Genomic DNA, 143,633 nt, shown 5'->3' on the forward strand with positions numbered 1-143,633 from the left:
CAACATATTACCTTCAAAATGTAATAGTTTAATAAAGAGACTTTTGGGCGACACTGGCCTCCATGACTTGCGGATGAAAGCCGTTTCCCTGTCCTGTGAGGAGCGACAGATTACAGATGGTTTCTAATTCTGTTTATCAAAGGTGTTCATTCACAACTAGGTTTTTCCTTTTTTTTTTTTTTTTTTTTAAAAAAAAGATAGTTCTCACTACTTTCATTTTCCTCATCTGTCCCTATTTTTGCACCAACAGATCTTGTTCACACTAATGACAGTCTCTTTCTCTCTGTACTGTGACTGTTGCACAGACTTTTCAGTTTTAGTTTTCAGATATATTTCTTTATCTCTATATGAAATAAAAGACGATTGTATGAAATTAGTGTTTCGTTCATTGTTGTATCATCACTTTCCTGCTGTGGATGGACGTGTGATTTTATAAGGAGGAGATGGTGAGATGGTTAAAGACTGACCTGTTACACCATAAAAACTATGTATCCGAGGAAACAGAATATTCTACCAGATCCTGTATATTTGAAAAACTAACATATTGAAATCTAGTTTGAAATACACACTTTTTGTCAATTGGGTATTGTGCACAAATTTGGTAAGCCTTGTATTAACAGGTAAATTAATTTTACACACATTTCTCCTTATTTACAGATGGGGTTATCACATAGTGGCTCAGTTGACAGTCCTGTAAAATAATAGCCACAGATTCAATAACCTTTTAACCTGCACTCTCAAACCTTATGATATACAGCATGTTGCACCAGGAAGTGCCACAATATTATGCCACGACACAAAATAACTCAAAATTAAGAGGTTGGAAAGAGTACCGGAATATCCTACTCAAGTCAAAGTTGACCTTAATGCTAATAAAAACTACAAAGGTAGCTATTTTGAGGACTACTCTGACTATGGTTACAATAAAAATATATAAATGCACACTTACTACCAACCAATCCCGCTGCAATACAATGGTGCAAAAGTGGTGACCATTTCCTGTAAGAGAAAATAAACTCATATTAAACCTTAACTAAATGAAATATCATCCTGATTGTGCTGTAACAAAATAAACAGTAGGTTACTCTAATTAATTCTCTATTTTCACTCTATTTTTGCATTTCCAAAGGTAATTCAGTGCAATACTATATCAAAAAGTGAAGGTGACATTACTGATTATACTATAAAAAACGACCAAATTACATACCTTAATACCTTTTAGTGAGATTGTTTTGTTAATTGCTGTTTCCAAGGTCAAGAATGAAATTTCAGTCTCAATTTTTAAGCCAACATGGACGACAAGTCCTTAAAGTGCTCATAGAAACAGAAATTTGACAGCACCATGACAACTGGGCAAAGCCCATCTGCTGAGGAATATAATGTGATATGATTGAAAGCTCCAGAAAGAATCAAGAAGACACTTTTAATCTCATCTACTCAGTTACAGCATCAGCAGTGCTCAGAGTGTCTGTCCACCCTCACAAATGGTCCAATTACAGCTGGGTGATTTGCTTCTATTCTCTTTATTCTCAAACTCTCTGTCTTTTAAACATGTATTACATTGTTTTTATTATTTATTACATTATTACATTTGATTTCATGACATTTAAGATTAAGATTACATTACATTTATATTTAGGAGTCCTCTAATTCTCTGAATTTGGTTAGTTACCCAAACTGACCGCCAGGTGGGGCAGTGAGTGCAAACTACTGCTGTGATAGTTTCCTCCACTGACTCAGTGAGAGAAAGTTACAGCCATCAGTGGTGGTAAAGCTCAGTAATGGGCTCAGTTAACTCAGATTAAGGGTGTAATACAAAAGGTTCAAAGTTATTTACATTCTCCATAGGGGCATAATCCCTCTGCATTTAATTTATATTGTGTCCATTACTGTGAATACTCGTTACCATCCCTTCTTTTCAGCCAGAAGCTAAAATTAGTGCATTAGTTGTTTATATACTGGGAACCAGTAGTGGTAACTGAGATACAAGGCGACACAAAGAGACCAGTGACTCATTTTGGGTCCTAATTAGTGGTTTTAGAAACACTGATTTAGATTACAGGTAGAATTATAAACCCAAATCATTGCATATCTGTTTTGATATTTTAAAAACATAATCCTAATCCTATAGCGTTAAATTTAAAACATGTTAATCCCCTGAAAGTACGGAGCTAAGGGGGGAATTAGGGGAAATACTCTCAGTTTTCACAAATAGAATAAAGGTTTCACAAATCTGAAACTGTGTTTTAATGACTGGAGTCTCCTTGGTAGTCTAGTCCAGATTTGACAGGTTGAAGTATAGTGGTTTTTGATCTAGACCTGGTCTAACGTGGTTTGGGTGGGGAAAAAGCAGTGAAATTGCCTTTTTCTGTGTGTCTGTTTCCATGAGCAAAACAGAGGTTTCACTTTGCTGCGATGTGTAACTGACTTTGCAGCCTGCAGTAGACACACCATGGCACCTCGTGCCCGCGCAGGTGTGGCTCTCACGCTCGTGCCCGCCCACCCAGCTACATACTACAAACCCCGGCTGCGCGCTCCCGTGAAGTAATTCATTGTATCAGATTGAGACGGGAGGAAGCAGCGAGAGACTCGACTGGTCGGCGAAGCGACTCTGCCCGTGAAACACAGAAAACTCCGACTGCTAGCCACATAAACTGCAGGTAAACTACTTTCTGGAATACCACACGATTATAAAATGCTACTTATCTTTATATTGTTCAATTTTAAAGCGGACAGGATTGTTTTTTAAAGTTGTCCGGAGCTGTGAGAGGCCGTGCTAACAAAGCTAGCGAGGCTAGCTAACGGTAGCTAAGTTAGCTTTTCCCCTAACCGACCTCAATATCGACGCCGCTTCCGCACTTGCCACACAGTTGTGCGGCGGACAAAGCTGCTTTATTCTGAATATTTGAAGTCCTGTGACCGAAACGCCATAGCTAGACTGTACCCAGAGCTGTTACTCAACTGTGAAAACTAAAGTAGTGATTGTAAACTAAACCGTGAAGACTGGCCTGGATTGGCGAAAAAGCCGTAGCCAAACAATGAGGCTGTTTTCCTGACTTGCCTCGGCTGACCAGGCGGCTCATCGACGTTTCACCGTCACTTCACTAAAGGCTACGAGAGGTGGATGTTAATTTACTGGTAGCATGTTAAACACTTTAAGGGTGAAGTGAACCGCCGGTGTACTTTATTTAAACACTAAAACTGCATGTCATTTCGCTCTGTATGATTTAGAACATGTCAGTGACAATAGATAATCATTCAGCACACAGCCTCTACTTGGTGGGGGATTATAAGTTTTATGCATTTCTAATAATAGTTTTTGTTATAGCCAATCTTCTCCCCCGAGAAGTCATAGGTGTATTGTATGTGGGTGTCGCCTGGTGTTTAGTTTGGACTGGGGCCACCCTCCCATTCTTCCACTGCGGACACACTAGCCATCTGTTGCCTCTGTGATGACGCCATCTTTCTGGTGACCCACCCAGTGGCTAGCTGGTTTAAAAACAGTGTTGGGCTAAACACTGGAGCTCTCACAGGCAAGACACACAACTTTTCCTCAACGTTGGCAATGGTGGCTAATAGTTGTAAAATAGTTGACGTCCTGCGGCTGAGTGATCCTGACGAAATCATCAGGGTGTTTGGTTATTGATGATGTGTCAGTATTCTGGGTGTGAGGTGTTGCTTTCATACAGTGGTTAATCTAAGCTAGGAGCTTAATATGGTCTTGGAGGAAAAAGAATAACGTATATGTCAAGTTGGCAGAAGCATTTCTTGTTCATTTCACCCAGACCAAAATCTCATCACTAATAACTAAAGCATTAGACAATATTGAAATCTAGAAGCACAGCGTTAATCTGTTTGACATCCATGCCTGGTTCTACATAAGGACCTTTTGCAAGCTGACTCATGCAAACATAAACATATTATTGCAAATGGACCATATTTAGACAGGTGCTCAGTCAAATCTTGTTGTAATTGTAATATTTTCCTATTGTATTTTCTTGTGTCATGTAGAGAAGCATTTATAAGACATTGTAGCTCCTTTTGCAGCATCCGGAGAGGGGAGGGGAGGGGAGGGGAGGGGGTGAGGGGGCGAGGCAGGTTTCACACACTGTCACCCTTGGAGCTGTTAACTAAAATCACATCCTTTCCTCCATCATAACGGAGGCAGATGACAGTGACTGATCAATATCTAATTTCATCAAAGGGCTGGTTAATAAATTTGAAAAAACGGTCATGGATTACTTTGCTATACATGCGTCAGTATTTGTATAACAAATAAAAGCTCAAGATTTACTAAAGTACATGGATTATCCATATCATGCTGTTTTGTTATCTAGAGGTTTGTACTAAAAAAGATAGTTTCGTTTTGTTAATTGTCAGAGCTTCAAATCCACTACAATTTAATTGTGTCACAGCTGAATTTTGTCTCTCTCTTCCAAAAGGATTATATTTAAAACGTTATCAGTGGTATGTATCAGCAGTGTTTTCCGGTGCAGCAGCTACTCATCATAGTCCTAATGGTCCATTTATTTGAGCTATTTAAATCTTTTTTGTTTTGACTAGGTCTCAAAACAGAAGCATATTTATTAACAAGGATCTGTTTATTGAGCTTCAAGTTGACGTTAATGATTGTAGAGGTGGTTTGAATGGATCTTGGCAGCAGATTCAGTGATTCAATTAGGAATATGGTCAGTCTGGTTAAGATCTTTGACATGTTCTTGACCACAGGCATGTTGTTGTTGCTGCCGTCTACAACACGTAGGTTGAACAGATTGTCGCATTTCTCCAACAACCCTAATAGAGAGCACAGATCATCAGTCTCCACAATGGAGATATTTTGCATATTGTATTTTTCATGAATGCGTGTGCCTCACACAGTGGTTAAAATAATAATAAAAAAAAAAAATAATATGCTGTTCCTGACACAGTAATGGATTAATTCAGAATTTCACCGCCCACACAAACGCATGTCAGGTGGCAGAAGAAAAACACCTGCCAGGTTTATGTCAGGCGCTGAAATATTCATCAGCCGGCAGTCGTTACCCATCATTAAGCAGGAGCTAATCTCCACCTTAAGACCTCTTGGGGTATTTCCTGGTATAAACACACACATGTGTTTAGATGCAACTGTTGCCTCTGTGTGGTTTTCTAAAGGACAGGCGGATGAATCATCGAGCACACAGTATCCGTTTTAATAATACATCTAAAGCTGTGTCATATAAGGAAACGATGCAGAATGAATGGTGTTTCACTTAACTCATGATTTGATCAGCAAAAACACCACAGAATGGTTTTGTGTTGGATGGAGACTGGTTTGCGTGGACACATGAGTGGGTTTGACTGATTGTCTGTTTGAGTTTGATAGGGTGACAGTTGACATGATTTATCATGTTGGATATTGGACCATCCCCAAGGTAGAGACTCGATTGAAAGACGAGGCCTATCGTGCATTGTCTTTGTTAAAAAATCGTGTGGGTTGTGTGGGTTATTCAGATAACTGGCTAAAGCGGATTGGAAGAGCTGCTTTGTCAAAATAAGAACATCAGTCTTTTTGTTCTTTTTTCATAAAGGAGCACAATCAGTGCTGGTTCATGACTCTGGACCCAGAAAGCGAATCACAAAATTGTCTCAAGAAGCCTTTCCAGTCGTCCTCCTCCGACAGTGTTTATCACAGGAGTGTTCCCTTTCACTCTATCTATCCCTCTCTGTTAATTTGATCCTGTCGGGGTTATCCGCTGTCTCTCTCCTTATCTGCTGTTTGTCTGTCTCTTTTAATTTTATCTCATGGTCTCTTGTTGGCTAATATGCATTATGGGGTAGAGATGTGTACGTTCGGCCCCGTCGTTATCTACCAAGATTATAATCCATGGACATGGTTGTCCACAGGCTGGAGTTGGTGGTTCATCTCTATGTGAACCACTTCCAGTGTTAGTCAAACCATCTGGGCTGTCTGGCAGATTCAGTATGACTAACATGTTAGCAACAGCCGCATAATGATGTGTGGGTAATTGTTAATGTGTGTGCGTGTGCTGTTTAGGTGCAGCTCATGGTTTTACTTTTGAGGAATTATTTTACTACGTAGGTTTTAGATCGGCTTCCTATGCATCAAAACGTTGATGGATCCCAATCCAGTTTCTCCCAGAATTTTGACTTTTTTCTTCCAAGGTTCGCCTTTTATATACTTAAAACCTGTGAGACAAATTCTTAGTTTCATTATGATTTTAATTAATTGTAAGTGGCAAGTGTCAATTAATAGTTAGATCAATAATGAATACTAACAAAATACTGTCAAAACTGGTTTTATTTTGTGGCTACACCTGCTGAAATATCCTTTGGGTGAGATATTAAACCTGTTCATTCATCCTTGAGTGTCTCACCAGGTGGCTTACACCACAACCAAGCATTAAAAAATTAAAAAGCGTGTATAAGATCAAATTATGAGAACAAAAAGATACTTATGGACACTACTTCACCGTTATTGATGTAACTCTTATGCGGTTTTGTTGTAATATCCCTTTTCTGTGGAATGGTTTCATTGTGTTTTCCTACTATGTAGGAATAATGAATCATCACAAGTTGTTCATGACTCCGTTTGATTAGTTCAAAATTATGGACCACTGCCTGTTAACCACCTCATTATTATCATACCACCATTACATTTGCACCAGAGCATGTGCTGTGTTTCCACTATTGTTTATTCTCCAGTTCTTTTGAAAGGAGGAGTTCAGACACAACAGTCTCCACCGCTAATGGAGATTTTCCTGTTGTGTTGCATTTTTTAATTGTCATTGTGCCCCTGTTGATGTGTTTTGTCTAGATTATCCCCCTGTTAAGTGTTTTCCTGCATCTTGTTCTTGGCGAGGAAAAGGTTTACATACTAACATGTATCAACTGTTACTGACATTTATACCTATAAGCTTCTTTAAATTATTACCAGACTCCTGTTAGCTGTTATCAGCTCTAAAGAATTGTTTATTAGCGGCTTTAATGACTTGCTTAAAGGCACCAAGGCAGCATTTGTTGAAAGGAGGACACATTGATATTTACCCATTTTATCCGCTGGTCAAATGATTCAAACATTGACCATACATCTGCCTCTAGGCTACAGCTGCCCCCATTTCTGTCTTTTCCTTTCTCCTCAAGTCATAGAGGGAATGGTCTAATATTTTTTGACATGGCTGTCCTACTTAGAGCGTCCGTCTACCATTTATAGGATGCTTGTAGCACCTCACACTGCTTTGGTGCATTTCAGGGTCAGAAATTAATGGGACTCGGACCAAAAATGCTCTGAAATTGAAAGTCAGTTTTATCAGGGGGCAATAAATGACTATAACATTAGTATTTTTGTCTGTATTTCAACCAACTCATTTTCATCAGCAAAGGACACAACCGGAAGCTGCAGACAGTTTTCAACAGCTGAATATGTCAGTCGCATACAAACTGCTGTATGGACAAAAAATAAAACAAAAAAACTCAAGAGGAAGGAAGAGGGGCTGGTTGGGGCCAGAGACGATCGTCTTATGCAAGGCATGCCGGTTTCTAGACATAGAAAGTTTTGAAACAGATTTTAGCAGTGCAAGAATATTTTTTTGGCAATGTGCCATCAATCGACTTATTCAATGATACAGCCCCTCAAAATAACCCCAGATCACTGATCAAATGGGCAACAAGCAAAAGTGACGCAGGGAATTGATCCTCTGATCTTGGCTGTCGTAGTGCCGTGTTACAGCTCTAGAAATGCTGCAGATCAAAACCGCATTTCAGCCGATGGATTCAAACCTGAGACGTGTCGGGGAGTTTGCTCTCCACCACACCTCCAGCTGACTCACTGTGATGGAGATAGCAGGGCAGAGAGATGTGATTGACACTGGACGGTGCTGTGCCTTCCTGGATCAAGGGGGAAATAACCTCTCAGGGATACGATTTATTACCTTCTCTATGTGAGGTCCTGTTGTCCTTGTGTAGTTAGGAAGTACACAGTACATGTACTGTGTTATTTTCAAAGTTGTGTCTCTGCCGCAGCGTCACCATGACAAATGAGGTGCGTTTGATGTGTACTGGGTGAATAAAGTGATTGTGTTGGGACACAGTTCCTGTTCATGTCTGAAGGGAAATCGCTGTTTTCCTGTGTTTTGATCACACTGTGTTGTTGGTTTAACTTGACAGTGATTCTGGTTATTTTCAATAGTTTATGCACTGGTGAATAACCTTTTTTGACTGAGAATTTAGTCATTTTTAAGTTTGTGGGTCCAATTCAGTAGAAAATCCATAACATTTATCTCTAGTTCCTGTTTGACACTTTCTGTCGAATGTCATTTCTCAATACAGAGTCATCCAGGCTGCTCGCAGCCAATGACACAAGACTACATGTCACTAATTTGCCTTAACTTCCCTTTACTCAGTTGGGCAAGCTCTCACACCCACACTGAAACGTCTATTGAGTCTTTTACAGTCAGAAATGTATTACTGGAACCTCGGGTAAGTTTTACTTCCTGGTGGCTTACATTTTATAGTGCTGTGCTGTAATGACGCCTTTTAATGCCCTATGTTGTGCAAGGATGGATGGGAACCTAAAGTGCACAGCTGTTTTGGGGATATTGATGTAATCATGACGCAGCAGCCTCTACCCACTTATTATCCTGATGTTGGCATGCTAAATCATCATAAATCATAACCAGACAGTTGACAATAGAATTTCATGTTTGGACAACAAGAGCCAACAGATCACCGCTCACACATACAGATCACCGCTCACACATACAGATCACCGCTCACACATACAGATCACCGCTCACACATACAGACACAAATGCATTACATGCTGCTCGCCTTTAGGATGTTTGTGTGGTTTCAGGTTTCCATTTACACATATTGTCCTCAACCTTTGTGGCTCACAAGCCCCCAAGTCAAAACAGATTGATGCATCTTGTCAGGTTACTTGTGCAGTTATTAAATAAGCCTCATGGTTTGTGAGCTTTCCTTATTTCAAGGCATTACTCGTATATATGAAGACCATTATATTTCTGACTTGGATTTTTTTCAGATTGCATTAATCATCTCAAAACCCAGAGAGACTCTGAACCTCAGGTGGAGATTCTCTGCTTTCCACCTACGTGGTTAAAAGTGTCAAGCACAGTGTTGCATCGCACGCCTGCACTATGCAACACCGCTCAACATATACTCGTTCCTTCATGCCTCAAATGTCACACATTACTTTCATATTTCCTTTTGCCGCTGGCTTAAAATTGACAAGTGAGTTAATTCACCACAAGAGAGAGTTTGTTGTGTTCTTCCTCAACAATCACAGATGTGGCTTTGGATTGTCAAATAGGCGATTCTCCTCAATGCCATGCCTTTCCTCTGATTCTTTGATCATAACCTTTACCTCCTCCTTCAGGGATGGCAGCCATCCGTAAGAAACTGGTGATAGTGGGGGATGGAGCTTGTGGAAAGACCTGCCTTCTGATTGTCTTCAGCAAGGACCAGTTCCCTGAGGTCTACGTCCCCACTGTGTTTGAGAACTACGTGGCTGACATAGAAGTGGACGGCAAACAGGTAAGAGATTTGCAGTGATTCTGTGTCACTATTTGTCTTTCCCCTTTAATGTCACGTCAGAGTAGACGTTCAATCACATTCCAAGCTGTTGTACCAACTAGCTGAGCGACTATTGTTCTTGGTAAGGAAATGTCATTTAGTGACTGCTACTTAGCTAAAACAAATAACGCACAAAGGATCAAATAAATAATGAAAAGTCCAGAGAATTTGCACTTTTTCTTGAGATTATTGCAGAATCTGCGTGGGTCTACTTACTGTCGCGTTTGTGTTATCAGGGCGGTTTTGTTTCGTGGGCGCTTAGTCATGCTCAAGGCTTAAATTCTTCTTTAAGGGACTAGTGTTCCTGAGGAAGTGTTGATAAGACTAGTTCACATCTTCCTTCACATTGCAGTACTCATCTGCTAAGTCTTGTTCTACAGATAGTTTCGGTTGAGCCCAGTCAAAAGCTGTTAAATGAAATGTCAAAATATTTTCCATTATTCTGATAACTCCTGGGTGTTAAGTCTGTATTTTACTCTAAATGCAGTCAATTGTTATGCTAAGTCACACTAAGCAAGGCTCCAGTTATTGATTTTGTTTGGTAGCTGTGTGTGTACATCCATCCATATATGGTTTAGGTAAACACATTGATCGTAGTGTCATTAAAGGTTTAGGATTGAATCCAGTGTAATTCACAAATTAGAGTCGTATATCAAACTCCTTGTGACTTTTAGGTTCACGATGTACTGTATGTGTGCTGCTCTCTGCCCAACTCATCTTTCACAAACCCACATGTCCTGACCTCATTCTGGGTTAATAGGATTCTGGCTCATTGAGTCTTTATTAGCTTGTTGATTTTGTGATCCGCTGTGCTGCCGCGGAGGAGTCGACCACCATCGGCCAAATCTTGCCAATAAACGAGTAATTGACACATAAATTGCTTTTTGCGGTTAATTGTCTGCTGATAATATAATTGTGTGTTTATGTGTGTGTGTCTGTATTTATATGAATTTTAAAATGAGCTCTTCAAAAGCTAAACAGAGTAGTTCAGTTTGTGAATGAAGTGATACCTGATAAGTTTAGATTTACCAGGTCAAAAACTGCCAAAATGTAGGGATTCAACTAAGCATAAAAGTAAGATTTTAACCCCATATTCATTCACTAAAAAGTAGTTGGCACACTCAAATCCATTAGATGTTTTATTCGGCTCAGTGTGCAAAATCTGTCTTCATTTAAATTCTATTTAAAAGTGAATAAATAAAAGAAAATTCTATACTTGTATTTTGATCATAATATAAGACCACTTCAAGGTTGCCAAACATTTTACCACCATCACAGAGACACGCCACCTAAAATTCATAATGGTTCATTCTTTGCTTTTCACCTTATACTCCTTAAATTCTTTATTATGACGCATTAAATTCAGGTCAGAGTCTGTTTAGGTCCTCGTTTATTATCTCCTTTATTTGTTGAGTGAGCCGGCTTCAACATGAAAGTTCTGTTGATTAATATTAACTTCTGTCCTTCTCTTTTTCTTTTTTCTTCCTCTTTTCTCCGTACTCCCTGTCCCTGTGTGTCTGTGTCTGTGTCTGTGTCTGTGTCTGTGTCTGTGTGTGTCTGTGTGTGTCTGTGTCTGTGTCTGTGTCTGTGTCTGTGTCTGTGTCTGTGTCTGTGTCTGTGTCTGTGTGTGTCTGTGTGTGTCTGTGTGTGTCTGTGTCTGTGTCTGTGTCTGTGTCTGTGTGTGTCTGTGTGTGTCAGGTGGAGCTGGCTCTCTGGGACACAGCAGGTCAGGAGGACTACGACAGGCTGAGACCTCTCTCCTATCCAGACACTGACGTCATTCTCATGTGCTTCTCCATAGACAGCCCTGACAGCTTGGGTGAGTACACACCACAAACACACACCTACACATTCATGCATGACGTAAACCGCCACAGCTCGGCCTCTCCCATGTCACTCCCCCACCTTTCCGTTCTCATTAGAAGTTTTCTTCGAGGTCTGCAGGTTCTGTGTTCGTCCTGTGGTGACTCTTATTACCATCTGTAGAGGAACTGCTTACATTTGCACACTCACGTATACACCAGCACACTCTGAGATAAATCATATGGCATGCAGTGAAACTACAAGTCACGCGTTTCCTCTCATTATGATTATGAACAGCACTTTCCTGGTCATATGGAAATGGCTTTCCATAAAATACGGTGATAAAAGCTGCAGATAATTAAAGTGCCAGACATTAATGAAACAAGATTAAATGAGAGGAAAATGTCAGCTACTATTGTCATAAAACAAAGGCTTATTGTACTAAAGCTCTCATTTATAACTACACGGCTATTCTTCAGAAACTACATTCCTGTTTTAAACAGCATTTTTGCTGACCAAGTAAGACAGGTTTTTCTTTTTTTTTTTTTAAACCTTGATGCTCAGTGGAGATATGGAAGCTATTCTTTGTGTTTTTTCTGTCTGTGTTCAGAAGCAAGATTATCTTTGCAGTGACTCACATGTCGGTCTTCCTCGCTTCCTCCGATTTAACTCTGTTAACTGGTCTCCTGTTGCTACAATGTTTATCCCATTGCTTGAAAAATGGAAACATAGTAAAGAGTCATCACTTACTGTAACGGGCCCTGCAGTGAATCATAGTCTGACAATCAACATTAGTTAAGAGATACACATAAAATGATATGTAGGTGTTTGTCTAGTGATTATTGATCTATTCTTTCCCTCTCTGGTCCTTCTTTCTTTCACAGAAAACATTCCAGAGAAGTGGACCCCAGAGGTCAAACACTTCTGTCCCAACGTTCCCATCATCCTGGTAGGAAACAAGAAAGACCTGCGCAACGACGAGCACACGCGCCGAGAGCTGGCCAAGATGAAGCAGGTACCTGAATTCTCCCTTTTGCTTGTGTTTAGACATTTAGACATGTCCATTTAATAGAGATTTATTACTATTTTGGGTGTTTCTGCTGACAAGGGCCATTTGTGACTAAATACCATTTTAGATGTATGTTTTGGTAAACCATTCACGAGGCATTAAAACTAGTCTCATCCAACTACAACAGAAAAAATAAAGTGGGTACAAGGTGTATTTTGTGTATATTACACAATTTCAATACTTTGACAATTTCCATGTTTACCAAGACAAAACAGGCAAATGCACGACTCTGTTTCTTATGCACACAGATGGGCATAAAATTCCAGCTTGTAGTTCAACCCTCCAGCATTTCATCGATGCATCTCGACTTAAAAATAGCTTTCCCCTCGTTCAGCCGTATCTACCATTAATGACTCGGAACAAAGCAGCTTTCATTTGTATTTATACTAGTAGTTATCTTGCATCATACACGAATGTTCAAGAGTACAGCGAGTACGTTCCTAAACCAAAGTCTTCTCTCCATCCAATAGGAGCCAGTGAAGTCGGAGGAGGGCAGGGACATGGCAGGCCGGATTGCAGCATTCGGCTACATGGAGTGCTCTGCTAAGACCAAGGACGGCGTGCGAGAGGTGTTCGAGATGGCCACCAGGGCAGCGCTGCAGGCCCGCCGTGGAAAGAAGAGCAATAAATGTGTACTGCTGTAATATGGCAGACATATTTGGACTGTTTTTACCCTGGGCTACTGTGTCCAGGGCTAGGGCTCGGGAGGGACAGAGGGATTACTAGATGGGAGAGGGAGGGAGGGGAAGCAAAGAGTGCAGTAAACGACTACCGCTGTAAAATGGCTGTTTGTTGGACTGAATTTACCCTGGGACTTGGGTTTGGGAAGCTTTGATGGAGAGGGACGGGTGGGTGGAAGGATGGATGGGGGAGGAGGGAGCACAGTAAATGACTACCGCTGTAAAACATCAGGCTCTTTAGCTGTGGGCTAAAGCAAGCCACTTAACACTGATACAGATCATTAGGGATCCTGGTCCTTTCTAAATATCTATCTGACTGGTAAAACCGATAAAGTTGCTGGTAAATTATGGGATGTTTTGGGTGACTGTTCAGTTTGGAAAACAAAGGTTTAGTGTCCTGCCTGGATGACTTGACAGAAGGACAGGGGCAAACAGTAAATAAGTACCACTATTAATGGCTTGTCCCTGGTATTATGGCTCGTGCGGTGTGTAGTGGGACAGGTGAAGGGATGGGAAGAGTGAAGTGCAGTACTTGGGTTCTGTACTGTATAGTACTGTATACACCAAACCAGGGCAAAGCTTGCAGTTTTCATAGTTCTACAGCTTATTTGTTGTAAGCTGTAGTTACGTCGGCAGGTTATCTGAACAGCTCCAAAAGTAGACAAATCACCAGTAAATTGTATTAATCAAGGGCTCCTTAAAATGGTGCTTTAGACAGGTTTGAGATCAGCTTGCAGTTCAAATTAAGAGCATTTAAAAAAAAATGTGTATTTGTGTTTTAAAATAAGGCATTTAGAAAAGTTGAATCCAGTGTTAAAGAAGTGGTCAGGTGCTGTCAGGTGCTCAGGTCTTATGTGGTGTATTATCAGAGAGCTGCGTGCTCACATGTCCTGCTCAGTGCCATTTAGTCTCTCACTGTGGCTAATCCTGTGCTTACAGACTCACAGTGACAAACACATTGAGCCCTGCTCTTACAGAGATGATCTGTTCCAATCACCTAATACTGAATGCTCTATATTATTATAAAAACTACAGCTACTAGTGTACAGTTCGAATCGAAAGACAATTGCCCTCAGTGATGTTTTAAAGTAAAACCACTTACTGTGCATAATCATCTGATCTGTCATACAAAGCGGCTCCAATCACCACCTGTATTCCAGCAGCTGCTTCCAATATTAGTTATCTTACCACAGCAGTGTTGCAGGGGGCAGCGTAAACTTACTTCCATAGGAGCAGCATGACGTGACGTCCTCAACGGCCGCGCGAGACATTCAAATGATCCACCTGCTGGTGAATCTTTACTGTGGTTGGTTTGTCTACTTTAGGAGGTGATCAGTTATCACCTGAAGGTTCTTTTAAAAGTTCATTCATCAAAAGAATCAGTGGAAGCAGCAGGTGAACTGTGATCACAGCAGCTTCCTGCCCTGCACAGTACAACCTGACCAAACTCTTCCTACGGCTCAGCTCCCATCCCTTCCTGTTCCACATCGCTGACTGCTGGTGCTCATCTTCCCCTGGTTTGAGACCAGGACAAAGATAAAGGAGAGGAGAGTATTGTGTTTACATGCACACCACTGATCTCCTTATTTTGTGTGTGTGTGTAGGCATGTGTAAAGGTCAAATGTACAATAACCAGAACTAGTTCATGTTTGAGGAAAATAAAGGTGCCTGGGATGTTATCCACCATATTTAGACATGTCTGCCTTTAACTGGTTAACTGTTGGTACCTGCCATCTGCATAAACAGTTAAATTTAGAAAGACAAACGTGACACGTGTGACATGACCTTTTTATCCAGAATACTGTGCACGTAAATACCAGAATTGTCAGGTTGGGCAGCCTGATAGATTTTGGAGTACTACATGCAGGTCATCTGCATCACTAACTAGCAGAGTGAGAACCTGCATTATGGTGGAAATGTTTTCATCTGGGGTATTTTTGTCTGCTCTATCAGGGTTTTTGATTCTAAAAACGGTAAGAGTGGCCAGTCATTTATCAGCCACCAGCCTTTCCTGACTTTTCTGTGTTTTACTGCCAGATTCAGGCTCTCTTGACAGTGTTTGACCCTCCTGTTCTTCTTCCTGGCCAACAGGGAGGACCCTGTTCCAGAAACCTAGTCTTGTGTTGTTGTTTTTACACTTTATTTCCTTGCTTTTTAAAAGAAAAATGTCATAAATATGTTGTCTATCAGTATTTAAAAATAGGAGGTGGAAGACTAGGGGACTGCTAATGTGTCGTTGCTTTAGTTTATTCTTCTTTTGTGCTTTTTTCTGATGATTTACTGTTGTGGTTTCGACCCGTCAATCATCCCTGCCAAATGCTGTTGTTAGGCAGTCAGGAGAAAGGCTGGCCTCTCGGCTGCCTGTCTAGAGCGTCGCTAGGACCACATGCGCTGGCTCTTTTTCTGTTTGTTTGTTTTGAACACAAACTTGGCTGAAATGACTAAAGGAAAAAAAAAAAAACTTAGTCTCCTTATTATGTACAAAATCATTTTTATTTCTTGTTTTTATTGTATTTTTAAATCATAATTTGGATGCTGAAGCAGTCATGTTAACAAAGGAACAGGAAAACCAAGCTGTATGCAAAGTCTGTAAATATGAAATGTGGGTTTGTTCATACTAGACTATACACACGCACAGGACTGGAAATTGTATTTGTAAACTAGCTTTGGTTTGTGTAATAAATTACTTTCTATAACAACCAGCTGCTATTCATTGTGGTCTCAGGTGGGACGGAGAGGGAGCTCTTGAGTTCAATCAATACACATTAAGTATGAATGGAGTGACGCATTAGAGGGTTTATGAAGTGGTGTCTCAGGATCATAATCCTCTCTGGAGACAGTCTGGATATGACACAAGTGTATAACACATGGCATGACAAATGAAAGAAAATGTGAAGAATTATCTAAAAAAAAAAACTTTAGGGGAAGAGAAACCATGATGTCACTGGTTGTGAGAATTGTATTTCTTGTTGGTGACTTGAGCTGAGGCCCACATCAAGAGCCACATATACGCTTCACATAAACGTTTAAATCCATTTTTGCACAAAATGACTGTGTGGACATTGAAAGCACATTTGAAGAGGATCTTTTAACGGCCAGTATGAACAGGAGGAATGATTACAACAAGGAAAACCTCTTTCAGTGTTCATATGGTCACCTGACTTGTTTTAAGAAACTTGAACCAGTCCTTGAAGAAGCTACACCCCTAAATCCCAAATGTTCAACCCATTTCACTGTCAAGTATTCAAAAACATCAACATATTTAGGATTCATGGGTTCTGTTGAACGGTATGTGGCAACAACCATCTATAATAGTAACCAGTGAGACATGTAGCAATGAGTTTTAAATCCTTATGGTGCCAAGACACAGACCACTGAAGCAATAAAATCTCACTACAGAACATATTGATTGGCTGAGAATCCAACACAGTCTGTTCTGATCATATAAAACCAAGGAGAGCAAGCACAGTGACACCCTGAATGTCACCCAAACCCCCAAGATAGATTTTTAGATTTGAGCTAAATATCAAAGCACCACATCAACAGACCTCTTTTACCACAACTACTTCACACATGTGACCGACTGTGGGGCTGTCAGCTGTTTCTTTGTGAACTGTGTGTTTTAATTAGAATCTGTTATTGAACTTAACCGAGACAAAAACAACAGGATGTCGGCAGAATTAACTACATTTATCAAAAGCATTTTGTCTTGGTAAGTGGAGCTGAGGTGAAGTTAAAACACTGAAAAGTTTCGATCTCAAAAGCACATCAGTAGTTGTGTTGAAAGTGAGACTGTGTGACTCTTGAAAGATGAAGTAACACGATTCTATTCTCAAAGATGAAAAGCTGAATTCATTAAGAGTAAAACACACTATTCTTCATTTCAGTAGACTCGGGGGGGGGTTTGGTATGATTGAATGAGTTTGCTGACTTCCTGACTCTTGTCGACTCGTGTTACTGTTATTCACCATAATTAAGTGTGTCACAAACAAACATTTAAATGTTTTCTTTACCACCGAAGTAAAACGAAAAGTAAACACATTGTTACCCCGCCAGACATGAATTGAAATTCAATGTGTCATCCTCGTAATTGCAGCTTGTGTAGTCTCGCTTCAAAGAAAGACAAACAATTTCTCATTCACTTTCCTCCAATCACCATACCAGACTTTTTATAAAACCCAGACAGGACACCGATCATTAGGATGATTGCTGCTTGAAGAGCAGAAAGCAGCGTCACAACCGATCAGAGAGATTTTTTACCAGCGGCTTCACACACTGAGGCCTGTGCTGCAGAGAGAGAGAGAGAGAGAGAGAGAGAGAGAGGGGGTGAGAGAGCGGAGTGTGTGGGATGCAGAGGTGAACCAATATCAGCCTGTGTGGGATGATGCTGGATGTTTTGGAGTAATATCCAGGAACCCGCGAGCGTGTGTGCGGAGAGTTAGTGGAGCTACTCCTGTAACCAACAATAAAAAGGTGGTAGTTGTGTAAGTCAGCGCAGAGGAGCGGAGGAGCGGAAATCCAAGAATAAAACAGATTAAATCCATGTGCATTAACTTTCTCATGTAGAAACTACACTTTTACAGTTCTGCTGTGGAACAGATGGCAGGAAAAAAAAAATCTGTTTCTGTTTTTGAAAACTGAAACTAAATGAATCAGTTTATTTTTGATGCCTTGTAAGCATTGAGGACAACAAGATGGGAATGAGAATGAAGTAAAACACTAAATATAATAACACCAAACCTCAAGGGGGTATTTCAAACAAGAGAGGGAAGCATGTAGACACAAATACACCTGTTTTATCTCCACTGTGCAGGCATATTTACTATTACTATCAGATATCAGAAATAATATATGCAAGGATGAGGTTCAACAGCTTCTTTAAACCACTTACATCCTTTGTTTCCCTCTTTCCTACCTCTCCTGCTTTCATTCCCTCCACCGATCACAGGTCAAACTCTAGTCTCCAGCTTATTACATCAGAGAGGTGCCTGCAGTGACCTTTGGCAGCTTATATAGGAGACTAGTGTTGTATGGTAGGAGGAGGAAGAGGAGGAAGAGGTGGGGGGGCTAAACAGATATACAAAATGGATGGATGAATAGTAGGAGGAAGCCTCCAATGTTGGATTACAAGAGGCGCAGTGGGTAGATATGAGAGGAAACAAGAAGTCAGCTTGTGCTTCGAAGTCTCCCTTCGAATAAAACAGTACTCTCTACTCTTACTGTAATACTGCCATCAAACTGCATTTCTACTGTACAGTGGATTAGGAGGGAAGTCTGAAATCCATAGCAAACAGAGCTGACACCTGAAATGACAGGTGTTTATCCTCTTCAGTAAAGCCACACGGCACACAGCATGGCAAGGCAGCAGTAGGCAATTGGATTTTCACAGTAGGAAACGGCTGCAGTCTCCGAGAGATTTGTGTCATATGGGGGGAAGATTGAAGATGTGGAAGCTTCCTCTTTTGAACATTTGTAGCATTTTTTATCACCCGTGTAGAGCAGCAGCATACTGCTTACAAGCGGCTCACACTGCTGCCATCCATAATTACCCCAACTAATGTCAAAATTATTCATGAACAAATGCTACTAGCTATCTCCTTTTCTACAGTTAATGACTCCAAAGATTGTGCTCTGAATTATAAAAGACCTTAACACGGAGGACGACTTGTCGTAAACACAGCGGTGTGAGGCAGCATTTATATTTAAGGGTCGTTACAATGAATTTAAGGCTTATTATGTGCTCGCTGCAACTTCAATGCTCTGCGAGGGGAAATGACTGAGGCCTCTTGAGAGATATTCAGACCGAAACCAAAGAGTCAGAAAGGAAGGAAGGAAGTTCGTCACTGCCTACTCCACCCAAAACGCGGGCACCATGAAACACGAAGCTCTGCCTCTGGTGCAACACTTTGAGAGGAATGAGCTGGAGGGAGGCTGCTGCTGTCTGTGTCTCCCTCTCTCTCTCTCTCTCTCTCTATGAGTGTGTATGTGTGTGAGTTTCTCCCTCTCCCTCTCTCTCTCCCTCTCTCTCTCCCTCTCTCCCTCTCTGCTCCTCCGGCTGCCGGCCTGAGAGGAGTGGAGCACATCGTGGTTCAACCGCCGGCTTTATATACCGCTCTATTTTTAGCCCCTTACGAGCCCAACTATTTTTAACCAATATGAGCTCATCGCCCGCCCGATTTGTCCAATGGGATGAGAGGGAGAAGGAGGGAGCTGTCCAATGGGAGGGAGGGAGAGGAGAGAGGAGGCGGGTTATACAAGAGCCTATTATCTGCAGTGACACAGCCAGCGAGCGACGGAGGCGGCAATAAGGCAGACATCTCACTCTGCCACTTTTCCAATGTACCACAAACTGTTGAACATAGTGAGCCAGAGTACACCAGTTTATAGGCTGTTTCACTATCTTCAACCAGACAATGTAGTTTTTTAAAAGAGGGAAACATGATAGTGAGGCTATCTGTCTATATTAAGATAAATTAGCATGTTATGGCTTTTAGAATTTGAGTGTGTTATCATTTGAATAATGATAAAACTACTGTTCTTTTGTTAGCATTTAACAACAACAAATTATGTTTCCTGTCAGAGCAGCTATAGTCAATCCTTCTGGGTTTCTGGCGAATCATGATTTTCATATTTGTCAGGATGGTCTCCTTTGTATGGTGGCCCTGAGATGCAACACACAACAACATTTCAGAAAACATTACAACATTTTGGTAGGGACAACATTTCTTGGATGTGATTGGACAGGACCCAAGTCAATCCAGAGTTCAAACATTTGTATTTGGTTAATTGTTGTCCCTGCACTGATCAGTGAGGATCATTTAATTGATGAGATTCCCCATCCAGCAAACATTTATCAGACAATCATGGAAGGAAGAAAACAGGAGTCTGTTTTTTTTTAAAACTAAATATTTTATGTAAATTTTCTACTATAATTATAAAAGAATTATGATAATGATTATCCTTAATGTTTGTATGTACATAAACTTTAATTTATGCTAAATGTGCTAACACCTTCTTTTTGAATTGCTTTTATTCTGTCCAATTAGAGTACATTTACTTTTAGGGGGTCAGTCAAAATGTTTTCTATGAGTGAATGAGTGTCCTGTGACTGTGTGACTTATGTTCATCATGTCATTGACATCTGGGACTGTGTGACTTCAACTGATGCAGTGACAAATTTCTCCTCTGAGACAATAAACTTGCAGTTTAATTTTATATGAATGTATGAGTAGATCATAAATGCTATAGTAATCTGTTTCTTACTATTTCAAATCTCCCTGGGCAATACATAATAGCTGGTGGCTTTAATTCAATTAATTCAGCTCAAATAACACTCACACCAGATTGAAGAAGACAATGCATTATTTTATCAAAGATTTAAATTTGTTGGATAAATGGAGACAGCTTTACCTACTTTAATAACTGGCAGGATAAATATTCTAAAAATGAACATACTCCCTAAATTTCTCTATTTATTCCAGGATATCCCCCTACAACCTCTCCTTCATCTTTATTTACTAGAATTAAGAAACTGTTTACCAACTTTATTTAGCAAAATAAACGTCCCAGATTACGTTTATCTTTATTATATCTACCATATGACTGAAGAGCAGCTCAACTGCAGTCCATCATGTTTTAATTTTCATCTGAAAGCCCTCCTGCTTGGATGGATTTGGAATCTTGTTCTGTTAAACCAAACGTACCATTGCATTTGTATTTGTATTCAGCAGATCACAAATACCTAAGAAAAAATACAGATAACCCTGTTGTATCGAATATGATTAATGTTTGGTTTGACACTTGTAAATACTTGAACATTAATTCCTCCTGGTCACGCCTCAGTCCCATATGGGGTAATGTCAACTTTAAACCAGGGAAAAGAAATCCAGGATTTCGGGTATGGGCTGAAAAAGGGTTAAGGAAAGTGCAAGACATGTACAGGGAAGATGAAGTATTTATGTCCATTGCAGAAATATCAATCAAATATGACATTCCAAATAATCATTTGTTCAAATATCTTCAACTTAGGAGCTTTATATCCTCATCTCAAAACCATTCATTAGATATACCTGTCATTTCCTCATTAGAGGTAGCAACTACAGGACATTGTTATGATAAAGGTTAATTTCATCTTTGTATGACTTGTTTGTGTCTGGGTCTGATGAATCCTCAGAATCTAAATTAAGATTATGGAAGAAAGATATAGATGACGAAATATCTTTAGAGGACTGGAGAGAGGCCTGTAAGAAGGCTCCTGATACTTGTGTCAAGTGTAATGAGGCAAGAAGGACATTGTACCACTGTGTATGGGAATGTGTGAAAGTGAAATTCTTTTGGCAAGATATTATTAATATGATTGATCAAATGTTATCAAAGACATTACCACTGGATCCTAAGCTTCTCGTTCTGGGTTTACATCCTACCAACCTAAACTTACAAAGTAAAGAGTTCACATTCGTAGACATGCGTATATTACAAGCTAAATGTATAATTGCTATTAATTGGAAAAATGCTGATGGGCCAAGAATCGGAATGTGGATTAAAGAAATGACGTCAAACATGTCAATGGAAAAGATAACGTACATTGTTAGACGTTAACAAAATGTCTTTATATTTGGAGACCTTTTATGTACTTCTTAAGACATGATGTTAATGTCGGTAATCTGCTTCAGCAGGAACAAACTCTGAGGGAGTAAGGTAGCATAACAATCTTGTACACAGACTTGAGGAACACACTTTACTGTATTTATTTTAATTTATGTGATTATTATTATTATTACTTTTTTTGTTTATTTGTTTGTTTGTATGTATGTATTCAGTTGAAAGGGATGGAGGATCGGGGGGGGGGGACAGGGTGAAAAATGTTTGCTATGTTCTATATAACTGCTACAATTTGATGTGTAATGCAAACTGAAAACCAATAAATATATTACTTACAACAAAAAGTACACTGCTCCTCTCATATTTCCCACTGAAATGTTATTTTTTTCTCATAATATTAGGAGTTTATTCTCATAGAGCAATGAACCTTTTCAAAGCAATGATATTATTTCCTCAACATCTCAAAACTATTATATTATCAAAATATTTTTTTCCCCTCATTGTGTCCCTAATACTCTGTTATCATTCAAAATGTCATGTTGGGCTGCACTTGTGTTTTGTGTGCTTTTATTTTTTAAATCGAAAGCATCCAGTCTTGCATTTTATCATGAAAGGTTTAATCTGACCATGTCACATGACAATAAAAAGGTCTAATGATGACATCACATTCTGAACTCCAGTGATGACTCTGTCATGTGTCCTTTGAGATGTCATACGGAATGTTTACATCGTAAAGGACAAACTCAGCCTGTTGCAACTTGGACTCAAACAGAGAGACATCTCTCAGTACAAACAGAGCGCCCACTGAAGAAACGACAGTTCAAGTAGTACGAAAACTGAACTAGCACATCTCCACAAGCAACAAATATCGCTACACTATTTGTGTTAAAGCGTCATGCAGAAAAGCAACATGTCAAGAGTTGAGGTAAGAATTTTTCAGCAAGAAATCCTTTCAGGCAAACTTTTTTCAATTGCTATCTGCTTCATCTTTTATCTAAAGCTCAGACAAAAATCCTTGTGAATATTTCTTGACACAAGGGATTTTTAATAAACAACTCACGTTGCTAGCCTGATGTTCTACTATACATTTGTGTGTTGAGGATATTTAACTTCACTATTGACTGAGTGTATTTAAGTGAAATACACAAACTATATTTTAGTGTACTTTGTCACAAGAATGTGAGTGTTTTGGTCAAGGCTTTGGCACATGCATTTAATGTTTTGAGTGACTAATGGCCATTTGCAGCTTAAATGAAGTGCTGTGCTGTCATGTGATAATTACACTTAATATTTTGATCATTTTAATGGAAAGAGATAATGAAGTGATGGAAGAAAGTGTATCTTGAAAATCATTTACTTGTAGTTGTTAAGGCTTTAGATAAAATATGAAGACTTGAGAGAAATGCCCCATATACATATACTGTGCAGTGCATGCACATGCTGTTGTGAGAATAATGATTATCATTCAGGGCAGCAAATAAGAACAAGTATAAAGCCATTTCTCACATCCTGTTAGATATATTCAGATATATTTTCACTTACGTTTTCTCTTAGGCCAATGAAACAGATTTTTTTATGGCTACAGTACATTCAACTGTATTGATAAATATAATGATGAAAGACCTCTTGTCTTTTTGTATGTATCCAAAGTAAGGATGGGACAGTATTTTTACCTGCATGTACATTTCTGTCTTTCAGACACCTTTCCAAGTGCTGCACCAAGACTCTGCCAGTGGTCCAGACCATGTCAGCCAAGCTGAAACGGCGGAGCAGAACCAGCACACTCCCGGTAGAGTCCTGCAGGCCCTGCGGCGAGCCCTGTTGGACTCTAAAACAGTAAACCAGCAGTTGGCTGCAGAAAATTCTGCTCTGAAGGAGCAGATGGCCTGCAGAGAGATCGACTGGGAGCACAAGTATCAGGAGCTGCTGGATGAAAAAGCCATTTTGGTGAAGACGGCAAACAAAAATCACCAGCAGTTTGATGATCATTGCAGAAAGATGGACATGAAACTGAGAGGAAAGGAGGAGGAAGTCCACTCCCTTAAGAAAGATCTGCATCACCATAAAGTAGAGATCAGGAGGGTCATCAAGTATTGGCAGCAAGAATATGAAAAGATGACGGCCTTCTGGAAGAGCGAAAATGATAAGATATCAAAAGTCTGCCAGGAGGAAAAGGCAGAGCTGGAATGCTCATCCAACAAGACTGTCACTGAGTTGAAGGCAACATGGGAAAGCAAGTGGTCTCAACAGGAGAAGGTCCTCGCCGAACAAAAAACTCTGCAGGAGGACTTAGAGAGGAAGTTGAGCCAAGTCACCCATGAAAAGCAAGACCTGATCTCCGTAGTAAGGGAGAAAAAGAAGGCTCTTGTAGAGAATATGTTCCAGCTGAGCCAAAGAGAAGTAGCCAGCAAACAAAGTGAGGCAGCGTGGAGAAGAAAATATGAATCTCTAGAAGATGGATTCAAAATGGAGATGCAGAGACAAAGACAGCAACTGGAAGACGAGTGGCGCCATAAGGCCAGCCAGATGGAAGAGGAGATAAAGCTCCTGAATGAAGAAAATGCCCAACTTCAGGTACGTCACATCATCTGATCATTTTGATTTGAATAATAACCTGTTGGATTTTGTTTCAGTCTGTTTCAGATTGAACCTTCAGACGCAGAAAACACTGAATTGTATGTTGTCTGTCTTTTCAGGAGCTGGCCAAGAAAACAGATAAAGAAAAGGCAAGAATGAAAAAGGAGGAAAAGAAGGCGCAGAAAGAAATAGAGAAGAGACTGAAGAGGGAGAGAAAAGAGGAGGAGGAGAGAATGAAGAAAGAAAAAGCAGAACATGAGAAGATGGAGAAGGAAAGATTGAAGAAAGCAAAGAAAGAGGAGGAGGAGAGGGAGAAGAAAGAGAAGAAGGAGAGGAAAGAGAGGGAAAAAAGAGAGAAAAAAGAAAAGAAAGAGGAGGAGAAGAAGGAGAAGAAGGAGAGGAAGGAGAGGGAAAAAAGAGAGAAAAAAGAAAAGAAAGAGGAGGAGAAGAAGGAGAAGAAGGAGAGGAAGGAGAGGGAAAAAAGAGAGACGGAAAGGAGAGATGAGTGACATCCTTTCTCCCTTCCTAACCGCCCCCCTTCCCCAACCTCTTCTCTTTCACCCCTACCCGACAAACCATCCCAACCCCTCTACCCCTTTACCCCATAAACCTCTCCCATCTCTTTTCCTCCCGTCCAGACTCTCCCCCGCCTCCCTCTCTCAGGAAATTCTCTCTCTCATCTCGTCTCATCCATCCATCCACCAATTCAGCCTATGTCACCCTCCTTCTCTCCTCTACAAGGGCAACACGGTGGTCCAGTAATTACGTTTGCAGCTTCACAAGAAGAAGAAGCCACTCAGCTTCTTCTTCCTGTGAAGCTTCGTACTGTACTATCAATAAAAAATTAACAGAAAAGCTTTTCAATATCTATCTTATATGACTCTCTGTAAACTGATGATGACTCTTCATTTTCACCCTAACACAATGTTAAAGTAGTTGACACTATAAATTTAGATGACAATAAACTTTTGGTTTTGGTACTTGATTTGCCATCAATGCAGTTGCTCACAAATTTATTTTACACAGACTGAAGGAACACATTGTAGTGTCTGGAAATGTTTTTAACTGGTTTGCCTCTTATCTCTCTGACAGAGAGCTCTTTGCCACAAGTAATGATCATTTCTGATAACACTCTTAAATAATTTGTGGGGTTTCCCAGGGATCAGTGTTGGGGCCACTAATTTTTAATGTATATATGTTGTCTCAAAAGTAAACTTTAGGGGTCATGTGGGGTCACTGGGAGCGCAGTGTTCTAGTGGGATAATACGGTATTATGAGCTCTTCAAGATATGATGGTGCCTGACCATTAAGGGCTTTGTAAGTTAGGGGAAGGATTTTAAATTCTATTCTAGATTTTACAGGAAGCCAATGTAGCGAAGCTAAAATGGGACAAATGTGATCTCTTTTTCTAGTTTTAGTCAATACACGTGCAGCTGCATTCTGGACCAGCTGGAGAGTCTTTAGAGACTTGTTAGGGCAGCCTGATAGTAAGGAATTGCAGTAATCCAGCCTAGAAGTAACAAATGCGTGAACTAGTTTTTCTGCATCTTTTAGGGACAGGATGTGCCTGATTTTTGCGATATTACGTAAGTGAAAAAAGGCCTTTTGAGATTTGTCCTTGAGATTTGATTTATGTGGGAGTTAAAGGACATATCCTGATCAAAGATAACTCCCAGATTCCTTACGGTGGTGCTGGAGGCCAGAGTAATGCCATCTAGAGCAGCTATATCATTAGATAATGTGTTTCTAAGGTGTTTAGGGCCAAGCACAATAACTTCAGTTTTATCTGAGTTTAGTAGTAGAAAATCGCAGGTCATCCAGGTCTTTATGTCGTTAAGGCATGCTTGGAGTTTAGTTAACTGATTGGGTTCATCTTGCTTCATTGATAAATATAATTGGGTGTCATCTGCATAACAATGAAAATTTATGGAGTGTTTCCTAATAATATTACCTAAAGGAAGCATATATAGGGTGAATAGAATTGGTCCAAGTACAGAACCTTGTGGAACTCCGTGTCTAACTTTTGCCTTCACGGAGGATTCATCATTAACATGTACAAACTGAAATCGGTCTGATAAATAGGACTTAAACCAGCTTAATGCAGTTCCTTTAATGCCAATTAAATGTTCCAGTCTCTGCAAAAGGATTTGATGGTCAATTGTGTCGAATGCGGCACTAAGATCTAACAGGACAAGTATAGAGACAAATCCTTTGTCCGACGCAGTTAGGAGGTAATTTGTGACTTTCACCAGTGCTGTCTCTGTGCTATGATGCGCTCTAAATCCTGACTGAAAATCCTCAAATAAACTATTGTTATGTAGAAAGTCACACAACTGATTAGATTTAATTGATTTATGTGGTCGGGGGACAGACACAGTCTCCATGTGGTTTTGGGTGGGTAACTGCTCTAATGGAAGCGCAGAGAAGCGTGTAGGACTGCAGCTCTGCTTCCTGGTCTCAACTCTGGGTTGTCATGGTTTTGGTCTACTAATAAACTTGGCCATATTTCTAGATATGAGAGCAGCTCCATCCAAAGTGGGATGTATGCCGTCTCTCCTAATCAGACCAGGTCTTCCCCAGAAAGTCTGCCAATTATCTATGAAGCCCACATCGTTTGCTGGACACCACCTCAACAACCAGCGGTTGAATTGTGACATGCGGCTATACATGTCATCACTGGTCAGATTAGGCAGCGGTCCAGAGAAAATTACGGAGTCCGACATTGTTATTGCAAATGTACACATCGACTCAACATTAATTTTGGTGACCTCCGATTGGCGTAATCGGGAGTCATTGCCGCCAACATGGATGACAATCGTACCATATTTACGTTTATTCTTAGCCAGCAGTTTTAAATTTGACTCAATGTCGCCCGCTCTGGCCCCAGGAATACATTTAACTATGGCTGGTGGTGTCGCTAACTTCACGTTTCTGACAATGGAGCTGCCAATAATCAGAGTTTGTTTCTCAGCGGGTGTGTCGCTGAGTGGGGAGAACCTGTTAGAAACATGAACTGGTTGGTGGTGAACCGTGGGCTTCTGCTTAGGGCTATGCTTCCTTCGGACAGTCACCCAGCCGTCCTGGCTTCCCGGCTGCTCGGGAGCTACCGAGGGAGTGGGAGCTACGCTAGGTCGGCCCGCACCGGATACTGGGGGCTGGCTAACTACGTTAGCTGCTTATTGTTTTTCCATGGTGCGGAGCCGCGCTTCCAATTCACTAAGCCTTGCCTCCAGTACTGCAAATAAACCACAATTATTACACATACCACTATCACTAAAGGAGGCAGAGGAATAACTAAACATTTGACACACCGAGCAAGAGAGAGCAGGAGAACGAGAGGGAGAGATAGAAGCCATCGTTAACTGCTTAGTTTACGTTAGCTGCTAATGCTAGCTGCAGAGCTAAAATTCTGCTTTTTATCATCTCAAAAATATGAAATGAATAAATTGAATACAACAGCTCAACCCTAAATTATTTTTCAAATAATATATTTATTGTTTGTTGCCATGGTGAATACTGTTCAGCCTAGAGTCAACAGTAGCTTGAAACTTATACAGTATAAATGGCTCATACATACATGCATAACTCCTGTTAAATTGCATATGTTTAATGATAACATTCCTGATACTTGTGTCAAGTGTAATGAGGCAAGAAGGACATTGTACCACTGTGTATGGGAATGTGTGAAAGTGAAATTCTTTTGGCAAGATATTATTAATATGATTGATCAAATGTTATCAAAGACATTACCACTGGATCCTAAGCTTCTTGTTCTGGGTTTATATCCTACCAACCTAAACTTACAAAGTAAAGAGCTTACATTCGTAGACATGCTTATATTACAAGTTAAATGTATAATTGCTATTAATTGGAAAAATGCTGATGGGCCAAGAATCGGAATGTGGATTAAAGAAATGGCATCAAACATGTCAATGGAAAAGATAATGTACATTGTTAGACGTAAACGAAATGTCTTTATATTTGGAGACCTTTTATGTACTTCTTAAGACATGATGTTAATGTTGGTAATCTGCTTCAGCAGGAACAAACTCTGAGGGAGTAAGTTAGCATAACAATCTTGTACACAGACTTGAGGAACACACTTTACTTTATTTATTTGATTTGATTTGATTATTATTATTATTATTAGTTTTTTTGTTTATTTGTTCGTTTGTATGTATGTATTCAGTTGAAAGGGATGGAGGATCGGGGGGGACAGGGTGAAAAATGTTCGCTATCTTCTATATAACTGCTACAATTTGATGTGTAATGCAAACTGAAAACCAATAAATATATTACTTACAAAAAAAGTAGACTGCTCCTCTCATATTTCCCACTGAAATGTTATTTTTTTCTCATAATATTAGGAGTTTATTCTCATAGAGCAATGAACCTTTTCAAAGCAATGATATTATTTCCTCAACATCTCAAAACTATTATATTATCAAAATATTTTTTTCCCCTCATTGTGTCCCTAATACTCTGTTATCATTCAAAATGTCATGTTGGGCTGCACTTGTGTTTTGTGTGCTTTTATTTTTTAAATCGAAAGCATCCAGTCTTGCATTTTATCATGAAAGGTTTAATCTGACCATGTCACATGACAATAAAAAGGTCTAATGATGACATCACATTCTGAACTCCAGTGATGACGCTGTCATGTGTCCTTTGAGATGTCATACAGAATGTTTACATCGTAAAGGACAAACTCAGCCTGTTGCAACTTGGACTCAAACAGAGAGACATCTCTCAGTACAAACAGAGCGCCCACTGAAGAAACGACAGTTCAAGTAGTACGAAAACTGAACTAGCACATCTCCACAAGCAACAAATATCGCTACACTATTTGTGTTAAAGCGTCATGCAGAAAAGCAACATGTCAAGAGTTGAGGTAAGAATTTTTCAGCAAGAAATGCTTTCAGGCAAACTTTTTTCAATTGCTATCTGCTTCATCTTTTATCTAAAGCTCAGACAAAAATCCTTGTGAATATTACAAGGGATTTTTAATAAACAACTCACGTTGCTAGCCTGATGTTCTACTATACATTTGTGTGTTGAGGATATTTAACTTCACTATTGAGTGAGTGTATTTAAGTGAAATACAGAAACTATATTTTAGTGTACTTTGTCACAAGAATGTGAGTGTTTTGGTCAAGGCTTTGGCACATGCATTTCATGTTTTGAGTGACTAATGGCCATTTGCAGCTTAAATGAAGTGCTGTGCTGTCATGTGATAATTACACTTAATATTTTGATCATTTTAATGGAAAGAGATAATGAACTGATGGAAGAAAGTGTATCTTGAAAATCATTTACTTGTAGATGTTAAGGCTCTAGATAAAATATGAAGACTTGAGAGAAATGCTCCATATACATATACTGTGCAGTGCATGTACATGCTGTTGTGAGAATAATGATTATCATTCAGGGCAGCAAATAAGAACAAGTATAAAGCCATTTCTCACATCCTGTTAGATATATTCAGATATATTTTCACTTACGTTTTCTCTTAGGCCAATGAAACAGATTTTTTTATGGCTACAGTACATTCAACTGTATTGATAAATATAATGATGAAAGACCTCTTGTCTTTTTGTATGTATCCAAAGTAAGGATGGGACAGTATTTTTACCTGCATGTACATTTCTGTCTTTCAGACACCTTTCCAAGTGCTGCACCAAGACTCTGCCAGTGGTCCAGACCATGTCAGCCAAGCTGAAACGGCGGAGCAGAACCAGCACACTCCCGGTAGAGTCCTGCAGGCCCTGCGGCGAGCCCTGTTGGACTCCAAAACAGTAAACCAGCAGTTGGCCGCAGAAAATTCTGCTCTGAAGGAGCAGATGGCCTGCAGAGAGATCGACTGGGAGCAGAAGTATCAGGAACTGCTGGATGAAAAAGCCATTTTGGTGAAGAACGCAAACAAAAATCACCAGCAGTTTGATGATCATTGCAGAAAGATGGACATGAAACTGAGAGGAAAGGAGGAGGAAGTCCACTCCCTTAAGAAAGATCTGCATCACCATAAAGTAGAGATCAGGAGGGTCATCAAGTATTGGCAGCAAGAATATGAAAAGATGACGGCCTTCTGGAAGAGCGAAAATGAGAAGATATCAAAAGTCTGCCAGGAGGAAAAGGCAGAGCTGGAATGCTCATCCAACAAGACTGTCACTGAGTTGAAGGCAACATGGGAAAGCAAGTGGTCTCAACAGGAGAAGGTCCTCGCCGAACAAAAAACTCTGCAGGAGGACTTAGAGAGGAAGTTGAGCCAAGTCACCCATGAAAAGCAAGACCTGATCTCTGTAGTAAGGGAGAAAAAGAAGGCTCTTGTAGAGAATATGTTCCAGCTGAGCCAAAGAGAAGTAGCCAGCAAACAAAGTGAGGCAGCGTGGAGAAGAAAATATGAATCTCTAGAAGATGGATTGAAAATGGAGATGCAGAGACAAAGACAGCAACTGGAAGACGAGTGGCGCCATAAGGCCAGCCAGATGGAAGAGGAGATAAAGCTCCTGAATGAAGAAAATGCCCAACTTCAGGTACGTCACATCAGCTGATCATTTTGATTTGAATAATAACCTGTTGGATTTTGTTTCAGTTTGTTTCAGATTGAACCTTCGGACGCAGAAAACACTGAATTGTATGTTGTCTGTCTTTTCAGGAGCTGGCCAAGAAAACAGATAAAGAAAAGGCAAGAATGAAAAAGGAGGAAAAGAAGGCGCAGAAAGAAATAGAGAAGAGACTGAAGAGGGAGAGAAAAGAGGAGGAGGAGAGAATGAAGAAAGAAAAAGCAGAACATGAGAAGATGGAGAAGGAAAGATTGAAGAAAGCAAAGAAAGAGGAGGAGGAGAGGGAGAAGAAAGAGAAGAGGGAGAGGAAGGAGAGGGAAAAAAGAGAGAAAAAAGAAAAGAAAGAGGAGGAGAAGAAGGAGAAGAAGGAGAGGAAGGAGAGTGAAAAAAAAGAGAAGGAAAGGAGATATGAGTGACATCCTTTCTCCCTTCCGCCCCCCTTCCCCAACCTCTTCTCTTTCACCCCTACCCGACAAACCATCCCAACCCCTCTACCCCTTTACCCCATAAACCTCTCCCATCTCTTTTCCTCCCGTCCAGACTCTCCCCCGCCTCCCTCTCTCAGGAAATTCTCTCTCTCATCTCGTCTCATCCATCCATCCATCAATTCAGCCTATGTCACCCTCCTTCTCTCCTCTACAAGGGCAACACGGTGGTCCAGTAATTACGTTTGCAGCTTCACAAGAAGAAGAAGCCACTCAGCTTCTTCTTCCTGTGAAGCTTAGTACTGTACTATCAATAAAAAATTAACAGAAAAGCTTTTCAATATCCATCTTATATGACTCTCTGTAAACTGGTGATGACTCTTCATTTTCACCTTAACACAATGTAAAAGTAGTTGACACTATAAATTTAGATGACAATGAACTTTTGGTTTTGGTACTTGATTTGCCATTAATGCAGTTGCTCACAAATTTATTTTCCACAGACTGAAGGAACACATTGTAGTGTCTGGAAATGTTTTTAACTGGTTTGCCTCTTATCTCTCTGACAGAGAGCTCTTTGCCACAAGTAATGATCATTTCTGATAACACTCTTAAATAATTTGTGGGGTTTCCCAGGGATCAGTGTTGGGGCCACTAATTTTTAATGTACATATGTTGTCTCAGAAGTAAACTTTAGGGGTCATGTGGGGTCATCAATTCTGCTTTTTATCATCTCAAAAATATGAAATGAATAAATTGAATACAACAGCTCAACCCTAAATTATTTTTCAAATAATATATTTATTGTTTGTTCCCTTGGTGAGTACATAGGTACAAAAGAGTGAAGCTGTGTAAAAAGACAAACAAAAACTACATACAACACTAAGAATAAGTTTTTTTATATCAGTAATTCCTAGAAAAAAACACTTCTAATTTGAAAATAGATTATCAGTTTAATTGATTACATTCAGTTACTGTCACAAGAGCTCACTCAAAATATTAGTCAAGGTTCACATCAAGAAGCATTCATTCCTCTTCCTCTTGATCATTTATCAGGTTCATACAGGTCACAAAAATAATAAAAAATGGTCCTCAAACCTTTTAAAACACATCTTGTTTTCCTTTTGATATATAAGTATTTTTTTTCTAATGGAAGACTTGATAGCATCTGCCCACTGTGTAATAATTGGTGTGCTTGTCTTTTTCTAGATCAATGCAATCAGTCTTTTGGCATGCAGAAATGCAAATACTTATCATTATTTGCAATATTTTAGTAAGTTTAAAGTTCCTTGACTATAATACATGCCCTTTTAACACAGTTTAGTTAAAGTGGCTAACTTTAGCCAAAGTGTGAAGTCCAGGGTAGTGGGGCAAGTTTCCAGAGTGTGAAAGGCAACACCCCGCACTCCTTATTTGGACGGTCGTACCTCCAAACAGAAAAATTGGCACTGACCATAACCAGCAACTCTAGGCTTCAAACCAGCTCCATTGCAAACCACTGAGTGACATCACACCTCGCTACATCCATCTATATATCACGCGGCACAGCTTGAGGTTGAAACCAATGAGGAAGTACCTTAAAGTGCAATGTCGCCAATGGCTGCTAGATACTGGAGTGCTGCCATCATCCAGCCAATTTCACCTTCAAAATCTCAGTTATATTGTGTGTATGGTCCCATATGAGTTGGGGAAACACATAGTTGACAATGTAGTGAGGCACAGTCACACTAGTGTTGGATCAACACTCAATAGCTAGTACGAAACAAAACAAAACAAAACATTAAGTTGAGTCAGTTTCTCACACTCCAGGCCCAATGAGGTCTGGTAAAAAAAAAAATTAAAAAAAGACTTCCTTGACTGGCCACCACTTCTCAAACGTTTATAAGATATTTTGTAGAGAACATCTTCGTGCAAAAGACAAATAAAAATGCTTTTGCAATATGTAATTTATGAAGAATGCTAAACGCATGATAGATCCAGTGTACAACATAGAGGTGTGCCTTAATGTTGTTTGTGGTGACTTTATGTGTGGTGAGACTTTATAGACTGTTTAAACATTTAGACGGAAGCATTTTTGATCAGTAAGTGCTGAGAAAAAAAAAACTAAATCCACAGGTCCACTGTGTGCTGCAGCGAAGAGTATACAATGAGAGTGACGCCTCTCGCCTTGTGCAAGTCATCTTTAAAATAGACGATCTTTGGTGATGACTTTGGACGGACTGGTGGGACTGGTCTCTGTCTGTCTGGTGTACTTTCTCGCTGGACCGCAACATCCGAGTCAGCCCTACAAACGCGTCTGTCCGTGACTGACGTGAGTCATGAAGTTACAGCATTTGTTGGAGTTTCCCCATCGGCCGTTGCTCTTTCAAAAATGCATCGGCGCGAACAGTTTTCTATTACGTCCCAACGTGACGTTTAGCGATTCATTGACTGCAGCTCATTCCCAAATTAATCGCACGGGAGCGCCCTGCAGCCGAGCCAACAGATGTCCTACCTCGGTCTGCACCTGGACTCCTGATTGAGCGACCGTAATGACCCGGCGCGTGAGGTCCGCGGCCTCAAAGCCGGCGGGGAGCGTCATGTTTCTCCTCGGGATGATGTCGGCAGCTCACCCGGTGACGGTGCGCCTGGGGCTGCTGCATATGAGAAACCTCCATGTGGAGAGAAAACAGCTCATCATGCGCCGGGAGGCATGAGGGAGCGCACAGTTAAAGCACCTCAAATAACCATCAATACAGAGTGAAAAATTAGAGACATCCGCAGAATGAAATGACAGAGCAGAGGGAGTTAACAGATAATTAGAATAGGTATAATCAGAATTAATAATTATAAGAATTAAAGTTCCCTTTCAAATCAAACATCCCAAGATATGAGTGGAAAGTATTGTTCTTGCAGCTGCATTTATAATGCTTTTTTTTTTTATTCAAACGTAGCTTACCCATGTCATGTGATGCTGCTCCAGTACACTCTGACAACAAATATTACTGGGACCACGACAGAAAATTGCAAATGAACATTTAATATACAGGAATTCACATTATAGACACAACCACTGACTATCCCTGTAAGAAACTGGCCACAATTTTACACATTGACCATACACGGTCCAGCCAAGGCTCTGACGAGGATTGCCCCATGACTGTGAGTCATCCATACACCCACCTATTCTGTTGTTTCCCAAAGTTTTATTTTTAGCACAGAAACACAACGCCCAGTCACCGTCTGTGTCTGATTCTGCGGCGGGACAGGAGTTTATCTCTATGACACATTTTGCTTTAAAGAAACGCTACCGGCTGGTGCTTCCCACAGTTTGACGCATGAATCAACAGTTTAAAAATGTTTACATATCGGCCTCACTGCTCAACCACAGAGCAAACCAGAGGATCCACCTCTGGCTGTTTAGCACTAAGCGCGCTCTCGTCAGCCGCGCCCCCACACAAAAGGTTCCAACACATCATGACGGGTGCGCGCACCACCATCAGACCCACTCCCTCCAAAATACCCAGTCCACCCTGTCATAAACTCCATCACATCTGTTTAAGAGTTTAAATTCAAACGATTTTCTGGGATTGAACCTGATTGTCCAATACTTTTAACATAAGTATTTTAATTACTATAGGAGATTAAAAGCATATATACCTAATTAAATTCACTGCTTGGACCCATGAACGCTTGTCAGTAGTTTCGATAGGGTGGATTAATATGTCATTAGGGTGATATTTTCTTTCTTTAAAAATATTTTGAGCGAGAATGTTGTAGGATTTGAATTATCATCATATAATAATAATAATCATAATAATCATAATAACCTCTATTTATATAGCACTTTTCAAAAACAAGTTTACAAAGTGCTTCACAGACATAAAAACAGAAAATACACAGTATAATTACAAATTAGAATATGTTCAATGCAATCAAGAAATAGAAAGAATGAAAAATATTGAGTATAAATAAATGAGTAACACAACAAAACAAAAAGAAAGAATCCAATTAAAAGCTATTTTATAAGGACGAGTCTTTACAAGAGAGCTTATATAATGTTATATGTTTGTAATTGTATTAGTTAATAATATTATATCAAAATCTAATTCGGAGCTCTAAATGTCTATATGTTACCTTTTGTGAAATCTTAGTTTCGGCCTGTGTGATTCACTGCAGGTAGGGAGCCAAAAGTGGGTCATGGGAGGAATAAATTAAGACCTCGGATTAACTCAGGAGATGCTGGTAACAAAAAATTAATTCTAACAGACCTTGTGATGCACCAGTCGCAACTCTGGGCTGAACTGCAGCGTTTTTAATCATTTTTACTCAGTGCTTACGTTCGTCTGATGAATATCATTTTTCACATTCAGCTGCAGTTATTTTTTGTTGATACATATTTTGAAATGTCTTTAAACATAGTCTGACTTGATGTAACGTATATGTTTCCTCTCCAACAAGGACAGTATACTAAATTTTACACAATCTCACACTGAGCTCTAGCGGTACAAATATGTCATTACATCATCGGTGCATTGACTCAAATCAGCCAATCAGAGTTTAAAACGGTTGCCTGTCTTTTTCTTTGACGCTGTGTGTTGTCAGGAAAAAGCCTTTGTTCACGTTTGGACTTGGAAAAAGCTTTAACTTTAAAAGCTTTTAAATTTAATCCGATCACTTTATTTACGAACAAGTCTCGTTAGAAGATTGTTCTCCCATGCAAAGTCTCGCGGGACTTTGAAGTTTCAGAAGCACGAGATCCCAATTAAGTAAGCAGCGAGCAGAAACGTAAGATGGCAGCAGTGTCCTACCTCTGTGGTGCAAACCCACCTGTGAGAGTCCCAGTCAGTTCTCCACTAAGATGCACAACGAACCGCGGACCATTACAAGATTTTGGTAAGATTTTCTGTGTTTGGGGTGTTTTTGGTTAACCTAAACCTCTCTCACGACCTCAGTGTGACACTAGAAAATATGAAAAAACAGTTAAGTTACACTCAAACACCTCTGTATTAGTTAACTGTTACAGTAATAGTCTCACCACTGGCCCAAATAACGACTATTTCATATTTTGTTTTAAAGTAACACGTTATTTATGTGCTGTAAACGGCTACTGCGTCGGTTAGCTCATTATTAAGCAAGCTAAAAATGTTAAAGCACAAAAATACAGCTTCAGCTTCAATGCTGTCTGTAAAGGAGGTGTTGCTGTCACTCCCAGCTCAAATCAAACATGACTTTTAGTGGATTTTGAAGCTTTTAATTGTTCGAAATCTTCACTTTTCCTTCCTAAAATGATATTTTAAGGGACTCAGGTTGGGTGGGCTCAAGCTAATCATTACATATAAATCACTTGTTGCTTTGTATGTGAAACTCACGAGGAACTTGTGATATATGAAATAAATAATCCTCTGTCTCTGTTTCCTCCCCGCTTGACAGAGGCTTCTGTTTTGACCTCCAATCCATGAATCTTTAGTATCGAAAAAAAACCCTAATTTATGTTTTGAGAAACAGCTGAATTGACGCTGGTTTCTCTTTATATCACTTATATCAATCTGACATGTGTAGCTATGATGGACACTTTGATTTATTGACATCAAGGTTTCACATCAGCCTTAAGAAGGGACATAAACCTCATGAAACAAAACGAACAGAACATTACAATGAACGCTCATTAACTGTGAGAGAGGATTCTCACTCAACTCATGAAACAGAGGGAATGTGCATGAGTTAATGAGTATGAGTGTCTATGTGGTTTACACAGAATGGCGGCGGTACGTTCTGAGACCAGTAACGATCTCAGCAGCCAGAGCTCACACGCTAATTGACTAATTGATGTCAAAGAGAAATCAGAGGCCTTGTGTTCAAGCTAGCTGGGCGGTCATTACTTGTAATTAAGAGGCCGACTGATCAGCTGAAGAGGAGCCTCAAATTATCTCGTCTTAATGACCCGAGAGTTTAGAAGATCCTACTAAGTGGGTTTTATCGTGAGAGCTTCAAGTGACAAAGGTGGAAGTGACATTTTCAAACTGACAATACCGCGCTTCATCCACTTCTGTGTCTCTCTGTCACCTCTTGTTTTTTTCTTCAGGGATATGGTGCCCATGGCAACTTCAGCAACATGAGCCCCTTTTGGTTTGATGGCTGTTGATCCGACCCCTCAACCTCCCAAGAAGAACTTGTATCTGAGGTTTGTGCTTGGGTTTGTACCACAGGATGTTGCTGACAGATCAAATGAAAGATTTATAAGAATCTTACACAATTGCAACTCTTAGTTATTATCCAGTTGATTAAAGAACATGATTCAAGAGGAAGTGAATGGTGACTCATTGACTCACATGTTTAAATGATGACTTCGCTGTCTGCTGTTTCCTGCCTTGTAAAGTTTAAGTGCAAAATGTTGCGTTAAACTGAACTTTTACACTTTTAACCTTTACAGTTTTTCCTAATCTGCAGAATCCCCGCAGCCATTTGGACACAAGGGAAAAGCAAACATCAACAATTTTAAAGAACTTTTGTAGTTCCTAGATTTTATAGCTTCTGAAAGGTCGTCTGTCGTACAAAATTGATACAGAAAAGACCTACAGGACCAGGAAATTCAGAGTCACAATACTACCTGCCCTGTTTGATTGACAGGCGATCCCAGGATGACCTGAACACAGACGCCACAGTAATGAGAGGTAACCAGTAAAGATGGAGAAGGACAACTGGCTCATTAAATCATGAAAAAAACATTCCGCCTTTAGGCTATGATGATGGTTTTCCTGAGCTGCAGAACAGCATTTTGTCGAATGATTAAAAACAACTGAAACATTTAATGTTAATTATTAAAACATGAAGCTTCAGTAGCATCTTCCTCAAGGTCAGTCCAGACGGGCGTAGTGCCATCACAGGAGGAGGTTTATTGAGTCTCTAACTTCTTCTTTTGTTGAACGATTAGATAACTTAATTAACGAGCGTGTTTGTCCAGCTTTGCTCTCAACCAATTAAAAGCGGTTGTGAGGTTGTGTAAACAGCGGGTTACAGGACTTTTAATCATATAATTTAACTAAGCGCTGGGTCATATTAAAAAAAAGATCTCCACTAATTATGCTATAGCAAACAAGTGTGGAGAATAAATCTTTTACGAATCAGAAATCCTTAGAGGGAGTATATACTGTACTTGTTCATTTGCGCGCAACCTAAATTCATTATTTATCCCAGAGAATGAATAAATTGTCCCCGCTAGCCTGTGATTGAACTTGAGCTGGTGAAAAATTCAGCCCTCGCTGCCGTACCCCAGTGAGCAGCTATCTAATGAAAATAACAGAGCAAGAAAGAAGGCGCAGGCTTTAATGATTGCATTTGGGTTAGGAGAGGAAACAGAAAATAATGAGAAAGAGGAGAGAGACTTTGGTTTATAGAGAAAGAGAAGGTTTGTTGTAGAATTGATTGTAAGATCTCACTCATTACTTTTAATGACGTAAGATTAAAAGGGGGGCAAAGGGGGACACCTCAAGTCAATGATATGCCTGACTAACTCAGATTTGCAACATCAGTAATTAATTTTCAACTGCCTCTGAAAAACCACTGTCATTGACATTACATAATTACATTTAAACTGGCTAATACATGTTCATGTGTGTGTGTGTGTGTGTGTGGTGGAAGCCTGGCCAGACGGTCAACGGTCAACGAAGACGATAGGTGACAGACTATATCATTAATACCGTGCCACCAGATCACGTTTAACAAAAATGAAAAGAAAACAACAAACAGCTAATTTGGCTGAACTGTTGGAAAACTCAACTCTTACTTAAAGTAACATCAACAATACAAAAAAAACCTACTTAAATATTTCTCACTATATTGCCAAGAGACCTGCTAGAAACAAACAGTGATTAACATAACATATCCCCCCCCCTTTACCTAGTTCAAGGTGAGTGGGATAGGAAGCGTTTGCAGTGCTACAAATAAAGGTGCGGTTGTCGCTAATCAAACAAACCTTTCTGTTTGTTTGATTTGTCAGAACCGCACCTTTTATTTGTAGCACTGCAAACGCTTCCTATCCCAGATTTGTGTCTGTTTCTTCCATCCTCACCTTGAACCAGGTAAAGGGGGGTGGGGGGTGGGGGGGGGGTCGGTTGGTGTGGGGTTGAATATGGTATGTTAATCATTATGTTTGGTCAGAAATACATGAGGTGTAAATGGTACAAATAGTGTGCTCTCACTGACTTTGTCATAGCATATGCTTAAGTTTTGTGGTACTTCTTATTATTTTTTTATAATCATAGTTTTTCTTCATTTTTGGTCTTTCTAAATGATCTATATTTTTACTTTTTACTTAGTTTGTTTTATTGTATCATTGTGTAAAGTTCTGTGTAATCACTGGGTTTGAAAAGTGCTGTATAAATGAACTTTATCATTATTATTATTATTATCATTAAAAGGAAAAAGTGTGTGAGAGTAAGTGCAAATGGAAAAAGCAGGGAGGAGAAGAGAGGAAGTGAGAGAAAGAGAAAATGACAGAGAGAGAGATGAGAATAAAGATGATCATTTCCATGTTAACTAGGATCTCCAGTGAATAGCTGTGTGTGTGTGTGTCTGTTTTTGTGTGTGTGTGTGTGTGCAGGGTGGCCACAATGATTTGGGATTGTGTTCCCTCCGCCTCACGGACAGGGAGACAGAGAAAGAGAGAGAGAGAGGTTAGAGAGAGAGAGAGAGAGACAGAGAGAGAGAGGTTAAAGAGAGAGAGAGAGAGAGAGAGCGCAGTCACATGCAGAGAGGAGCTGGGACGAGAGACAGAACAGAAGAGAGCTGTCAAGCTGAGAGGAGGCAGCGGAGAGACTACTTAGTTTTTCTTGGAATACATTTTCCCTACCATTTCTGAAGCCCACACACACTAAAAAAAACACATAAACACACAAACACACAGATGGTAAAAGTGCGTGTGTGAGTGCTGTCTTGCAAGGAGCAGTGAATTATTTTCAGGATCTGGACTTTCTCAAGCCCTACACACCACTTGGACTGTAAGAGTGTTTGGATTCAGCATCTCTGTGACTTGGACTTACTCTGTAATTTGATTCAGATTGTTTTTTTTAACAGTGCAACACTTTGGACTAAAAGTGTGTGCAGAACTAATACAACCTGAATACAACACTGAGCTTTTGACTCAAACTGTTTGGACACTCACACTTGAGTTCAGTGTGTGTTTGTTTGTGTGTGAGGAGGAGGAGGAGGAAGATGTGTTGGCCGGTGACAGCGGTCCTGCTAGCCCACCTCGGGGCCACCTTAACGGGGGCATGGAGAGCATCTCAACCAAGACTGCAGTTCACACACTCTGGTAAGAGGCAACATTTCATTTCTTCCCTGTTTTCAGTTTCTTTCCAGTGTTTTAAGTTTTTATTCACTCTTACAGTCTAATACATCTGTCGCTTTCACTCTTTCTTCACACCCACACACACACACAGACGCAGGTGACGAAATCAGACACAGCTTCTTATTTTTCACTTTTCTTTCTTTCCTCCCTCTGTTAAAGCCCACACACTGTTAAACCATATGTGTAGCACAATTATATCTTTATTATATATAATAATTATATGCCTTTTTGCCTCTCCACCTGTCTATATCTGCTGTTTTGTCTTTCTTTCCCACACTGTCTCACTTCCTCTGCGTCTGTAATCACCTGTATGATCTAGTTTGGGTGTGAAAGACTCGTCTTAAACTCCTGCCCATCTCACTTTCTCCTCTTACTGTGAGGTCTGTTAATAGGTGGCATCATTTAAGTGCTAATTTAGTCTCACCAGCACAGTTGTAAAGTCAGAAATAGAGTTTTACCTAAATGATATAATTAAAAAATGCTTGCAGCATATTCACAGCTGTGGTCAACTTTATAAGACACCTTAAAGAAAGACTAGTTTATCATAACTTGGGGCTTATTTTCATAGCTTTAAGATAGCAGCAAGAAAGCTATCAAATGCATATAAGAAGCCATTGTATTGCCTTTAGATTTACTTTATATAGGAATCTCTCGCCATCATCTTGGAAACAATTTACCAATTGATCTTCACACCCAAAGACATCCTCCCTGTTATAAACTGACTCCTTGACAGCACAAACGCCCCCTTGGGATTTTCAATCAAGTGTCCATGTCTATTGGTTTCAGCATGTCTAACAAAGAAATAATTATCTGATGGCAGGAATCCCAGATCCAGATCACCACCAAATTGATCATTTCTTGGCCTCAGGCTGATCTGTCCACCACTGTCAAATCCATGCAGAGGTTGCTGGAAAAAGCTGAAGACAGGCACAACAAAAATCTCCTTAAAAGGGGAAAGGAAATGCCATAACTCTTATAAACTAAAATATGACATTTCAGCTATTTAATAAGCATGCAGATGTGGAAAGCTGAATCGTTCATCGCTCCGCTAGTGTCTTTTTCTCCAAGCTCTTGTGCCACAGTGTGCATGTTGCGTAAACACATGTTGTTGAATCAACATGCCAGCGTTGAACAAGAGCGCAGACTGTGCTGTCAGTGGGTTGATGAATGGTTGAATTGGAGTCGACGGCTCCCCTTAACGTGTGCGACGGTGCTGCACAAGCCTCTAATAGTTGTTGGCGTTTGTTTTAACCTCGTGGGCGCAGCAGAGGGGTGAGGGGTTTTGGCTCACTTGAGAGAAGAAGCGAGATTCGATGGTGTTTGTTTGACAGAGAATGTATTTGATGCTCTCTGAGTTGTGCTGAAGCCTTCAGCCCCACCCGTCTGCACCTACAATGCAGGAGGAGAGGATTTAACACTTTCACCCATGTTGTGTTGTTTAAGGATAACAAACAAACGTGACGGTCAAAAGTAACGAGAAAGCAAAGATCTGCATCTTCTAATTAAAACCAGATTCGTATTTCGATCTTTTGCCCTCTCAGCTCTATTTATGGTGAATCACCTTTATAATTAAAAGCCTTTTTTGGGGCGTCCTGGCCTTTAGTTACGGCGAGATAAACTCATCTCCCTTTAATCATGTTTACCAGAGACACTGTAGAGTAAGAAACCAAGTGATTACACGTTCTTACATAAGCCAAAAACACAAAGGGTCTGTGAAGTAGATGTGATAAAGCAGGAGTCGACCAATCGTGACCTAGAAAGTACAGCAAGAGGGAGAAGGAAAACCTTGCTGGATTCTCCCAGGTGGGAATTTAACTCTAATGAAATCTGAATGTGAAAGTGTGAAGAGCTACTAAAGTAGCCCCGTGTGTGTATGTGTGTCTTCATGAGGAAAGGCACTCATGGACTGTATGCCCGTGCATGTGTGTCCTTGAGTACGTGCGTGTGCTTTATGTGGTTGCATGTGTGTTTGGAGTGCATGAAAGTATGTGTGAGTGTTGGTGCACATCTGCGTAGTTCTGTTTATGTCACTTTGAAGATATGAGCTCGTGTGCATGCACTTAAATAGAGCTGTTTCAGTTCCAGGATCTCTGCCCACCTTTCTCTTTGTTGTGTATTCTGCTGAGTGAACCCTCATGCCTTTGAACAGCAGAGGTTTATGTGTGTGTGTGTGTGTGTGTGTGTGTGTGTGTGTGTGTGTGTGTATGTGTGTGTGTGTGACTGTGTATGTTTTATATCTACAGTGGCCGGTATGCTCGTCCTTTGGAAAGAAAACAATAAAAAATGTGTGATGTGATGTGTGGAGGGATTTTGATGTTCACCACCGTGTGTGTGCTTGTGCTGTTTTCTCCCTCTCTGTGGGAGCTTCATGCTGTGGTTCTCCCCTTCTCATCACCACTGAGGTTTTTCACAGACAGATGGAGGAGATTTTCACCATGGAATCACTGTAATTAGAAAAAGATCTCAGCTCCACTTAAACACTTTGACACCGAGGTTGTTTGGCAGTTCAGAGACGCTGTACACTTTGATTTTTCTTCATCTGTGTAAGTCATAGCTAAAAACTAATTGAAAAAGCAGCAGAGTCTGACATTTAAGTGAAGTATTTCACCCCACGCTTGAAGAAAATTGGCTTCTGTAAAGAGCTATGAAGCAGAAACCCAACACATCCTGGTGATTTGACGGGAGTGTTGCAGCAGCAAAATAATGATAGAGAAGAGCAAGAAAAATAAACAACAAGAAAAGATGAAAAAAATGAAACCGAGTTAATATTAGAATCTACCAACCAAATGACAGAGAATACTGTATATGCAGCTTTAATCATTGTCATTCAGTAAACCTGTTAACATACAAGTGCATGTAAAGGATAGAATATAAATAAAAAGAAAATCTGAAGCCTGAATTACCTGTTAATGTTTTATAAACGGAACAATTTAGCAAGCAAAGATGCTAATCTGACTCAAAACTGTAGCAGTGCTCATTTGCTGCCATAGTAGCAACATTTATTTATGTGTGATATTGGAAGAAAACCAGCTGTGCGCCTGTACACTTCTGCAGACTAAAAACCTAGTAATTTAGATGATTTTCATATTTTAATTTCCTCTGCTGGCTGAGAAACTACTCCAGCCACTACGCTTTTGAAACATGTTCAAAACCACACTTGGAGAAACTCTGAAATCCATCAAGCTGAAAATGAGACAGAATGATTTCACCTGGCAGCAGCAGTCAACTATTTTACTCAACCCAACAGTTGGAACGGTAGGTTCTCATCAGACTGAAGCTGAACTACAAACTGTTTCTGACTGGGCTTTGTGTACATAGTGCATCTCTGCTTTAGATGGATGCTTTTGGCCCACAATACAATGCACATGGGGGAGCAATGTTTTGCTTTTTTAAAGAAATTGTGCACAGTGGTGAGGAAAAAAGAATGCAAAAAAAGATCTTGGAAAACAAAAGATGAAGCACTAAATCTTGAGGAAAACATTTTCTTTTTCTTTATCTACAGTACACAGCAAGAAATATTTCCATTTGCTGGCCTTTCAGATAGTATGAACTGTGGTCTGGGTGATGGTTATGATACTTAAATCACAGCCAGACTGTCCATCTGAAAATCCAAAATACTCCAATTTTAGCACCGTTAGTCCTTTCACTGCCTGAGAGTTTGGTCCTGATTGGTGGAGCGTAATCAGACTGACTGACCAGACAGCTTCATGTGTCTGAAAAAAAAAACAGCTTTAAATACTTAAACACATGCCTGATTACCTCCTAACCCCACATCTCGCTCTTAATGACTAAATTATTCCAGTAATTCACTCAAACTTCATGTCGCCCAAATGCAGGAGTGGACTAAAACACACATACACACACACACACACACACACACACACTTGAGTGTAATGAGTACATTATCCCAGCCATTCACTGAATGGTAGTGTGATTTTCTAAATGATAGATGGCAGTTAGAGATACCATTTCTGTACCACACACACACACACACACACACACACACACACACACACACACACACACACACAAAAGGGACATGTTCCTGTGCACACACAAGCACTGTATACCTGAACAAACACAACCACACAGATGCAAGATCATTCAAATGACTGAATTACAAACACAAACACACGCAGAGACATGCAAGTATGTTACAGTAACATTTTTGAGGAAGTCCTTTACCTTTGTGTGCTCAGTACACACATACTGTACACACAAATTCACACAGCCACCATAGCTGCTGTCATACGTACATCTGCAACTTCTTTCAAACTCATAACTGTCACACGAGAATTAATCGTTACAATCACAGAATAAAACTCCATCAAGAGGAGGGTTGGAAGATTTATTAAGTCAGCGTGAATCTATTTCCTCACATGCAGAGTAGGAGAGGATTCAGAATCATGTTTTATTCATACAGCATTCACTTAGTAAATTGCTTTGCTGTAGACATTTAATGTTAAACAGTCACTGGAGAATATTCAGTTGAATCATATGAGTTTTTTTGGTATGATTGAGGACATCGGCTTTGACCTTTGACCCCTGTACTTCTGATTGCATTCAAACTGATCCTGCTGTTTCTTCCTGGACAAATGCCCGAATTGTAATGTAAATGTAAATGAGTCCTTTCAGTAATTCCATGCTATTAGCATGCAAATTGCTTGGTTATAATACAAGGAAGATTAGTTCATCAGTGTCCAGATGCATGTTTGTTCATGCGTGTTTGTAAAAATCAATTTAGGTTTCTCCAGAGAAACATATGTGTAGCACAAATGAAAGCTGCAGTTACAATATATCCTTGAATACTTCAGTTTTTATCTTTATGTTGTATATGTTCATTATTTTTATGAAGGTGAAAATCAGTATTTCTAAAACACAATGTAGGTGTTGCCCAATGATCCACACTGACAAAAATGCTGAAGAAATTCAAGGAATCCTAAACAGCTGCTTTCATACAAAACCCAGACAGGCTGGCTGTTTTCAGTAAAGTAGAGGGATGTTATGTAGCAGCGTCGTCTGTGACAGAGACAAGCCGACAGACACACAAACCAGCAGCTGTCTATGTAGTCTGTGTCAACACAACATTTTTGCTGTTCTGGTTTGTTACAGCATCTTGGGTTAGTTAGCTAAAACGTACCTTCAGCGACAAAGAACTCTTGAACTGTGAAAACGTTGAATAAATTATATTTGAAGACGGAGCTCAGAGAAACAGGACCTTGTGGTTTCTTTTCCTGAGAAAATAATCTTTCTTTGAGCAATATTTGCCAGCAATATCTAATTTAACAACTTCAACTAGCAATTTAGCAACTTTTTAGCAATGCTTTGCTGAAGTTAAAGATGTATTTTGTGGTTTGTGAACAACACTAAAATCAATATTAACTTGACAGGCCATTCCTTCTCATTTTATGTAGAAAAGTAGAAACTTTCATCTTTCCATCATCACAGGAATGCAGCATTATGTCTTCTCACAATTACTTACTGTGATTATATTTGATCAGTTTCATTGTGGTTTTCAGAGGAGAAACCTGGTTCTTGGTGTACAGTCAAAAGTTTGGACACATTTCCTCTTTCAAGTGAATAGTAAGGTGTGTCCAAACTTTTGACTGGTACTGTATGTTACACATCTTCCTCCTCTTTCTCCACTTTCTCACCTTTCTCATCCCTCTGTGCTCTAACAAAGCACAAAAGCCTTCACAGCGATATTAAAAATCAAGAGATATTTCATTATTCATTTATTCTTTCAGATCTGTTTCTATCTAGGCCAGAGCTTTCCAGGCTCTGGGCTGGGGATGTTGCTGAGATGTGGATTTCACTGGGACGGTTATCTGGCACAGAATCAGGCTATTCTCCATTATTAATTTTAATGGAAGCAGTCCCCAACGGTGACACTACCACTGCTTGTCACTAATCAAGTCAAACGCAGCTGTTTGCTCGTCCCACACTTCAGAAAAGACTCCTGTCAGGCAGACGTTTTCTCTGGAAGCCCTCCACGTAAAGGAGACCTGATTTTTCAGGTTGTTTGCATGTTTAATTCTTGTCAGGTTCTTGAAAAGACCCCAGAATATATGAAGGACTCCATTAAATTTTCTTGCAGCCAAACTTTAAGTCCTTCCTAGGACATTAAAAGCCCTGATTAAGGGTCTCGGTACTTGAGGGTTTTCTGCTCTCTTTGGACAGAGGCACTGAAAGGAGTCTAATTACACCCTTGCTTTGGCAACAACAGCCCCTGACAACAGTGGACATGCTGTAAATTTACCCTCGAGAGGTTTCTGGCGTTAATATCAGAGGCTATCTTTAGCCTGAAGCCTGTAATTAAGCTAAAAAACCCACAAGTTTCATATTTCTTCCATTTCCCTCAAGTATTAATTTGCTCCAATCTGCCCTTCTGTCAATAATCTAGAGCAGAGTCTCTCACCTCTCCTCCCTGGTTCTTACTGTATATCAGCATTTCTTTCCTATATATCATTCAAGAAATGCAATAAAAGTTTTACTCATAGTACTCAGGTGCTGTGCACAAGTGACCAGAGGATTTAACTGTAGTCTACTGTTCTCTGTAAGTCGAACTCTATGAAAATTTCAGTATAAATGCAAAACTGAAACCAGAAAAAGAAGCCAACAGCTCTTTTAAAGATCTGAGGCCAATATATTCATATTTTTTGTCATATTGGCTGGAAAAAGTTTTAGTTATCCTCGTCTGCTTGGGTTGTTTCTTTCTTTCAGCTTTGTGTGAACATGTTTTCTGACAGCATTCCTTCTACTTTAGCTCCATGAGGGAATTTAATCCACAAAGTCACACTTGACTTGTTGGTCAGCGGGAAGCCAGAAGCGGACAGGATCAACAGTGCTAAGAGCAACTCGAACAAGTTTACCTCATTAGCTGTAGATTAGGGCAGGCTGGAGGGCCAGCAGAGTAGTAGTGGATACTCAGTGAGTCATTTTCACATGAAATATCAAGCTGTCACTTCTATAATAACTGTTCCAAGGAAAGTCAATCATAGCACATGTCTACTTTTGGACATTTGTATTCAAAATATATGTATTTCTGAGGGTAAAGTCGTTTTGGGGGGTTGATTAGTGGTCAAGACACTTTACCTTTTCTACTAACAAGTACATTCAATAATTACTTTAATGACATATTTCCCTTACTGGATAACACAAAAGAGACTGATAAAAAAAGAGAGATGACATTTTGAAGTTCCAAACCTGTGATCTCTGTTAGTAGATTAAATTTCTTTCTCAAAAGCACTTCTGCTGAGTTTATTGTTCCTGTCACTGGGGTTTGAATCTTGTTGAATGGCAGTTTTTTTTTTAAACTAAAAGCCAACAAATGCCCTTCCACTTTACAGCAGAATAAATTCCTGATTTGACTGTGAAGAAAGTGAACTAATGGATTATAAAATGACTTTAAAGAAAATGGCAGGTAGGAGAGTCCAGTCAAGGCTCAGATTAATGTACATCGCCACAAAACATCTGATCTTTAACCCTTGGCGTTACCGATCTGACATTCCCATGGCTGCGTAAACAAGACGAAACCACAAGAATTTGATTCTCCCTCTTTTGTCAGTGATGGGAAGATCAGACAAGTGCCACAAAAGGTTAGAAGTCGGACTTCCTTTTCCTGTTTAAACAGAGCCAGGACTTATCAGAAAATAGGGTGTACAGTGACAGATAGTGTTTTTTTTATCTTCTGGGATTCATCATAAATGAAACCCTGAAAGCTGATTGTAAAGTCAAAGCAGACTAGACTACCCATAATCTCCATGAGGAAGCTACCTTTTTTATGGCCGCTCATTTTTAAGATGTAGAGATATGAGCCATTTGCGCAAAGCAAATATCCATGAAACATTCAGCCTGTCCAGCGTGCTTTGAGGCTGAGCCAAGAAGTAGAAACCACAGACAATTTAAAGACTGCAGTGATTTTTCACTCTGATGGGTGTGGACATACATAATCTGTAGCTAAGTGTTGACTGCATAGAGTAGTCACAAGTCTGTGGAGGGAACATTGGGGGGATTTATGTTTTACACTGTTTCATTATAAATGGATTTCAATGAAACACGGTGGACATATTGACTTTAAATCCTAAATTAAATACAAAAAATACATTTTTTTGAACTGCGGTTTTTGTCTGGGGAGGTTTTTGCTCTCAGCGCAACAAGTCGTCATACCTAAATGAGAAAGTAGCATGAAAAATGACCTCCATGGTTTAAGGAAACCAGTGTTGACTATGAGTAGGAGTCTTTTCTCCTTGTGGTTTTCTTTAGGATTATGACTACATATTTTATCTTGCAAATTGTTTTGGAGGATCAGGATAAGAAAAGGTGACTCCCTGTGGCTTTCACTGGTAAAGGTTTAGCCAACTTTGTTCTGCACTGGGCAGCTCCCACACGAGACTGTGTGTAACTGTGTGAAGCAGAGAAAATAGTAAATGTTCTCAGTGAACCTTCTCTTAGAGAAACAAAGATGAAAAAATAAATTAAAATAAAAAGTAAACAGCGAATTGGCTCTAATGTGTTTATGTAGCAGCACGGCGACCCGGCCGAACAGTCTGATGATGATGAATAATCATACGAGCTGAGGTCGAAGGTCAAGCTGTCCACGTGGGTCTGGTCTTTCTTTGACACAGTCCAGACGTAGTGTGTGTGTGTGTGTGCGTTTGGTTATAATTTTGCTTTGGTATGTGTGTTTGTGTGTGTGGGCGCATATATTTAAATGTGTGAGAAGATTTTAGCCCATGTGGAACAGTAGGAAACAGGGAGTAAAGAATTAGTTTGTGTGGCGTGACTGATGAATGAATTAATGTATGTCTATGTTTATTTTATAGGGACAGATACTTCATCAGTCTCCACATTATCGTCTCAATTTGATCTACAGACATGGGGCGTCTGGAATGAAAATTAGCAGTGGGCATGACAAATTTTCGTTTTATCCTGTGTGACGTAGCAGTAGACATCTAATTCTGCATCTAGTACATCTCATGAGGCCCTGATGGAAAAACAAGCATGTCAGTCTGTCTCTGTCCCCTCCTGCCCGATCACCTTTTTCATATTACGAAAGTTGTGAAAGACCACAAGCTATGATTGGTCAGGTTCTGTATTCTGACATGTCTCACGGCCAAGCACGGCAGGAATTTAAGGCACCAACACACCTGATCTGACGTAGCGATCATGTCCAAATACATAAATGTAGTAGGACAGGCAGACAATGAGATTTTATAACTGCTTCATGCATGTGTTAGAAATGATTTTACGCGTGTGCATGTTTTCACATGAGTGCCCATCTGTGTGCCTGTAGGCTTTGTTCCCAGGCTTCTGCAGGCCTCCCGTTGTAATTGCACCAGTAATTGGTGAAGTGATAACCCCATTTCCACAGGAAATGTGCCCCGGTTTCCTCGCCCCCGCCACCACCACTCCCCTGTGGTGGCGCAGCCAACAAAGTCCTCCCCCAGGGAGTGTTGCACCAGACAACTAAAGTTCCCTGGGGCTCAGCGAGTAGACGAACAGACGGACAAAGACAATCACAGACACAGAGACAAAACCACACATATGTGTAGCTTAGAAAAACACTCACATGGACAATGCTGTAGGCTGTGAGAGAGTAATTTGACAGATTAATGATTAGTGCAGCTTGTGTGTGTGTGTGTGTGTGTAGAATCAAGGTGAACTCACTGTAAAACACCAGGAAAATAACAAAGTTTGACTCCCATGTGTGATAATTGAAAGAGAGACTTCTTTCATCATTCTTTCTTTTATATGAATCTTAGATGTCACTCAAATTTCAGTGTGCCAACTCCTGCAAGACTTACACAACTATTCTTATATTTCACTTTTTAAAGTTATCATTTCTATTGAAGTAGAGAAATGTTCTGCAAGTCCTCCACTCAGTTGGGAAGTTTCCTCCCTAAAATTTTTCACTGTTCATAAACTGTGGTATTCCACAGTTTATCAACAGTGACTGCTTGCTTGCTTACCAAATTAGGAAACATCCCTCTTGTCTAGCAGCGTACAGGTCAGGTCGTCATCTCAGCCCTGATGTCTTCTTGTGATGCCAGCATGGAAAAGCAGTGCTGACGTTCACTGTACGCTTAATGGATTCTCAGCTGAGTCGTTCTGTCTCGCTGCTTTCCCACATTGTTGCTGTGACGTCCCTGCAGCTTGGCCGCCAGCCTCACCTTGACAGTCAGAGCTGAGCTCAAAGCTGGTTTGGCCACAGGAAGATATCTCAAACATCGCTGAAAGAAAGATCTTGAAGCCAACTGAGTGGAACTGGAACACACACAGCGTTTGGTGCATATTCAATTCAGAAGTTGTTATTTCTGGGTAATAAACCTGCTGCTTCACGTGCCAAGAATTCACATTTTTGCAAACACTTTGTAAATACAACAGCAAACACCAAAATTACTTGCTGTAACTTATGGAAGTAGCACAAACCTAATTGTAGGAAAGAGTGCACATTTGTTCTATGAATATCCAAAATTTGTGGCATCCCACAGCCAATAACCATTTTAGTGAGAATCTTTGCTTTCTCTTTAGTGCTGTTGCTATGGTTACTTGCAGCCTAATATAGGCTGAGCACTGATTTAAAACTTTGATGAAACTGTTGACTGGAACTATGTTTGAGGCCTATTGACAAACAATATTAGGAACCTCTTGCTAGCCAACAGCTGCAAATGTATTTTAATAGCGAGATCTTATTTATTAGACCAGCAGTTACCTTTAATTGAAATGAGGAAATATTTTAAACACATTTATCAAGATGAATCTGTTCTTTGTCTGTCAGTGACTTCCCCATCTGAGCCGCTGGTGTTTACAAACCGAGATTCAACTTCATTGTGTCTGAAATGATCCTTACAGTGTAGCCATGAATCTGTAGATGTTAAACTAATTATGTAAATTAAATTAGCATGTAATTGATTTATTTGAAATGTCACTGTTTAGTATCATATGATTAATGTATTCACAACATGCCGTGTAGTAATTGTGATAATGCACACAACGCTGATCATTCATTTAATCAGTCTTGGTTTTCCAAATCAGGGTATAATCTGAGATAATGACAAGTCTGCTGTATGTTTTCCTGTTGGTAGAAAAGTGTCAATGTGAAAATGTTTTTACTGCAAGGCTTCTAACTGGGAGTAACTGCCTTGTGACTTAAAGACAAGAGACAAAGACGACACAAAACAGAAGCTTCATCTTGGATTGGCGTCCAGGAGCGTTTACCTACATCTTTGTACCTTTTTTGCTCGTGTGCATGAGAATACCGGCACACAGATGCATTATATCGCGTACATGTGTATGGGTTTGCGTGTGTGTGTGTGTGTGTGTCTGAGTGAATGTGGTGCAATGCAGGAATGTTCTTAGCTGTATCACACGCCACACATTTGCTCTAATCACATCGAGGTCCATCAGAGCTCCCATGACCAGCAGCCTTTAATCTAATGTTCACCATGGATAAAAATACCTACCACTGACACACACACACAGATAAATGCGCAAGCGCTATATAAACAAAAACAGACACTCTCAGAGATAAATATGGACAGGCAGACGCTGGCACTTATATAAAGGAACCATTCATCCGGGGACATTTTCGCTGTGTGTGTCCGTGTGTGTCCGTGCGTGTGCTTGCGTGCACCGGTAGGATTATGTCTCAGCGTTTCTGTTCTTTTGCATCTTAACTTTTTCTGTCTTTGATTCCCAGTGACAGGAGTCAGAGGCCAATTGGCTCGGGTCGGAGGTCATGACCCTCGTTGACCCCTGCTGTCAACTTGATGCTGATAAGAATGTCCGCACTCAGTAGGCGTGTGTGTGTGTGTGTGTGTGTGTGCGTGTACTGTAAGTGTGTGTGTGGAGAATGAGCAGATGGCGTTGCTTTCATACAACGAGCAAGTTCTTTTCTCTGTTAAATATACTTATTTTATACTTTTTATCAAGCTAAACATGCAAGTCAGTGAACGATACAGAGGGTTTTTTTTGACTGTGACAAAATAAAATTAAAATTCAGGCTACAGGATAGTTTGAGGATGAAATCGTCGTAGTTCTGAAGAAATATTGCAAAGTAAAGTAGCCACATTTCACCCAGCCTCTTTGTAGAATGCGATTATAGTCGATATTTAATCTTAAACCAGCTTTAACCACGTTATAAAGTAGCTACTGTTATTGTCCTGATATTCTTTACTTCACGTCTCTCTGTGCCACAGCGTGATCAACTCCCCCGTTTTGGTATCAGGTTGTTCTTCCAGCTTCCAATGTAATTTGAAGGCATCTGGGAGCTGAGGGTCATTTAAAAAATCAATTTTAATTCAGAGTTTCTGAAAAGACTGCAGACTTGAGGAACAGATTGCCTCTGGGTCGATAGTCATCACAAACCGCCACAGATGAATGCTGAAAACTTTCACCAGCACTTTCACTTCTCAAAGCATCTATTCAGAAGTTATCGTAGACTGTGAGGTGGATTGGTTGACCTTTCGTGACCATGTTGGATTGATAATGGTAGAGGATTTAATTTAGTGTTGGCAGGTGTGTGTGTGTGTGTGTGTGTTAACATCCTGTTGAATGTTGGCAGTGACAGATAGGCTGCATGGCACATTTGACTCTTTTCGTATCTTTGAATATCTGTAAATGTGTTGATGGTATGTGTGTGTGTGTGTGTGTGTGTGTGCCCTCCCATTAACTAAATGGCTTTGATGTCTTGGAAAATCACCCCATTATTCCAAACTGCCCTCTGTGTTTCAGCCAAACTGTTGATGAGAGGTGAGGGCCAAATCATTCATCTCAGCTGTGTGTGTGTGTGTGTGTGTGTGTGTGTGTGTGTGTGTGTGTGTGTGTGTGTGTGTGTGTGTTTGACGTTGGGGAGGTGGGGAGGCAAGGCCAACAGACACCCCTCGACCCACCACACATACACACACCCTCACAAATTATGTCGGCATGGTTGCTGTTGCCAAGGCAACTGTCCCAAGTGTAAGGGCGGGGTGGGTGCAGCTGGTGTTTCACGACTGAGTCAGGGGTGTGTGTGTGTGTGTGTGTGTGTGTGTGTGTGTGTGGGGTGGAGAAAAGAATGTGGGTTTTTTTTCATACTGAATACGAGCCATTCATCATTATGAGCTTAAAATGGGACATTTGATGGGTAGAATTTTTAAAAAATTCTGAGCATGCGTGTGTGTGACGGTGTGTTTAGGATAAAGAAAGCCACACGGTTTGTAACCAAACAGAGAGATTGAGTTGGTGTGTGTGTGTGTGTGTGTGTGTGTGTGTGTGGTCGTTAAATCTAAATTTGTTGCAATATTGCACATGTGCTGCTGACTCACTGATTACACCCACTTTCTATCTTTGCACATGTATATATATCTGAATATATACGCGTGTGTGAGTGTGTGTGTATGTGTGTGTGTGTGTGTGTGTGTGTGTGTGTGTGTGTGTGTTGACAAAGCCACTCTCACTTCCCTCTAATGCATATGAGTGTCATCCTCTTTGCCACAATGCTGATATAATGAACTCCAAAGTGAGGATGTGAGCTGGATTTCAGCCTGTCTGACACAATACAGATCTTGTGACGGTAACAGATGCTGAATGTCGTTGGTGTTTCCACTGCAGAGGTGGTGTCACATTCAATTACACTGAGGTTTTCCTTTTATATTGAATTAAGCAAAGTCATGACACTCTTGCGGCACACACACTGTAACTCAGAAGTGCCGGATGCTTGAGTAGGCGGAGCGAGGCATGAATTCAACCAGACTTAGATTCCCTGTGAAGAGGGTGACTCTCAATCAGGGCCACATGTTGAAACACAATACGATGGGACATTTCAGTTAGATTAACCCATGAAAACATTGTTAAGCAGCAAACAGCAGAAATCACCTTGTTCCAGTTTCATGGAATGAGTGATTTAGTGTTCACGATTCAATACAATGACACCAAAAGCTGAGAGAAAAAGTAATGGTTGCCACATCAACTGGTCATTTAAATGGAAAACAGTAAAGACAAGCTTACTTGAAAACACCATAGATTTTCATTACAGACATTTTATTGTGTTTTTAATAACAGTGATTATCTCTGCATTCAAATTACTCGTACTGTTTCAGAGCCTGGTATTATGCATGCTGGCTCACTGGGACACCTAAATGGAATGGAGCTATCGTTAATGTAATTAGTTACACCTGCAATTTACCAGCTGTAACATCACAACATTTCTGTGATGAGAAGGCCTATTGGAGCATATGTTAATGTTGGATGACGATAATTTTCCATTCCAGGATGGTAAACTATTAGTAATAAGATATGAATGACAGTGATGTTAAGAAGAAAGTCAGTGGGCCGTAAGTATGAACAGCAAATCCACGGCAGTTATACTGCAGGGTGCACAGCAGAGAGGCCCCGGTGGAAACAGTGAACCAGGTGAAGTGAAAGATTACGTTTTGCTAGAGTTAATGACAACTTCACAAGTAAAAAGTCGATATGTTTTTTTTTATCAAAACATCTGTTCAACAAGCATTAACATGTAGAAAAGTGATATTTTCATCTCCTTTGTCCGCAGTCTCCCATCCATCGCCGACATGTTTTACACGATCACAACACAATCGTTAGGCTAATGGTGAAGTGTTACGAACAAGCTAAAAAGCTGTCTGTATGTAGCCCAACTGTATGTTTAGCTTAGTTTCTAACATATATTCAAATTATTCAAATTCTTGTAAACTTAGCCACTGCCCCCCCCTCCCGTTCCCTCTACCAGCAGTACCTGCAGGCAGTGAATCACATCAGCAGCAGAGGGAGGAAGACAGAGGACAGGATGAATGACTGATACTGACTGATGTCTGTGTTCTTCATTCTTTCTAATCTTCACTCAGCATCATCTCAGAAATATTATTCATTTTATTGACATTTTAGATTTGTTTCCAGTAAGATATTATTGAGTTTATATAGCGACTTTCTGAGGTAAAGGTTACTGTTGCCGCTGTAGAAACAATGTTTTGTCATATTTAAAATAGAAATTTATTCTAATCCTGATCTGAATTTATTTTATTTTTGGATAGTAATTTAAAAAAACACAATTCTTTAGTATTGAAAAAGAAGCAGTAAGAGTATTGATAAAGAACTGGACCGTGGGAGTATGGATAAGATGAAGATAACATTCTAGTCTTTCCCGTCCTGCTGGTTAGTGGCTGCAGCCTGACTATGGGAGGGTGAGAAAATTGCACTTCAAACAGCTTCACTGTAAGCCTGTTTTACTAATGTTATTTTGTGCTTTTTTTAATCAAATACAATAAAATTTTCTTCGATGAGGACCCCCAAACCCACCGATCACCACAGCACCTAAGCCCTCCAGAAACCTGGGAAAACCCTGAACTGTACCAACATGTTGTAGCATACACTTCCTCAGGGCAAATTTGCAATTTTAACCAAAATGGTAGCTGATATGTTTAGCTTAGCTTGCATAGAATAGCATATTAGCTAGTTTGAACAGGCACAATCTTCAATCAATGTTCCTGATTGCCTTCAGTTACTTGGCTTGAGTTAATGAACACATCCTCCCATTTGGTTTCTCTGGCAAGTATCCGTGTTATGATTGATATATACTTAGTGGAGGAAACCTTTGATGAAATAGGTCTTTGCATCGTAGCATTCCCTGGAAACTTCTTTAACTCAAAAGTAGTTTTATCATTGTTAAAATTCATTGCTAAGATGAGGGAACGTGCTGATCCTGTTGCTCTACTCAGAGGTGAAAACGGAGGTGACCTCTCTTTGTAAAGTGTCCAGTCTTTCATGTTTGACGCACTGCTGCTGCAGTAATTGCCTGGAAAAATATTTCACATGAATTATTTGGACCCGAGTCTCACTAAATCCAAACCCTGAACAAGACGAAAAGAAAAGCCACAATTCTGTTGAATTTATCGTGCTGCTGATGCACCCACTGTGATTAATGAAGCCAAGAGCAGTGTGAAGCAAAAACAATTTACCTCTCCGGCCATTTGCTGAATACTAACAAAGCACCTGGTGAGATTTCCGTCTGAGCTAAAGTATAAGTTTCTATCTGTCTTTCCTCTCCTACTGTGACTGTTTCTCTGTTTCAGATTATCTGTCCATTTCCATGGAGTCACGTCTTCCTCTGTTTTTTCTGCTCATTTCCTCTCTGCTCATCCATCTTTTTGTCTTTTTCGCCCGACTGTCAGCATGTTGTGGTTCCTCTCATTTCTGCCTTCAGCATCAGTCTTTCTTTCTCCTCCTCCTCCTCCTCCTTTTTTTTCACCTTCGCTCTGCTCTCTTAGCCTTTTTTCTCTGTTTCCATGAGTCTTCACCTTTCATTTTTTTTCCATTTCTGTCTTTGCCATTATTTTACTCTTCTGTTCTCCCGCAGTCTCTCTGTCTTCCCTGCTCTTTCTCTCACCCGTCATCCATCCAATCATCATTTTTCAGCCTGTCATCATATCATTTTTTCTCTCTCTCTCTCATCTCGCCTTTTGCCTTTTTTCATCTGCCTTTCTCACCCCTCCTCCTCCTCCTCCCACTCAATCCATCTATCTATCCATCATTTTTTACTCTGTTATTACACTATAATATTCCCTCACGCTTTTGCCTACTCTTCCGCTTCATCCTCCTTTCTCACTTGGTTCAACTTCCTCTTCAATCCACCCATCTGCCCATCATTCCCCCATCCTGTCATCACTACATGATTTTTACTGGCGCTCTCTCTTCTACCCTCATCAACCTTTTTCTGCCCAATCACCGCCTGTCTTTTCCCATATCTCTTCTTCCCCCTCATTCCCATCCATCAATATTTATTAATTTCTTCCATCAGGATTTCTTTCACTCTGCTCCCCTCCTCCTTCCTCTTGCCTCACCTCCTCATCCGTCTATCATGGTGTCATGTTTTGACATTTTTCCCATTCTCATCTCGTAACTGTCTTCACCCATCAGGCCGTTTTCATCTTGTTGTCACTTTGCCATGTCATTTTTCTTATCTTTTCTCTCTGCTGCTCCTCCTCCCCCATCACCTCCTCCTCTTTTTTTGACTTTATGTGCTATTTTACCTTCTCACATTTACTGTGTGGTTTATGAGCACAGTGAGAAATACAGATGTGAAGTGTTTTTAAAATGCAGCAATGAAACACAACCATCAATTCAACAAATTCCTCATTGTTGTACAATCACACGAGATCCAAAATAGAAGTTGACTCATGAATTTTTTTTAAATATTTGGCTCTGTTAGGATGACATAATGACATGGCAGCCAGTAACTGTAAACAAAAGTCGCATGAGCTCACAGCGTGTAGCTTGTTAATTGGACAGAGTTGTGGAAATCTGTCATCCCGCCATGTTAGACATTTTGATGACTTTGGACAGGGTCCAGACAAATCCGATTAAAGTTCCTGCAAACTTAGTTAAGCATGATGGACTTCTCTTTGTCTGGTTGTGCATACAAGTTAAAAGCACATTAAAAAATAGCTCAATATAAAAAAAAATATGTCGTTGTAGCACCTGTGATGTCACATGAAGGTTTCTGTAGAGACGTCTGAAGCGTGGGGTCGACTGCTCACCGGCGTCTTTAGTTAATAGAGCGAGAAAATCCTAATTTGTGCGACTGTGTGGAGCTAAAATAGGTTGAGTAAGCAGCACCTGCCGTGCCTGAGTATGATAGATGGAGCGAGTTGTTAATCAAGCAACCCCGTCACTGTCCGGCCTGCAGGACGCCGGCACTTTGCGGAACCTTTGCAGACTCTCATCTTTCTTTTCATTGAGATGTTTTAAGAAATCAAAAACAAAATGAACACTCTATAAAGGTAGGTGCAGGATGAGCCCAGGCGTCCGTCTACCCAGCTGTATCTTCCAGCTCTTCCTGGGGGATCCAGAGGCGTTTCCAGATCAATATATAATCCCTCCTGTATTCTCTGGGTCTGCCCCGAGGTTTCCTTCTAGTTAGATGTGCCCAGAATGTCTTCACAGGACAGATTTTTTGGGAGTCACCCTGTTCAAATACAACTGAGAAAGACAACTGACAACTTAATTGGAAACAGCGTCTCATGGCCATTAGAATTTCATCACCTCTTCTGTATTTCTTTTAATATTTTGCTACTCGGGGCCGACTGTTCTTTAAGTAAGTTTCAGCTAGTTTGGCATCATGAGGAACTGTTGGCTTTCAGACGTCAACATCCATCATCCAAAAGTTTGTATTGCAGAGATGTTTTCCACAGTTTGTTGAGATTACATTCTCAGTCCTAACAAAGACTACCACAGTTATCTCAAAAAAAGGACAAAAACCTAATGGTCTCCTTTTCACTTGAACAAACAAATCATAATTTGAGCAAGCTGCTACACGAATACGACCTGTCTCTCACCCCAGTCTGCAGCTCGCCATCTCTTCATCTATCCTCGCATTTAATATCCAGTCTGTCATCATTTCGTGGCCTTTCTCAGTCTCATTTCTTTCTCAGTGGTTCGGATCGATCTCGCCCATTTCCACGGTGTCTGTCAGTCTCTCCATTTGTCTTTCCTCATTCACTTCCCCTCTTCACTCTTCAACACATTTCATTCGTCTATAATGAAGTCTTTTCATCTTTTCCTTACTTCTCAAACCACTTATTTTTTTTTCTCTCTTTTTCCGTTAAACTCAAATACCAACTAATATGATGTATAGCAACTAAATAACAGATACAGCAGTGTTGACGGTATTCAGAGTCATTCATCACGTCTATCTTAGATCTCACATCTGCTCCAGTCTCCTGTAGTTTAGATAATTGGCATGTGTTTCGAGAGCCACGGCTATTTGGGCAATTTTTAAAGATTAACGGGCAGGCACAGTAATGTGTCAGCAAATGGATTGATGTTTTGATGGATATATTTACATTTGTGGGGGTTTTTTGGAGTGTGAATGTGGTGGGCACAGTAGATGTACTGATTCCAAGGTTTTGCTTATAGGACAGTATAAATCATAAACTTTCCACCAGGCTTTTTACTGTTTTATCTTTGTTTTTTGTCCTACAACAAGATGCACTGCTCAAATTACACTCCCTTTATCATTTCTATCCAAAACACACCTGAGAACACCTCAAATTAACAAAACAGATGGTGACATAAGAAGTAGGAAGAAGTAAAACAGGTTTTAACTTGATCAGATTGGATTGAAATCTGATCGAGACAGATGCGTCAACCGTCATGTCTGTGCAAACAAAAAAACATTTGTTGTTGATACTTACCAATATTGACATTAGTAGAAAAACTGTGTCTCCTGAGTGATTCAGGTAGGTGTTGCGCACTAAAACCGCCAGGTTTGAATGATTAATTCTCACAGAAGCTGCCCGTGCTGGGAGTTAACACCCTCGTGATCCTGTAAGGAATATTAAGAAGATTATATTCTGCATGATACACTTCAGATCTCTGTGTCAGTTCAGATTCAGCTGCTTGAAGAAACACAGACTGTGTTGAGAGGTGTTATCCATCACTGCAGAGAAAGAAACACTACATTAACGCTCACCACTCGCACAATCCAAAAACTATACAAGTGTTTTTCCTTAATAAGAGTTTGCTGAGTTTGCTGCTGCCATGAAATACGGTAAATTATTCATTTCTTCTTTAAATCTTCCCCTGGGTGAACCGATATTGTGTGTTAAAGCTACAGTGGGAAACAATTCATGTTAATCAGAGGCTGTATTACTATCCTATGTGTCCTATTTCTCTGTAGGGCTTGATATATATACTTAGATTGGAAAGTTTGCTCTTCTGATTCTGGTCCTTTTGGTATCATTTGGTACCAAGCATCACAGATTGGCTAAACAAGAGTATGCTGTGTACAGTTTACTTACTTTATGGGCTCCATTTTCTGGGTTTTGAAGTTCACACAGTTTTTTTAATAAGCCGTCTCTGCCTCTCACTGCTATATGGAGCTGCCAGTGTGTGAAGCCATGCCTGGTGCTGCTTTAAAGCCTATATGTTTATGCGTTTAGCTTGTGAATCGACGCCAAGTCCAGTCCGCTGAGGAACACTTGGCAGCCGAAATAGGAAAGTTAACACAAGACAGACGGACGTGCGATTCTTGTCCTCGCTCAGTTATCGGCTGATCTGCCACACCATAGTTCTCATAGTTTACATGGCGCAAGAATGTAATCATTTAAAAAACATTGAATCCGAACGCTCGTTATCTGGGGTTTCATAATCGCTAGTTATCTGAAAACAATCTGTCTGGAGATGTAGTTCAGGTACAGTGTGTCTGTGTGTAGGTGTATGTGTGTGTGTCACTGTTTGTTTATTCACAAATGATACACTACAGTTTCTTTGTTTGACCCAAGTGTCCGGTGTGATAAGAGAAATGAAGATACAAGACAAACAACTGACAATTGCGTGTGATAGATAGATGACAGGTGTGGGAACTTTTGTGTCTTTGTCCTTCATCTCAGTTTATCTGATTTTTCCTGTTAAGAAAATAATTCGCTTCATTTCTGGCCTCAAAAACTTTGACCATCTGTCACTTTCACAGATCCCAATGGTTAGGCCAGCACCTAGCTTGCTGCTACTGGTGTGTGTGTGTTTGTGAATGGGTGAAAGGAGGCCCGCTGTGAAGCACCTTTTATAAAAGTGCTATAGAAATGTGGTCCAATTAACATTTACCCAGTATTTCCCTTTATTTCTCATTGGTTAAGGAGGAAATGTATTATGGATGTCAGGTTTGTTAAGATCATTTGAAAAAAGAAAACAACAGAAAATTTTATTTATTTATAGAATATTTTTGTTAAATGGTCAAACCCTTAATAGCTGATAAAAGATTCCTTCTTTGACATCACTGATTGGGAAGTAAAAATTTCAACATTTCAACTGTTTCACGTGTGTGTGCACTTTTGCAACTGAAGCCAAATTAGCCTTTTCACCTAACTTCACCTCTAATTTCTTTCTCTTCCTCTACTCTCCTTATCCATTTTCAAAACCACACCAGCCATTTGTAAATCTCCACGGACTCGAATCCCTAATGTCATTTTTTATTTTCCTTCTCCTCCTCCTCTTGGTCAGAACTGATCCAGAACGGCCGCCTGCTGATGCTGCCTCTAGTGGCGGGAGACCTGCACTCCCTGCTGCCTGACGAAGACGGGAGGCGTCTGTACGTGGCCATGAAAGATAACCTGCTGTCTACCAGTCTGGACGACATAACGCAGAACCCACGCAAGGTTAGAACTGGAGGAGACACACAAACACATTCACGTACCATCCGAGGCAAGATGTGATATAAACATACCGCAGACACACACATAGAGACACACACAGTCAAATGACAGCAGACTGAGATAACAAATGTATCAGAGCTTTGATGGGACTAATTAGTGATGACATGCGGAAGAGGGAAGTCACGACCCACTGACTAATATCTGTGATTGCTCCTATCTGTGATTCCTCACTCTCATTATAGAAACACGCATCTTTTTTTCTTCCCTGGTCAGTAGTTTAGTAGTACTCTGCTTTCTACCTCCATAAACTCTCTTTTAATCTCCAATCTTCCACATAGACAGGAACACAATAAAATTACAGTTTCCTTCACAGTTTCATCTTTCCACTGCGTTCCAACTTGGCTGCCTCTCAGTTTAAGCTGCAGTATTGCTGCTGTTTGATAAAACATCACCTTTTCAGGAAAAGGGGACATTTGGCCTGATGACAGAGCATTCTTTCGTGTATCCAGTGATGTTTGGAAAGTTTTCAAAGCCTGAAGGCCTGTGTTAGTTGTAGAACTTAAGGCTGATATGTGCTGTAAAAAAGTGCTATTTGGACAACCTGGAAGTGGTAAAAAAGCTCATTTGTTGCCAAAGCTTTCTAACTTTTTCCAAAACAGACAAACAGATAACAACATAATGGGTTCTAGTCAGGCCACAAATAATTTCTTTAAAATTTCTCACATTCCTTCTTTCTTCACTGTCCATGTTAACTGCTCAACTGCACCAATAACCTCTGTATTGGCTGTGGAAATGTGGTGTGGGAACATCTGCAGAAAGAGATCTGTACTGATATGTGGCCTCTCCCTTCACCTCCACTCCTTCTTTTTGACTCATCAGGAAACACAGCTACCTGCGTGCAGCCTGTAAATGCAGTGTTTCACTTTCTACAGCCTAGTTATTGATTCCTTGTGTCAGTGAGTGCTTCTCTTACTCTTTTTGAGTTTATTTGAACATTTTAACGACAAAGATTTCCACATGACATCAGTGATATGAAACTCGACACCCTGAGGCAGAAGTGTACCGTCAGCTGCGTCCTTTCCTGATTCAGCTGGTCAAGTTCCCACCCTGACACATTTCACTCATCCTAGTGAGGCTGAACTAAAATGTATGTCACCACGCACCAAGTTTATGTTATGGTACAAACCAGTGGTGCAAACAACAAAATGTGTCCTACATCAGTAATAAAGTAAACTGTAAAAAAAACAGTATTCATACTCAAAGCAAGCCAGGATTTTCAGCGAGAAACACGACATCTTTTGGTTCAGTTTAAACTGATCTTTTCACAAGCAGTAAACGATGACTGTTAGACAACAGTTACGGGTTTGTTAGAGTATCTATAGCTTTAACATCCAGACAGACATGCTGATGATTTGCCAGCCAGTCAGGTTGAGTTTAGGTTCACCGCAAGGACAGCGACAGGGCTGCCTTTTCATAACTCTTCCCTGCCGGAACAAATCAATACTTTCATCAGTCAGATGTAAAAACAAGCTATCACAGAGCCAAACAGGTAGGTAAGCAGACAAACAACCAGTGAGAAAGACAGACAGACAGCAGTCAAGCTGGCCAGCCACCCACTCAGCCAGGCAGTCAGCCAACAAAAGGATAGATAGTCATAGTCAACTCATAACTCAGCTCCATGCTGGCTGTAAAGTCATATATTTGTACATACAGTATTTATAGTCTGTTTATACCGTTCCAGCTTGTGTGCAGTTTTTTCCCATGGTGTTAAAACCACTCACAGTGCCATATTCTCTACATTTCTGTTTATTTTCTCTGCTACTGACATCCAGGGCTTCTTATCAGCTCAGGCCCGATTCCTACTTTTATTTATTTTTTCTTTCCACCACTTGTGCAATCTTACTAGTTCATTAAAAAAAAAAAAAAGATTTTGACACAAAGAGATGGACATGTACCCAATTAATCCATTCCATCTCTGTTCAGGGCAAAGTGCCCAATGTGACGCTGTTGCCTTCAGATGCATTTCCTCTTGTTCAGGCTAAAACCCTCGAGGCATTCCTTCTGTGTGAGTCTACAGCTGGTAACCCACATTACACAAAGGGTCACCAAGGCTTTGAGTGACTTTTTCTTGCATTGTGCTCTTTATTCATTCTCACTACCTCCATTGTTTCCATTTTCTTTCATTCCTTTTCAGCACTGGTATTCAGTATCACTACAAAAGTACAGAAATGTAACACTATCAACATTTATTTTCCCCAGTTTGATCGTGTAGTTCCCTTTTTGCATAAACGCACATTCTCCTTTTATGTTATACAAGCTGACAACCAGCAGGCTTTTCACACAGAAGTAAATTTCCATTAAATGAAATCTTTACCTGGTGAAAATCCTTTAGTGGTGGTCCATGTTCCTGTCAGTGTGTGGTATTTCGAGATAAGGGGGACCGCGGTCTCTAATCTAATCTGATCATCTCGGCTCCCCACCGGGCTCTGCGGGAATGACTGCATCAGGGAACTATTACTGAGCATCCAGAGATTGTTTCCTGAAAGCATCATCATTTGTCATTAATCACTTTCAAATAGTTGGTGTCACATTTTCTAGATTGAAGCAAATTCAGATTTACAAGGCAAATAAACAGCAGCTCAGTAATTTTCTGTTAGGGCCGCGGTCGAGAGTTTGTTTTAAGTGTTCATCCCTGAAAAGCCACAAATGAACAGAACACAAATGCTGGTTTCAAGCTAATTCCTGCAGCATGTTCAAAGTAGCCATATATTCTCAATATTTACTACAATCTGTCAACTCTGCACAGAAAACTAAAATGTTTTTGACAAGTTGCTCCCGAAGTTCAAGAATAACATCCATGCAAATCATGTTTTATTGTTTTATTCTTTCATTATTATCTTTGTAAAATTAGAGAGAATCAATAATATTTTACCATTTTCATCCCAAACTGATGTGAACTTAAAAACATAAGTAAAGATCCTTCATTTTCTTCAGTAAACTGTGCAGTTTTGCAATATGTAGAGATAAGAAGACGATCACTTATCGTACCAATTCAATCTCAGCTTCGCCGCTCTGGTCTCTGAGGAAATGACAGACTCAAGGAAATATTTAGATTAGTCATGTAGCTGCCATCTGATACCATGCCTCACCTCTCGCTCTCTCGATTTCTATGACTCTATTATTTCCTCTCCTATTGGCTTCACATGAAAGCCATGAAATACTCCCCACTTTGCCAGTGTATTTATTATACACTGATTACGTTTATATGCACACAAACAATGCAGCTATAAATTAATTAAGACGGCAGATACGAGACTCATATAAACACACTTGTTTTGATTATATTACTTCCATTGAGCTATTAGTCTGTTTTTGAGAAGTTACTCCACCGGTGAAGTCATTTATTTTCTGCTTAGAAGTGTCTTTTCATGGGTGATTATTTTTCCTGAACCCAAGATGAACTCATCGTCTTAAAGAACCCACAGAACCAAACCTGAAGACCTGAACCTGAAGAGGCTCGATTCTGACCCAATTCTGGGGCAACTTGTGATTTTATGCAGATATCGTGATTTAGACTCAAGTTTTAAATTGGATAAACACTTAGCATTTGTTCTGGCTTCAATTCGTTTCAGGCTCCCACAAAATAATGACATGTTACATTCTTCATATCTGCCCCTGCAGCAAAGTCAGAACAATTTTCACTTTGCTTCTAATATTTCACAGGTTCTTCTGCTTGGAAAAAGAATGAAAAAAAAATCTATTTTGTTGCAAGTGTGATTCATTTTCTTCTATGATGGTGATGCACGCGACGAAGAGCCTACATTACACCATGAAGAACAGAACTTGTAATATAGTGAACTGGCCTGTGGGCTGACTGATGTCAGAAAAACACACCAGACTTCTGTGTGGGCAAACTCTCCAACCAAAACAAATTAGCAACATATTTGCTTTCTAGCCAGCTTTTCTTTTATAATAACAGGGACACAATTTCTTCTTAGCAGCTGTCGGGTCCAATAAAAACTCAATCTCCATTAGACGCACTTGAAACTTCTGGCAAAGACAGAGCAAAAAAAAAAAACAAAAACGGACATGACCTAGAACCAAGTTAGAGGAGCAAATCTAGAGCTGGAGTCTTGCTTGGGTCAGGTCGGGTCCTTTGATGGTCAACGGGTGCTCTCACATGTTCTCTTTGACCAGGAATACATAGCTTCATAACCATAAAGTCTTCAGTATCACCACCCTATATCATATGATTAGATTATACAGTTAGAGGAAATACTACCAGCTGTGTGTTAATTAAAGCAACAAACCTGATTTGTTTATTCAAATTAACAACAATAGTTGCATTATCGTGCACATGTATCTGTAACCAGTGACTCTACAGTCATAAACAGTAGATTAATTAGTCATGTAAGCACCAACACTGCTGCTCTGACAGCTTGGCTCATCGCCAGGACTCAGCGGTGCTGCCAGTTGGTTTTTATTTTCTCCTCCCTGAAGCCGCCTCACGTGAGATATTAAAATCTGTCTCCTCTCCTCCTGCCGTCTTTCTTCTAGTCTCGTTATGCTGACTCTCCCTTCCTCGCTGCCTCGTAAAGCACCTGCTAATGCCGAAAGCCTTTTATCTGAAATGTAGAGTGAGCAATAAAAACGTTTTTTTGAATCTCTTTCTCTCCCTCTTTGTTTTCTTTATCTCTCTCGCTCTTTGTAGCTTTATTGGCCAGCCAGTCCAGACCGTGTCCAAGAATGCCTCATGGCTGGGAAGGATCCAGAGGTGATTCAACACACAAACACGCACACACAGAGACACAAACGCACACTAGATTGCATAAGCAAAGCAACATGTATCAAAGTAACTACTGTGTGTTACCGTGAATGGAGGTAATTGGTTTGAAAGTCACACAGGGAATAAAGAACATTTACACATTAAATGCTCCACAGATATGGATCAGTGGCTTAAAGATCAGGGTCATTTCTGCTTTTTTTAGCCCTTCCTTTTAATTTTATATGACCAAACATGAAACTGTCCAAAGACGTCTGTAATGATTAAGCAAGACAGATGCTCGAGAGATTACAATCTCAAGTGGAACTAAAGTTGAATGAATCTGATTCATTTGGGAACAGTAAACAAACGAGAGCTGCGATGCTGACAGAGATATCAAGATTCAGGTTAGCAACATTTATTCAGATAGAAAAACAACATGTGAAGTATGAACTACTGTCGGTGTAGATGGCAGCAGGATGGTCATTGATGTAATTTTAATAAAATTCAACTTGGCTTATTTGCTGCTCTCCCAATATTCAATCAATTAATATAATGTAACCACTGCCTTATATATGTAAAAAAAACAGAAGAGACTCACTATTTCTCACATTGTGCCCCCCCACCTCTCTCTCTCTGTCCAGCTTGAGTGTGCTAACTTCCTGCGAGTTCTGCAGCCTTATAACCAGACTCACCTGTACGTGTGTGGCACCGGGGCTTTCAACCCTCGATGTGCCTTCATAGCTACCAACGTCTTCCAACAGGTACTGCTGCAAACACTCAAACACACATTTTCCTTTTGTGTAGCCACATAACCAGCTAGAAAGCTCTGTCACAGTGACTGGCAGGGAAATTACTGTATACAAATCATTGCATGTCTATTCTGTCTTCTCTATTGTATTTAACTTTTGCAAATTACACCTGTGGCCAATCAGACATAATTTTTGTTTACTATCAGTGAAGAATAAGAATAGGCATCAACACAAGCAAAGAAATGAGAGATGGTAAAGTGAACCAGACCAACACAACTTTCAAATACAGCTGGTGTAATGGTTTCATTATGAACTAATCATGTGTGGTTCTAAAATCTAAATTTAATATTTCTGCTGTAGACTCACCTCCTAATTGAAAATTTTTTATGCATAATGGTTTTTATCTCCCTAAGTACACTTCCCAATATAAGATTTGTGCAGTAGGATTTCCCATCAGATGTAATTTTTTAAATGAGAACCCAGCTTTGAACCCCACACACTCCATCACATCCAAACTATACTACTACTAAGCTATAGCCCCTTAACTAGCTAGCTGCTAGCTGGTTTCAAACTTTCTCAGACATATGATCATACAGTATTATATATATGTTGACCAAATTTAAATGAATAAAATGATAAAATACAGAAAAATCAAAGCAATCAAGTTGACCAGAGCACACTTTTTTTAATAGGGAAGCGATATGCTGTTACTACCACACACCATACTGTGTGTGTTCTCAACCTCCAGTCCCAACCCCTATACACGGGCCTATCAGCGTGTGGTGTCTGCCCCTATACCCATATATCTACAAGGTTTTCTCCTGTCTCATCTGTCTGTAATATATACAATGTACCTTTTGTCATTTTGGCTGCACTCTGGGGGCTTCTGGACACTGACGATTTTTTATTTGACATTTGTATGTCAAATATAATGTAAATATAAAGTTAGAGCCCGAGTGTGTCTCCTTTTTTTTCTTTTCATATGTCTTCACTGGCTGGTTGGGAACATTTCATATTTAAGACACATGTGGGTTATCGTCTCGCCAGAAATAGGTTATTGGTTCTAAATTCTCTCAGTTATGGGTGTCTGTGTGTGTGTGTGTTTCTGTGTGCATGTATGTGAGGTTTAAACTTATGTCAGTTGTGTGGGTGTGGGTATGTGCATTCCTGCATTTGTGTTTTTTTTAGGTTAAATGCATGCCTTTCAGCAGTGTGTGAGTGTGTGTGTCAGGGACCAGCTAATCCCATGAAAGGCCATGAAAGATCTGAGCAAAGGTTCAGACGTGGTGCTTAGAGGAGCCGGTGGTGCTGACTGGTTTAAGATTGGACTTCACACATTTTAAAATCCCTCCACTTAGCCCGATAACCTTCAATTAGCCACTCACCATGTGCGTGTGTGTGTGTGTGTGTGTGTGTGTGTGTGTGTGTGTGTGTGTGTGTGTGTGTGTGGCAGACTAGTTCAGCAGTCTGAAAAAGTGTTTCTGCTGATTTGACTGAATCAGTGGATGAATAAAAGAATCAGTGAATGCAAGAATAAATTAAAGAGTCGCAGTCTGTTTTACTTATTCTCTCCCATCTGTCCAGCTGATTTTCTCTCTTTCTATCAAAGTGACCTCTGTCTCTGTTTTCTTCACCAGTCAGAGCATCAGACTCTCTCCTACAGCCAGACAGAGTGTGGGAAGGGGAAATGTCCCTACGATCCATTCCAAAAAACGGCGTCAGCTGTTGTTGGTAACTTGACCGTTGTTTCCTCAAATGACATAATCATCAAGAAACTATTAGAACACCACTGACCAAAATTTCAGGAACATATGTGAGGAAGGATTTGGTCGTCACATTGAATTTATAGTTATTGTCCCAGTAGAAGTAATGCAAATTCTTGGCATGATATGTTATGAATCATATGTACTCAAACAGGCAGAATTTTGGCTTAAAACTAATTGTAACTATGACCGAAACCTATTTTAACCATCACCTAAATAAGTATTGTCACAGGGAATGTGTAAATTATTTACAGTATGCCTGCAATAAAAGACTTTTCCTTGTAAGTCATATTAAATATCTCTAAACCTAAAATCCATCAAAAACATCATCCATTCTGTCTCACAAACTATCTAAACTTTTTTGTTATTCTGTGTAGATGGAGAGCTGTATGCCGGCATCACCTCAGATTTCATGAGCCGGGACTCGGCCTTCTTCCGTAGTCTTGGTAAACGTCATGTCATCCGCACCGAACAGTACGACTCCACCTGGCTGCAGGGTAAGTGCAAAGAAATGTCAAAGAAAACCAGAACAAACTGTAAAACTCCTTACTTTTGAAAACCGATCTCTAACCTGCAGTAGGTGGATGTCAGGCATCTGCTTTTGTTCAGTTTTAGTACTGCAGGATTTACTGGTGCGGAGTCCTTTTAGAAATCTGCGAAATCTGGAATTTCATTTGATATCTGAGAAATGTTTCAAATATTCTTTTCAAATAATACAGTGAGTATGCTACCCAGCTACTCAGTGTCACTTTTAGAGTGAACAAACCTCATATTAGAGATTTGTCTTGCTTGTCTTGTGTTAATGCTATCAAATCACTGATGTAATGCATTCATGGTCTCCCAGTTAACCAGCTAACATGCTAACAGTAAGTTTCCACTGACTCTTGTGGAAAAAAAATCAAATAATCAAATAAAGATATATCACAAGTAACATTTAATTTCTATACAAAGCATCTATGTTTCTCTACTTATATACTTATATACTTAGTCTCTTTGGTGTCAAGTCATTAGGCTACTATAAATACATACTTTAAACAGCCATTCTCTTCACTTCTTGCTTTGTAAACTGCATAACCAGAGTTACACTGAACATCTTTTGCTCTAAATCAACATCACTGAAACCATCTCCAGAACGCCCGGTTGGTGTTTTATCAGGACAGCGTGTCGACGTCTGCTGCTGATAACAACGTGATACATGTTGACTCTCTCTGCTGTTTGTAAACTCAATTGTACATCTATCGTCCCTCTGCTTCGCTCTATCTCTACTCCTCGTACGCTCTTACATGCACGTTACGTGCTTCTCAGCAGAGATGGATTGCGTTACTGTGATTTATGATTTACCTATCTTTCTCTTTCACTCTGTCTCTCCCTCTCGCTCGCTCTCCAGATGCCCAGTTTGTGCGGGTTGCGCCGCTGTCTGAAACTGATAATCCAGAAGACGATAAGGTCTACGTGTTCTTCACCGAGCGCGCTCAGGAGGCAGAGGGGGCTGCTGGGAAGGTGCTCTACTCCCGAGTGGCACGTGTGTGCAAGGTATGGAGTGTGTTTGTTAGAGACAGATAGGGACCAGGTTTGTGTCCTTGTATCAGACCTCAGAACTGTCTGGATGTAGCTTATGTAAGCATGTTCGCCTGCACAGGTAGAGTACGTGCCGGTCAGCGCGTGTGTGTGTGTGTGTCTGAGCCTGCAGACGTGTGTGTTTATGTAAGAAGTGACCGTGTGATTGGATGTTCCTGTCGCCTCATATAGATAAGCATTTTGAGGTCTGTGTATAAGGGGATGTTTATTTTTGTCACTATCACTGTGTCTTCTGCTCCACTGTGATAGACTGTGAATGTTTGTGTTTGTTTGTATTTATTGATACTGTGTGCCTTTTGTGTGTATAGACAGTTATAGTCCTGCATGACTGTGTGTGTGTTTCATCAAGGATTTGTATATTAAATGATGTTTTGAATTTCACAATTCAGTTGTGAGATAAAATTGAACTAATTTGAGGTATCATAATCATTGCGAATTATAGCCACCTTGACTAATTTAGTCAAGTTACAATATAATTAAATAAAATTAACCTAAAATTGGAAATAGTTTTTATTTAGATTTTTTTCTGTGTGTGTGTAGAATGACATTGGAGGCCAGAGGAGTTTAGTCAATAAGTGGAGCACCTTCCAGAAGGCTCGTATGGTGTGTTCAGTCCCAGGACCAGATGGCCTACAGACACATTTCGACCAACTGCGTGAGTACACACACAAACATCACGACACGATAACCCGCCTAACACATTATATGCACAGTAAAACTAATCACATTAGACAGGCCTGAACCACTGGTCTCATCAACAGCTGGAGCACTGCCACTGAATGCTTCCTAAAAGAGAAATTAAGTTCAGATACTCAGTCGGTATGTGTGCACTTGTGTTTATGAGTGCGAAACATGAGGAGTTGGAACTTCTTGTTCAAATATTTTGAGGTGACGAAGGGGAGTTTGCAGACAGAGGAAACTTAGAAGTGCTCACCCACAGCCTTGGTGTATGTATGTGTCTGAATGGTTCCACCGTTACCACGGTGATCAACAGCCCTGACGGTCACCTTGGGTTCGTCTTCGTGCCTCAGCCTTGGTAACCACGGCAACTGGCCTCAACATTCAGTTGCTGTGGGTTTATACATTATTAAGGATGTACTCTGGTTGGCTCAGTGTGTGTATGTGTTCAGGAGCAGGTCTATGTTGGCGTGCATCTGTATTTTGAATGAAGCAGGATGTTAGCCTCTGTTCGCTCTCTGTGTTGGTACGTCTGGACTTGATTTTGCAGATGTACATGTCTCAAGATTTTTCTGCATTAAACTGTGAACTAGTGGCCTTGTCTTCGAAATTAGTAACCTCCTACATCAGTGGTGAATATACTATTAATGTACGAAGGGCAATGTATTGTTTTGTAGCATTTGAAAGGCCCTGCACACCTACACAGGTATCTTTAGTTACTGTATGCAGGGAATTATGTGAGTTCACCAAATGTCCGGTATTAATAAAAATGACTGCCTCATTTTGTACCAGGATTTTATATAGCTGGTTCACACTGACCCAGGGAGCTATGCTGATGTGGAACACATAGTAAGAGCTTTGTGGGTTATCTAAATTCCAGTGCATTTGGAGCACTTCTTTAAGGCCAACCAGCCATCAAAAAAATAATATTAGCAGAGGATGGTTTCGATCCATCGACCTCTGGGTTATGGGCCCAGCACGCTTCCGCTGCGCCACTCTGCTGTAAATCACCCCAGATGGGACTCGAACCCACAATCCCTGGCTTAGGAGGCCAGTGCCTTATCCATTAGGCCACTGGGGCTTCATTGATGTCACCTGTAGATACACAATATAGAGAGGGACATAAATATATAATAAATATCACAACAAAGCAGTGAAAACACGAGGAAAACAAGACAAAAGCAGTGATTCAGTAATCCTGTAGTTGGTGCAAATGGTCTACAAGTAGAGTTTGTGTGGACCCTTGCTGCCATGGGTAGATTATGACCCTTCAGCTGTGCTGACATGTAGTACATACTTTAACATTCATGGGAATTGCAACATCCAGTGTTTTTGGAGGTTGAACCATGAGGACTGATACTGAGGATATCTGTCTTCTATCTTTATGGAAACTAAATTGCTAGAGTACTTTAATAACTGACATGTGTTTACAGCCAACTAGCTTCCACTAAAACAATGCTAGCAGAGGATGGTTTCGATCCATCGACCTCTGGGTTATGGGCCCAGCACGCTTCCGCTGCGCCACTCTGCTGTCAATCACCCCAGATGGGACTCGAACCCACAATCCCTGGCTTAGGAGGCCAGTGCCTTATCCATTAGGCCACTGGGGCTTTGCATCCTAGGGCTGACCAGTGTGATTGACTAGACACAACAACAATGGGGAAAGCACAAACATTGGTTTTAAGTAATGCAGCAATGGCCGGTGAGTTCATCATAGCAGTGCATTGCAAATTGGCGGCGTGCAGTTTGAAAGACATGGATTTTTACCCGATAGAGAGGGTCTAATGAAAAGATGCTATCTGGTTGTATCAAATGCTAGAAGAACTCCAAAGCTGATGTAGTTGAAGACAACAGGGCAGACAGCTGATGGACATGCAGACTAATTCGCTGAAGTACCTCTCTAAATAACTGACATGTCCTTAATGCCAACTAGCTGCTACTAAATGACTGATAGCAGAGGATGGTTTCGATCCATCGACCTCTGGGTTATGGGCCCAGCACGCTTCCGCTGCGCCACTCTGCTGTCAGTCACCCCAGATGGGACTCGAACCCACAATCCCTGGCTTAGGAGGCCAGTGCCTTATCCATTAGGCCACTGGGGCTTTGCATCCTAGGGTTGACCAGTGTTATTCACTAGACACAACAACAATGTGAAAAGCACAAACATTGGTTTTAAATAAGCTAACGCAGCAATGGCCGGTGAGTTCATTGTAGCAGTAACAGAGAGACAACATTAAATTCTGATAAAATGATTGCAGTGATGTCATAAGGGTTGTGTTGGCCTCAGCTCGAGTTGCAAATTGGGGTCATGGAGTTTGAAAGACATGCATTTTTACCTGACAGAGAGGGTCTAATGAAAAGATGCTATCTGGTTGTATTAAAGGCTGGAAGGACTCAAAAGCTGACATAGTTGACAATAGGGCAGACAGCTGATGGACATGTAGACTAAATCGCTGAAGTGCCTCTCTAAATAACTGACTTGTCTTTAAGGCCAACCAGCCACCCTGAAAATAGTGTTAGCAGAGGATGGTTTCGATCCATCGACCTCTGGGTTATGGGCCCAGCACGCTTCCGCTGCGCCATTCTGCTGTAAATCACCCCAGATGGGACTTGAACCCACAATCCCTGGCTTAGGAGGCCAGTGCCTTATCCATTAGGCCACTGGGGCTTTAGTGATGTCACCTGCGGATGGACAATCTAGAGAGGTACATAAATATGGAGAAAACATTTATGGGAATTGCATCATCCAGTGTTTTTGGAGGTTTGCCCAGGAGGACTGAAACTCAAGATATCTGTCTTCCAACCATATAGAAACTAAATTGCTGGAGTACTTCTTTAATAACTGACATGTGTTTACAGCCAACTAGCTGCTACTAAATGACTGGTAGCAGAGGATGGTTTCGATCCATCGACCTCTGGGTTATGGGCCCAGCACGCTTCCGCTGCGCCACTCTGCTGTCAGTCACCCCAGATGGGACTCGAACCCACAATCCCTGGCTTAGGAGGCCAGTGCCTTATCCATTAGGCCACTGGGGCTTTGCATCCTAGGGTTGACCAGTGTTATTCACTAGACACAACAACAATGTGAAAAGCACAAACATTGGTTTTAAATAAGCTAACGCAGCAATGGCCGGTGAGTTCATTGTAGCAGTAACAGAGAGACAACATTAAATTCTGATAAAATGATTGCAGTGATGTCATAAGGGTTGTGTTGGCCTCAGCTCGAGTTGCAAATTGGGGTCATGGAGTTTGAAAGACATGCATTTTTACCTGACAGAGAGGGTCTAATGAAAAGATGCTATCTGGTTGTATTAAAGGCTGGAAGGACTCAAAAGCTGACATAGTTGACAATAGGGCAGACAGCTGATGGACATGTAGACTAAATCGCTGAAGTGCCTCTCTAAATAACTGACTTGTCTTTAAGGCCAACCAGCCACCCTGAAAATAGTGTTAGCAGAGGATGGTTTCGATCCATCGACCTCTGGGTTATGGGCCCAGCACGCTTCCGCTGCGCCATTCTGCTGTAAATCACCCCAGATGGGACTTGAACCCACAATCCCTGGCTTAGGAGGCCAGTGCCTTATCCATTAGGCCACTGGGGCTTTAGTGATGTCACCTGCGGATGGACAATCTAGAGAGGTACATAAATATGGAGAAAACATTTATGGGAATTGCATCATCCAGTGTTTTTGGAGGTTTGCCCAGGAGGACTGAAACTCAAGATATCTGTCTTCCAACCATATAGAAACTAAATTGCTGGAGTACTTCTTTAATAACTGACATGTGTTTACAGCCAACTAGCTGCTACTAAATGACTGGTAGCAGAGGATGGTTTCGATCCATCGACCTCTGGGTTATGGGCCCAGCACGCTTCCGCTGCGCCACTCTGCTGTCAGTCACCCCAGATGGGACTCGAACCCACAATCCCTGGCTTAGGAGGCCAGTGCCTTATCCATTAGGCCACTTCACACATTAGATGCTGACCAGTGTTATTGACTACACAGCAACAATGTGAAAAGCACAAACATTGGTTTTAAATAATGCAGCAATGGCTGGTGAGTTCATCGTAGCAGTAACAGAGAGACAATATTAAACTCTGATAAAATAAATGCAGTGATGTCACAAGGGTTGTGTTGGCCTCGGCTCGAGACTACAAAACTTTAACCAAATGCACGTTGCAAATCGGAGGTGTGGAGTATGAAAGACATGGATTTTTACCTGACAGAGAGGGTCTAATGAAAAGATGCTATCTGGTTGTCTTAAAGGCTGGAAGGACTACAGAGATGACAAAGTTGAAGACAACAGGGCAGACAGCTGATGGACATGCAGACTAAATCGCTGAAGTACCTCTCTAAATAACGGACATGTCTTTAAGGCCAACCAGCCACCCTGAAAACAATGTTAGCAGAGGATGGTTTCGATCCATCGACCTCTGGGTTATGGGCCCAGCACGCTTCCGCTGCGCCACTCTGCTGTAAATCACCCCAGATGGGACTCGAACCCACAATCCCTGGCTTAGGAGGCCAGTGCCTTATCCATTAGGCCACTGGGGCTTTGCATTGTAGGGTTGACCAGTGTGATTGACTAGACACAACAACAATGGGGAAAGCACAAACATTGGTTTTAAGTAATGCAGCAATGGCCGGTGAGTTCATCATAGCAGTGCGTTGCAAATTGGCGGCGTGGAGTTTGAAAGACATGGATTTTTACCTGACAGAGAGGGTCTAATGAAAAGATGCTCTCTGGTTTTATTATTGTCTTCCAACTTTATGGAAACTAAATTGCTGGAGTACTTCTTTAATAACTGACATAACTGACAATGTAGAGAGGGACATAAAAAGGGAGTGTGCTGGGTTATTGGCCCAGTAAGATTCCAGTCATGTAGTGAACCATCAATACTTGTGTTCAGCAGTCTTTGTCTGCAGCACAGTCTGTTTTCCTTACATCTACTGTCTGTTGCTGACATCCCCAATTCATGACAAACAAAAAAAAACTGCTGTAACTACTGTAAGTAATAGTTTACAGAAAGAAGAAACAATATATATCCTTACCCCCTCTAAAAGTCTTATACAGTGCATTACCATAAATGTCAGGAATATAGCTTATTATCCATTCAGTTAAATAGGTCATGAAAAATATAGATCAATAGATTATCTATTGATCTGCTGCTCTGTTATCAGAGACATCAGAAGAGGCTTGATCTCGTAATGTTTAGGAGGCCAGCGCCTTATTTATTAGGCCATCGAGGAATCAGATTTTGCACTAAAAAATGCATTGGAGCCATGCAGATAGAGAACATAGAAACAGGGAGAGCATTGTCGAGACACGACTGGTTTCTTATCTGCTGTTTTCGTAAACTGAAGATTCTCGGAGTAAACGACATGATTGCTCTGTTTGCTGAACACACACACACACACACAATTATCATTTGTGTGAACACACACATGCACAGCTTTTGAGCTGTTACACACGTACTCTAGCCTCAGCCTGTCTGTGTACACAGGACAGTTGTGACTTGTCAAGAGCATAAATATTTCTACCCAGCATGCCTGTGGCCACGTTTTACACATCTGATAAGGGTGCCTACAGATTTGTTTGTGAATACACTTCTGCAACACACACACACACACACACAGAGAGAAAACCACAAACCCATATACAGGAGATTAAGCCATCAGGTTAAGAATGCTGTCAGTGTTGTGTTTATGCCACGCTTCGCCACACAGAAACACTACAAATCCCATAAAACCTTGAGGGTGTACGGGTCCCTCATGGCAGCAGGGCAGTGGATACCACCTGGCTGTGTGTGTGTATGAGTATGTGTGTGTTTGTGTTTGTATATGTGAGAGTTTTAACTATATTTGTAGTTTTTGAGGTAAAGAAAACACTAGAAAGAAAGAAATCAATCAACTGCATTCAAAAGAAACCTGAGTGAGTCTTCTCTTTTTCAGCAGTAAAGAAGCAGCAATATTTGGGTTCAGCTCCTGTCTGCTGTGACACTGTTGTTGTTTTTCCAGGTGAAAAGGATTCAATACTATGTGGGACAAATCCATCTTAGTGGATGTCACAGCATGGTGAAAAATAACAATAAACATCTTCAAATAAAATGTGATAAATATACTTTTAAAATACTAAACATTGAGTAACTATTTATCATTAGTAATGTCAATATGTTAATGCTGTGTATGTTAAAAGAATATGTTATAGTAACCCAAAAACTTAAAGCTAACATATGTAGGAATTGAAAAATTCTTACTTTGGTGCCATCCAGTGGTAATATGAAGAATTGCACTGTTTCAGACAGACATGCACACTTTGTTTTTTCTTTTTACACAAAAGGTAACACAGCACAGCAAGCAGGTCGTGAGTTTGAATCCTGTGGTTGGCTACAACTTTTCTGTGTCGAGTTCTCTGATTTCTTCCCACAGCCCAAAGGCATACCGATCAGGTTAACTGATAACTTCAAATTATTCACAGATCTGAATTTGAGCATGAATGTTTGTCTGGGTTTCAGAGCTGCAACTAACAACTATTTTCATTATCAATTAAACTGCGGGTTATTTTTGCGATCAATCGACTAATTGTTTAGTCCATGAAAGGTCAGAAAGATGTGAAAAATGCTCCTCACAACTCTCAGAGCCCAAAGTGACGTTCTTAAATTGTTTTTGTTTTTTTTATCCGACCAAAATCAAAGAATATTTAATATACTATCATGTATGATTAAAAAACAAGCAGCACATCTTCATCGTTGAGAAGCTGAAAGCAGCAAATACATGGCATTTTTGTTGGAAAATAGACTGACATGATGAATCGATTATCAAAATAGTTTCCAAAGAGTTTTCTTTCGATTGACTAATTGTTTCAGCTCTGCTGGGTTTTTGTGTCAACCTATCCCCCATCCAAGACTGTGAATATGTATAACGGAACCCGAACATTTCAGTCTTGGAGCGGTTTATAAAATTTCTTACAGGAAGAAAGTTAAAAATATCAACTCACCTGATAGCAAATCTTCTAAGCAACCTATAATGTGGAAAAAAACGCTGTTAGTCGGGTATTCCCACCAAGAAAGGTCTCTTCTATAATGTACAACAGTGAAATCAAGATAGCGATGCAGGACCGTAACACATAGTATGATGGACCTGGATGTAGAGCCCTCTGATAGACTGGCAACATGTCCAGGGTTCCCAGATTAAGTGAGTACAGATAACAGATGGATGGATGTTCACACAATTCCAGGCATTTCATTAAATAGTTTAAGTCACCTCTGTTTCCTTTAGTGTATTTTAGTAGTTGTTGACTCACATATATAAGTTTTTGAACGCCCTCACTGTTGGCATTGTTTTGAATAGAGCATCTGGTCTGAGATCACCACACTGACTGACTCATGAGACGGGATTGCTGTGAGTTTATTGTTCAGTTGTTTTTTTGTCTGGAGACGCAGAGGTTGCGTTCTATGTCATAAGATTTACTGTTAATATGTCCTGCTGTTGTTGTTGATGTCACTTGTGTCAACTTGGGAGTCAAGCCTCATTGAACCATAATTATTCTAAAAGCAAACAGTCGGGTGGAAGTGGTTCATGTTTACTGTTTTCTCTCTCAAGGAAGACCTGCTGTCTTTTCAAACTGAAACAGCTCCTTCTGGTGAACATTTTCAGATCCCAGCACACAGGAAAGATTCTCTGCTGTTTACTGCTGATGTCCCTGTTGTGGTTGTCGTTGTTGTGGCGGAGAGTCATTCCATGAGGTTTTAGAGTTTGAGACAGACAGCCCTCTGTGGCTGGACTCAGTGTCATGACACCAGAGGTATTTTCAGACATTTTCCGTCATCATTTTTTTGCTGTGTGTGAGAGATTCAGTGTTCCAGACAAAAGACAGCACCCATATTCCTGTCACTACATCACCCACTATGCTGGAAAGGAAGTTTGGAAAGTCTTCCCTGGAACAGTCTGTAGATAGGGCTGAGAGTTCGAGCTGAATAAAACAGAGGTCAAGACAAAGGAGGAGAAGACAAAATTGAATGTTTTAGAGACAAATATGACAGATGGGGGGAGAAGAGAAAAAAACTCATATTGACAAACTCTCAGTATGATGAGGAGAAGTTTGCGGCCAGAAAGAAAGAATTTAGTAAAACAATTGAAAAAGAGCGTGCAGTGAGGAAGGAGGAAAGACTGGTTAGGAAACACGGGGGTTACAGACGGCGGAAGAGAGACAAAAATAAAATTAACTAGGTACCTAAATTTGTTTTGTCTCAAGAAATTAACTCATCGCCAGAAGATGCCTGAAAGTAGGATGTAGGAAGTAAGAAAGCAAAATTAGGTTTGAAAGCTGAATGTGATACAAAGCTGAGTTGAGATCAACAATGAGAGAAATAGAAGAGATTTTCAATAATTGATTAGTATCGGGCATGTTCTTGTTGTTCAGTGTCAGTAATGTCAACATATTTCATTTATTTCAAATTAAATGCACTCGGTAGAACTCTAATGCTCCAACTATTGACCTTACTTCCCTGATGAATGGGGGCAAAATTGAGGGACAGCTGTTGGGACATTTCTGGGGGGCATCAGTTGCCATTTTATAGGCAACATTTTCATCCAAAGCCACTTTTGAACCATTTTAGCTGAGAGTGAACCTTTCTTTGGGTCGATTGTATCTTCTTTGGGACCCCTTGTCTTTGTTGGATGATGGAGAGACATAAAAAGGTCAAGAGAGGGAGCAGAGGGGGAGTCAAATGTCCATATATGAACCGAGACCAGAACTGTTATGTATATGACTGAGCCACCACGACGCCTTATCCTGCCAGATGCATTTTCATCACTATTTACTGCTTAATTACCTCACCAACAAAAATCCTGTCCGGGTGAGAGTGTAAGAAAACATGTTTTGTTATACTGAGGCTAATTAATCATGTTTTGAGGCCTCTATTCAGCTTTTCTAATCCATCACTGTTTGTGTGAAAGTACTTGAATGGACGCCCAGTTTATCAGAAGGAGAAACAGAGGAGCAAGATAGAGGGGGAGAGGAGGGAGGAGAGGGGCTGCTGGCCAGTGGAGGATGTGGTAAACCATCAGGCTTCGAAAGAGGGGGAGAGGGAGAAGATAAAGTAGGACAAGTAGGAAGAGGGCAGAGGGTATAGTACAAGGTGTTGGCCAGACAAGTGGTGAGAGGGAGGAAGATGAGGAGGAGAGTAAGTTGTTGTTTAGGGGAGGAATAGCTGATTAGGAGGAGGATTGGAAATAAAATTTGGCTTGAGAATTAGAAGGGGAGGGATGGAGGATGAAGAAGTGGGTGATGAATAAAGGATGGCCAAAAGAAAGATGTTCCTCAGAAGGAGCGGAAAAAGCGAGAACAGGATAAATTAAGAGAATATTTTAGATGTGCGTGGTATTTAAAGGTTATTTAAGACATCTAAAGGCTGAGTGGAAATAGCATAGGCATAGAATTTCCCTGCTGCTATGTGTCTGCAAATGTGTATGTGGCCTGAAAGTGACACCAGAGAGGTGACATTTTCACTATACAGAGTGGAATAAGATAGCTAGTTGGTGCAGAAATCCAGGAGAGAAGGCATGAAAAAACTAAGTTTGGAAAGTAAAAAAGATCCTCACTGATCATCAGCGGTCCCTTTTTCTTACATCTTTACAGTGTAAATGTAGTTTAAGAGCTGCTGCTTCCAAGAATGTGAAATTTAAAAAAAAAAAATGGATGCAACGGATAGACAGAAAAGGAGGAGAAGGACCAAATCAGCAGGAGAGATAAGAGATAGGGGAGATACTAACGTACCAGGATATACTATAGCCCAGGCAGAAGGTGTTTTTCCTCAAAGGACACAGAGGGGATGAATGAGGTGAAGTGAAGCTAAAAGGGTGTGAGGGTTGATGGGAGGGAGGGAGGGAGGAAGGGAAGGAGGGGAACTAGGTTAATAGGGAAGGATGGAGCAGACAGTAAGGTGCGAAAGTGAGGGGAGGGAAGGGGAGGAAGGAGGAAATACTTGGCGAAGGAGAAAACGACTCATGCACCGCTGAGTTGACAGCAAAAACGTAAAGCAGATAGTAAGACTTTCAATTGATTCTATCCTTTAAAAAAGGACATATTTTATGTCTGGACCTAACTATTAAAATTGAGAGAGACATCAAGATGAGGATAACAGCAGTCGCTGGAGGGGAAAAAATTGCGTCATGGAGAAACATGATGGATCGAAGGAAGGAGCACGGCCAATAGCCCAGGGGGTTAAAGGACTAGACAAGATGGAAGCAAGGTTATTAGTGGCAAATTAAGACGGCGAGGAGGAAATAAAGACCGGGAGTGCAGTCAGAAAGGTGACGAGGGGGAGGAGGTGGATGTTGGCATTCAGGGTCACTGGGCAGGGAGGGAGGGAAAGAGGGAACAGCAGAGAAATAAGGAGGATAGGGGTGTTTGTCCGGGGGGCTATGGCTAGACAATTAGGAGGAGGAGGAGGAAGATAGGGGCTGAAGCCGAACGTCTGCGGGCTAGACAAGACTATCTTCCCTCAGGGGGAAAGAACCTCTTTTTGTTTAGAGAAGAAGACACAAGAACAATCATCTGGGGAAAATAGGCCAGACAGACAGATGGACGGGGAGATGGAGGGATGGAGAGATAGCAGGAGGGAGGGATGGAGACTAAGAGGGACGGCGAAAGTGAAAAACAAAGAGATTGAGAGCCGCCCAGAGGGATCCTGGGAAGCCCAGGTGGATTTGAACAGAAAGGGAGGGGAAGATGAGCACCTGATGAAAAGATAAAGAGACAAAGAAAAGGAGAGAGGATTCAGAAAGAAGAAAGAAAAGCAGCTCAGAACGAGGGATTATTGTTTGTATAAGATGGTGGCTGACTGTCTGACACCAAAAAAGAAAGAAGAGAAAAGAAAAAAACGACATAAAGATGTTTCCTATGAGAGTGACATGATTAAATGCAACATTTAACATGTTTTAAAACTTTAAGTCAGCTCTCCTTCCTGCTTCAACTTGAAAAATGATCAGACATTAACCTTCACTCAACTGGTCAGATAATTACATATACATATAACATAATTACATATAACAGACTGACCTAATATTTTGTGCACTGCACTTTTTCTGTGTTTGTGATGAATGTGTGTGTGTTTTGCTTTCCCTCCCCTGTTAAAGATTGATGACATTAAATCCACTACAGTTTAATAAATCAGATGAGAGATGCAGAAGCAAGGTAGAACCGCACTAAATCAACTTTAAACTTGTCGCAGAGCGATAACAGGGAATTTTTGCCAAGCCGAGCTGTAAATAACAGACGTCATCTTCAAAGTCTGAAAAAGAGAAATGTTCTGGCTTTGTCTTCCTAAGTTTAACTAAGTTTTATGTGAAGCTGAATGCACAGCGAGGTGCTGAGAAGAAAGAGACTGACTTTGAAGCAGAAGGAAGGGATTCAGAGTTTTTCCTTACAGGGATTACCAAAGTTTGTATTAAGTTAAAACAGTATTTTTTTTAGTATTAAACTGTCTATGTTTACTTTGACATGGCCTCCTTCCACCAGGCTTTAAAATATATCTGTGTTATACACAATAAAATGAGATTTCTTATTCCCTTGCCTTACTGCCCTTATTTCCAGGTGGTGGACCTTTACATCCACACCTGGTTCTTACTTGTATTTTTAAACAGACAATCCACTACTTTTACACATGAAAATCAGTTTAGTCATCACAGGGAGTATAGCCTCTTAATGGCCTGGAGGAGCTTAAGTCTGACAACAACCCGATGATGTCACAGTGATGTCATTAGGGTTATCTCAGTTTGGGCTCGGAGACTATACATTTTTAACCAAAAGCCTGCGTGTGCATTTACAGGTAGGGAGGGTCTCATGAAAAATGCACTGTGGAGTTACATTATGGGAAGTGTAGGATGCAACATTTTTGGAGTTTGACCCATACTAGGGACTAAGACCATCACCGCACTAAGCCAGCTAAGCGCATATTTTTCTCTCCGTTTTGGCCCTCCGTCCAGACATTTTTCTTTTCCAAAACGGCTTCGCGGGTTTTCTGCGGCTGACTTGCTCGTCTGTCCTCCATGCCTAGTGGGAGGAGAATTACCAGTTTTAGCATTTTAATGTGGACGGAGGTATTTGCAAAAAACATGCTGAAACTCCTGTTGTTATTTTTGTATGAAAACAGTTTTAGAATTTAGCCGGCTTAATGCAGACATAGTCTGAAAGTCTGGATATCTGAGCCTCTGCTGTTGTAATTTTTAATCTATATCTTGCAAGTGCCCTAATATTATGGAAACTACTAAATACTAATCCTAAATCACTGCAGTACCCCTTTTAATGTTTTTGCACATATTAAAGTTTTATCTGCAAATTCCTTACGTTCAAGGTTTTGATGAACCAGAATATGAAGAAATCAAAATATTGTGGCCTGTAAATACCTTGTAGAGTTTTACTGGTGCATGTGTATGTTTTAGGAGACATATAGGAGGAGACAGGAGACATGTAGCCTTGTAGTCTAGTAAACACAACAGTGCTCAGAAGAGCAACAGTGTAAAGCTTTGCAGAAGGAGACATTTTTCTATAAAAAAAAACCCAAACAAACTTAAAGATATTCCCATAAATGAAACACTGGAAAAACTTAGAGTGATAAAGAATCTGAATTTGATGTTCCTGTGATGGAAAAGCAAATGACTTTGTGGCCTATAAAGGAGAAAGATTGGACTGTCTGCTCTATAGGTTTGTACGTGATAGATTACAGGACTGAAGGTAGATTTCCTACCTTGTACTGTAGACTAGACCAGGTCATGGTGGAAAGGTTTAAAGAAATACAAAAAAACATAGCTAAAAGGGTGTTCCTGCAACTTGGTGGTCCAAGGTGCATACCATGTGATCACAACCTCCCTGACTCGGAGCTGGAGACCTCTGCGTGTCACCCCTCCCCCCGAGAGTCCTGGATTTCTCTGCCATCAGACAAAGGCATAAAAGCACCCCATAAAATAGTTCTTATCAAAGCTACTTTTGATCATTTTATGCTGTATTAGCTGTAAAGTTGTCACCACATGCTGACCCCCATAGAAGATGCTGGTAAGAGTGTTTAGTGTATAAACTGGTTCACGCAACGTCTCGTGTGAATATCAGGTGCTGAAATGTTCAGATACAGTAAAAGACTCATAATTGTGATGTTTTGTTCAGTAACATTTGGAACTGTTTTGCTTTACAGTAATTGGGGTCACTAATCTAACAGTAATGTGATTTTGTCTTAGGAAAGTCTTTGTTCTATTGAGTAAACTGTGACTATCTTTTGTGTACTTTTCAGTGGAGGTCTGCCGTGGAGAATCAGTTAAAGCTTCTAATTTTATAGTGACATAAAATTGACTTCAGATAATCTCTAGAATGGTTTGATTTTCATGATGTTTTGCACCTAGACATCTTAAAAAAACGTCCAGTTTTCAAACATTTGTAGCCCAGTTTTAAGCTATATATCTAGATTTATTTTGGCCTTCAAATCACAAATTCACTGCTTACTTGGCTGTAAAGTGTTTCTGGAAAATTCGCATTCCTTTACAGCAAACACCTTTGTTCTGTTTATTACCTTATGGCTGTTTATGTCACAGTTTACTCTACAAGTATCTGTCTAAACAGGCCGCCACTTGTTGACCTGTGTTGTTATTTACCATTCCGCAGTTCAAGCATGTAGAAAATAAACACGAACAGTGTTGTTAACATGGCCAAATATGAACACCTCTGTAGATCCAACTTGGCTTATCGGAGGTTGAGTGCATATTTGGGTGCACTTCCAAATGGATTTCATCTGTTCTTTTCTCTATCTCATCACCACCCAATCACCCAGTAAACATGTTCCCACCAGGTTTAAAGAGAGTCTGTCTTTCATCTGAACTCAAATGGCTTCCACCGGGCTGACTGGGTGGCTATAAAAGTCAGCTGTGCAGGTTTAGATATAAATCATCCGCTGCCCTTCTTTTGACTCTGGCTCATCCCCTCTTTGAGGATACTTTGAGGTAGTCTGGATGAAAGCGTCCACCCATAACATATATATATATCATCCAGACTAATAAAGCAGAACTGCCATAAGAAAAACTTTAAGACAAGTAGAAAAAGGAGAGAAAGAAAAGAAACTGGAGAGACGATAAAGGATTTGATTAATGAAAGAAGGAAAGGGTATTCTTTGGAAGATGTGAGCATAAAAGAAAATGAGTAACTAGCTGGAGATAATGAGAAAAGTGGGAAGCAGGAGTGAGAGAAGATGCAGGGATGATATCCAGTAGGAGTAAAATATTGTGAGGAGGAATTGAGGTCAGGAAGAGAAGAAAAAAGATGGACAACTGCTCAAACAAGACATCTGCATCGTGATTTAAGCTGAAAGGGAAAAATGCTAAAGAAAACTTATTAATGAAGGATATGTTAAATAAAGGATGGAGGGAGTGAGCAATGTGTACGCCGCAGGCTGCAGACTACCCATAGTCCTCCCTGCTCTCCCCTGAGGGGCCTGCTGATTGTGTGTGTGAGCAACTTTGTGTCCCCGCAGTTTTACATTTGAGTGTGTGGGTGCACGCATGCTTTTATTTCTCTCTCTTTGATGCGTATGTGCTCCTGAGTCAGTCACTGTGTGTGGCAAGTGTGTGTGCGTGTGTGTGTGTGTGTGATGAGATGAGATTAGACGTCCTGCAGGGCTGTAGTTCCGCGGAGGCCACCTGAAGCAGCAGGAACGACAGGAATGTGGGAACAGTGATACGCTTCGTTGTCTCCATCACCACAACAACATCTCTGCCTCACCATGGGAGAGGAGGAGAAATGAGAGGAGGGGAGAGGAGAGGAGAGGAGAGGGAGAAATGAAAGGAGAGGAGCAGAGAGGAGAAGAAGAAATAACATAAGAGCTGAGGAGAGGAGCGGAGAAGAAGAAATAGAGGAGAGCAGAGGAAACAGAGAGAGGAGGGGGATGACAGGAGAGGAGAGGAAATGAAGAAAGAGGAGAGGAAAGCAAACATTATTTCAAACAAGTAATCCAGCCTTTATTGCTGCAAAGATTGCTAAACTCTTTGTGTCCCAACATCACGACATCAGCCGGAGTTCTTTTAGGGTAAAACTTTTTATAGACCGACCGTACCCTCAGAGCCAAGTCAGGTCACGTATTTATAGATTATCACAGCAAGCCACCCAGTAAACAAAAGGGTCTATTCTCTACAGTTGTGATAGGATGATAAAAAAAACATTCTTAAGTTTTATCTTAGACTAAAGAGCAAAACAGAAGACCTTTGATTTATTGTGATTTAAATACACAGAGAAAACCAAGGCCTTGTTTTGTCTTGTCCGTTGACAACTGAATTATAAAACGATGAACGAGTCATGAAATATGGCTGCAAAAATGTTGGAAATATGGTTTATTTTAATGAACATGAGCCAAAAATCCAACTGTTGAATATTATGCATCAGTGTAATGTTTTTAAACACAAGTGAAAGTTGGACCAGTGGTGTCGGATATATCACACAGTTAAAGAGCCTCCGTTTAAACAATCAGTGGATTTTGTGGACTTGAAAGAAAGAAATGATCCCTTTTCAAAGTCAGGCACTTTGAAGGTACCCTGTGGTGTTTTCTTTTAAACAAACAGTTACATATGTTGAACAATTTTTATTCAGTAATTTATTTTGTTTTTTGGGATTTTCGCATTAAATTGATTAAATTATTTTTTTTGACATTTTCAGTATTACATTGATTGGCCTAAGGCTTGATGTTCCTCCTTTAGCTGAGTACACTATTTGGTCTCATGACTCTTGCCATCTGTTTCTTTGTTTGTCTGTTTTTCTTTAAATCTGCGTGGCATGCTATTGTGATTAGGGATTGAGAGTGATTAGAGACATAATTTGCTGTTTATATGGAACAGCAGCTTTGTTTGTTGTCTGTTCCTTTTATTACACACAATATCTCAGATGCCCCTTAAAACATTTTACAGAACTTGGAAACACTACAACCAGTGTTGTAGTTGATGCTGGCCTTCAGTGCTGCGTGTTGCTATTTTGCCAAGTTATTACAAAGAGCTTTGATGGGCCAGTCAGTCATTTTTCCAAGTTACAATGAAAAGATGCACTATCATCTCTCTCTGTTGAAAGATCAGAAAAATGATGTGTTGTGTACGGTTTGTGTATTCATCCCGAACCATTCGATACAGGATGTTTGCTTCAGTACGCAACTTTTCTTGGTTCGGTGACCCAAACAATTACTGTCAAAATAGTTTAATAATCCACTTACTCCGATGTGCAGAACAATAATTCTCACGCTTGAGTTCCACCCAGAAAATCACTTAGCTGTAGCATGCGCGTTATGTTTTTTTCCCACCCACTTTCCGCAAAGACCCACTCCCTCTGATTGGCTCTGACCCTGATATTTTTTTCTAACCCTAACCGCCTCACTCCTCATCAACCAAACCGATGACGGAAACGAACACTAGCCAATCAGAGGCAGAGTAGGGCGGGTCTTTACAGAATGCAGGTGGGGAAGAAAATCAAGTGTAGCAAGCTAGCTAGCTTAGCCAAGTTAGCCAGTTACCCTGGTTGCCCTGGTTACCCTCGCTCATGTAATGTCGCTGCCATCATTATTATTAATATATGTGCCGTTAACAATATCACGTCTCCCCCTCCCCTCTCTGTGACGGTCAGCTTTTCACTCCACCTTTGAGTGAAGTCAGAATGACTACTAACACATTTGATTTCTGACGTGGTCAGACAGCACGTCATGAGAACCAGTTCTGAGCAACCATAAATCATCATAAAACGGCTGTCAGCAGCTGTCATGACTCCTTGCAAGAAACAGAAAGGCTGTTTTCCTTTTCCACTACGGCACAACCAAACTGTTTCAGTAATAGTTACAAATTTTGTGTGCACGCCCATGTCCAATTGATCTTGTTCAAATTAAAAACTTCCCCGCTGAGCCAAATCTGTGCACATTTTCAAACGCTAGAACAGGATAAAAATGTCTGTTATTACTAAGCTTTGTCAAAATCGGACCAGTGGTGTCTAAGATATCAGGTTTTAAAGCCAGACAGATGGAATGAGCGAAAATCCACACTACACCTGATTGCGCCGCATGAGGGACAACAGTCGGAGCAACACCAGAGTGAGAAAAACATCAAATCTTGCGATCCGCTGTGTTTGAAATGAAGAGCGAACACTGATGCATGGTGTTAGTTGTGTGTGACAGCAGGTGTTGTTCTCCTGTGGTGGACCCAGCGCTTAGCTCTCCCACTGTGGCTGGTTATTAATGGCTACAGATTCATTACAAGCAACCAGTCAGCCATGCTGCCAGCACGCCCGACGCCATTAGTCACACAGTCAGACCGATAGATGCACACACAGGCCTTCACATAATGAATACCAAATACCAACCCCACAAACAAACACACACACACACACATAAACAGTTTCACACACACACGTATATCCAAACACACAGTTTACACAAACCTGTGCAGCACTAATCTAAACTTGTCCAGTAATTAAGACACTGTTCTGAGTTTTACCTCAGTATAACAAATGTTTATCTCTTTCTCTCCCTTCCCTCCCTTCTCATCTCTTGATCTCTCCTTTCTTGTTCTCTCAATCCAGAGGACATCTTTATCCTCCAAGGGAAAGACAAGAAAAACCCTCTCATCTACGGCCTGTTTACTACTTCAAGGTATGTACAGCTGAACAACAGAAAACATGGGAGTAGCTTTATAAGGTATTTTGTAATCTGCCAACCCTTTTTAAGCCGTTGAGAATGCCAGCATGCTGGTGGATGAGAGGCGCTGGGAAATTACACTGGGTGGGGAGGTTTTGGTTGCAGTGAGTCATTGATATTGATCAATCCCAGCAGATATATATTTAGGCTCAGCTGTTTTGTGCTACAGTACAAAGCAATAAAAACCTTCAATATTTTGAGAGTCAAGTAAAGAAATGTAGAGTGCAGGAGAATGGAAACGAAGAGGTGGGAAGTTAGAAAAATCGACTCCTCATTTGATTTATATTCAAACACATTCAAATACTTTATCTTGCACATGATGTGATTTACTGTGGGAGTCACCCAGGCAGCAGGGTCTTATGCCACTCTGACTCATGAATGAAACACAGTCATTCATGTCAAGAAAATGGAGCCTCAGAGGCTCATATGAGTCTTCATCATCATAACATCATCATCATTCTAACTGTGACACAGCAAGTGTTTTGTGTGTCTCAGCTTCTAATTGAGATCACTTCTTAAAGAGAGTTCAAGCGACTTTGAGACCTCAAAAAATAAAATCATAAAGGGAAAATACATATAAAAATATAGTTGACTTATCTTCCAGAGGTCAATCCAGAACAGCAACATGCTGTACAGCTTCAAACTTTATTAAAAACTATGACAAAACATCATGGAAAATATGAAGCAACACTGAAATGTGTTTGATTACAGCCCATAGACAATATGCTTTGTGTTAGTGTCTACAGAATGGTAATTTGCTCGCATGTGAGTAAAACACAGTCATAACAGAGAGCAAGAAAAAACATCTATCTGCTCCTTCTGGGACAAAGCGATGACACAATCACATAAAACTTCAGACACTTAAAGACACACAGACGGATGAGAGAGAAGGCCGATACGAGACAGGCTATCGTAAAGAAAGACACTCTGAAAGACTGATAACAGGTGAACAGCTACAGAACGCAGACCAGACACTGGCTGAAAAAAGTATGTGACAAAAAAGTGAAGAAAATCCAGACTAAATGAGCGAGTGAGTAACAGACTAAAAAAGCTTCTGACGGCACCACACGTTCTGAGAATAAACTGGTTTCTGAGGTGGACGCCCGAGCTCTACAGTAGCAGCCGAAGTATGACAACATTTGGCACGGCGGAGCAGGGAGTTGGTCTGGTTCTGGGTTTCGGAAAAAGTGTCTGGAATCTCAGCGGGGAACGGACAGGATTCCAAAGCATCACTCAGGGTGGGGTCCCAACCACAGAACTGCAGAGCGCAGAAAGGTCATTCCTGCTGAATGGAAAACGTCTCTCCCTGGAGCTCTCATGCTTGCACACACAGAGGTTTTTGTCCCCTGTGATGAAGCCTGTGCATCAGTCTTCTATTCTCTGCTTTTATTATTCGGCTTTTTTTTTTTTTTTTTCATTTCGTAATTCAATTATCCATCCAGCACATGCAGTATATCACACAGAGCTGATCTGGTCTCCTTCCAACTGTTTATTTCTTTCTTTGTTGGCTTGTTTGTTCATTCATTCATTCATATTTATGTTGCTTTGTTAATTTACATGCTTATTCATTCATACATCCTCATACCCTTCTTTCGTTTGTTATGAGTTTTATGGAGTAGCAGCTAAATTCTTGACCTCCTTTTGTCCACATGTTGGTTCTTGCTCGTGGCACATGGCCACCAGTGATACTTCTACCAAAAATGAAGATCTGGCTTGTTACTTCAAACACAACTGAGGAGAAAAAATGCAGCATTGTTTGGCATTTTCAAAAAAAAAACACACTGATACTACAGTATATTGCATTTTGTAAAATTGGCATGTGGGTTCCTCGTGTTCATTGACTCCACATTCACCAGGATTTCATAGTGAGTAAGCCGCTTTAGTGGGAGCACCAGGGTTTTAAGCTGAACAACTTTGGCCCCGCTGAAGTGCCCTTAAGCAAGACACTAAACACCACAGCAGCTACAGGGACTCTGTGAAGGAGAGAAAAGAGAACTTCCCTCCAGAGGAAGTTGACTAAACCTACTGTGTGTGTCAACCATCTGAACTGAAGGAAACCACCCCGATCCATCACAGCGCGGCCTTTCTAGCTGTTCTGGTTCTAGCTGCTGGAATCTTAAGCTCTGATAAACTTTGCCAAAAATTTTAACCATGATCTTAACTGCAGTGCAAGAGACATGTTGTGGTGAGGACTGGTGTGCTGAAAGCAGAGCATTCATCCAAGCTGGACTTTGTGGTTGGAGCACATTTAGTGAATTGATGCGTTTAAGCTGAAAACCCACAATGACTCACAGCTCCACATACAGTACATCTCTTTTTTTATTTAATCTACTGCTTAAAGACCATCAGAACTCATTGAGTGAAACCATCAAAGCCGTACTCAGCTTATGTTTTTATTCATGAAGGCTGATGGAAGAAGATTATCTGAATCTGCGATGAATGACAGTTTTCTTTCTCTCTCTCTCCCCTGTCCTCAGTGATATTCTGAATGGTTCAGCAGTCTGCGTTTACCGAATGGAGGATGTGGTTCGGGCTTTTAAGGGAAACTTCCTACATAAGGAAGGGCCTCTGTACAAGTGGGCAGAGTTTACGGGCAAAGTGCCCTACCCGCGACCTGGCACCGTAAGTTAATGCCCAAAACCCTTTCCTTCTGGCAAATGTTCCTGTTTTCTAAATTAGTAATCATGCTCACAATCTAGTGAGGTGACTGTGTGCAGTTAAACAGTATTAAAGGAATAGTTCACAAAAAACAAGAGGCATAAAAGATACCTTATTTTCATACCACCATGAGGATGAAAAGTTATTTTTTAAGTTAAATGACAAGGATTTAATAAAGATCTGTGTCTTCTAAACATCCTCACTTCATTCTTTCCTTTTCTATTTCTTCATTTCTCTCTTTCTCTCAGTGTCCCAGCAGTACATATGGAAGCTACAGCTCGACCAGAGAGTATCCTGACGACGTCATCTTCTTCAGCAGGACTCACCCACTGCTGCAGGTTCAGCTGATATTCACTTTATTCAATTACATCAATCTAATTCAGTTAGATTGAACTTTTTAACAGTATTCCTTTATTTTTATCTGAAATCTTAAGTGAGAAATTAAATTAGCCAACAGCTCTCACCAAAGTGACGCCACTCCAACACTGAGAGCGTCAATATATCAATGATGAACAACATGATTAACACCATTACGTTTTCTGATGATAAAATGCAAAACTCTAAAAGTTCACATTGTTTTAGGAGAACGTGCTGCCACTGGGGGAGCGTCCCCTTCTTGTCCGAGTGGGCGTTCACTACAAGTTCAGCAAACTGCTGGTGGACAGAGTGGAGGCCATCGACGGCACCTACGACGTCCTGTTCATCGGCACAGGTAGAGTGTCTGCTTTGAACCATTTCTTAACTGTAGAACTGGGTCATTGGCTTGCTAAGCTCCATGTTTTTTTCTCAATTCATTTTTTTAAATGTACTGTTTTTGCTGCAGACTCTGGTCTGGTGCTGAAGGCCATCCATCTGCCCAGAGAACACGGTCAGAGTCAGGAGGTCACTTTGGAGCAGCTGCAGGTCTTCCAGGTACAGCAAACGGTTACTGCACAAATACATGATGTCATCTCAAAGGTTCATGTTTCAGTCCATTTATTACAATTCAAGTACTGTGTACTTTGCATTACAGCTGATCATTATACCAATTAAGTGGTTGGGTTTCAAATTTTAAGATGTATTTTTTTGCAGTTTGAGAATCAAATAACACACTCTTCAAACTTGATTTAAGAGTTATTATGGTATGTAAGACATAATGCAGCACAGACTTTGCAAATCAGTCCGCACTTACAACAACAAAAGGGAACTTTGACAAAAATAAATGCAGACACGATGTTGATGATGATCTGCAGCGAGTTTTTCATTCATTCCGTCATACATAAAAGATCGGAAAGCAGTGGCTTAAACAATCTGAAAAACAACAGCAGGCATTTGATGAAAATGCATTTGAAAATGTCAGCAGTAACATAAAGCATGCATGGTTCTCGCAGTTAAGGAGATACAAGTGTCAGAAAAAGACCAGCTCTAGACATATTTTAATATGAAAAAATACATTTTTAATAATAATTTGTGGCTAATAATAATATTTTTTCCACAACAAAGTTCACTTACATGGTTAGAAATTCTTAAAATTAAATAGACTTAAAATTAAAAAGACTTAAAATCACTTCCACTCATTTTTCCTTATTGAAAAGCCTTTAATATCTAAATATGCAAAAGTTGAGCTACTTAGACACAAGATGTCTCCTACTTCACTGAAAAGTCTTTACTCAGTGTTTGTGCACTGCAGGCTTCAAGTTTCCACATAACACTTGTGTAAGTTGTATCCAGGACCACGATTGGCTCGAAACTAGTTGTGATGTCACAAATAATGCTTGTATGTACGTGCCTTAAACTCAGATGAACATGAAAACAGCCTTCTAGTGTCAAACTCTGCAAATACATCATCCTGCACACAGTGAATGTCAAACATCCAACTTCCATAACAATAAACAAAACACATGTTTGAGTTGAGGAGGACTTTAATCACCTCACATATGTGCTGTATAAATTACATATTAAATATAGTAAATGTTTTTATCCAAAGCCCATAACTGTAGCATGACTCTAAACACATTTAACACAATAACTACTGCAGCTGCACATAGTTATCAGACTGTAAAAAAGCCTTTTCATCCAACCACAGTTCATGATATGAACAATTCAGCCCAATAAAAGCTGTAAAGCTGTTATCTGTTCTATGTCTGACACAGTGTTATGAGCTTCCCTGTATGCTGTACCGAAGGTCATTAAATGATTGATTGATTGATTGATATTAATTCCACTGGAGGCTCAAATTCAAAATGCAAAAATAACTCTGTATTCAGTCTGATTGGTTTAGTTGAGATCTATCTATCTATCTATCTATCTATCTGTCTATCTATCTATCTATCTATCTATCTATCTATCTATCTATCTATCTATCTGTCTATCTATCTATCTATCTATCTATCTATCTATCTATCTATCTATCTATCTAGTGCAATGGTTTCTTTTTCTGTCTTTTTCTGTTTGTCTCAATTTAAACTCGATGTTTTCCTTTCTGTCTTCCTCACAGCACAAATCACCTGTGACAGCTCTGACACTCTCAAAGAAAAAGGTAACAAATGAGAGAGACAGAAACTCACTTTCAAACTTCCAAACTCCTCTTCACACACACACACCCACACACACACACACACTTATCACTCATCTCTCCACCTTGTATCTCCAAGGACAGCTTCATCACCAGTTGCTATGGTTACCCGACCTCAGTCACAGCTATAATGAAGAGATACCCTATACGCACACACACACACACACACACACAGCGAGAGAAATACATCTTGCATTATTAAAATAGTCTGGGTTTCATGAAAAAAAAATCCGAAGCCTGCTTACACAACCAGACACACATTCACGCAGACTTTAAAAACCGAGCATCATCATGTTTCTCGCTCTCTCTCTCACCAACACACACACACACACTCCCTGTGGCCACTCAGTGACATTGTTACACTGTGAGTTGGATGTGTTATTGAGTGAAGATGAGTCTGGTTTAACTGTTGATTGTCAAAGTGTCTCTCTCTGTCTTACGGGAGAAAACTGAATGCCCTCTCTCTCTCTCTCTCTCTCTCTCTCTCGGCTCTCCTTCAATTATTACTCTCTTCTCCTTCCATTCCTCTTTCCTTCTTCCCTCGCCCTGTTGTCAACATTGTTTTCTCCCTCATCTTGTTTTCTCCCTCTGTCTATTTCTATCTTTCTTTCACCCCCCTCCTCTTCCTCCTCCAGCAGTGGTTGTTTGTGGGCTCCAGTGAGGGTGTGTCCCAGCTGGCTCTGTACCAGTGTGAGCTATACGGTCAGGCCTGCGCTGAGTGCTGCCTGGCCAGAGATCCCTACTGTACCTGGGACGGACACGCCTGCAGCCCCTACATGCCCACCGTGCGCAGGTATGGACGATGAATTAGATCTTTATATGTTTATCCAAACAACACTAATCTAATTATTGCATTCAAGTAGGATACTTTTTCTGAACACCAAAGGAGAAGCACATGGAACTAATCTTCTCGAATCAGACTTAAACCACATTTGTTGATAGTTTGAAATGTGGCTCAAATTATATCTCGACTCTGATTCAATTTTCAGCATTTTTTCACTTGACCAACACATGGTTCCATTAAAAATGGACAGATTTCCATGACATTTTCAACTATTAATATTTTGGGTGACCATTTGACCTTTCCTCCACTGCCGCCATCATCACACAAAATCTAATAATGCAAACAAGCAATTGCCGTAAAATTCGCTGAGCAAACTGATGCTCTCAAATGGATTAACCCTGTTTATTCCAATGTCCCCACGGTCTTTCCTCTAGCACCACCCTTAGGACAAAAATTGTTAGCCCCACTCCTGTTCAAGTAAAACTGTCAGCACATCATTTGTTACGTCTAACACTTTCACATTACAGGCTGAAATGAATTGTGGCCTCTTAGAGCGACTAGGAGAATGTAATTCTTTTCTTCATTTCATGACTTTCTCTACAGGAGGAATGCACGTCATTTAGGGGAGGACGAGGACCCGTTAACTCAGTGTGTCAGACAAGGAGGTGAGGAGTTATATCATCCACCAATTCTTTACATATGATTTGTTTATCTGAAGGACAGACAGAAACACGGTGGTGAAACATTTGGCAGGCAGTTAACACATGAGCTTTAATAATGCTTTAGCTATAGTAGGTTTATTCATGTATTATTGCATGTCATATATATGCTTTATATTTTGTAAATTTGGTGTACATATGCAGTATTTTATGTTTTAATAAAGTATTATAGTATCACTCTTTGACACTAAAATAAAGCTAAAACTTGAACCTTAAACATGAATAGTACATGGTGTTATTTCTTTTGGTTTAGATACAAATATAAACTGAATAAAAATATTTAATAATAGTAAAAAAAAAACCCAGATCTTCAACTTTTTACATCTTTTCCTCGATCTCTTTTAGCCGGGCTGCAGGTGGAGGCAGAGCAGAGGGTGATGATGGTTGCCGAGGGTAACAGCACCTACCTGGAGTGTCTGCCCCGATCCAGACATGCTGCTGTCACCTGGTACAAACAGGCTGGAGAGAACAGTCCTGAACTAAACCAGGTACACACATGCATTTTTATTTATGTTCTCATTTTTAAAATATTAATTAGGAATAAAAATACTGGAAGATGTAAACTTGCACTGGCACTTAAACATTGTGTCAAGTTTCCAGTACCACCCTCAACTTCAGTTACCCAGAATTCCCAATATGAACACAAGTCGTCAGCATCTGATCTCTCTCTCTCTCTCCAGCTGGTAACAGGCGACCAGCTGATTGTGATCGAGCGGGGTGTCCTGATTCGTCGAGCCGAGCTGTCTCACGGCGGTGTCTACCACTGCCAGGTGGAAGAGCATGGCTACCACTGGACCGCCGTCACCATCCGCCTCGCCGTCTGGAGCCCCTCGGCCAACCGCCTCCTCGCTTCCTGGTCCAGCCCGTCCTATCAGAGCCCGGGAACGCAGCCCTGGTCCGAAGATGTGATGCCGCTGATTAATCCGAGAAACCTCGGCCAGCACTGCCGCGCTCTGGGATATCGGCCCCCGCGCAACCACCGTCGCCACGGTGATATCATGGTGGAGCCTAACAAGGAGAAGGAGAAGGGGGAGAGGCACAAGCATGGAGGAGGAAGAGGAGGAGGAGGAGGAGGGGGAGCAAGAGCAGCGGGCAGGAAGAGCAGGAGCAAGCCGCAGCAGAGAGCACCGAGGAGCGCTTGAATGTGTCGTAGAGCAAGAGGGCGGATTTTCAGTGACTTAAACACTCACACACACACATTTATGATAACATACACACTAAGACACACACACACATACACACACACTTAACTTATACACTGAGACACACACATACTGTATGTACAGAGACTTAGACATGCGCATGCACTTATATACAAACAAAAAAAAAAGCATCCTTTAATTACATTATAGTGACAAACTAAGCTACACACGAACAACTGAAGTATGTACAGTACAGGAGGATGTGGACAGCAAGGACTGTTTCACCTGGACAAAAGACTTTGTGAATAAAAAAGCGAAAGCAGAAAATCTTAGGTTGCAAAGCATGTTGAATGAAGGAAGAACGGCATGTCCAGATCACTCAGTTTGACTGACTCTGTGTCGTAACAGGGACATTTTGAATTTGGAGCTTCTGCAGAGAAAAAAATGTGAGTCTCTTTCCAAAAAGTAGACATTCAGAATTTTTTGAAAAAGCATTCAACCCCTGTGAAATGATTGCTGCCTCAAGGATCATTTCTGTAGCTGTGCATGTTTTTGCCCATTAACTACAAATCCAGCATACAATATTTTACATCACTGACAATAATCCTCCAAAGCAGAACGGATGTTTTTAGATTGATTTCCTACCTTCCAGGCGGACACCGGTTTCCATTAATTTCAGTACACTGTGAAAATCATTTTGCAGGAACATGAAATATGTTGCCTTTTTTTTTCAAAGTTATGCTATTACAGTAGCAAGCAGCATTTTTCAAACTTTTCCTTGATGATGTGTTCACATTTCAAGGACACTCCATCCTTGGCCTTCTGAGAATTGAGATTAAACTGCTCAAATTTCATTGACAATGTGCTATGTTGTCTAAAAGTAAGAAACAAGAAAGCAAACAAGCAATCATAAATGCGGTGAAAGGGATTCGGTTGCTGTTTGGCAGCCTGTTGTCAAATCGCAGATGTTGGAGCACCCTCGAACACATCTGCAGAGAAAGCCTGTGTTTTTAACAGCTAAACTTAGACAAAAAAAGAAATATATACTCTCTGTGATGGAGTACCTATCAATCTAAAAACCTATGCTATGCTTTGGAATATAATCAGTGATGATAGTTACTTAAAGGGCTAAAACATTCAAAGCCAACTTACAAACAGTAAATCTCTTACAGTAAACTACTGCAGCAGCAGCTTTGAGGAGTAATGACAGGCAGGAAGTAGCACTGAAGAGTTTTATGCATCTTTTATGCAACATGTTATAGACATGTTGGGATGTAATCCTTCAAACAGTTCACCTGCAGTGAGAGTTTTGTTGGTTTCTTCAGAAAGGTGGGGTCTGACCGCGAGATGATGACTGACCATGACCACAAAGATGAAAGGCAGAGAAAAGCTCGAGCATCGCTTTGATGAGGTTTCAGATCTACTTTTTCAGGACGTTAGCGTTCTGTGTTGCAGCTGTACAGCCACACTGCAGGAGATTTTTCCATTATGTTCTCCTCAAAGTTTGGTTCAGTAATGTTAGCTGGTAAAGTTCACAGGCATATCTGGCACTGATGTTATGCCACAACGACAGAGCAGCACGGACAGCTGTTTAGTATAGGTGTGGGAAAAACAGAAACAAGACACAGTGGGTCTGGTGCATTTTATAATGTCTAGTTTGGAGTATTTGTTTGGTTTTTCTGGTGTCTCACATGAGTGCAGTGTACAGATTTACAAAATATGTTTTTATGTAGGAAAAAAAGACAACATCTCCACATCAACTCCAGTTTGCAGACAAATGTCATTTTTGTTACCACTGGGATAAAATTGTTTTGCTGCTATGAGATGAGGCTCAATCGAGCCTTTCAGTAACTAAAAGAAAAAACAACTTTAAATTTCCTCTTGACATGATTAAATGGGTTTAATGAGTCAGAGGGTTATAACCTGGGTCAGTACTACCAGACATTTTTGGAAAAACACAGAGGGATTTCAATTGATAGTATTTAAAATCATATTTCAAGCAAGTTAAAACTTTAAGTGTTTGGTAAATTGTAAGGTTGTGTATCTATTGGACAAAAAATTATTTTTTACGATAACTCTTGTCATGACAGTGAACTCAACACGCCGAACTGTGTAAAACATAAAGATGCATCTAAAAAGTGGTGTTTGATGAAACATGGAGAAGAAAACAAGTTTCGAAGAGGACGTGACTATGGACTGAACTGCCAAGAGACTCTGTACAGAAAAATGCATGTTTCTCAAACTACAGCTCTGGACCCAAAATGGGCCATCTAGTGACTTTCAGTGCGTTCCAGCCAACAAAAGAAGTAATATATTGCTGGTCCTGCAGCTCCAGCTGGAAATGAAATCTGGCTGTAAATTATGAAGCAGGCCCAACGTAAAATAAAGAAGTCTTTATCATACGATGTTGGAACTTGAGAGAGTACTGAACAGGACTGGCGTCAAGTGGACTCTGGTCTGCAGGAGTTGAGTGACTTTAGTGACTTTGCAAGGCAGTAAATTGTGATTTGTTCTTACTATTAAGATGTTAAACCAACACAGTTTATTCCATTTCTATTTAACTTTCTTCTTAGTAGTATTTATTTGTTTTATCTGGAGTGAAACTGCTTGTTTCGTAAGTTGTGTGATATTTTTGGGAAAGGCTTTATGCTCTTCCTTAGGTCCTCTTCACTAGTCTCACATACTGGACGCTTATTTGACATGTGAGTGTGTCTGTTGGTCTGTCTTTGTATGCATGTACTGTATGTTTGTGTGCTCACACATAGAGATCCGCACAGAACTTTCTTTTTTTCTTGTCTTCTCTTTCTTTATTTATGGAAAGATTTTCAATTGTTATCATCCAAATCTGTTGATGCACATCCCCACTCCCAACCAAGGAAATTCAAATCACTCCTGCCTGTGGCTATTTTGTTTTTTAGAAATGCTAATAAAGTCACCAACTCATTAATATGACATGCTTAGAAGACTTAAATAAATGTAAAAGTAATAACTGCTTCAGCTCGCGGCAGTGAGAACTAAAGGTATATTAAAAGTACAATGTTTTGTTTTCCTCTTTCTCCTGAACAAGAGACACAAACTAAATGTTGCAACATCGGACTTGAGCTCAGTAGCGATAATGCTGTTGTTTACAGAGCAGATTGCATTTGGGATGAACTACCATTTAAACTAAATTCATGCAAGATGATGGCGTGAGTGAAGGAGAGAGCCAGACAGACCAACTGAATTAAAACTTAATATTATTTTGTAAGGCTTGCAAGAAGAAGATACATGCATCATTAAGTCCAATAACATAATAACAGCCTCTCATATTTTCACATATTTAATTTCATCCCACAATGATGATTCTGAGCACGCAATCCTGTCTATATTAGAGTAGATACCGTACATCCAATGCTTGGTCTTGCAGAATCCCTTTGCTCTTCTGGCTGAATGTGTTTCTGTATGTGTGTGTGTGCTTGTTCAGTACACATCTATGTGTGTTTGTCACTCAGATCAGAGTGAGAGGAGATGAAACAAAAGTTCAGAGGCCAAACCAGTAAATCTGCTTAATGGGAAACTCAGCAACAGATCGGAGACACTTTTGATGCTGTAAGTAAAACAAACTGTCCGACTGAGAGTAGGCAGAGCTTAGAGAAAATTAACATGCGGTTGGCCTCTTATGGCTTCTTGGCTTTGGCCACATGACAGAACTAACCAGCGTTGATCTACTTCTGAATGTGTGTGTTTGAGTAAAAAGTAAGAAGGAGAGATTGTGTGTGACTCTGAGCTGAGCTGTTTTGTGTCTGCTGGCATGTGAATGTACAAAGTGTGTAAGTGTCGGATACACGTCTTAAAAATGAAATGATGTGTGGGTGAGTGTGAAGCCGGCAGTGTAATCCAAATGAAATCAGATTTGGCCTGTTTGCAGACTGCTGTCAGATACGACACTCAGGGTAAATACATCTAAACAGTGTGACTGCAGGTGCGTTTATGAGGTTCACACACCAGATGAAGCCTGTGAGTCAACAAGTTCATGTTTAGAGGGCTTGATGTCTTTCTAAAAAGCTGAAACGTGGTCCTGAAGTTTTCACTTCATGTTTGATGCTGAATTTAAACTTTGAACACAAAAATTTATGATCATCTTACGATGTAGCGACTGGCAAACTGTTGAAGTCTCATGGAAGCTGTTGAACGCTAACAACACAATCATTGTTACATTTTGTTGTTGTGTATTTATAGTCCTACAGTATTTTAAGTACACACTTAAAAATATTTAGAAAGTCAAAGTCCAGCCCCCTTCTAGCATTTGTAACTAAACAGGTTTTTTCATAGTGTCCTTCTGAAGGCTGAAACATGATACTGGTGTTTTCTGTCCATAATATAAGATGTCTACCCATTAGTGTAACAAAACATGGACACGTTTATCCAAGCTAAAATAACAGTTACTTCGTTAGCATTCAATACAACATGAATCCCAAATTATTGCTGTTATATCCTGATGATGAATGATGAAGCTACCGTGGCTACCACAGTGGTAGATACATAACTAGCCTAAAATAGTTGGACATTTTGGGAAATACCCCGATTGGCTTTATTTTAGATGATTGATAATGATCTCATGTCTGTATCCGGTGAAACACCGCCAGCATCTGGTTAGCTTAAAAGTGAAAACAGAGAATGCAGCTAGTATGTGGAACTATTCCTTTAAATGCTGATATAAAACCTCAAGAGCATTTAAGTTTTTTAGAAAAGCAGATAAAAGAAACCTTCTAGCCTTTGCATTAAGCTGTTAAGAAGCTTAGAGGCGGCAAGGAGAGGTGACAAGACTTCATCTCTCTATGTGGCCCAACACCAATCAAACCAATATGACATTGTTAACCAGTTTTTAGGCAAGTGTTGGTGAGTTTAAAATGCAGGCTGTGCAAAACCTCAGGCAAACAAGCTAAATCTAACGCCTCTTTTAAGTCTCTAAACTTCATTTTGCCTGTGAAAGGACGCCAACTTTGGAGAAATTTGGATTATGGTGCCAATTTTAACAGCACTTTGCCCTTTTGTGCTCTCACAGAAATATGATCCAATAACCTAATAAATAGGCTATGAAAATAATCAAGCTGTATGGACTCCGGCTTGTGGATGTTGTGTGTATGAGTGTGTAATGTGTGTATATTTGTGTCAGATCCAAACACCACACAAGTCGGAGGCAGAACTCCTACAAGACATTTTTATGGTGGACCGTTTTAAACATTTAGTGTTTCCCTCAAAGATTGTGGTGCAGAGCTGCTCCTCATTCATTGCAAAAGCCTCGTGTGTTTCACTCTGTTATGCTATATTTACATCTCAGTGCCAATGCTTTTGTGATTTTTCCAGAACGACTTCTTTGCAGACGGAATGAAACTGTCTTCAGCTGATCTCCTCTCGTGTATGGAGACATTTTTCTTTTTGTAAATATGTATAAAGGTCTGCTTTCAAATGTGTGTGTGTGTATTTTGTGGCTTATTTTGCCAATTAGAAATATATGCAGATACTGAACACGAACACACATACATAGAGACACATTCACTAACATAAAGCCAGTGTCCAGTGAAAACCATATTGTATTATTACTTTTTTTTGTTAAGTTGAAGTATTACATGTGTTAAGACAAAACTTTACCTTGTTAAAATCCTTAAAATGACATCTACTCCTTCCCCCTCATTAATAAAAAGAGGATCTGTGAATTTGCAAATATTATTCATTTCAAAAGTTTTCCTATTGGACACGAGCTGTCTCCTACTTCACTGAAAAGTCCATTCTTGGTATATGTGCACTGCTCCCACATCACACCTCTGTAAAGCTGCAAACTGAAACATGATTGGCTTCCAAACTACTTGTGATGTCACAAATAATGCTCATAGTTACGCATCTTCAAGTCAGATTTATGGTGAGCACAGAGACACTTTTCTCCTTCAGCAGATGAATTTGAAAACATCCTTGTAGTGTAAAACTCTGCACATACATACATCATTCTGCACAGTGAAGGTCAAAGATCCAACTTAACAATAAACAAAACATTTTTGAGTGGAGGGAGACTTAAACCTCTTAACATCCACCGGTTTGCCGGCGACCTGTTTACGCCAGTTGTAAGTGGTAGCATCACACAGTAATTGGCACAATTTGACCAATTGGAGATAATTGGAGAGGTTCGGGACACCAGTGACACCACAAACTAAAAACTCCCTAGCTCCCATAAGGTTAGACCTAGAGGTCTGGCATTTTATACAGGGTGACAAGATGTAGAAGGTATGTGGTGATTTGCATGGTTCTGGCATAAAACATGTCCTAATTATTGTTATTCAAATATGACTCATTGTAAACGAGGACCAAAACCACTTTTTTGAGCCTTTTTTGAACTGATGTAGTTTTGTTTGTGTTTTAGCCACATGTTAAACAAACACATTTCCAGAAACTAGAAGATATCACTTGTCAAATGAAGCCTAATACATTCGCATCGTAGCCTTACAGTTCTTCTGTTATAAGCTTTTCCATTTGGGTATGCCAAATAGGTGAAAATTCTATAAAAAGGGTTAAGAATGTGAAATCACCAAGTATCTTTTTTATATTTAGGAGCATTTTATGCCTTTACAAAAGAACTGATAGTAGACATATGACAGGAAATGAGAGAGATGGGGAATGATATGCAAGAAAGTTAACCAGCTAGAGGAACATTGCAGTTCATGCTCGACTTAACCCTGAGGCCACCAGGGTGCTGAACAAGCAGCGCCCTTTTGTGTGCACAAGCCTGACAATGACATACCCAAAATGAAAAGGTTGAACCATATTGGTCATGATCTTGGTCTCTTCTGGAAGGTAACTCTTTGTAGTTCATTGTCAAAAGGTCAGAATTAGTGATACTGGACCAAATTTGGGCACAAACATGGTAAAAATGCAGGATTTTTCTCTATTTCATATGTGACTATTCTGTTTTATGCACTCATGTTGCAAGATAAGCAACTGATGTTGCAGTGATATTAGGATCTTAAAATGGTTTATACAGACTCATCTGCTTTCAAAGGATGAGTAGTTTTTCATGGTAGAGTGAAGATTCAATAATGCCAAATAGTGTAAACCCTCTCCCAGCTCATAGTCAGGGTTTTTTTTTTGTATAAAACAACATTTTGGAGATACATGGTTTTCAGCGAGGTAGACCATCTCATATATCCAACATTTATATTTCTACACACACAAATGCACACAACCAGGTTTGGACACACATCATTGCACAGTTGTATTCCAGGGATTCACTCCATTCCAGCTACATTATTCTTCATGCACACTGTCCATCACTGTCTTCACTCCATAACAGTTACATACCATACAAACCACCATCTGTCTCTGCCAAAGTGACCACATGCAGTACTTTCTCATTAAATGTCAAACAACTGGTATGTTTTGCTGAGCAATGTGATGGTTGAAAGATACGTTCCAATCGTGCCGGATACCCGACAACCTTCACTTTACATGCTTCACTGTTTCCAAACCCTTGAGGTAACGAGAGCGTCTGCAGTTATTATACTGCTCTTTGTTTATATTGCTATGAATGTGCGCTACAATACTTTCCAATCGGGACAGGCTCCGGTCAAGCTAGCAACAGTGGCTTTAAGTTTTTCTTTTTTTTATATACCTCTGAGATGCACTTTGTAAGCATAATCATGGACAAGCATCTCCTTGAGGGGATGATTGGTCAGAATATCACAGCAAAAAAGAAAACCATGCATTAAAAGTAAATTAGTGTTTTGCTGTGGTGTATTTTGTTAGGAATGAGACATCCCTTCTCCAGTGTTTCCTACAAGGTTCTGCTGTCCAACAAAGTAAAGATGGGATTCCATAATTATAATTATAATGTATAGACTTTCCCATTATACTGTAATATGACCCATGGGTACGACCCAGCTCTGCAAACTCATTTCAATAAATACACTGTCTTTTTGATTGATTGGCCAACCAAGGCCATGCAAAATATATAAAGTACTCTGGAAGTTTTAGAGTAGTGGAAACTTGTTCTAAGCATTAACATTCACATGCTCACCACAGACGGAAACATTTTGATGTTCTTGTATGTACTGACAAAAATGAAGAAAATCCGCTGGTTTATAGAGGATTTTCTAAAATAAATTGTGAATAAATTGTAAATTAAGTTTGGGTTTCAAAATGTCTGTGCCTTGTGTGTAAGTAATGAGAACACAGATGTAAAAATCATTAAAGTGCACAGTTTGGTTCCCTGACTTAAAGGATTTAACTGACAATTTTCTATATTTTTCTTACTGTCAACAATCTCGTGTACAGAGCCAAACCAAAAATGAACTAATCCTACCTAAAAGTATTGTGTGTGATTCCAAAGCCTGATATATTTTATTCCTCTGTGGCCTAAACTGCTGTTTTTTCCCCCAAAAACTACTAAAAACATGTCAATGAGCCACACTGTTGCTCTAGTTGATGTTTGTTCACCACAAAGATTACAGCTGTTAAAATAGTTTGTTTACAAATGGCTCCAAAGACTAATAGCAGCGATTTTCGGTCTCTGGACAGTAGTTCAGTGTAAGGCAGATGCCACTGCACTTGTGCAGGAACGCTATTCTGTTTACAGAGCTTTGCAAGCTTGTTGAACATATCACAACTTCTTGACTTGTACTGAACTAGTACAAGTACACAAACTAATGAGGTGAACATGTTAAACATCAGCATGTTTACCGAGTATTTAGCTCAGTGCACCACTGCGTCCAAGTACAGCCGCTAGCAAGGATAAAGACTCTTCATCTTGTTTTTTAGGTGAAGCATGACACAACAAAATCACTTGACACACGTAGTGTTATCATGAAGCACCACAGTGAACAACTGTGGTGTCAGTCACAACAGATGATCAAGGTCAAACTGGGCAGGAATTGATTTTGAATATTCTCCAAGATGAATAAACTCTATCAACCATATCACTAGTCTTGCAGGGCCAGTCATATACAATTCAATTTCAATTCAATTCAATTTTATTTATATAGCACCAAATCATAACAAAAGTTATCTCAGGGCACTTTTCACACAGAGCAGTTCAAGACCATACTCTTTGATTTACAGAGACCCAAATATACAGTGTGGGTAGTCTGAGTGAGTGACTGCTGTGGTGAGTTTGGGCGCAAACAACTAAATGGAAAGCTAGTTTGAAATTTCTACATCAATCTTTCACCTCATGAAGATGATGAGGGAGTGAGTCAAACCACAAATTGCAATGAAATTTGAATGAAACCCTAAAGAGCCTGAAACTGTCAGTAGTGAGAAAGTCTGTCATTTGTTGTGGTGGAGTAAACATCAACTCTGGTGTCACCTCAGGATCTCTGATCTCGCATGACGCCTCAATTGGCTGAAGATTTGGTGATTGGGAGGGCCGCGATAAATGGTTTATGGTTTTTTTTTAATGATCATCAAACTGATCTGCTATTAGCTCTGCTCTGGGGTTGAAGGTCTTTTCATTCTGGAAGATTTCATTCAAAGCGGGAAAGAAATACTTCAACAAGTAAACATGGTGACTCAAAATGGCGTTATATTTATGGGCATTTTCCGTTCCCTCTGAAAGACTCAAAGGAAAAGAAACACATACAGCATGTTAGTAAAATGCCCCAAACACCATCACAGAGCTGCCAAACACTTTAGCGTAGGAAACAAGCACTCAGGAAGAGACGCTTTTGGCATTTGCCACAGAATGACTCATCTACCCATTTGACTTTTTTTCCCACTGCTCAGTAGACCAGAAAGTCTTATTTTCACCAATTTGCTTATAAAAGCGCCTTTTAGGTGTAATAAAAGGTTTCAGCGCTTCACCACAGTGTCCCTTTCAGTAAAATTCTCATACTGGATGAAGCGGCCTGCTCAGGTTTAAGATCATTTACAGCTAACTGCCTCAGACACTTCTCTGATTCTTAAACTAATCTCAGGAAATCATAGCTGTCGTACATGCATGTATTCCAACAGATGCTTTTCCCTCATGATGTCTTGCCTCTGACTTCTAACCACTGGATCTTCCGGTTGAGCATCCTGGATGAAAACATTTTCTTCTAAACCTGCTGCAACAATTTTTCAGACATTTCAAAGCCCATCATTTTCTCCTTGACGTAAGCACAAGACTGTAAATATCTAAAAATATAAATGATGAAGCATGTCTTGGTTTTCGAAATACCCACAGAAGTATATTTTTATAAAACCAAATCTCAGAGTTCCAATCAAAATAAAATAAGATAATATATTAAAATAAACTAGTAGCTATGACTGTGAGGGCCAAAGCAGACTTCAGTCTAGTCTAGTTGAGTCTAATCTAATCTAGTCTTGTCTATTCTTGTCTAGTTGAGTGAAAAATGACTTTGAGGCAATGAGAAAGCCAGTTGTTAATGAGAGAAACATAATTCCTACTGTTTATTAGCAGCCTGAACATGTTCATTGCATGAACCTTCCTATTGAAAGATATGTTTGGATTTCTTTTTTCAAGTCTCTCATAATACAATACTCACATGATTTACTCATGATGAAAGTTATTGATTACTCTGATCATTCCTCCTCTCCATACTGACCTGAAGAGATACCTTTGTAGTGTGACTCCAATATAAACAATAGGGGATAAAATCCACAATCCTTGTTCCATACAAATATACTTTTTAAAGTTAATATGAGGCTTAAATAATCTGAGTTAGACAAATCAAGAAGCACACAAATGTAGCATCACTTCTGGTTTCTGTGAAGATAAACTGTCTCATTTGAGGAGGAAGAGAGGGCTTTTGTTCAGCTCATGTCCTCTGAAGCACACGGCCGACCTGCTACTGAACTAGGATACAAGTCACATACAGTATGGGATTTATCGGGGTGCTCATTGTCATTTTGGTTGCCAGTGTGCATCATGAAGTCACCAGCTTTTACGATCAAAAAACCACATCTGTATGGAGGCACGTGCTTTCAATTTGCTTTGTATCCTTCATTTTCCTAAATGTTGCCTTTATCGTGGCAGTTACTTGTCATTTAAAATAACTTCTCTCTGACAGTAATCTCCTTAGAAAGAAAAGGAAAATATGGTGAGGGTCATGGTGGTTATTGAGTCCTCTATTGGGATACTGTGGAAACTACTGGCTTACTTCAGAGGTCTAATTGTCTTTAGGTAAATGTCTCAGGCTTTGATGTTTGGCAGAGAGTTGGAGGGGGAACAAATGAGATAAAACAGCCGATTCCCCAACGAGAGAGAGGGAGCAGCTGGCCTGGAAGGCTGGCGTAGATTAGAGATTTTACACAATCTTTAGATGTGGTGATGGTGTGGTTTTGAATCCTCTCTCCTCCTCTGCAGCAGTGTTTGTCATTTACTGACCACATTCAAGGGTTTTAAAAGCCACAGACGCTGGCCCGGCTTCCACTGTAGAGGCAATGTTATACCGAGGCCTTCTCATTATTTAAGCCTCCTCTCTAGTCCTTTCACCATCAGTTTAAATAATTTCCAAAACACATTTTCTCAAATTAATTCATGAGTCAAAAGAAGAACAGCAGCTCAGCAGCTAATTAAAACAGACACAAGTGTGTGAATCTTGTCCTGATTTCAATTTTGCACACACATTTATTTAGATGAGGACTGGAAATGATGGCAATTATGAGTCAACAGTCGGAGTCAACAACTGACGATGATAATGTCAAAAGAAGGGATCTTATGTTTATATCACTATCATTCAGATCATTATCCTTCCCCAAACCAAAAACTGTGGGAAATTGATTGATATCATGTTGCCAACAGAACTGATTCACTAGTTTGTTTACGGAGTATTTCATGGCTTGAACCTTGCCATAATTACATTTGAATGTCCATAAAAACTTTGGATAATTGTTGTTATTTATATTTATATTGATTCTAAGGCAACTGATGCATTTTGCAGAATTGCAGTTTTGTTTAATCGTAACTTCAATGCATCGTACTTAAGTGTCTGAATTTAATTCTGAACATGTGCTTGTTTTATTAGTTTTATTAGTGAAATTTCGTTTTGTCATCCTAAAAGACTGATAAATAGCAAAAAAACAAACAAATCTAAAACAAAACAATGTAATCACTGAGACCTCAAAGTTGAGCACAAGAATGATTGGTGTGTGCAGTATTATTAAGTGAAACAAATAGTTTTCCATCCAGAGATTCCATTGTTTTCTGATGTTCAGATGAAATACCACTATTTTATAACAAAGTGCAAAGTGGCTGCATGAGGCCAATAAAGATTATACACAAAGTCAAACCACCGCACTCTGACTCTTGGGTCTTATGTGGTTTCTGTAAAAGTTGTACAAAAGAAACAGCTTCTAGTCAAACTGTGTTTTTATTTAACATGAAAGACAGAGAATATCTCCAACGTTGACAAACACTTACAGTATTTCATGACTTATTTGAGGAAATTCTTCTGTTGCCTTTTCATTCTCCTACCAGGAGGTCAGAGGTCAGACTCAGCTGCCTGCCTGAAAGGGGTTTAGTGTCTAGCTCAAGGAACCCTTCAGGCTTGCCTGCTACCAAGGGGTCCTGAACCCTGATCATCCTGTGTCTTTGCCCACCAGGATGCTCTGCCTCCACCAGTATGCAACTTGTATTCATCTTTATAGCCTAAGGGGCTGCGGTGTTTGTCTCCATCTGTGGGAGAACAGAGATACATGCAGCATGGACTGTGATGATGTAAGTGGAGAAAAAAACAATCAATCAGCTCAATATGCAGAAAGCAAAAACCATAAAGTTCAATGGTCTGTCAATCTATTAATTTCACTGGGAAAATTTAATATCCATAAAAAGTTCTAGTGTGAACTTTTGATGACTGAATTTAGAAAGAATTTTGAGTCTTATTTTAGTCAACTTATAAACAATAAGAAATGTGCACAAACAGTTAGTATGCTCCAAGATTAAAAAAAAATCTGATTTATTGCCTGCCTTTTATTTTTCTATTTATTTATTATTATTAGCTTTGCACTTTGTCCAGTTACCACGTTGACTGTATCAACAAACTGAAAGTGAAGTCATGTCCTTTATGTTATCTTTATTTCATTATGATGCCTAATTGTTTTCTGTTATTGTATTATTGTCACACATGTTATAAGTGACGATTTCTATATGTTGGTTATAGTTATAATACAACAGCATGCACTGTTTTCAAATTTAAAAAAACGAGCAACAAGGATTTTTTTTTAACTTATTTAAATACATCTATTGCTCTATTACATATCATTATGTCATCAGAGAAAAGCTCATTAATGTTTTTAGTAACTTATCTTGAGACGATTTTATTTTTGCAATGCGGAACTTTTCTGTTGGGTTTCGCACGGAAGGATTTTCAGGTCGGACTCGGTTGTTGCTTGCATCTTTCAGGACATAAACTGCACTGGTGAGTGTTTCTTTCATAAATTTGAGCTCAGTAACACCTTTAATGTGAATCTATCAGTAGATAAGTATATATATGACATTAAATAGCCTTCGTGAAGTAACCGTGTCACAGCATAAAACGCATTGTGAGCCAGAGGCCTGGATGCTAACGTTAGCCTGCTGCGCTAACATCAGTCAACAAGGCGGCTAATGACAAGACCACATCCACTTCCTCAACGCTGACAAGCAGTTATTTATCTATTCTTCATTTCTTTTTATGCTGTTTGTCTCTTTTATGCAGCGTACTCTGTGTTCACGGACTTCTGCATCAAGTCTTGTGACTACAAGCTAGCGCCAACAAAGTTAGCCAAGTGTTGAAGCTAGTGTTAACCTAATATTACGTCATTTCACGCTTTAGGGAAAATAACAATAATAATAAATATCACAGCTGTCCCATACAACAGCAGATATTATGAGCTCAATAGCAAATATTCTCGAAACATACAAAGGCTTGTACTGAGTACATATTTAGCTTCAATTACAGTCTTCACATTAACACCCTCAAGGTGAAGACTTCAGGTTCAGATGTGGAAACATTCAAATTCAACATCCAGATCTTCATATGAGGCTGTGAAATTGAGTTGTACATCTGCTTTACAATCATTTTTGAGCCCAGTCAACTCCTTTAAGAGACATCCACAGTATTCTTGTTTGTTGATGGTTTGATGAGAAATTAGATATCCGTGGTTAGGGTTGGGCGACAGATAATAAACATTTGTAATGAAATAATATACCACAGTAGTTCTCCCTTTAACATCTCTGCTTGTAATATTCAACTATAGTTGGAAATGTTGCATATCAGTGAGCAGGACTGCTTCATGGTAAAAATGGATTTACAGGATTTTTGCATCAATGTGAAGATGTACCTCACCGAGGGCTCTGTATTAAATCCCAATACTTGAGTATCAGTACTTTGTTATTAGAGTACTGATTATTAAATGTTGGCATTGAATGCAAACAAATTATATTCTTCTGATCTAAATCAGGAAAACATTCTAACTTTAAAGCACCCAAAATGCTGTTTAAAATACATCGGAGGTGTAATATTCTCTATAATATTTACTATCCATCCCAAAATGTTTTAAACCAAGGCTAAGTTTGGAAAAAAGCTAAATCCTGATGCACAGACACTTGTGGGTTGAAGGAGAGCAATTAACACACATCACAGATCTTCATCAGGTCAAATGGATAGGACAGAAATGTGTCCTAACTGATTACATTGGAATAAGTGTGCAGCATTTCTACTTATTTCATTAATGCACGTACGTTTGTGACATCACTTTTTTCCAGTGGAGCCCCACCCACCCACTCAAACCAGTCTGAACACAGACAAAAACAAAAAGTTCAACATTTCTCATGTGAAATGATCAAAACCTTTTGAATGTTGGCAGAACTTTTTATTTTCATGTCAACCTGATATCTCATTGTAAGAAGAAAGTTTTCAGGGTCTGAAGATATATATTTTATTAAGGGCAAAGTTCCTTATTAAACATAGTTTCATCTATAGTAAGCAGTAGTATATGTTAAAACCCTGTGGGTATATGATGAAACAGTCTAAATTAATGAAGGATTAAATATGGGTTTAGAAAGAGTCACTTCCTCTAATAGGTTTCCTGTAACATCCTCTCTTCCTTCAGCAGCAGGTGGAGGGATGAGTCTCTCCCCTGTGATTGGCACAGAAGTGCCAGAAACAGCTAACGGGCTTGTGACACCCGTCTCTTCGGAAAACGGCCCTCACGTTCCAGTCTCAGTTAAATGTGGGGGGAGCAGAGTGCCCTGTCCTGGGGAGGCATCAGAGGACGAGTCCCTCGGACACACAGAGAACCATGTAGGCGGGGAAAACAGAGTTTACGATGGCGAAGGCTGCTTGGACACAGACATGGACAATAATGAGAGAACAACTAGTTTATCATCACACACCCCTTGTGTGACAGACCCCTCCCTCCCTGCAGCTACATGCACAGCAGACTCTGAATCAGGCTCCAAAGACACAGACTTTCCTGAGGCCTCTAACACTGTCGAGCCTCCTGGTGCAGCTCTGCTGTGGGACTCACCACACCAAGCACACGCCAAAGACCTATCTCAGCAAGGGGGCCCTGCCGCCGCATACAGGCAGCTGACAGAAGTGGAGACTCAGGATGGAGGAACTGAAAGCCGAGAGGATGAGGAAGATGGAGAGAAGGAGAAACAAGATGAGGAGGAGGATGAGAAGAATGAAAAAAAGTGGAGGCATCAGCATGCAGAAGGGAGAAAAGAGGTGGAGGTGAGAGGACTGTAAACATTATTAGCTTTATTAGGCTGTGTTTATAGTAGAAGGCGTGATGGGAATAACCGTGTTCAGACAGAACGCAAGGCATATTTTAGAGGCAGCAGGATTGCATACAAAGTCAACGGAGAGACAATGCGAATGACGTAAAGATTCAACACCCAAGTTGATGAGCTCTCAGGCTGGTTTCATAATGATTTGTTGGTATGATTGAATAAGCAGTAATTTAACCTCTTCTTCCCTTCATCTTCTCCTCCATTCTTCATTCACCCCCCACCTACTTTTTTAGTCTTTACGACACTACTCCTCCTCAGCGCCAGGTCCCAGCACCTCCTCTTCCTCTCCTCTACCTCCTCTTCTTCCCTCAGATGACGCCCCCTGCCCTCCCCATGTCATGGCTCAGGTTTGGGTCCGCAACGTCCGAGGGATGCAGGACAGCAAAAGCCTGGATGAAATCAGCCAAGCATGTGGAGGTCGAACAGATTTTTATTGCAGTTTGTCTCATTCGTCCTCTCCTTTCTTGCCTGAATTGATAAATACACATAATATGTAAAGTAATAAAAAAATGAATTGTATCTACATAAAGGAGGACCTCCATATTTAAATTGTCAGTAATCACTGGCAGTATTTTATGACCTTATTTAGCTGATGTTGGCATGCTCTCCACAGGTGGTTCAGGGGCTCGGGGAGGGGGCAGAGGAGGCCAATCAGAGGGTCGACGGGCCACAATCTCCTCCGCTCTGGAGCTAGAGGGGACGGTCAGCCACGAGGGAGACCTGACTAACTTCATCACCAAGAACCTGGAGCAGAAGATCAAGATGAGCTCTAAGCCCAGTCTGGACTGCAGTGACTGTGAGTAAGAAGTTGAAACAAACTTCAACATATCAATTGAATTTGCTTTTATAAATACTGCAAGTCACGACACGATGAGTAGAAGTTTCACTCAACGTTTAAAGTGAAATTTACCACAGTCCTTAACTGGATTTGTGTGTGTGTGTGTGTTTTTGTGTGTGCTGACACAGAGTATGTGCAAACAGAGTGCATCCATGTAGACTGCTTTCATGACTGCGTTATATTTGAGTGTCAGGAGGCTCTAACAGATGGGCTGTTTGTATTTTTCCTCTGCATGAAGAGGTTTAGGAATTTCAGCAGGTTAGTAGCCTTGTTATGTGCAGTGGTGGTGAAACTGCAGTGCAAGCTGTCTGACTCGCAGTCAGATTCACAGCCAGTTTTTCCCCTGCAGAGGCTAACGGGCCCAGACAGCCGCTACTCATCATTTATGCATAGCTTTGGTCATGTCCAAATAAAAAGTAATGGAGTGCACTATCTTTAGCAAATTAATTGCTTTGTCTGTTGTTCTATGATGAACCGATGGAAGCTTTCGTACGTCATCTAACAACCTGCAGTTTTACTCTGATCTGGGCAAGATTCACTTTATTTTATTTAAGTTTAAAATAGTTTTTCATCTGATTTTTCTCATTTCGTGTTTATCCATTTCTACTGTTTGCGGTTTCATTTGTGTTTTAATAGTTTCACAGCTTAAGTTCACTATATAGTATATTAATACAGTATATTTTAACTTGATTACAGTTTATGTTTGTAGTGAGGACAAGTCGGATTCTTTAATTTCTTTATCGTAGCATGTGGAAGCTCTGAAAACATGATTAACATAAATAATTGTGGTACAAGTCAAGTTTGTCATATTTTGTCATTGTTTCATCATTATTTGGTTGAATATATTGAAGGAAAATGACTCTTTAAGGTTTTTAGTTCAGTTGTTGCTGCAGCAAATAATAGCATACTGCGAAGAGAAGAAGATATAAAATAATAATAATGTAAATGACAGTGAAAACATAATGCAACCAGTAGTTTCAACACTACTACATAATGAACATATAGTTCATGATATATAAACACAATATCCAAGTTTCTGAACTGTGTCTTTTATCTGCTCAGGAATCGGTCACAAAAGGGACGTAGCAGTCGGCCACAAAAGCAAAAATGCTGATCAGCAACCTTTTCAATAGCTATCTGACAGGTTATCTGGTGTCATGTTTGCTCTCAACCCAATCTTTTTCTTGCTGTTCTGGTTTTAGTTTTAACTCTCATTTTGCAAAGACCGGTTGCAGAGCCACTGTTGTAGTAATGCTACATTATAGTCACGGCTATATTTCTGTTTCCCTACATCATTATTTTTAAAATGAGCTGATTTTCCCGTATAGTGCGGTGCTATTTGGAGGATGTGTGAAGGTGAATTAGAAAGTCACACGTATGTTCACTGAATCCCAACCAGCTGTCTCATTTCTCTCCGGGTGAGATTTTTAAATAATTAAAATGTGATGAAGACTCACACTTTGGCTCAGTCCATCGTCCGACTCGTTCACGGCTGATTAAATTAACCTCAGACTCAGACAGTGTTTTAACGACACAGCAGAGACTTTGCTGAAAGACCCCACTGAAACTGAAATAGAGCTCTTTTCTTAAAGGTTACATGAATACAACTATTAAAGAAAGTAAATCATCTCTTAAAGTTCAGCAGGGTGACCTAATCCATCCAAGAAAAACAACGTCCAGTGTTTGCATTGGCAGCCATCTGTCTTGCCAAATTTTCCTGAACTGCTGCTGTTCACTCAAGAGATAAACCCCTCCGGATTACAGTGTCAGCTAAACTGGCAACTCAATTTAAACACAGGAACAGAGTCAATACGCCCTTTGTGGCAGCTCATTCCCCCTACCTGCTGATTCAATTAGGATGGATGACTCACAGACTTTGTTTAGACTGAAAGAATTTATAACTGAGGTCCTGCTGCAGCTTAACAGGAATCATTTTCAGAGATGGAAACTTGTTTCTTTTGGACCACCAGCCAGCCGTCTTTTGTATATTTCAAGATTTAATGACTTGAGGCACAAGTGTGCTTTTGGTGAAGTGCCATAATTTGTTTAAATTTGTGCAGACTGTCTTTTTAATGGAGGACGTGTTTCTTCAAATGAGAATAATTCTTCAGTTACTCTTGTATATATTGTGTGTTTTATTTAGTTTGCTTTCTTCTTTTCACAATTACCACAGTTTCTTAGCTTGTGCATAAAGAGCAAAGTTTGCATCACTCACTGACTGTTTGGGTGGTCTGTCTGAACATGTGTGTGTTTGTTGGTGCTCAAATAGTTTGTCTTTTAGTCATTGCACAGAAAACCAACAATTTTGATGACTCATTTCTCAATAATCAAGAAAAAATACAAACATTAGCTGGTTCCAGTTTCTCAAATGTGAATATTTGCTGCTTTATCCGTTTTAAATTATTTAAGTATAATCTATACACTTAGATTAACCAGAAGAATAATCAACAGAAAATAACCATTAGTTGCAGCCCTACTATTATATATTATCCATCTAATCTCAGAAGTATTTCTTGTCAGCGGACTGTTCAGGTCCCATCTACGGTGGCCGGGGGTTGTCACGGAGACCAGCAGATATCCCACCCATTGATCCTGCCGTCCTAATGGACCTTCAGAGACACACCCAGGAAGTGGCGCACAGTGTGGAGATGATGATGCGGAGCCTCAATGGGACCATCCAGAATGTGAGTCTTGAATCAGTTCTTTCTGTCTTTAACTGCCACAGTTTATGGTCCACGTTCAGGTGTATCATTTCACTGAGTGTATTATGCTGAAATGTAAATGCATGTATGCACACACCGCCTCTTACTGTCTGACACTAGCAGTCTCTTCTTGCTCTCTTGCTGTCTCTCTCACTTCCACTGTTTTACTCACCCATATTTTATTATTCTCTGTCCATCTGTCCATTCATCCAGATGACAGCTCTGAGTGTGGGCTACATCCAGACCTACAGAGACTCAGTTGACAGTCTGGGAGAGTCTGTCGACATGAGTATAAAGGTGACACCTGTGTGTGTGTTTGTGTGTGTTTGTGTTTGTGTTCCTTTGACAGCAACAAGTTCATGTCCATTCTCTGGACATTGTTGGTGGTAATTCTGGGAAATGTAGGAAATCATAAAACATTAAGAGCAGGTTAAGTGAGACCACCAGAACATGAATTAGAAACTTCTACCTGAACATGGGTTACAGATTCCACTTTTCAGTTTGTCCAAATTTTGTGTTGTTGTCAACTACATCCTCTTGGATACATATATTACCTTAAAGTTTGTCTACTACAGCATACATATCTGCTCTGTAACTCACTGTTCTGTGTTCTCCTTTCAGAAAAAATCAGAAACCAAAGTGGAGAAATATATATTTTAAATTCTTTGATTTCATGATTGTGCCCCCTAGTCCAATATTTCGATGAAATACCGTTCCTTCATCCGCTCAGGTAGATGGAGTCCTTGTTAGATACGGCAAATCAAATCTTGAATAAAGCAATAACATGGCGTTCTATCATAGGCAGAGCAGCTGGTCACACTGAGCCTGACAGCATCCTGCTACACAACACAAGAGCCACAGACTCTGAACAACAACCCACCTTAGCTTTCCTGCTGAAGTCTCCCTCTTATATAACTTACAAACACGAACACACATCTTGTCCTGCACCTCAGCTTGTTGAACGAGCCAAACAAACATTCAAAGGGGGGATATTGTACCGCTAACGTCAGATAGCAGGCTAGATAGCTAATTAGCTGTTCAGCTGCCCCACATTAAGCTGCATGTAATACCTGAAAATGTCACTTCAGGCCGGTTAGATTTGATCGTTGCTCTTCAAAATCCCTGTTAGTGACACACTATCTGTTCATGACTTATAGCTACAGCAGTTTGTTCACTTCATCTCCGCCCTGTATGATGTAGCACCAGTAGCCTGCCAGCTAATGTCAATCAAACAAACCTCCGAAAAAAAGGAGTATTTGTGATATTTGTGACCACTTTTCTTCATTCTAATAATACAAAACTATTAACAATACATTTAAAAACATTATTTTTGACTTTTTGATTAAATGTGATTTCAGTTGGACTTTGATTATTGATTATTTTGAATATTATAATCATTTTATGAAGGGGTAATTTTACTGGAATACAAGCTACCAGTATGTGTTTCACAACTTGTAAACTTGAAACCAGACTGTTAACACTTTGTAGAAAAAACGTTAACAAACCTGGAAGAAAAAACCTTTATTATGTCACCAAAGCATTTCAGCTAGATTATGAGAAGAAATCTTGCATCAAGGCCACAGTGGGCTTATCATATCATATTATTTATTCACCTCTTATTTAGCCAAGGTCCATATGATCAGCTTTTTCAGTGCCTGCCTTATATTTTTCTCTCACAGGGCATGTACACACTCATGGCTCGTTGCGAGGAGTTGGATCGTTCCATGCAGCCCATACACACCCTGGCTGCACAAATCCGTGACATCAAACGAACCCTGGATGCTCTGGAGGCGATCTGCAAGTAACCCCGGCTTTGCGGTACGAACACACATCCCAGCTGCAAAGATCCAACATCAAGCACATCCCACGAGGCTGTCTGCAAGTAAACCCCACCCTTCTGCAGGTAGCGCACACACACTGCAGCGAAGATTAAGTGCACCTCCGGATTCCTGGAAACATTGCGACTAGGCATGCTGGGTGATTGGCGCTCATAGTCCCTCTGCTTGTTCATCATCTGAAGATGACCGTGTTTGTGTAGTGAGATCTCAGATTAATTGCGCTTGATTCGCTCTCGGGGCTGAGCTTTTTTTTTTTTTTTTTTTTTAAAGCAATCTCACTTCCTCTAATGAAGTTGTCGTGTAATAAAATCTCACAGATTAACTCTTTTTGGAGACACTTGGTCAAGTGCCCCGAACACACAGACACACACAGATCTCCGACGGTGTCAATAGACGCCCTCTTCTTCTACTTTGCAGACAAAGGAGGAAATGTGTGGTGTTCTCCGTCCAGCCCGCTTGGTTCAGATTGCACTAATCTCTCCTCACCACATGTGGGCGATGTTTCTCTCTCTGTCTCTCTCTTCTCTTATGGAGCTGTCTGTATGAACTGCTCAGAAGATGGTGACTTTTGGACAGGAACAGAAAGTCTATTTTTTAATCTTATGCAACAAAGATCAGATTCTTTCACTGCAGGCTAAACGAGGGGACGGGAGAATCGTGTGTCAGTCTGTCTGTCTTTTTTTGTGTTTATTTATTTCATTTTTGCAGCATGCATACATTCTGCGTCACTGGGAACTGACCTGTACAACCAGATTTTTGGTCACCGAATAGTTTAAGCACAATGTTTACAAGTTTAAACATGTTGCTCAAATGCTGCTTGAAGGTACTTGTTGAAGGAAATTGGAGTGTTTCACTTTTTCTACTCTTTCAGACTGTCCATCAATTTAAAATTTCAAACTTTCACTCACAGGTCTGCTTCTCTACTTTTATTTCTCTACCATCAGCCATGTGTTATTCAGGCTAAAAATCTCACTTGCTTCCTCTGTGTCAGTGCAGTCCAAGATGTTGTCGAGAAAATGGTTTAATTTCCAGGCATGTAAGTAGCAGACAAACTGCTCAAAGTGTCATTAAATGGATTGTTTTGGTTCTGTTTCTGTTCAGCATATTTAAAGAAATGAAATCTGTATTACAAGGACTCAGTTTAAAAAAATATTATGAATCCATTAAACTATTCCAGAAGAACAGTTGTTGGCATTTTGCCAGCAGAGGACTTAAGAGAGCTGCTAATCTTCAACCACACATGAATATATTCAAGGTCCTGGTTGTAAATGTAAATATTACTCTTGGGAAATGGTGGATACCGTAATTTAGAACAAAACTCTTCACTTATTCTGCATTGACTAAATTTCTTCCTGGAGGAGAAAAATCCTCTAAATTGGATCCAAATAAGTTAAGGTTTGCTTCTCAGAGAAATTACACAGTTAACAGTTAAATTGCTGTGCAGCATTTCCTCGTTTTTCTGTCTTCATCATTAAAAAGATTGGACACTTTGTATAAACCGAGGAGAATTGAATCTGGGAGACATTGCTGGATGCACTCTGCCCTTGGATGTGAACTGAGGTGGACTCATACAACATTTAATTGATGATGAAGTGAGTATTTATTAATTTACTGAATAGTAAAAGCACCAAACACTGAATGACTGCAGTGTAACTTGATACTTTACCAACCTAAAGCCATTGGCTCTCATGGAGCATTTTACTTAATTTAATGAGGAGACTGTGGTACTACTGTTGTTGCACTGGTGGGTAGCCTTGTAGTAGATCATTGTACGTGTACTAGATTTTTATGCTATTACCCGTACATGTACCTATTACTGACGGCAGGCAATATGTTAGTAGGCTTGAGTAGTGTTGATGGTGTTGTGATCTGTTTCTTGATTCGGACACTTCAGACTTGTCCAGCACTCTATTTTATGATTTATCCAAACCAACTACTGAAGTGGATTTTGAGATATTTTGTCTGGAGCAATACTGCAAGCAGTTAAGTACAAATTTTAATTTTGGCTGCAATATTGATGCTTAAATCTGATATAAAATCCATAGTTTTAAAAAGTGTTTTGAAAGTATCATCTGGCAGTAGTGTGTAATTGTAATGATTCTGGTCCCCGTGGTGATACTGAACTTTACTTGTACTTTTACATGGCTGAAAAGGGTTAAATACTCTTTTAGGGATGAATTTGGCCTCACATTTCCAAACAACAAACATTTGGGAGTCTTGGTAGGTTGTCGAGGTAAGGAAGGATCCTCGACATGGAGATATGAGAGGAAATGTCACTTTGTTGTTCATAATATATATAATTGTTTGATTCATTTTCTGTTGTACAATCAGATGCACCTGTGTACATACGATCTCTTTCTGTAACTAAAAAATGATTTAGATACCCTTCGTCTTGAGTGTATATTTTAATGAAAAATAACAAATAAATTTACATCAGCTGCAAATACGAACATTTCAGTCTTTTTTCTTTTTCTTTTTCTTTTTTTTTTTACAGTATACTGCCTCAAGGAGGACTGAAGTAATTGGACAGGGAAAAAAGCAAATATAAACCACATTGACTTATAAAAATGCCTATCATGGACCGAAGTACTGTGTTCTCTGAACGTGTTTCTTCAGAGTCATTTGAATGAGCTCATGTACAACAGTGCAGTTTACCCGGGACACAGGTAGAGGGTACCAGAGAGCTCAGACACAATGTGCTCTAGTTCAGTAGATATGCTTTTTGAAGGATGATATTAACATTTTGGATAGAAGACATCAATGTAAATCCTGGATTTCTTTGCCAGTAGGCAATGTGTATGCCAAACAAAAATCTCAAGATCTCAAGATCACAAGTATTCAAAGTTTGTTCCAAAACTGTATTCTCAGCATGTCCGAAATAACATTTATATGATGTTATTCTAAAACTTTTAACTGAGACTGATTAATAAAAAGTAACTTTACAGTCAACAGCTCTTTAAGGCAGATTAAAGAGTCGGTCCACCCACATTACAAAAAAATAAAAAACAGTTAGATACCACTACTGGTATCTAACCATACAGAGGTATTTGTTTTGTTTAATGTTGAGTTATTCATGGTGCTCACAGCATTGAAAAATCACATCTCGTTACACAAAGTGTCCTGGTTACTCTGAGTAATCAACTGCACTGTCAACAATTTTCATTGGAACTAGTTTCTACTGAAATAGTAACCATGAATGTGCTATTTCTGTAATTTGGGTAAACCGACACTTTAACCCAAATGCAAATATTCAATGGAAGGGGAAACTTTTGGGTTCATTAGGCCTTCAAATAAAGAAGTAATTTCCACAAAACAAAGCACTGACAAGTAAATGACTAAACAAAATGTGCAAAAAAAAACAAACCTCATTGCAGGTTTTACAAACTGATTTTCTGGAACCTCTATATTATGGTTTGTGCTGTCTTTTCTGTTCTTTTAAAGCTCACTCTTAAAAGGTTTAAACACAGCCAGTAGAAACTGAAAAAGTGACAAGTGTTTGTACCGCTGTCTCTTGGCACATCCAGTGAAAAGTTTTGGACTTCCAGTGCTGGAAATAGTTTGTTGTCCTGTCTTTTTCTCTGATACTCCATTGATCCCCACATGACAGTATGTTCATAAGGAGGTCAAAGGTCATGTTCAGCTACAGAGCAGCACTCCCACAAGCTAGCAGGGATTCAATGTCTTGCTCAAGGGCACTTCAGTAGGGTGCATAACTGCAGTTATAGGTCCGACCTTGCAGGTGAAGGCTGGTTTAGCTCATATTTTAAGGTTCCAGGCAGAAACTTGCAGCCATCAGCAACAGCAGGACAGTTAGGTTTGGGGAACTCAGCAGACTTGTAGCACAGTCTGTAGGTACTGCCAGTGTAGGCGTTGGACTTCCCCTCAACTCAGTCCCAGAGGCACCTTTTGTCATTGAAGCTATTGTAGAGGCTGTTGTAGTCCCCACTACATCACCAGCATTTTCTTCTACTGTTCCCCCAACAGAAGCCCCGTCCTTGGGGGACTGCTGATCTGAAGCGTCCCTGTCTGCAGTCTTGTACCACTGGCACTGGAAGTCTTTCTTCCAGATCTCAGCTGGGTCTGGTTCAGCTGGTTTGGCATCTGTGTCCGGCTGATCTGTGGCTTTTGCTGCCTCTGCCTGAGAGGGAAGAAAATAATGTTGATATTGACAAATGCTGTTGTCTTAATTTTCATAGAATATATTAAAACAATTTATAATATCAGTTTGAAAACTTCAGATTAGATAATACTGCTAAAATTCAAACTGTTGCTGTTAACAGCATCAAACAGTGTTTTTTGTACTTTTATATGACATCTAAATATTACCAAAGCCCCATACTGAGATTTGCAAAAACTAATGAGTGTTTCCAGAGAAGCACAGCGTTCCTGTGTACACTGGCAGAGGATCAAACTCCACTGGATCCCTCTCTGTTGTGTCTTAACTATAGTTTTCCTCTCTGCTTTCTTGCTGTCTAAACACAGAAGATCCTCAGGCAACTGGACTCCATGCTGTTTTCTTTTCTTTCCTGTTCTATAAAGTCACACCTGGTTGTCTTTATCAGTCATGACTCAAACTGAGTTGTTCTCTTTTCAACTTTCCACACAGAGAAATCATAAGTTGAGAACTTTTGTGAATCAGTAGCAGAAAAGGGGGAAAGTCAAAGAGGCAATCAGACAAGTTTTGCAGAGCATTGATCTTTTCAGCCCACCGTAGGAGCCTTTTATATCTCAACAGTCTCACTTGTTTATTAACCTTTCTACAAGCATGTACATCTTGTTTCTCAGATAATGCACACATACACATAGCTAAAACCTCAGTTTTGTTCAGTTTATGTCAATGAGAGTATATATTTTAAAGGTGCCAGAAACACCAGCCTCCAAAATGAGGATTAAGCTGAATCAACACCTATCAAAAGCAGAACCAAAGTTAAACATTATAATCCTCATGAAGGGTAGGATGTGTTGCAGGGCAGTTGTGTTAGACTGCATTAGTTTTAGCCAGGTGTACCTAATAAAATGGTAAGTTAGACCTGTGCCATCTGTCCCTACATTCTTCAGGCTTTGCATTATGACTAAAAGCTGTTTTGATGATGTTGAGATTGCTAGATGAAGGACAGAACAAGTCCTTCTGACCAAGGTTAAACAGGTTTATTTATGGTTAATAGTAGAAGTGGTTGTGTTGTTGCACAATAAGTTTGTAATAATAACAGTAAAACACTAAATCCAGCACATATGAATCTTGATATCTACTTAAAATTACATTCTCTCACCTTTTCTGTCACCTTCTCCACCACTTCTGAGGGGGGCGGGAGGTGGAGGTAGGCAGAACTTCCTGGATTTTGACGGACACATCGACCTTTTCCCTGGCACAGGGAGGCTGAGCAGAGTCGAGTTGCCGTGGTTACGTTGATGGAGTAAGGTCCCAGGACTTTACGGACAAACTCTGCCAGATCCTGACACTCCCGCTGGGAAATGGACAGACAGTATGATATAAAATAGACAGTTTACATTTCCTTTGTAAAGTTAAGATGATGCTTTTTTTTCTTATGTTGAAGAAGAAAATGTTTTCCATCACAAACCAACATTTTGAGATTTAATCAGGGCCAGAAAGTAAAATAATAAGCTATGTTTATAAAGTAAAAAAAGTGTCATTAAATGTGCAGACTGATTCATGGGTGTATGCAATTTATGCAAATTTATAGCTGTGTACCTCTGTCTTAGTTTCACTTCTCTCCCAGATGACAACTCCGGCTGTTCCCATGGCAGCACTCTCTCCGATGGTGCTGACCAGGTCTGCCTGTAAATAGATAATGTACAAAGAAAGTATAAAAAAGTGATCACTGAGTTTTTTTTTTTTTGTTTTCCAGGGAAACACGGCATGCTGTTTTTGAAGGTGTCTCTTGATGTGTCTCATAGTATGATACAGTATACACTATTACAATTTTTATATGAAACCTCGGTATGTTTCACCACAAATCATACATCTGATCGTGCAAACGTGGACCGAGCAATAGCAAGAAAAACACATTTCAACCTTTATGATTATTCCCTTGTCCGAATAAAACCTCAAAATAAGACTTAGGAACTAGGATATAATCAGTGCTAAAATACAACAAGAGCTCTTTCAGTCTCTTCTGTCTTTCCTCTTTGCTTGTTATACCTTATCATCAAGTCTTTTCAACATTTTTAAGATGTAATGATAAAAATAAGAAAAACTCTGGCACACTGTCTCACTTACTGCTGGAATATTTATTAGTTTACGATCTTTCAGTCTGTCCGATCTTCAACTATATGCTATGAGCTAACCCAAAGCATTCACATTGCAATACAGGTTAGTAACTGAAGAAAACATAGTAAAAGATTAGAAAAATAGAAAATGACACAAGGGCAAAAATGCTAATTCACCATAAATCTTACAATGTTGTCATACATAAAATATTATAGTCACATCCATATTGCCCCAAACTATCCGAAGGTCAAAAATAGAAAATGACAACAAGTAAATTAAAGGCAAAAGTACTGATGTATCATAAATCTCATAGTATTTTCATACATATTGCAGCAAAAACCATATTACCCCCAAACTATCAAAAATTCAAAAATGGAAAAAGTTAATAAAGGAAAAAATGTGCCAATTTATCAAAAATCTTACACTATTATCGTACATTAAACATTATAGGTACATCCACATTGTACCAGTCTGTCATTTCTAAGTTGAAATATGTTTGTAATACATCCAATTGGAATACCAGACATATGTTTATATCTCACCTGTGACAGGAAAGTATTAGTTGAGGTGTAGACGCTCTTGACCAGTGGGAACACAGGAAGATCAAATGCTGTTCCAGCCAGAGATGATACTCGTTGTGCTTCTCTGATTTGACTGGACAAATAAAGCCTGGCTCCAGAGGTTCCACCCTGTAAAAATACCAACTCTGTTTGGTTTACAGTGAAGTGCTACAATCAACTCATTATTTTTTTGTACTTTGAAGCAACTTGAAACAGAATTGAAACTGGATTTTCTGTCTGATACAAGCAACTCTGTTGTTTTTTTTGGATGTTTTGTAACTTTTAACTAACTTAACTTTTAACTTTTTGTTTTGTAACTACTAAACCAGACATGGCATTTTTCATTTCACTTGATTTTCAGTGTTAAACTGAGAGTTGTTTTCCTGCAGTTTTGTAGATGTTGTGAGCTGCTCAAGGGACAAGCTTGAGTTTGACAATACTTTTCACAACTTTCTGTGATTTGATCTCACTTTCTTCTGCACAGTTTCAGTTTCTGTTTATATCCTGCTAAGTACTTTTGAGGACATTGACTTTTAAAAAGACCATTTTTTCTTTGTCTTATGATTGGTTTACTATTCTCCCAATGTAGCTATATTAGTATAGTAGGTTTAGCTTTATTTTATTTGCACAAATTAATTATGATAAACAGAAGAAGGTGTAGGGTATGGACAGATGATACAGTTAAGGCAAACTCTTAGAATGCTTATAACCCAAAACAAAAATGGGAAAAGAAACACAAAAGAACAACAGATTGGCGTAACTCACCTGCAGCTTCTCCAGAGTGAGGAGAGGGTAGAGGGCAGAGCATCGTTTCCATAGCCACAGGAGCTCGTCGTTAAGGGCCATCTCTGCAGCAGGGCACTGGCCGGTGTAATTGGCTAACATGGTTTGGGTGGGGTCACCGGTGTAGCAGCTGGGGTAAGGGGAGACGCCCCATAATGCTTTGGGCCTTAACCTTTTGACCTCCCTTAGAGTCTCCATCATTACTGACTGGGCTGCCGCCTCAAAGTCCACCTGTGATGAGATCAATAGGTCAGCTTTCAGTCCCCCCCGAACATTTCTTATTTCTGTGATCTAAAAACCTGAAATTTTCAGTGAATAGTTTGTGTATTGACCAAATAATCACACTTGGGGAATATAACGATAGTGAGAGAGTAAGTGAGCTCTGGTTAAAATGACACCATTGGGAATATTGTGACAAATCAGTGAGCAGGGCTTCACTGACAGGCACTATGTAGAGCTACAATTAGTTGATTAATTGATTAGTCGATTGAAAGAAAATTAATCTGCAACTATTTTCATAATCAATTAATCATTTAAGCAAATTTAAAGCAAAAATGCCAAACATTTGAAGCTTCCAGGTTTTTAAATGTGATAATTTACTGCTTTTCTTGGTCTTACATTATAGTGAGGTATGTCAGGTATGTAACGCACGGCATTAGTTGAAACCAGACATTACTATCTGGTTATTTTATCTATAAATGTTTTCTCAACTGAATTTTCCCACAAATTATATACAATAGATATCCATGCCCATATCCTGAGATAGAAGATTTTATTCATATTCCACACCTGTACTTTAGTGTAACACACTCCAGTCAAATCGCAAATCAACAATCTCTGTTTATCTTGGCCCTCTTATCCCATCTCTTCCAAATCACCTGAATTCACATTTATCATCAGTTTTGTGTTTGCATACTATACATATACTGTATATAACGCTTCTTGTTCCTCACCCTCTGCTGTAGAGCCCTCATATTCCCCCTGCCTGCCATACTGTTTCCTTATTTTCCCGCCACCTATTTCTTCCTTTGGTACCTCTCTAAATATGCTCATGTCATAACTTCTAAGTATCGTTGGCAATATACTATAAGTACTATTTTTTTGATGTAATACTTCAAAGTAAATGGGACCATAGTGGTGCTTTTAGTGATCACATTTAAGTCCTTGTAAAAAGTGGATATTTGCATTTACCATCAAAGATTTTCTCTTGACTAAAGAAGAAAAACATTTTAGAAGTGTTTTTTCCCCTTCAGCACCTTGTGCACTCCACCATCTGTCAGCAACTTTGGAAGTTTTCTTTCCATCTCATCCATGCTCCCTCAACCTTTCCCTTATCCCCCTTTCCTTTTCATGTTTGGTCATTTATCTTCTTTCTTTTAATTTCTTGCAGACTTGTTTTCTCCCTTGTTTCTTCTTCCATAGCTGTTCTTTCCTGCTACCATCTACCTTGTTTATCCCCTCTATCCCTGAACCTTTCTTACCTGTGACCACTTCTCCACCTCTTCCGGGGTCCAGCTAGGAAAGAAAGTCTTCAGCAAGTTCCTTGATGCCTCAAGATACATCGCCTGCTTCTCTCGGTTTCTTGACCACTGGGGGACCCACTCTGACCAGTGTAGGACCCCTAACCCAAGGTACCTTGGGGCAGGTAAAGCTGTCTCCAAGTCCTGCTGCGTCTTCTGAAGGTGGCTCTCCAGCCGTGTGTGCTGTGGTAGACCCCTATTGACTGCTGTGTCTCGGTCTACAAAATATGGGTAGTTCCCCAGTGTGTCCTCATAAAAGACCATCACACGGCCCTCCCGTTCCATCCCAAAAGATCCAGGATCAGGCCGACTGGAGCAGGAAGAGTCAGGAATACCCCAGAAGATGATAAAAGGCTGTCCAGACAGGAGAGGGGGGCGAGCTGGTTGTGGTGGACCAGCTGTACCAAGGTCAGCAAAGGCAGCAAATAGAAGGAGGAGGAGGGGAAGTAAAACCGGAGGGTGGGCTTTAATACTGGCTGATGAAAAAGTTGTGGCTGATGTGTGAGTCCTGAGATTATAAAGTGTCAGTTTTGGTTCTGGATTTGGGGGTGGATGCGGCTGTGGCTTGGTCCACGCCATTGGAGCAGCCACCTCTCAGGCTCTCACCCCTTCAGGCCTTCACAGCCAATCATGTTCCTGAAAAAAAACAGCAAGAATCAAAACCTCATCGGTCTGTTATGTGATATGGTCAAAGTCATGATCAAGGGTATATAATTTGCTGCTGATGTCATTTAACAAAACATCAAGAGGTCAGTACATATAATTAAAAAAACATATTTTCTCATTTTGTGCTCATTGGAGCCACTTTCTAATGAAGAAATGGTCCTTATGTAAACTTTTTAGCGTGAAGTGTGTGGATTATCCTGAGTTACTGGGATATTGTATCTCAAAAAACCACCACAAACAAAATTCAAACAAAAGCCCCATGATTTAGTTTGCCATTGTTTTACTGTAAGCCTGCAAGAGTTAATTAGAGTCTCCTGATAATTTACTCTTTTACTCAACCAGACTCTGTTTTGTCATTTCAGTGTCATTTTTAAAAGCTTAAAATTCTTTCTTAAAATGTTCTTATCTTCTCTACCAGCCTTCAGCGGGTGTAGATCACTGATTTCTCATGGGTTCCCTCGGTCGCACATTTCATGAAGAAAGCTGGTGTAGTTATGAATATTTGATACACTCAGTGATGCACAATACGGACGACGCAGTTGAGGTCTGGGTTTTTAAATGGTTATGGATTGTTTACAGGGCTGTACACAATAGTAAAGATAGATGTTTTAATGCTAATCATCATTTGTAAGCCTTCATCTAAGGCAAATACAAATAGTTTCATATGTTGTCAGAGAAAGAAACACATCAATATTCTCCTTGTTTTTCTCAGTACCAGCCACTTCTTGGCAGTTTTTCTGTGTCGCACTAAACCATAGGGAGTAGATGAAGAAATGACTCACAGTGGATTTTAGGAGTTTAAACAAAACAACAATTAGTTAGACCACCTACAACTTTAAAATACTGCCTCAGGTTGCATCAATAATTTAACACCCAATTACATCAGCAGAGGCAGGAAAACTGACAGAGAGGCACTTTGAAGATGATTTGTGAAGTTTATTCCACTGCGGATCATCCAACTTTAATTTAGAGATGATGGAAAACATGCAAATTGGGGGATAACAGTATCAAGGCACTGCAGAAGGGGTTTAGTTTTGAAGAATAATAAAAATAATAAAAACAATAATAAAATTGAGAATGTCAGGGTATATTTTTGATGTGTTACATGTAACGGACAGGTACCCAACATTGTAAGAGAAAAGAAGACGAAAATATTATCTCTTGTAGCCTTTTGTTAAGTATGAATAAATCATAGACTGAAAAAACTTCTGACATATCAACTTATTTATTCAGAATAGGAGTTTGGCCGTTTTGTGTCGTTGCCTGTATTATTATTCGGCTTGTTTCATTGCAGGGTTTTTTTTTAGCTAAGAATTTTCAGCCAAAATAAGAAGTCTTCCTAATAAAGAAACAGCAGTTAAAGGCTAATTTAACCAACAGACTAGTCTCATAGACTCATCTAAATTCATGGTGTAAGACCTTGAACTGTAGTGTAACATATGAAAATCGAAACATAAATCCTGCTGTCCCCATCTCACTCTGACAGACACACAGATCCAATGATATCTACAGATGGGTGACAACTTAAAGGAAGAACGTCAACAACATCAGTGCTCCTAGGCATAGATCCTCCAAGTCTTTGAACCCAGCTGGATGCATGAACACCATTTTTCCAAAAGATATTCCTCATTTGGTATTTTTATCATGGCAGTAAAAGAGCACTGTCCATCACTAGGCTCCAAAATCTACTCATACTCTTCAGTGACCCTATGTGCCCTGTTTGGAAGTGTCTGTGTTTTTTATGTTTCTCAGCTTGTTTTTTCAGTTTTTCTTTTTCTGTGCATCTCATCTTCTTTACAGATTACATTATTACTTTTTGTAGATTGATTACAGTCGTATTTACTACTGTATCATATTGTTTCACATTCCTCTGGTGTTAACAAGGGGCTGTAGCATTCATGTTTTCCAAAAAAAAAGTCCAGCAATTGCTTGTTAGCAGTGGCAACTGATCTAAACAGCAGAGATAGCTGCATGCGCTCTAACAAGCCATTAAAAGTTGCGCTATGTGAAGTGTCCAGTGTCTGGTGGAGACAAAGTACAATTCAAAATGGAGAGGGATTCATATAACACTGAATAGACTAAAATACACAACTGTGAAAAGACATTTAACCACCATAAACAAGGGCAACATAACTGACAGGAGAAAGACGGATGTCAATGAAATGTCCTCTGTACACGCCCACGCAGTCCTGAGAAGATTTCTAATCAGGCACCAGTGAAGTGAAAACACCAGCGTGGGTGGAGCATGGATGTGCAGAGACATTCAGTTTAAACAAATAACATGCTGATAAAGTTTGACACATGAACTGCCAGAGACTTGTCTACAATAGAACTACAGTATGTAAACAAGACAGACTATTTCACACAACAATTTGATTTAAATGTTCGTTTAAATTTAGTTAATTTGCCTTGTGATATAACATCGAGACAGAGGGATAAAACATGTCAGAGTAATTATGAGTCCTACATAAAAAGTCATCTCAAATAAGAGCTATTTAACTCTAATTATATCTTAATACATGAACGACTCATTGACTGTAACACAGCCTGAGTGATATTGATTACTTTTCCCATTCCCTCTGAAATCTGTCAGAAAACATTAGAGATACCTGCCACCTTCAACTTCAACCAGACTGTTGAGGTTTTCAAAGAGGAAAACGACTTTCTCCACTCTGTAAATTCACATCCATCCATCAGACTGCCACCTCAGTTAATTTTAAGCATTGAACTGATGTTCTTATGCACAGTGTGTTCCCAGGAGCAGCTGAATAAGCTCCCAGATCACCAACATTATAAGCCACTAATACTAAGGAGGTCAAAGGTCACAGAATGCACAGTGTCCTGCTAATATCACTGTGTTTCTAAGAAGATCACAAAGCACATGCGCACGAAATAAAGGGGAAAAATGCTGTTGATGCTGGCAGAATACATTTCATATACTTCAGCTCTTATTGGTACAATAAGGTGATTTATAGCTTATAATCTTATTTCTGTATTTGCCATCATGTTTAAGCAGAGAATCAACGTTATTGTCCACTCAGTTAGAAATGGAAGTTGGCCTCAAAGAAAATTTTAATATACAAGAAAGGTCGTTCAAAATCTATTGTTGCATAGAACAGTTACACTAAAATATCATGATGCTTTTAAAACTTGGATCCCAAAAGTTAAAAAGAAGAAGAGAACATGTGAAGTTCAAGTCCTATAAATCTTATTTTAAATCTCCAGTTAGTTATTTCATTTTCTTAATAGTGTCTGTAATCTGATTTCTGGTCTTTAATTAACAATTACCTTTTTATTTCAGTAGCTGTTATCCCTCAAACTGTATGTAATCCCTCACTACACTGGTAGTAGTGAATGGTAAACGTGATAGGTGACTAATCTGTTCAGACTAAGCCTCCGGTCTGTGTTTACTCGTCTGTCTGGGCAGAGGCTGATCCTGAGCCCACCGCCTCCGCAGCTCCGCAAATAAAGACATCATTATATTAGGAAGCCTGTATGTGTCTCCCTGTATGTCACACATTCATAAGAGGTTAACTTTTTTTTTTTTTAAATCTGTTAATTGAATAAAAGTTTATGAAAAAAAAGGTAAAAGAAAAAATATTAAGTTCACATTTAGTTGATTGTTAACACAATTAGGAAAATGTTAATTACATGTATCCATAATTCATTTCATTACTGTGCCCTTCAGCCAAGAAGGGATTAATTAATAATTAGAAGCATTTCTAATTTTTTATCTTTTTTTATCTAATGGTTTTTTCTCTTAATTTTTATCTCAGTTTGTTTTTCTGCTTCTCTCCCATGACAGCCACCACGCTGTGCCAATTACACAAGGAGAGGAAATCTGTTATTTTAACCTGCTGGGACTCTGATTTGATCTCATCATCAAACAGAGTTAAAAAGTCGGATTTTTGCACTGGAGGAGAAACGTGTCCATTACAGTGAGAAAACCCTGCTTATTATGTTAAATTTAAACCTGCTGCTTTCTATCGTTGACATTGACTACCGAACGCCGGCCACATTACAGAGCAACAGGTTTTCTTCTTCTATTTTATATTTAGTAGAATTCTTGAACCAGAGACTGTCTTGAGGTATTTCCAGACATTTCTAGAGTGAGATTTTGGGAAACACTTTCATGTTTCCAGTAAATGAAGCTGCTCTTTGTGCTGCTCAATGAACGACGAGGAAACTCTGGTAGGATCCAATCAGGAGGGGAAATCAGCTGAGATTAGGACGATACATGCGTCACTTCAATCTGATGCCCAGAAAAGAAGCAGCACAGCCATCCTACAGCAAGTCACTGTTCAACATCACATACCGCAGGTGGCTTAAGTGTTTAGGAGTTATAGTGCATTTATCATCATAGACGAGTCCAAAATATGCTTGTCTAAAGTTTTTGTTTGGGACTCGTTTGTATCTTTTATATGTCATCTGGCAAAGCTGTTGCTGCTGGAGGTTTTGCCCGTCCTTTTTTCAGCAGCTCTGACACAAAGCAGCAGTCTTCCTGAACAGTGTATATAGAGTATCTGTATTATATGTTCATGTTAACTGCATTGTTAAACAGTTTGGACATAGTTAGGCAGGTGATAGTTGCTTCTGTTTACTCAGAATAAGAAAGTTTGGCTCCAGTGACTGTCAAAATATTAGGAATCACTATTGTTCCCACTTTCACTCACTGAAACTATGTTTTTGCACAGACGAGCCAAAGAACGATAATGTCAGTCGATGTGTCAGTCGGGTCACCGTCATCTCATAATTTCCCTTTGTCTAGCACTTTGAGCCTTGACAAGCTGCTGCAGTTTCCCTGGTTTCCACAGACCCCTGACCTCTCCTGAGCTGTCACCACCAGGAGGACACATTTTTCCACACATCAAAATCATTTTCATACCACAAAGTTTATATCCGATATAGAACTGCAACGATTAGTCGATTAATCGATTAGTCGATGGACAGAAAATTTATCGCAACTATTTTGATAGTCCGTGGTTGCAGCTTCTCAGATGTGAGAATCTGAAGCTTTTCTGTGTCAATTATGATAGTAAACTGACTATGTTCGGATTTTGGACTATTCTGTTGATCTGACAAGACAAAAAACATTTGAAGACGTCGCCTTGAGCTTTATGAAATTATAACAGGTATTTTTCTCTATTTCCTGACATTTTATAGACAAAGCAATCAATTGATTCACAAATAAAATAATCATCAGATTAATCTATAAAGAAAATAATCATTAGTTTATCAAATATTTGTGACTATTGTTCTCCATTATTTTTTTAGAATTGTTTTCCCAACTGTATACTCCCAGCTGTCATCCTGATATCAACAACATGTTGTGGTGTTATAAAAGATTCAATACCAAACATGTTTTATGGTTTCAATCATATTTTTACACAATTCAATAAAACAACATCACAAAATATTGCCTCAAACATAACCGGAGTTAAATCAAAACTCTTTGGACCTGTTCTGAATAAAAATGTAATATTATAAAATTCACACAAGGTGTCATCATCTTTGATAAATCAGACGTGTCAGTTGGGTCTGCAAATTTTGCAAATCACTGGAAAACAATTTCCAACATTTTCAGAACTGCCTGCTGTAGCTACAGAAAAGGTTTCATGTCAAAATATTCTGCAGTTACATACATGCCTTCATTTTCAATATTTAGTACTTCAATATCTGTAAATAATTATGTCAAATATTATGCAATATTTTGAAGAAATATTCACATTCATTTCATTAAAAATGAATGATTTGCTTTAATTAATTATGATTTTTTGTATCTATTTCCAAATATTGAACTTGACTAACAACAAATGCCAAAAGTATCTTTAACATTTCAGTAAGTTGTGATGAACAGTATCTATTTACATAAACATGGTGTTTGTCTCTGCATCAGAGGGTAATTGTCAAAAAGTAAAAATAAATGTATAATTTCCCGCAAACTCCTACTGCTATCCATATCCATGCACAGTGTTTAAGTTTTATATGCTGAGGTTTTAAAATGTTCGCAGCTGTCTCACACAACAATGGAGGTAAATAGAATTTCATGGATGCTCAAAACAGTGAACCTTGCTGTCTGTTTATTGGCTAAACATGCAAAATTTAGCTTTTTTCTTGAGCCATAACAACTCATCCAGCTACCAGTTATATTTTAGGATTAGTATTTTAGGATTTTTATACAGTTATGTGCAATTATAGTCTCAGGACTTGAGAAATCTTCTTTTTCCATGTTGGAGACAATAATTACTGATTTCTTTAGAAAAAAAAAAAAAGAAAAGGCATTTTTCCATTCTTCCCTTTTTATTAATAGCACTGACTGGCCTGAATCCAGACCTCTGAACTGCTGACTCTATATCACATTTCCTCAGTGAATAATGGTGTGAAATAAAATGGTAATTCAGTTGAATTATCAAGCTAGTCCTTGACCAGACGTCATGAATAAAACAGAACCATACCATCGTGTTTGATTTAATTAGAGAGATCCATTCTGTTGTTTTGTCATCAACAACTAATTAAATTGTAAATCTATTGAGTGTCTACCTATTAACATTGTATTTTGTACTTTATACTTACTTATGCTGAATATACAGTATTTGCCTTTTCTTTATCACTTATTTTATTCACTGACTCTATTACTTATACTGCTTATAAATGCTAAATAGGTTTAAATTTATACTTATATATATTTTCACTGTGTGAATTAAATTAAACCAAACAAAAAAATAACTCAAATTGAATTAATATTATATTAACTACTGCCATACCAGTCAGGACAATCAAACTTACCGAGGCCGAGGTTGCTCCTGTATCTACTCCTCACAGTCTGGACATTATCAGAGTTTCTGCTCCTGATATTAAGATATTTTATTCCTCTGTCTTCTGTTTTATTCTTTACTCTTCCAGACAGAAAAATATAGGAATCCTCCTGGATTTGCGAGGACATGGATAAGCTGAGCATGTATAACATGCAGCGAGAAGGAGCCTAACATCCGGAAGAGAGAGATAGAGAAAGAGAGGGAGGGAGGGAGATGAAGAGACAGAAATAGATGAGAGACTTAAAAAGAGAGATGAAGGCTGACAAAAAGAGAGAAAGAGTGGGAAAGTTGGGAAGAAAAGAAGGAAAAGGCAGAAAAAAAGGCTTAAAAAGGTGGCTAAAGTGAGATAGAGGAGGCGTCTAAAGTCTGTCCAGGAGATAGAAAGATGGGTGGGCAGGTGTGTGTGTCTGTGTGGGAGGGTGTGGGGGGGGTGACCTTACCTTCACAGCCAAGCTAAGCTTCCTTACTGTGAGAAGGTAAGCGGGGTCAGTGTCGACCACGCCAGCTCACATGACCAACGACACTGACCGTAATCCCATAATCCTCTGCTCTACCACTGCTGCTCTTATCTAAACAAACACCCAAGCTGTGGAGGATCACACCTGTCCTCCTCTTCCTCCTCCTCCTCCTCCTCCAGCCTCTCTCTTCCTCCTCTTTTGTTTCCTCTCATCTTCCTCTGCGTCTCAGTCACCTCTCTTCCCATCGCTTATCTCTAATATTTTAAATTAGCTGTAATTTTTTTAATTCTTCATTTTAAGTCCCTTTTCCTCATCTTTGCCCTCCTCCCCCTTCTGCTCCTTTCCTCCCTCCCAAATCCCTCTCTCCTTAATCTCTTTTCTTTCACACCTGACTCTCCGTTGTTTTCTTTTTGACCTTTCTTTCAAGGATTCAGCCACAAAAAACACCAGCGTCGACTGGGTTGACTGTTCCCTCTTTATCCTTATTCTTTTTCTCCTTCTGCTCTCTTCTTTTACACTCATCTATCCTTCATTTTTCATATACTGTCCTTGTTGTTGGATCACCAGTATGTTTTTCTGCATAGCTTCCTGTCCCTCCTATATTACTTTCTTGAATACTTTTCTGATATACAATATGTTAGTTTTCTATCTTGTTTAAAATAACAATTAACCAGGTTTGCAACAGTTTTGGCTCTTCAGTCACCATCCGAATCTACCAAGTAATAAAATAACTGAAAGATTAGACACAGGATCATAACTTTTTATTTCACTGTCTTTAATCCTGCTCTGTGCTGCAGAATGTTTGCACAATGTTTGTTGTTATGTTTGCTGTTCAGCTTGAGCGCCATGTGACCTGTAGACCACAACAGCCTGAAACTGAAATATTAGATTTATTAAAGTGCCCCTCTAGTCAAAAATGTGTTTTTCTTCTTGTTCCTACAGTCGGATGTCTGAGCTTCACTGTGCAGAATGATGTATGTGCAGAGTTTGACAGTAAAAGACTTTATTCACATTCATCTGCTAAAGGGGGAAAGTTTCTCTGTGCTAATTGAAAATCTGATTTTTAAGGGAGGCTTGAGCCTGATTTGTGACATCACAACTAGTATGGAGCCAATCCTGGACCAAAATTCAACTTACACAAGTGTGATGTAGAAACCTGAAACCTCCCGTGCACAACACTGAGAATGGACTTTACAATGAAGTAGGAGACATCTTGTGTCCAGCAATTAAACTTCTGAAATTAAAAATATTTACATATTCACAGATTCTTGAATTTTTGATGAGGGAGAAGTAGTGGATGATTATGGAATTTAAAGTGGTAATTATACTTTTTTGTGTATGTAAAAACCATATCAGACACACATTACTGTTCCAAGCAGAGTATTTTATGTGTATTAATCGATGTCTGGCAGGGATCTATAACTTAAAGCTGTTGTAGCTAAGTTTAGTTGGGCAGTAATGTATTCATCAGTGATTTTTTTTTTTTTTTTTTTTTACCAGAACACACTATTCCATCACCAATACTGAGAAAGTGCCTGATAATTTATTTAACAGGACATTACTTTTGTTTTATATTGACAAAAATATTTTATCAAAATTAACTCCTCAGTTGTCACAAATTCTTATATTTTTACTTTTATCATGTTCATGGCGTACTGTCACTCAGCATAACTCTACAGTGTTATTTTATATTTGTGTTGGGTAAAACTTAAATATTGTTCATACATTATATTTGTCTCAGAGGCTGGTAAAACTTACACTTATGAATACAGAAAAATACAAATATGCAGCTTCACCATGTCTGGCTTCTGTGCAACAAATTACACATTTATATTCTCAATCTACAGCACTCATTTCTGCCCATATTCTATTCCTCACTACATCATCTTTACCTTCATTGTTTTTGTCTTTTTTTCATTTTGTCTCTTATATTTCCACCCCAGTGCTGTATTTTGTCTCCATACCTTTCACATTCAATCTCTCTCCGTTAAGTTCCTTGTCATTTTTTCCATTAGAGCTGTCTCTGCACACAATAGCTAATAACATGGTCAAAGAATCACACCTGTGCTCTCGTGCTTTTTTTCTAGAAATTCCCCCTTTTTTTCCTTCTTGTCACCGCTGTGTTTTCTTTACATTTTTACCTTGTAGCCGTTACAGTCTTGTTTCTCAAAATTAAGACCTTTGTTGTGACTGTCTCTGTCTGTTTTAGGTTATAATAATAATATAATGTGGCAATGGTTTACTACAGTGAAAATGTTACATATGTAGTCTTTTATATTGAGCATCCTTTCTTTGTTCCTCATGTGTGTCGGCTGTTCAATATTCATATCTGTGTGTACTTTTTCGGAGTTTGGTGCATTCCTCACAGTATCTGCATCTGACTAATGCTCATGTATCATTTTATGATCTCTTATTTTATTCCCACTGAGGCCTTCTGCACTAAAATTAAATGCATCACAGCACTGCAGGGAGTTCATGATAAAAAGCATCCATCACATGCCACGTGGCTGCACACTGCATGAATACTGCATATCTTTATGTCTGTGTTTGTGTTGTATCCGTGTGCTTGTGTGTGCTTTCAAGTGTGTTTCCTCTGCACGCATCAGTGTTTTTGTACAGTATGTTTTGTATTGCAGTCCAGATGTATTTCATGTATCTCTTTGCATACCTTTGTGCATCCGGTTTATTTGCAGTTCTATTTGTTTCCTGGTAATGACCAGACTAGATGCTACACACTGTAGGGTAAAGTCCCTGCATGTTTCGAAGGCAGACAGCATAAGCCTCAAATAACCAACCAGCTCCTCCTTCAATGCCCCAGGAATGCTGGCCAATAATATATAACTGAGAGTCCCAAACTCCTCACTGACCAGACCGTCTAAACAACCGTGTGGAAACAAAGGATCAGATAAGGAACCCCTCTCTCCTGCATGGTCACCAAACCAGACCACTGACACAAAACCACCTTTGATCCTTCAAGCTACAAGAGCCAGCAAGATGGGAGGACCAATTCACACCCCAGTGTGAATTGATAGTACCATTTGTATAAACGACCCCGACCACTGGCCATTATAACTCACCTCTAAGAGCCAGTCACACACAGAGACAAGCTGGCACCAACTTTAATCCCACTGTGGATTTTGACTTTCAGGACTTGAATGACCAACCCAAGAGCTGATCACTGGGCAAACCAGCATAAGGCACAAGACATGCTGCACAATATGCCGTGCTCCAGTGACATACAGACACTCGTAGACATTTACCTGGACACACACAATCAAATGGCATGGACCCCTGCCGTTTACAGTCAGAGCAAAGAGAACAGAGGACTGTAAAACCCATGGACTTACGAATGTAGTTTTAGATTTTGTCTAAGGACAATTAATATTGCAGGTTGTGTATATCACAATTTGTGTTGTTATGTACTTTGATTATACTTTTATTCCACTGCCTTAAAGCCAAGAAATGTACCACTAACATAATCCCATCATCCATGATAATACATACTTTGATTAAAAGAATAACCACATTCAGGAAATGTACCCACCTGTCTGTGGACAGGAGGGGACTGACTCGGCTCCACCAGAACTCTGCAACCCCTGAGATTGGCCTGGATGCACCTTCTTGGCAGGCAGACCGAAACTTTAAAACAGTGTCTTATCTGAGACTCTGAGCTGCTTTTTTGGGCTGCTGCTTGCTTTTGTCTTCTTGCTTTCTGCCATGCCGGTGGAAAACTTGCATTTTGCTAGTTTGAAGATGTGATTCAGAACAATTGGAGCTGAAACCTCAAAAGTCTAGAGTCATGAGTTGAGGATCAAGCCTAGAAGAGCATGAACCAGCTCTCCTCCAATGGGAACTTTTCAACTCCGGATCAGCCGACTTACTCATCATTACAAGATCTAGACTCCAGCTTCTCACCCCAGCACATCGGACTCCTTTCTCCACAAGAAGTCACCCCAGGGAGCAAGCAAGTTTGTACAAAACCTTCATTGTCTTACTTAAACCCTGGTGCTTTCATAATTTGTAACTTCAATTGGTAATTCAGAACTAAGCCGTTGTACCGTTGATTTGACTCACTGCTTCTCAGGTAACATCTCATCTGTTTATCAGGTTTCTCATACCAACTACCCAATAGATAACTCTGCATCATGCATTCGAATCATTCACTAGTCATAGCCTTGTGTACCAGTTTCCCTTTCCCTCTTGTGTCTTGTTTGTAAAATGTTGTAGTGTTTAGTACTTGTAGCTGTAGTATTAGTAATAAATACATCTAAGTCACTTAACCTCAAAAGATCTGTACCCTCGCAAAATCATAATTACAATTAATAACAATCATAATTTTAATTGACCTCTCTTGTGTTGCCAACAAGGAGGACTATTTCCCTATAATTATACCTACTCTAATATGAGTTATGTAGCTGGACAAATAATTTCATGTTGGAGTTGTGCATAATAATAACTCATAAAATCATAAAGCTATTTGAGTGCATAACTTCCTGCAACACTCAAACAGCTTCACACATTCACACCTGGAAGCTGCTCAGTACAGCCACTGTGTGATATTCTGGCCACTGATCAGCTGCACTGGAGCAGGTGGAGGTTAGGTGTCTTGCCCAAGGGCACTACAGCAGCAGTAATGAGGAAATCCATTTGGTCCTTATAAAAGAAACACGTGAAATTCAGGTATTTACAAGTAAAATGTTATTATTTCAATGTGAAATTGAAATAAAAGACCACATGTGCCTATATGTGGGTTTTTAACACGTTCCACATGCAATAAATATGTGAAATGTGTTTCACAAATGCTTTTTTCAAAATTGACGATTAAACCAGCGGTGACCTTCACATATGAAAACATTCAACACTCATTCTGTACTTGAGTTATTATTTATTATACTGTAGGTGATCTTTATGTGTGAACTTGCATGCATGTATCCGTGTGTTTGCTTATGTATAAATAGTGTATAAATGGTCTGGTCGTGTGTGTGTTGCTGGTAGAGGTGTTTTTCCTTGTACTGCATTTTGAATACACCTGTGTTATGTTGGCGTGAGGAGGTCCTCTGCCCTCTTCAAGGCGGAGCAGACGGAGCACATGGAGTACGCGGATTATACAGAGGTCACCAACAATACTTTCAGGTTAAACACACATGTACAATCAGAGCCACACATACACACCAGTGCATCAGACAGATTAAATGTATTCAGTACCTTCAGGTCATCCGCTTTGGTCTGAGACCATGTCTACCTAGAAATGGATCAGCAGGGGATGATGATGATGGTGATATCAAAAGTAGTAACATATAGACTCACAGACTCCGTTTCAGTTTCATGTCAATTTCAGGGATCTGTTCGGCCCCAGCATGTCAGTGTGAGGTTGCCTCAAAGCAACATGTCCATGTTTCCCCCTTCAATCCCCCAAACCACTTCAATATACAGAACATTTAGTTTCATGTTTTACTTTTCTACTCCACTACAATTCAGAAATAAATATTGTACTTTTTACTCCCCTACATTTTTGACAGCTGTAGTTATTGGTAACTTTACAGATTTTAGATTTTATGCACAAAACATGTGTTGATCTTATAAAATATGATGCATTGTTATAGATTTGATTGGTCAACAGTGTATTAAAAAATCAAAATGAATTCCACCTCAATCAGCTGCGACATTAAAATGCATACAATCTAAAGCAGATATACCTTTGATATTTGACCACATTTTGCTGTTAATACCTCTTAATAATACACATCAATTCATCAGTAATAATCCAATAATATATAATAGTGGATGACTGAAAGGAGAAATTCTTCTTCATTATCATTACTTCTTTATTTGATAACCCACTCAAAATACCTTACAGTTTAAACTTACAGTTTACTTACTTACAATTAATAATTAGATTTTAAATGCTAAATGTATGAATTTGACTTGTAACAGAATATTTTTATATGGCACTATTAGGCGCTGCCTTACAGGCTAAAGTCAGGGAACAATAGTCTCCTGTGTGCCATCAACACATGAAAGACTGTTGCATCATATGATGTGCACTGATGTGTATCTGGAGCTATTTTTACTGTAGATATAAAGAAAATCCCCCTGTCCAGACTAAAGTATGTATCACCATTGTACTACATATCATAAACATACTGTACGTACATATTAGAAGTTCATAAAATATGTAAAGAATGTTGAAAATATCAACTCAAACAGGAAGCAGTGCAGCCTCGTGTTTGTGTCTCATCTGGAGACACTTTTCTTTTTAATTTACAACAATGGACGATGGCATTTCCATGCACTGCACTCTGGGAAAACGCAGTGGATGAAATTGTCTTTATGAGTCTCCTATGAAATTTATGAACCTCCCCTATGTTCTTGACAAAGTGTGGGCCTCCAGTAAGTTGGTGAAATCCCAGTGGATGTTCCTGGAGGCTCAAAACAGCACAGCATTTACAGAAATAGTGCAGTATGGAGACACATTCACTTACAGTAAAAATTACTATTAAAAGTTACTATTAGAATTGTAATAGTATGCTGTAATTTATGCTCAGTGTGAATGCTCTCTTTTATTTCAGTTACTTACTTTTGTAGTGCTCAATATGACCACAGTGTTAGTGTGTTCAGTGATTAGCAGGCACTTCATGCGTAGTGGTTGTGGGAGGTGATTGCAGGGCTAAAATGCAGCTATTAGACCTCAGTTCTTGGTTCAGCCATTATTAGATGTTGGTTCGTACAGTATGTAAAATTGACATAAACTGAACTTTTGACTGACTTGATTAAAAAGAGAACCTCTGCATTGGGTCAATCTGTTCACTCCACTTTCCCTGCACAGATTTCAGTCTTATGCCCTTTTCAGACACACTGTTCATCCTGAGATTTAATGTGCATCATGTGTCGTCAGAGATAATATAATAAATAACAAATAAATTTGTCTTTTATCATCATCATCTAATCAGTTTAATAATTCCTGAAATATTGGAAATTTAAAGTTGTAGAGGAGATTCTTCTCATGTCAGATCTGTGTATAAAAATGTCTTTTCATTTATTTATTTCCTGCTTGCAGTGTGGCACAAAAGAATGAAAAAACCCTTGAAAAGCCAAAAATAATCATCAGATTATCTCCCTTTCAGCTTTCAGTCATGCCAACTGCTTACAGTATAAATATCCAGCAAACATACATAGTGTACATACAGCATGTGAGCAAATATGCAATAAATGAGAGTCACAACCTAACATCTTGTTATTTTTAACTATGCTTGGTTACTGTTGGATTGTCAGTTAATAGGGAACAGAAAATTCTCTGTATCATTTCATAAATGATGGCAGTGATATGAAAATTTATCACTGATGTGCAATGCTGATGAGACTTCTGAGTAGCTGTGGTCCCTCATACTGATGATGGTCATTAATTAAGCTATAAACAGTCGTTGAACTGCAGCGGTTTTGAAGCCATCACTGTTGCAAACTGTCAGACAGCAGAAAACACTCTTCTTCCTTTTGTATCATTATTTTTGATCTCGCCACTGTTTTCCAGCAGTGCTGCAAGTCCCTCATGTGCATTAGCTGCCAAATATTGTGCATCTAAGTCCATAATGGTCTTGTCATGTTTACATAGAGCCATCACAGACAGTTTGAATGCCAGTAATCCATTTTAACTAAAGAAGCCAGAATTGTTGCAGATTCTAGGTCTGAAAATGAAGTTTTTAAAGTCAGCTCACTCTTGAGCCTTTAGGCTGCAACATGCATACATTTTGCAGAACTGTAAAGACACACGATTTAATTTCTGAGATGACATTCAGGTGTATCACATGGAGGGATCTGGTTGCATGAGAGCTCCCTCTGATGGACAGAGAGAGCAAATGGAAGAGCAGGGACACACACACACACACAAACACACACACACGCACACACACACACACACACACACACACACACACCAGAGTGAGTGGTATTACAGTTTGGCTGATGTTGCGGCTCTGAACTAAAAGATTTGCAGTGTGAAAGCACCTCTATTGTGCTCTTTAGCGTGACAGTATCGAGTAGGAATGTGAAGCTAACTGGTCTTTTTACACACAATAGATACCAGCGAGTTCAGCGGGGACACCAGCTGCACAGTTTAGAGCCGATGTACAAAAAAAAAAAAAAAAAACCTAGAAAAGAGAGAAACTGGAAGGTGGAAATTGCAAATTGTGTGTTTTTATCTCAACCAACAAGAATCAAGATGCGAGACAAAAAACTGTACTGACTACAGTTCCATGGCAGCAGGTTTTATTTCAAATGAGACACTCGCTGAATATATTTTTGCTTGAAGGTTTCTGCCACAATGAAATGATTGTGTGTTTTCCATTAAAATCTTCAGTAATTCAAGATTGGTTTTGAGGAGGACAAAAAGCTTAGTTTTTAATTCAACTTGAATTAAATCTACAAACCATAATTGCAAAAAAACCAAAAAAAAAACCAGATTGCAGACTTAAAGGTGATAACTCGAAGGCAAATATCTTAAACTCTTAATCCCCGATGAGTTAAATTTTACTGTTGGAGATATATGCTGTAACAGTAAATCTCTCTTTTGTCACATCTTATCTTGTAAGTAAACTCTGAGGGTGCAATCTGT

The 143,633-nt window shown here is 39.8% G+C and overlaps 6 protein-coding genes, 13 non-coding genes and 1 pseudogene across 22 annotated transcripts; 5 read left to right on the plus strand and 15 right to left on the minus strand.

The window, feature by feature from the left end:
• Positions 1–2,526: 2,526 nt before the first annotated feature.
• On the plus strand, positions 2,527–15,845 carry rhoab (ras homolog gene family, member Ab). The gene is made up of 5 exons (XM_067591646.1): positions 2,527–2,660; positions 9,398–9,555; positions 11,293–11,413; positions 12,282–12,412; positions 12,937–15,845. Exons 2-5 carry the CDS (start codon positions 9,400–9,402, stop codon positions 13,108–13,110), a joined length of 582 nt encoding a protein of 193 aa, XP_067447747.1. The 5' UTR covers positions 2,527–2,660; positions 9,398–9,399; the 3' UTR covers positions 13,111–15,845.
• A 6,507-nt stretch (positions 15,846–22,352) lies between these two features.
• Positions 22,353–25,112, plus strand: LOC137185328 (uncharacterized). Its single transcript, XM_067593668.1, has 3 exons — positions 22,353–22,672; positions 23,446–24,321; positions 24,444–25,112. The coding sequence occupies exons 1-3, from the start codon at positions 22,643–22,645 to the stop codon at positions 24,831–24,833; spliced, it is 1,296 nt and encodes a 431-aa protein (XP_067449769.1). The 5' UTR covers positions 22,353–22,642; the 3' UTR covers positions 24,834–25,112.
• Positions 25,113–26,634: 1,522 nt separating this feature from the next.
• On the minus strand, positions 26,635–27,680 carry LOC137185251 (uncharacterized; annotated as a pseudogene).
• A 1,254-nt stretch (positions 27,681–28,934) lies between these two features.
• Positions 28,935–31,303, plus strand: LOC137185252 (golgin subfamily A member 6-like protein 22). The gene is made up of 3 exons (XM_067593601.1): positions 28,935–29,215; positions 29,982–30,857; positions 30,980–31,303. Exons 1-3 carry the CDS (start codon positions 29,186–29,188, stop codon positions 31,301–31,303), a joined length of 1,230 nt encoding a protein of 409 aa, XP_067449702.1. The 5' UTR covers positions 28,935–29,185.
• Positions 31,304–35,876: 4,573 nt separating this feature from the next.
• sema3h (sema domain, immunoglobulin domain (Ig), short basic domain, secreted, (semaphorin) 3H) lies at positions 35,877–102,325 on the plus strand. Of its 3 annotated transcripts, none has more exons than XM_067591647.1 (21): positions 35,877–36,187; positions 37,377–37,475; positions 37,725–37,965; positions 40,495–40,604; positions 61,632–61,786; positions 66,495–66,557; positions 67,190–67,309; positions 68,935–69,028; positions 69,438–69,557; positions 70,448–70,593; positions 71,179–71,293; positions 88,903–88,972; positions 91,495–91,639; positions 91,924–92,013; positions 92,258–92,387; positions 92,499–92,587; positions 94,152–94,193; positions 94,865–95,022; positions 95,617–95,678; positions 96,078–96,220; positions 96,413–102,325. In XM_067591647.1, the coding sequence occupies exons 4-21, from the start codon at positions 40,505–40,507 to the stop codon at positions 96,872–96,874; spliced, it is 2,304 nt and encodes a 767-aa protein (XP_067447748.1). In that variant the 5' UTR covers positions 35,877–36,187; positions 37,377–37,475; positions 37,725–37,965; positions 40,495–40,504; the 3' UTR covers positions 96,875–102,325. The 3 variants fall into 3 exon arrangements, with proteins under 3 accessions (XP_067447748.1, XP_067447750.1, XP_067447749.1); XM_067591649.1 differs by having other exon boundaries at positions 94,868–95,022; XM_067591648.1 differs by having other exon boundaries at positions 37,922–37,965.
• Positions 72,247–72,318, minus strand: trnam-cau (transfer RNA methionine (anticodon CAU)). Its single transcript has one exon. It is a non-coding gene; the product is annotated as a tRNA-Met (tRNA).
• Positions 72,325–72,397, minus strand: trnar-ccu (transfer RNA arginine (anticodon CCU)). Its single transcript has one exon. It is a non-coding gene; the product is annotated as a tRNA-Arg (tRNA).
• Positions 72,776–72,847, minus strand: trnam-cau (transfer RNA methionine (anticodon CAU)). Its single transcript has one exon. It is a non-coding gene; the product is annotated as a tRNA-Met (tRNA).
• trnar-ccu (transfer RNA arginine (anticodon CCU)) lies at positions 72,854–72,926 on the minus strand. Its single transcript has one exon. It is a non-coding gene; the product is annotated as a tRNA-Arg (tRNA).
• Positions 73,268–73,339, minus strand: trnam-cau (transfer RNA methionine (anticodon CAU)). Its single transcript has one exon. It is a non-coding gene; the product is annotated as a tRNA-Met (tRNA).
• trnar-ccu (transfer RNA arginine (anticodon CCU)) lies at positions 73,346–73,418 on the minus strand. The gene has a single exon. It is a non-coding gene; the product is annotated as a tRNA-Arg (tRNA).
• Positions 73,912–73,984, minus strand: trnar-ccu (transfer RNA arginine (anticodon CCU)). The gene has a single exon. It is a non-coding gene; the product is annotated as a tRNA-Arg (tRNA).
• On the minus strand, positions 74,202–74,273 carry trnam-cau (transfer RNA methionine (anticodon CAU)). Its single transcript has one exon. It is a non-coding gene; the product is annotated as a tRNA-Met (tRNA).
• Positions 74,280–74,352, minus strand: trnar-ccu (transfer RNA arginine (anticodon CCU)). Its single transcript has one exon. It is a non-coding gene; the product is annotated as a tRNA-Arg (tRNA).
• trnar-ccu (transfer RNA arginine (anticodon CCU)) lies at positions 74,846–74,918 on the minus strand. The gene has a single exon. It is a non-coding gene; the product is annotated as a tRNA-Arg (tRNA).
• Positions 75,136–75,207, minus strand: trnam-cau (transfer RNA methionine (anticodon CAU)). The gene has a single exon. It is a non-coding gene; the product is annotated as a tRNA-Met (tRNA).
• Positions 75,719–75,790, minus strand: trnam-cau (transfer RNA methionine (anticodon CAU)). The gene has a single exon. It is a non-coding gene; the product is annotated as a tRNA-Met (tRNA).
• Positions 75,797–75,869, minus strand: trnar-ccu (transfer RNA arginine (anticodon CCU)). Its single transcript has one exon. It is a non-coding gene; the product is annotated as a tRNA-Arg (tRNA).
• A 7,857-nt stretch (positions 102,326–110,182) lies between the features above and the next one.
• Positions 110,183–118,897, plus strand: borcs6 (BLOC-1 related complex subunit 6). Of its 2 annotated transcripts, none has more exons than XM_067591650.1 (7): positions 110,183–110,256; positions 111,935–112,557; positions 112,850–113,033; positions 113,230–113,412; positions 115,975–116,138; positions 116,370–116,453; positions 117,836–118,897. In XM_067591650.1, the coding sequence occupies exons 2-7, from the start codon at positions 111,946–111,948 to the stop codon at positions 117,959–117,961; spliced, it is 1,353 nt and encodes a 450-aa protein (XP_067447751.1). In that variant the 5' UTR covers positions 110,183–110,256; positions 111,935–111,945; the 3' UTR covers positions 117,962–118,897. The 2 variants fall into 2 exon arrangements, with proteins under 2 accessions (XP_067447751.1, XP_067447752.1); XM_067591651.1 differs by having other exon boundaries at positions 110,199–110,256; positions 111,932–112,557.
• Positions 118,898–120,386: 1,489 nt separating this feature from the next.
• On the minus strand, positions 120,387–127,737 carry si:dkey-72l14.3 (Glyco_hydro_56 domain-containing protein). The gene is made up of 6 exons (XM_067591652.1): positions 127,048–127,737; positions 125,549–125,797; positions 124,766–124,912; positions 123,705–123,791; positions 123,265–123,459; positions 120,387–122,132 (listed from the first exon to the last, which is right to left on the minus strand). Exons 1-6 carry the CDS (start codon positions 127,663–127,665, stop codon positions 121,758–121,760), a joined length of 1,671 nt encoding a protein of 556 aa, XP_067447753.1. The 5' UTR covers positions 127,666–127,737; the 3' UTR covers positions 120,387–121,757.
• Positions 127,738–143,633: the final 15,896 nt, after the last annotated feature.

Source organism: Thunnus thynnus, chromosome 6 (genome assembly GCF_963924715.1).
Source record: "Thunnus thynnus chromosome 6, fThuThy2.1, whole genome shotgun sequence".
In the NCBI taxonomy this organism is placed as follows: domain Eukaryota; kingdom Metazoa; phylum Chordata; class Actinopteri; order Scombriformes; family Scombridae; genus Thunnus; species Thunnus thynnus.

Excerpts from the sequence above, each read along its gene's own strand:
- rhoab (XM_067591646.1), top strand. The coding sequence starts at position 9,400 with ATGGCAGCCATCCGTAAGAAACTGGTGATAGTGGGGGATGGAGCTTGT. Across the intron at positions 11,414-12,281 it reads AGACAGCCCTGACAGCTTGG|AAAACATTCCAGAGAAGTGG; the intron begins GTGAGTACACAC and ends TTTCTTTCACAG. Across the intron at positions 12,413-12,936 it reads AGCTGGCCAAGATGAAGCAG|GAGCCAGTGAAGTCGGAGGA; the intron begins GTACCTGAATTC and ends TCCATCCAATAG.
- LOC137185328 (XM_067593668.1), top strand. The coding sequence starts at position 22,643 with ATGCAGAAAAGCAACATGTCAAGAGTTGAG. Across the intron at positions 22,673-23,445 it reads GCAACATGTCAAGAGTTGAG|ACACCTTTCCAAGTGCTGCA; the intron begins GTAAGAATTTTT and ends TCTGTCTTTCAG. Across the intron at positions 24,322-24,443 it reads AAGAAAATGCCCAACTTCAG|GAGCTGGCCAAGAAAACAGA; the intron begins GTACGTCACATC and ends CTGTCTTTTCAG.
- LOC137185252 (XM_067593601.1), top strand. The coding sequence starts at position 29,186 with ATGCAGAAAAGCAACATGTCAAGAGTTGAG. Across the intron at positions 29,216-29,981 it reads GCAACATGTCAAGAGTTGAG|ACACCTTTCCAAGTGCTGCA; the intron begins GTAAGAATTTTT and ends TCTGTCTTTCAG. Across the intron at positions 30,858-30,979 it reads AAGAAAATGCCCAACTTCAG|GAGCTGGCCAAGAAAACAGA; the intron begins GTACGTCACATC and ends CTGTCTTTTCAG.
- sema3h (XM_067591647.1), top strand. The coding sequence starts at position 40,505 with ATGTGTTGGCCGGTGACAGCGGTCCTGCTAGCCCACCTCGGGGCCACC. Across the intron at positions 70,594-71,178 it reads GAGTGGCACGTGTGTGCAAG|AATGACATTGGAGGCCAGAG; the intron begins GTATGGAGTGTG and ends GTGTGTGTGTAG. Across the intron at positions 88,973-91,494 it reads GGCCTGTTTACTACTTCAAG|TGATATTCTGAATGGTTCAG; the intron begins GTATGTACAGCT and ends CCCTGTCCTCAG.
- borcs6 (XM_067591650.1), top strand. The coding sequence starts at position 111,946 with ATGAGTCTCTCCCCTGTGATTGGCACAGAAGTGCCAGAAACAGCTAAC. Across the intron at positions 112,558-112,849 it reads AAGGGAGAAAAGAGGTGGAG|TCTTTACGACACTACTCCTC; the intron begins GTGAGAGGACTG and ends CTACTTTTTTAG. Across the intron at positions 116,454-117,835 it reads CTGTCGACATGAGTATAAAG|GGCATGTACACACTCATGGC; the intron begins GTGACACCTGTG and ends TTTCTCTCACAG.
- si:dkey-72l14.3 (XM_067591652.1), bottom strand. The coding sequence starts at position 127,665 with ATGGCGTGGACCAAGCCACAGCCGCATCCACCCCCAAATCCAGAACCA. Across the intron at positions 123,792-124,765 it reads CTAATACTTTCCTGTCACAG|GCAGACCTGGTCAGCACCAT; the intron begins GTGAGATATAAA and ends ATCTATTTACAG. Across the intron at positions 123,460-123,704 it reads GAAGTGAAACTAAGACAGAG|CGGGAGTGTCAGGATCTGGC; the intron begins GTACACAGCTAT and ends TCCATTTCCCAG.